This window comes from Electrona antarctica, assembly GCF_951216825.1.
Source record: "Electrona antarctica genome assembly, chromosome: 9".
NCBI lineage: Eukaryota > Metazoa > Chordata > Actinopteri > Myctophiformes > Myctophidae > Electrona > Electrona antarctica.
Genome location: NC_136790.1, coordinates 18239954 through 18345128, shown reverse-complemented (window position 1 = coordinate 18345128; position 105175 = coordinate 18239954). Strand labels below are relative to the sequence as shown.

The 105175-nt window shown below is 43.3% G+C and overlaps 9 protein-coding genes and 2 long non-coding RNA genes across 14 annotated transcripts; 6 read left to right on the top strand and 5 right to left on the bottom strand.

The window, feature by feature from the left end:
- Positions 1 to 17827: 17827 nt before the first annotated feature.
- On the bottom strand, positions 17828 to 25869 carry LOC306928977 (carboxy-terminal kinesin 2-like). 2 transcript variants are annotated; one of them, XM_079509306.1, is made up of 17 exons: positions 25752 to 25869; positions 25547 to 25579; positions 25320 to 25427; positions 24800 to 24887; positions 24535 to 24594; positions 23427 to 23649; positions 22898 to 23063; positions 22491 to 22679; positions 21906 to 22019; positions 20676 to 20759; positions 20390 to 20587; positions 19347 to 19511; positions 19051 to 19189; positions 18710 to 18849; positions 18505 to 18578; positions 18298 to 18373; positions 17828 to 17983 (listed from the first exon to the last, which is right to left on the bottom strand). In XM_079509306.1, exons 2-17 carry the CDS (start codon positions 25550 to 25552, stop codon positions 17939 to 17941), a joined length of 1875 nt encoding a protein of 624 aa, XP_079365432.1. In that variant the 5' UTR covers positions 25553 to 25579; positions 25752 to 25869; the 3' UTR covers positions 17828 to 17938. The 2 variants fall into 2 exon arrangements, with proteins under 2 accessions (XP_079365432.1, XP_079365433.1); XM_079509307.1 differs by lacking the exon at positions 22898 to 23063 and having other exon boundaries at positions 22491 to 22605.
- A 16026-nt stretch (positions 25870 to 41895) lies between these two features.
- LOC306929709 (CD209 antigen-like protein C) lies at positions 41896 to 46510 on the bottom strand. Its single transcript, XM_079510342.1, has 6 exons — positions 46407 to 46510; positions 45639 to 45713; positions 45344 to 45430; positions 44524 to 44657; positions 44218 to 44321; positions 41896 to 42703 (listed from the first exon to the last, which is right to left on the bottom strand). The coding sequence occupies exons 1-6, from the start codon at positions 46507 to 46509 to the stop codon at positions 42538 to 42540; spliced, it is 669 nt and encodes a 222-aa protein (XP_079366468.1). The 5' UTR covers position 46510; the 3' UTR covers positions 41896 to 42537.
- Positions 46511 to 49724: 3214 nt separating this feature from the next.
- Positions 49725 to 51584, top strand: LOC306929862 (tripartite motif-containing protein 16-like; the record flags this gene model as incomplete). Its single annotated transcript, XM_079510595.1, has 1 exon — positions 49725 to 51584. The coding sequence occupies one exon, from the start codon at positions 49725 to 49727 to the stop codon at positions 51582 to 51584; it is 1860 nt and encodes a 619-aa protein (XP_079366721.1).
- Positions 51585 to 52980: 1396 nt separating this feature from the next.
- Positions 52981 to 56803, bottom strand: LOC306929431 (exosome complex component RRP40-like). The gene is made up of 4 exons (XM_079509968.1): positions 56470 to 56803; positions 55526 to 55675; positions 54816 to 54967; positions 52981 to 54231 (listed from the first exon to the last, which is right to left on the bottom strand). Exons 1-4 carry the CDS (start codon positions 56710 to 56712, stop codon positions 54024 to 54026), a joined length of 753 nt encoding a protein of 250 aa, XP_079366094.1. The 5' UTR covers positions 56713 to 56803; the 3' UTR covers positions 52981 to 54023.
- A 947-nt stretch (positions 56804 to 57750) lies between these two features.
- LOC306929328 (F-actin-capping protein subunit alpha-1-like) lies at positions 57751 to 59128 on the top strand. Its single transcript, XM_079509771.1, has one exon. The coding sequence runs from the start codon at positions 57770 to 57772 to the stop codon at positions 58673 to 58675; it is 906 nt and encodes a 301-aa protein (XP_079365897.1). The 5' UTR covers positions 57751 to 57769; the 3' UTR covers positions 58676 to 59128.
- A 2675-nt stretch (positions 59129 to 61803) lies between these two features.
- On the top strand, positions 61804 to 64180 carry LOC306929595 (uncharacterized protein). 2 transcript variants are annotated; one of them, XM_079510184.1, is made up of 2 exons: positions 61804 to 62044; positions 63190 to 64180. In XM_079510184.1, the coding sequence occupies exons 1-2, from the start codon at positions 61945 to 61947 to the stop codon at positions 63984 to 63986; spliced, it is 897 nt and encodes a 298-aa protein (XP_079366310.1). In that variant the 5' UTR covers positions 61804 to 61944; the 3' UTR covers positions 63987 to 64180. The 2 variants fall into 2 exon arrangements, with proteins under 2 accessions (XP_079366310.1, XP_079366309.1); XM_079510183.1 differs by having other exon boundaries at positions 61805 to 62062.
- A 1219-nt stretch (positions 64181 to 65399) lies between these two features.
- Positions 65400 to 67977, top strand: LOC306929661 (uncharacterized protein). Its single transcript, XM_079510284.1, has 2 exons — positions 65400 to 65714; positions 66953 to 67977. The coding sequence occupies exons 1-2, from the start codon at positions 65603 to 65605 to the stop codon at positions 67696 to 67698; spliced, it is 858 nt and encodes a 285-aa protein (XP_079366410.1). The 5' UTR covers positions 65400 to 65602; the 3' UTR covers positions 67699 to 67977.
- A 1462-nt stretch (positions 67978 to 69439) lies between these two features.
- On the top strand, positions 69440 to 80405 carry zmat1 (zinc finger matrin-type 1). 2 transcript variants are annotated; one of them, XM_079509465.1, is made up of 7 exons: positions 69440 to 69677; positions 72162 to 72283; positions 73389 to 73472; positions 76285 to 76420; positions 76670 to 76957; positions 77305 to 77395; positions 77755 to 80405. In XM_079509465.1, exons 1-7 carry the CDS (start codon positions 69533 to 69535, stop codon positions 78776 to 78778), a joined length of 1890 nt encoding a protein of 629 aa, XP_079365591.1. In that variant the 5' UTR covers positions 69440 to 69532; the 3' UTR covers positions 78779 to 80405. The 2 variants fall into 2 exon arrangements, with proteins under 2 accessions (XP_079365591.1, XP_079365592.1); XM_079509466.1 differs by lacking the exon at positions 72162 to 72283 and having other exon boundaries at positions 69538 to 69677.
- A 6202-nt stretch (positions 80406 to 86607) lies between these two features.
- LOC306929453 lies at positions 86608 to 88095 on the bottom strand. Its single transcript, XR_013790789.1, has 2 exons — positions 87756 to 88095; positions 86608 to 87084 (listed from the first exon to the last, which is right to left on the bottom strand). It is a non-coding gene; the product is annotated as an uncharacterized lncRNA (long non-coding RNA).
- Positions 88096 to 90050: 1955 nt separating this feature from the next.
- On the bottom strand, positions 90051 to 93695 carry gnrh2 (gonadotropin-releasing hormone 2). The gene is made up of 5 exons (XM_079510198.1): positions 93517 to 93695; positions 91973 to 92101; positions 91054 to 91199; positions 90679 to 90762; positions 90051 to 90178 (listed from the first exon to the last, which is right to left on the bottom strand). Exons 3-5 carry the CDS (start codon positions 91189 to 91191, stop codon positions 90140 to 90142), a joined length of 261 nt encoding a protein of 86 aa, XP_079366324.1. The 5' UTR covers positions 91192 to 91199; positions 91973 to 92101; positions 93517 to 93695; the 3' UTR covers positions 90051 to 90139.
- Positions 93696 to 96237: 2542 nt separating this feature from the next.
- On the top strand, positions 96238 to 101961 carry LOC306929605. The gene is made up of 5 exons (XR_013790814.1): positions 96238 to 96459; positions 97531 to 97661; positions 98226 to 98330; positions 99810 to 99915; positions 101838 to 101961. It is a non-coding gene; the product is annotated as an uncharacterized lncRNA (long non-coding RNA).
- The last annotated feature ends 3214 nt before the right edge of the window (positions 101962 to 105175 follow it).

Here is a 105175-nt window from a genome sequence, read left to right as displayed (position 1 = left end):
GTGTACCAATTTGCGTGAGATTTGGATGAAATCTGTGCGACTAACATAAACGATGTGTTTTGCAGAAATCGGCCTCATGGTGGCGCTATAACCGGCAGATGTGGAGGGATGCAGGGAAAATGTTTTTCCATGGCCTCTAGGGAGTGCGCATACATAAGTTGTCGATGCTGTTATAGGTAAAAACAGGAATTGGCCTGTTATAGCGCCACCGTGAGGCTGATTTGGGGGAAAAATAGTGGCATGTCGTCCTCGGCCTAGTGGAAATGTGCGTGTATAATTTAATGGAAATTGGACACTGTGTTTGTGATTTGTGACATTTTGTTCGAAACGGACCAATCATGTGAGCTTTGGAAGCCAATCTTAGCCAATCAGGATGGAAGATGGGAAATTGTGCAGATCTGTGTTGATCACATGACAATGGAGATAGTGTATACCGAATTGTGTGATGTATGGATAAAATGTGTACGAGTTATCTACAGAAATGTGTTTTGCCTAAATCGGCCTCATGGTGGCGCTATAACAGGCCGTTGAGGAATATTTGGGGCAGAGGTTCGTCGTTGGCATCCAGGGAGTGTGTGTGCACAGTTTGGCATGGATCGGGCCAACGGTGCTGGAGATTAGCTGATAACGGACGGACGGAAGGACGGACGGACGGACGGACGGACGGAAGGACACACACACACGGACGGAGTGCAAAACATACTCTCTCCCCATGCCTTCGGCCTGGTGGAGACAATAACGTTATAACTTAATTCTGAAGCCACAATACAATGTAATTATTGGATAGGTCGACGATTTCCTCATAATGCATGCATGTTCACGTTTTCAAATCATTGTTAGGCCTAGCCTATATGTTTATAAATAACGTGCGGATATGCTTTCGAATCGATATTCTCCGTGCGTCATGAAGCATGCGTTTGGTTGGATACAATCATTAACCATTGCCCCGGACACCTGTTAATTTTTATGTAGGCCTATAGGTCATTTAATAAAAAATAAATACATAAATAAAACAAAATAGAAAAATGTCGACTATAATGTTTTTCTTTACAGCTTCTATTGTAATGCGTAACTAGGTTGGAAGGACGTATGTGAACATGATGGTTTCAGACAGCTAACTCAGTGGTTCCCAAACTTTTCCATGTCAAGGACCCCCAAATTGACACTATATTAGCCCCACGGACCCCCATTTGAAGATATATGCCAGGGACCCCCATGAGAGAAGATTTATTTAATTTTACGGCTCTAGCAGTGATTCTCAACCCGTTTAATTTCAAGGACCCCCAGTTGGACATGCATTATTAGTCTACGGACCCCCGTTTAATGGCATTTCTATCTCTGGGACCCCCAATTTATATTGTAAAATCAATGTTAATTTAACTCTGAGAGTGTACAAACGTAACCAAATTGACCTGTCAGGGTCCATTTGGTTCCAGACCCATAAGGGTCCATTTGGTTCCAAGCTATCATTTAGCTGGGGACCCCTTGGAGCTCCCTCAAGGACCCCCTGGGGGTCCCCAGACGACCCCACTTTGTGGAACCGCTGCGCTAACTGATATACATTGTGAACACATTGTGATGGTTTCAGCACGGGACTCTTTCACACATCCAGTAGGTGATATGGATAGAACACGGCGCATCGTTCCATCCTCTGTTAGGATCGTCAGACTGAGAGCCGTCATAATACTCAACACAGTCTTCTTCTGCATTAGGGTAGGTACTGTCTTCAGGCTCACCAGGCATCCAGTACCTGGAGAAGTATATAGGAACATAGAATTAGTACAATACTTGGATGGTTTTTCCACTCTAAATCTTTCAGGGTTTTTTTAATCATGACCTCAAATTATATTCTCGATATTAGAGTAAAAATTGACTGGATAGTGAAGTAGATAGAATAATGTCTTAGGGGCGACTCACACGTGCACAACTGATTGATGTATGCTTGTTGTATGAGATGTATAGCTGATGCAAGCTCGCAATGCATTTCCAATGGGAGTCACATGGTTTGACACAACATTTGTGTTGTATGAGGGGGAGGGGGGCAGTCGAAACACAGCCGAAAGCCATACAACAGCTTGTAGTCCAAAATGTTGTATCAAACCATGTGACTTCCATTGGAAATGCATTGGGGCGGCCATGACACCTAATTAAAATATATGAATCACTAGTGGTGGAAAAAAGTACTCAAATGTTTTACTTAAGTAGAAATAAATACTGCAATGTAGATGTACTCCGTTACAAGCAGAAATCCCGTATTCAAATTGTACTCAAGTAAAAGTACAAAAGTATCGAGAGACAGACCTAAAGCTACAGGTTGCGACGTAGGTCGTAAGTCGCAAAATGATCTCGCCCTTCCTGGAAGTATCGGCATCAAAATGTACTTAAAGCACTAAAAGTAAAAGTACTCATATTGCAGAATGTCCCATTTCACAATTTCAATGTGTACAAAATGTTTTCCAACATTTTTAAATAATTGTATAGTAAAAGTAAAAATGTTGTCTCTGAAATGTAGTGGAGTAGAAGTACATTTTTTGGAAATACTCAAGTAAAGTACAAATACCTCAAAATGGTACTTAAGCACACACACACACACAATGTATAGTCTTACGTAGGTGTGGTCAGTGGTGTTCCATCCACCCACTGGAATGACCCTTCCACCAGGCTGTCGGACAAACCCAGCCATATTCTCTTGTTGAAACTGGCAACCAAGTCCTGGACAGAAAAACTGATGGTTACTGATGTCGCACGCACGCACACACGCACTGTCGCACGCACGCACTGTCGCACGCACGCACGCACGCACGCACGCACGCACGCACGCACGCACGCACGCACGCACGCACGCACGCACGCACGCACGCACGCACGCACGCACGCACGCACGCACGCACGCACGCACGCACGCACGCACGCACGCACGCACGCACGCACGCACGCACGCACGCACGCACGCACGCACGCACGCACACACACACACACACACACACACACACACACACACACACACACACACACACACACACACACACACACACACACACACACACACACACACACACACACACACACACACACACACACACACACACACACACACTGTCGCACACACTGTCGCACTGTCGCACGCACGCACGCACGCACGCACACACACACACACCTACACACGCACGCACGCACACACGCAACTACACACACACGGGCACGCACACGCACACACACACCATACCTGTTTTTCTTTTATGACCATCAGGTCAGATTGTCTGTCTCTACACCACTGTCTGCTCTCCTCCCAGTTTTTCTTCTCAGTAGAGATGTAATAACATAGACCGGCACCATATGTAAATCCATCTCGTTCTAAAAATAAAATATATTGAAATTGTATTTAAAGGATAAGCCCCTTGAGAATAGATGCATCATCTCGTAGAGAGGGGGTCATTAGAGGGGGTCCTCGGGCACAATACATAGACAAAGCAATACATCAAACATGTCAACACACATAACAATACACGCACTACAAACAACATACACAATATTAGCCTTTGTTTTGTCTTATTTATTTATCTCTCCCCTGCACAGGTCACACTGCCTGCTTGGTTATGTTTGAAGTAGTTTCAGTTCAGTTGCTTTCTGCACTCGCACATACAGTCCATGTTCACACAGCCATACACACCTTACACTACTGATGTCACTAAATAAAATAATGTTAATGTTAAGTTTAATCCTGTGTGTCGTCTCCCTTTTTGTCATGATGTGAGCCAATTCATGACAATGACATAACACTCACTCACCACACAGCTTCCTTCTCAGACAGTCCTGCTCTTTAGTCACTAGGTTAAGACTGTCCTGGAACTGGTCCAAACCGCTCTGTAGCTGATCTGTATGGAAACAACATCAATGGGAGATCCACTAATTAAAACAATGTGTGTCTGTGACTGAGTGTTTGTACCACGGAAATTATTTGATTGGCTGAGCAGGGAATGTGAGAGTGTGATTTTTGAGGGGCGCTAGCCCCTCCTATACAGGTTTAATGTTTGTCTTGTCATGCATGATGTTATGATATCGCGATGATGTAAGATGATTCTCTGTACCGGCTTTGTGTTTGTGCAGTTCCGCCACTAGCTCTGCAATCTTGGTTTCACTCGTAGACAGTCTGGAAGCCAGATCTGAAAATAGAATCACAGAAAACAGACAGTCTTGGCAGCCAGATCTGAAAATATAACCACAGAGAACCTCAGTGGTACAGACTTTGTTTTCTCCCGTTCTCCTTCTCTAAATCGTGTTAGCCTTCTTGCTTCACTGTCAGAGGCACTATAGTCCACTGAACACTCCACTCTGCTTTTCTCTTCCCAGGAATTGAAAGCAACTCACTGGCCAGTCTCTAGATGACACAATGACACAATGAATAAAGCCTTATAGTCTTATTCAGCTGCTCTTCGTTCTTACACTCGACCATTCCAGTCCTAGTGATCCTCACTGAATGTACTTTCCCAATTAGTCTATCCACAAACTTTCCAACCTCCCGTGGATTTCTGAAGATGCCATCTTTTGGTCGTCATCCCAATAACAAACTTCTCTCTCCCATCTGCTGACCCACTCAAATCACTTCTGGTGACTGATATTATCCTTCTCATGAATTTTAGATTCATTGAAGAGTAAAACACACACCTCTGCTTCTGGGGACTGATATTGTCCATCATGAATGCTAGACTCATTTAGAACACATGTCCCTGCTTCCAAAAAAATATACAAGACAAATGAAAATGTTAATTGCAAGTCTGACCAAATTAATATCAAATATATAAATATTGAATAAAGCAACTTCAAAAGTGTCCCAAAAGAAATGCGTTGTAAAAATGAGGTAAACATCCTGACCTGCATATTGTCCTTCCAGCTGTCTCTTAAACTGTTGGAAGTCCCAGCGGATGTCGTCGGCCCCGGCCAGGCAGAACAACAGAAGAAACCAAGCTGTCTTCATCGTGAAGTCCACACTGTGAGATCAACATGCACAACTCATTGGATTTATTAAAGAGCGTGAGTGAGAGAGAAAGAGTTAAACCTGAATTATACTTAATTGCGTGTGGGTGTCACCCACTGAAAACATTGGATCTACAAGCTCACTGAAATAAAGAAAACGTCTGGGTTTCCGAGGCTACAGCTTGTAGATCGGCTATTTTGGGTGCTGAATCGGGCCTCACCATCACACGGGGGACATATTAATTAATCCCTTCTAGAATGACCCATCCAGGATCACAACAACACCACCATATAGTCACCAATCCAATGCAACAAACATAAGCAGTTTAGCGGATGGGCACGTTTGATGGGATCATCTCACTCTGCTGAACACTTTCACTAATAAATGAGAACAGCTGGGTGAGTCACACAAGCTTTCCTGTCAGTCTGAATACGGTACACGGTACGGGTAATTTGACATGAGAGACAGCCATCCTCCTCACCAGGGTTACCAAGTCTGCCTATTATTTAGAAATGGTTTCCTTAATGGATGTGAATTCCAAACAAACTCGGCATTCGGTTATGTGCATTTTGGGCAAATGTAGAATGTTTTTGTTTTGTTTTTTATGTCAAGTCTTTGTCATTGGCTGAAATTGAAGCTTTGCCTGGGGAACTTTTACAGGGATGAGATGAATGAGCATCAAGCCTCTCCTGGCTCGCTCATCCATGCATTCATGTGTCTTCATTCATCACCAGATGCAATAAATGTTTGTTCTTTTGTTTTCTTGGTAAATCTCTGTAGTCATTTCACCAGTGTTTACTCAGTACTGTACTTAAAGGACAACTTTTTTTCTTTTTTTTAAACCAAGGTTAATGTTTTAGGTTATTAGAGAAAGTAGATGAGTGTTAATTTTTTTTTAATTTGCTGCTTGTGAACCCTTTGGATTTTAGTTCTTTTCTGCAGGGGCATTCTAACAAGTGGCTAAATATGTAAAAAATAAATTACACATTTTAAAGTGATTATTTTATTTACTATAGTCCTACCCCAATAAATTACATCTGGCCACAAAAGATCACGGGATCTACTGAATGTGAAGGGGGAGGTGACAAACTGACATAGAGCCTATGACACTGTATGGCAGCAGTCCCCTTAGTAGGCTAGTCAGTTGTTCGTTCAGAGTTCAGACACATGGAAAACTACTGTGGCAATTTTCACGTATTTTCAATTGATGGGAGTGTTTCCAATTTTATGTACAAGAGGCAACTATGCTTAAATACTCAAATTATTAAAAAATAACTAGTTACTAGATTTTGATTATCACAGACACAGAGTACTTTCTACTTTTGGTAGATTGTGATACCAGTACTTTTACAAATACTTTTTTTATTGTGGACTTTTACTTGTAAAAAGCATTTCTACATTGCAGAATGGTGGAGGCTGGTGCAATTAACCAAAAGGCAGAAATGTATCAAAACCCAGATTTTAGAGCCAATACCAGACTTAACTTTGCCCATGTAGGTAATCGAATAAACAAAAAGGTTTTTGATTTCAAAATAAACATTAACATGAATCCAACGTTGATAGAAAAATAAGTCAAACCAGGCACATGCATTTACACAACCATGATTATGGTGATGTTAAATCTATGAAGCTATCTATGAAAATGTTACACTGCTGGGTCCTGACCCATTGTACAGCTGTCCAGTAGTAACCAGAGGTCCTCAATATGTCCGTACACGGACTGCAAGACTTGGCCTTATACATTATAACATTATAATGTTTTGATCTGGGTCAAAAGGCCGATGCACACCTCAGAAGGCTAGTGACAGGTGCGTAGGGCAACTGTCAAAAACTTGCCAAATGCTGCTCTTTATTGGGTTAACGTTTCGGTCATTCATTTAATGAAGGTCTACTTCATCAGGACAGACATTGTCTGTTTGGTCTAGTTTTTGACAGTGTGCGGGACCTCTTTGTTTTACAAAGATACCCCTTTGAATGTTTTGATCTGGGTCAGCATATGTCACACGGACACGGGCAAATGTGTCCGTGGCAAAGACTTGGTCACCCACTTACTGAATGTCAAGTCTCCAGGTTTTCCCCAGAATTATTTATTATGGCACATAAGGAGTCCACTATATAGGGGTAGGGAACCTTAGGCACCAGTGCCTGGCAAGTGTGTGAGAGAGTATTGTTGGTTTTAAATAAACTATTAAAAAAAATGCAGTCAAATAAATGAAGTCCCTCACATTTGTGTGTAAATTACATCCTGCATTCTACATTCATTAAAACTGAACTCTGTCATTGCCCTGACTCTAATGATCATTATAACAACGTGAAAGAAAATATTTAAAAAGGAAAAACTTTATATTTGTGGACAAGCAAAATATGTTGGAATTTTTCACGTGGTGTCATTAAAATTAATTAATGTTGATATGGCACACTGACAATCTAGAAAATAAAAACATGGCACTTCATTTAAAAAAGGTTGCAGACCCCTGCACTATAGCTCTGGTCCATAGCTACTAGTGGTTCTAAAAGGTTGCAGACCCCTGCACTATAGCTCTGGTCCATAGCTACTAGTGATTCTCAAATGTTGTATTGGCAAGGACCCCTGGCATGTAACAGAGTGTGTTCAAATGGACCCGTAAGATTCCATTTGAACACTCAGAGTTAGAGACCTGTTATTATTCAGGGCTATCAATAATATTATTGTCTCCACCAGGCCGAAGGCATGGGGAGAGAGTATGTTTTGCACTCCGTCCGTGTGTGTGTGTGTGTGTGTGTGTCCGTGTGTGTGTGTGTCCTTCCGTCCGTCTGTTACCAGCTAATCTCCGGCACCGTTAACCAGGTCGATGCCAAACTTTGCACACACACTCCCTGGATGCCAACGATGAACCTCTGCCCCACATTTTCCAGAACGGCCTGTTATAGCGCCACCAGGAGGCCGCTTTGTGCAAAACAAGTTTTTGGACAGTACACCTACAGATTTTGTCCAAACATCACACAAATTGGTACACAGTCTCTCTAGAGCCATTCAACGAAACAGGTCTTTCAGATTTCTCAGACTCCATCCTGATTGGCTAAGATTGGCTTCCAAAGTTCGCAGGAGTGCTCAGTTTCAAACAAAATGCTGCAAATCATGAACACATCGTGTGATTTCCGTGAAATTGTGCACGCACATTCCCACTAGGCCGAGGAAGAAATGCCACATGAACATTTTCAACTCAGCCTCATGGTGGCGCTATAACTGGCCGAAAAGTGTTTTTACCTCTAACTGCATGGATCTGTGGATAACTTTGTATGCCAACTCCCTAGAGGCCAAGGAAAAACCTTTGCCTGGAATTTTTCACATCTGCTCTTTATAGCGCCACCAGGAGGCCGACATATGTAAAACACATTTTCTAATATTACTCCTTCAGATTTTATCCAAATTTCACGCAAATCAGTACACATGTTCTCCATAGTCATGTGATCAAGACGGGTTTGTTTGATTTCTCATAATCCACCTTCATTGGCTACGATTGGCTTCTAAACTTTTCAGGAGTAGCCCGCTTTGTACCCGTTTGGTACAAATCGCCACAACTACTCAACGCAGCGTCCGATTGCGGTGAAACTGTGCATGCATATTCCCACTAGGCTGAGGAAGAAATACCACTTGACAGTTTTCGAATCAGCCTCATGGTGGCGCTACAACAGGCCAAGCCGCGTCTCACACACACACACACGTTTATATATTACTCCTACACATTTTGCCAAACATCACACACACTGGTGGAGACGGTTTAATTGCAAGGACCCCCAATCTGGTACAGTAGCCCTAATGCCCTTTGCTGCAACAAAGGGCATTAGGGCTATGGACCAGAGCTAAGTATGCTAATACATTATGCCACAGACCCCAAAACGTTCCCCCACCCCCATGACCATAAACATGATAAAGAACTCGTTTTAGGTTCTGTTCATTATCAGTTTGGCTAATGTCCTAAATCATACACTTTTCCATCTTTAGCCTTAATACCTCCATTGATGGGATAGTTGGTAGCTTTAAACACCTTTCTATAATACTGTGTACTAATCTTTGAAATCTAGACTGTAAGTGTAAGTACATCTTCCCACTCTTTCCAAGTGACAAGTCTTGAAAACAATTTTCTGTTTAACCTCCTTCCATGACTGATCATTGACTAATACAGCAAGGATGGTTTCCCACATTTCAGTGATATAATTCAGACCCTATCCCTAACCTCATGACTATCTATATCCCTAACCCTAAATAAGTCTACTTGCCAGCCCATAGAGCCCCTTTGTGAACCTGGACATTTTGAGTACCCTATAGTTTTGTTAGAAATATATTGTATGGGTCCCCAGCATTTAGAAACTGCCGGATGCTAACTTGCATGTTGTGTAATTTTAATGATTAGCTGGGGTATCATTGACAACCTATATATGGCAACATTTTCAAAATTCCATTGTGCTTTAAGTGGCATGTGACATGTCAAACTGAGGGTTTTCATGATTCCGATTCCATTGTAAGCATTAGCTTTGCATGAAAAACACTCATTTGGCTAAAAACGGTTATAGCCGTCATAACAAATGTGATGAGGTCGAGCAGTCATAACAAATGTGATGTTGATCAGCACAGTTGGGCAAGTGCCTATTATATATGGCCCTGTGTTTTTCCATGCAAAATTAATGCTAGCAATGGATTCAGAATAATGAAAAACCTAGTTTGAAATGTCACATACCACTTAAAAGCATAATACAAATTTGAATTGTATAGGGTGTCAATGATACCCCAGCTTATGCCAATGCTGGGGACCCATACTCAACATTTAACAAAACATTAGGGTACTGAAAATGTCCAGGTTCACATTCTGGCAAGTGGACTAAAATGTAATAGTAATGTTAGGTTAACCGCACGCAGAATCCATATATGTCCAGACTAACGGTGTAACAATCGCCCTCTTCACAGCAAGGCAAATTATTAACTAAGGAATAAATAAGCGGGACCGTAGGGTTAACTCTTAACACTTTATAGGGATACTCAAAAGTTGTATTATCACAGGTAAACAGTGCACATCACCATGACGTCTTTCCCTGTCTCTGTCCCTACTAAATAATAAACAAACAAGAAAACAAACTCAAACCAACAGTCAATTACATTCAAACCCCCCTCCCACTCCAAACCAGTCCCAAAGTCAGCGGAACGCAACTGCGCTTCGAACTAAACAATTAATAAAGACCGCATCCGTCCTCCTCTTCCAACGAGGCGCGTGCACGCGAGAGTCTGTATAATAGTGTAATGTGTCTGCCCGGCCGGACACATTAGGAGGCGACACACATGACTGGTTATGGGAGACGGACAGGAAGTGGAAGCTGTCAGTTTTACTGTGTTATTGTGGGCAGCGGTGGAGCTCCCGGTTGGCGCGCAAGCCATGAATACATCAATACACTGTGATGATAACTAAATAAATATACGTTGGAAATACAGCACGCCTGAAGACTGTCTACTTGTTGTGTGATTGAACGGCACGTTACAAATTGGTGGCAGCGGTGGGATGTTCTAATCTACGCACTACACAGGCTCTAGCTATACGCTAAGAAGCTAAGCGGCTAGCGAGCCACTCACGTCTTCGAGGCAACTTGATAACAACGTACGTACTATGCCAATGGTTACGGATGATGATGTGTCGGAGAACGCAGCCTCTTCAACGGCACCGGCGCGGGATCGACGCCCGGTTGTTATGCCAGAACCTTTTGATGGAAAAGTGGGCGAGTGGACTGCCTGGATAGAGCAGTTTGAGTTAGCTGCTGAGATTAATGGTTGGAGATCCGCCGAGTGTCTGAACTTTCTAATTCTGTCACTGAGGGGATCGGCCAGGATCTTCTGCAGTAATTTACCACAGGATCTGAAAGGGAACTTTACAGAGCTGACTGAGGCTCTGCGGAGGCACTTTGAACCACCGGTGCATGCTGACTGGAACCGTGCAGCTTTTCTGGACCGCAGACGGAAAGCAGGTGAGGACCTGAGAGATTTCGGCTATGATGTGTGTCGATTGGCTGCTAAGGCGTATCCAGATTACAGTGCATCTACTCGTGATTCCCTTGCCCGTGATCATTTTATTGCTAATATTGGGAATGCTGACATCCGTGTACACCTGCGCAGCAGTAAACCCAAATCAATGGAAGAGGCTATGGCCGTGGCAGGTGAACTGGAGCAGATAAGGCAGCTTGAGGGCCAGCAGGTCCCCCACCACAAGATTAATGTGTGTGGTGCTGCTGAAGTTACCACAGACAAAATGACTGTGCCTAAAGAACTGTTGGAGTCACTGTGTGAGAGTGTTGCACAGTTACGGACCGAGGTGAGACACCTGACCGACAGGGATGGACGACAAGTGATGGGAGGACCGACAGGACCCACTGGAGGAGGCGGACGCCGACCTGCCGGTGAGCAAACACAGGGGAGAGGAAGATATCGTTTCCCGGGGAGTGACCGGACGCAGTCTTCATCGGTGCCCAGTAGAGCATGTTGGCACTGTGGATGCACCATGCACATGAAAAGAGACTGCCCATATGTGGCCAAGGACGCCCAGGCGGCCACACAGGATCCTCGTGCCACAGTAGCCTCGGGTGTGGTAGGAGAGGGATTCTACATACAGGCCAGCATCGCAGATGTGGATTACGAGGTGATGGTGGATTCCGGGGCCCAGGTGTCGATGGTGCAGGAAAGGATATGGAGAGAGGCGACAGGAGGCAGGATGGACTTGCTGAGACCTTACTACAAACCCATCACAGCAGCCAACGGACAGCCTCTCACTGTGATGGGGAGGTGGTCTACTGTCATGAACATTGATGGACTGAACCTTGCTGGTGACTTTGTGGTTGCCAGCGACGCTGACCAACGTGCACTGGTAGGAACTGATTTCCTAGTCAAATATGGAGCAGTGATTGACATGCAGAAACGTGTTTGCACCATCCTGGGTAAGCAAGTACCTTTGATCTCACGGGGAGGGACGGGAAGTGTTTGCAGGGTGGTTGTAATGAGTGATGTTATAATTCCTGCCAGGTCTGAAATGTTTATTCCGGGTAAAGTGGAGGGTGCTCTTAACATTGAATGCACAGAGGGTATCATGGAACCATGTACTGAGGTCACAGAGAAAAACAGTGTCATGGTAGCCCGTAGCCTGGGCAGGTCTGATAAGGGGAAACTACCTGTGCGTGTGATTAATTTATCACCTGACCCCCAATGTCTCAGACAGGGTACAAAACTGGGTGGGTATTCCATTTTTGCAGAGGGCTGTGAAACGGCAATCATTGCTTGTTTAAGCGATGAAAAGCAATCCCGAACACCCACTCAGCAACCCAAGTGGGAAATAGAGTCATTACTAAAAGTCCTCAATCTTGATGGTGAGCAGTTGGACAGAACCCAGTTCAGGATGGTGATAGAAATGCTAAGGGCACATGCTGGTGTGTTTAGTACTGGGGATTTTGATTTGGGCCGCACAAAGCTGGTCCAGCACAGAATAGATACAGGGAACACCAGGCCAATTAAGCAAGCTCTGAGGCGGGTTCCTGTCCATCTGCAAGCAGAGTTTGACAGCCATTTGCAGAGCATGTTAGATAGGAGCATCATTCAGCCATCTACCAGTCCATGGGGGGCACCTGTGGTGTTAGTGAGAAAAAAAGACAATACAATTCGGTTCTGTGTCGATTACAGAAAACTTAATGAGAACACAGTGAAGGATGCATATCCGCTTCCTAGAATTGATGAGACGCTGGACTCTCTGGCTGGTGCCAAGTGGTTTTCCACTTTGGACCTGGCCAGCGGGTACTGGCAAGTGGACATGCATCCTGAGGAGCGCTGTAAAACAGCATTTTTGACCAAGAGGGGGCTTTTTGAGTTCAACGTCATGGGTTTTGGATTGTGCAATGCACCGAGTACTTTTCAACGCCTCATGGACCTGGTGTTGGCTGACATGCAGTGGACAACATGTCTGGTTTACCTTGATGACATAATTGTGGTGGGCCGGTCATTTCAGGAACATATGTCACGGTTAGAGGGGGTCCTGGGCAGGTTGCAGCAGGCAGGCCTTAAAGTGAAGCCAGCGAAATGCCACCTGTTCAGGTCCCGAGTCAACTATTTGGGGCATATTATTTCGGCAGAGGGGGTGGCTACTGACCCCTCCAAGACAGATAGTATAAGGTCTTGGCCTACACTTCAGTCAGTGACGGAGACTAGAAGCTTTCTAGGGCTTGCATCATACTATCGCCGTTACATAGACAACTTTGCGCAAATAGCTGAGCCACTATATCGGTTGACAGACAAGGGGAAAGTGTTTCAGTGGACTCTGGAATGTGAGTCTGCTTTTGAGGAGCTGAAATCGAGATTAACCGCAGCTCCTATATTGGCCTTCCCTGACCCAAAATTGGGGTTTATTTTGGATACCGATGCATGTGACACAGGTATTGGCGCTGTCCTATCACAAAAGCATGACAGTGGAGAGAGAGTTGTCGCGTATGCCAGCCGTGCCCTGTCGAAACAAGAAAAGAGGTATTCTACAACTAAGAAAGAGCTACTGGCAATGGTTGTGTTCCTGAAACATTTCAGACATTACCTGTTAGGAAGGAAGTTTTTACTGAGGACAGATCACAGCTCACTGCGTTGGCTCAGTAACTTCAAACAGCCAGAGGGCCAATTAGCCAGGTGGTTGGAGCAGCTCGACCAATATCACTATGATATAGTTCACCGTCCCGGGAAACTGCACGGTAATGCAGATGGGGTGTCCAGGCGCTATACTCAGTCAGATGGCACAGGACAAGATGATATGGATGTCACACTGTCAGTGGACTTAGATGGGCCACAAGAGGTCACTATGGCACCTGTAGCAAGTGCTGATTGTCACACAAACATGGACTTCCTCATGGAAGCACAGAATAGGGATCCTGTGATTTCTCAGTTGAAGGAGTGGAAACAGGGGAATAACACTGAGCCTCCTGCTGAATTACTTGCAGGACCTACTTTCAAGCCATTTAGGCAAGTCTGGGGTGCATTACACATGAGAAATGGTGTATTGTGCTTAGAGAGTCAAAATTATGGGACGGATGAAACTATATGGAGGGGGGTGGTTCCAGAGGAACTAGTCAATGAGATACTAACCTTTATGCACAATGACAAAACTGCTGGTCATCTAGGAATAGAAAAGCTCACAGGCAAAATCAGAGCTAGATTTTACTGGCCAGGCTGGCTGAGGGCCATAAAACAGTGGTGTAAGACATGTGAGGCCTGTGCTGCTTACAAATGTAAAGGTCCTTCCCCCAGAGCACCAATGACGAGCTCTGTAACAGGCCGTCCATTTGAAAGGATAGCCATAGATTTAATGGGTCCCTTCCCTTGCACGGTGCGAGGCAATAAGTACATCATGGTTGTAGCAGACTACTTTTCTAGATGGGCAGAATCTTATGCCATACCTAACCAAGAGGCTGTGACAGTGGCCAAGAAACTGGTGGAGGAATGGGTGTTGAGATTAGGTGTCGCGCGCACTCTACACAGCGACCAAGGTTCCAATTTTGAATCAAAAGTCTTTCAGGAAATGTGCAAATTGCTACAAATGAATAAAACAAGGACCACTCCGTATAATCCTCAATCAGACGGGTTAGTGGAAAGGCTAAATAAAACCTTAATCAGCATGCTTAAAGTTTTTGTGGAAGATAATCAGGGCAACTGGGATGAGATGCTCCCATACGTCATGATGGCATATAGAAGCAGTGTTCAGTCTTCCACAGGGTTCACACCATATAAGGTGCTGTTTGGTAACGAGATTACTCTACCTGTTGATGTAGTTATGGGAACACAAAAGCAGGAGGCCCAATATGCGAGTGAATATGTGCAAAAGATACAGGGTTATTTAAGCACAGTGAGGGAGGCTGTAAAGAAAAATCACCAAAGGGCCACAAATAAACAAAAAGAGTACTTCGATTTGAAGGTAACCCCTCAAAGATATGAGGAGAATGAGTTTGTGTGGCTTCGTGATTATCAAAAGAAGAAGGGCCTATCGCCGAAGCTCAGGAAGAAGTTCAAGGGACCCTTCAGGATAATGAGAAAACTGTCAGATGTACTGTATGAGGTGGTACAGTGTGATGGTCCTTACAAAGCTGTGGTACATTATAACAGACTGAAGCCATACATGGGAAATACACAGAACATAAGATCAAGGGAGAACCAAATGACAAGAGATGATGATGAGAATCCTGATTTTGTGTTAACTAATGATTCACAGATGGGTCAGGATGCACCAGGGAGAGGCAGGAGACAATGTGCCCGAGGGGTGCACACCAGGCTGCCACTTTGGGGGAGGCCTGTAGCAAGGGAAATAGAGTTAGCAGCAACCCAAGGAGAAGATGTGTACCCTGGGGATTTAGGGGATGAAAACGTGGTCCAACAGGGTGCGGGGAGAGGGACAATGGTAACACAGGGCCCTGATGAGTCTCCCAATTTAATTGTAAGAGAAAATATGTGTGACATGACCAGGAGTCAGGTGGCTAGGCCACAGAGAAATGTCAGAAGGCCAGTTTGGCAAGAAGATTTTGTACTGAGGTAAAGAGTACTGTGTTAATGAAAATATGTATTTTTGTTTCATGGAAATGTGTTTTGTTTTGTTTATTTTTGTATATTTCTGTCCGAACTTTGTGATGCCTAAGTGATGTTATTGCAGACTGTGTGTTCAATCTTAGAAGGGAGTAGTGTAATGTGTCTGCCCGGCCGGACACATTAGGAGGCGACACACATGACTGGTTATGGGAGACGGACAGGAAGTGGAAGCTGTCAGTTTTACTGTGTTATTGTGGGCAGCGGTGGAGCTCCCGGTTGGCGCGCAAGCCATGAATACATCAATACACTGTGATGATAACTAAATAAATATACGTTGGAAATACAGCACGCCTGAAGACTGTCTACTTGTTGTGTGATTGAACGGCACGTTACAATAGTTCAATCCAACGCAATGAACGACACGCGTGGGGTACCCCTTAGTATTTATAATCCTTCAAGAACACTTTGGAATGATCTCACCGGTCACAGCAGCTCTGTTAGCCTCCAACCGCCGGCAGATATAGATTCCAACGTCGACCCCCGACGGCAGCAACAAGCGCGATGCTTTACCCGACGGGCACGACTGTTCTCCAAATGTTACGGCTGCAGATAAATGCGTTTAAGCTTTACTAACGGTTCAAACGCTATCTGGCGCCTGGAGCTCCTCTTCTCCTCCGTGCAGGCCTACACCCTGTTTGTTTGGGAGAACTCTCCCGTGTGTCACTTCCTACCTAAGTAAACTTGGGTGGTGGCATCAATCACTGACACCTGTCAATCACCCTTGTACCAGCCCCGTTACCTTTCATATATGAATAAGAAAGAATAAGACTCTCACAACCCACATGTTACATAGCTCTCGACAATAAATAACATGTACAGAAAATAAAGCAGAACAACATTAATAATGTGCTTTTGTCACAACGGGATGTCAGAGTTTGTTTCCAAGGTATTTCCCATTAAAATGGTGGACTTCCTCACAGCATAATTGCTTGGTTTTCAAGAAAGAAAAGTCACTTTGGCAATGAGGGAGAAAAAAAGAAAAATAGCCGTCTGCCTGTATTTATATCTACATATACACCAACACACTGCTGCCGTAGTATTAGGAGTAGTTGGGGAGAAATGTCAATTTGCCATATCATTTCCAGAGTGATTTACATTAAGCAAGAACAATATGGCAATACAAACTAGAAAGGCTTACATATGCCCCTCCCACTGATATTGCCAGCCAATTACAATGTCACGTCACCCCTGCGATCATGCGTATTGCGTAAGTAATTCGGAGGGGATTTATCCCCCAAAAATCATGTTTTTGCGACAAACGGTTACATTTCTCGCATTTGCGGCGCCCCCTATGGATGAAAATGGAATTGCTTTTGGCTCTGGGTTGAGTAACCCACCCGTAACAAGTGATTCAAATTTGGGATGGATTGGACATTCCGTTCGTGATTTGTGGCGTTTTTTGTAAAGTAGGCCCCTCCTGCTAACTTCGGACGACGATTACGGCCGAACGATACGCACTATCAAAATTCCGCCGTTCGAGTTGTCATCGGAAAGGTCCGGAGATCATGTGTACAGATTTGTGAGATTTGGACAAAATCTGTAGGAGGAAAAGCAAAAAGTGTGTTTTGGATCAAATTCAAAATGGCGGAAAATCTATCATGACGCAAATGGGCGTGGCCTATATGGGGAGATGCGTCATGACCCAAGGAATCCAGGGAAAAAATAATTTTGATTTTACGACCTACGGTTCAAGAGTTATAAGCCAAAACGTAAAGTGGGCTGTTATAGCGCCACCATGAGGCCGACCGATAACATTATAAGTTAATTAATTTTAGTAATTATTATGAACCTACCCTCCAAGTTTTGTAACTATAGTGCTTACAGTCTCAGAGGAAAAAATACTTTAATGTGATTTTTTGCATTTTCCCATTCATGTCAATGGGGAGATTTAATGCACGAATAAATTCATATCAATTAAACTATACAACATTTCTCTTAGCAAAGTACAAGCACACCATTCTGATTTTTTCCGGTCGATTTGACATATGGCTCAAGTGCGTACAGTCAAAACTGTGGGAGGAGTAGCATTTCAAAATAAAGGTTACTCCAGGGTGAATAATAAAGTGTTACGATTACAATAGTCTGGTTGCCCTGTTAGGGCAACCACACTAATAACCAGTTGTCAACCTAAGGGTTTGCACACACCAAAAATATGCGTTTGACCGTCATATAGCCTTTGCACAAATATGTGTACCGATTAAACAACTTTCCAGAATACACAGAACTTTGTCCAAAAACTTTTATTGTAAATGTTAAGAAAAATCAGTCATTTTCAATTTAAAATGTTAAAAAAACCAAATGCTGCTTAGTTTCCCCATAAAGTACAATAATCCCGACGACGACTACTTCCTATTTGCTGAAGCCGTGCCAATGACGCAGCAATTAACCTGGAAGAGAACATAATGTTACATTGAAGACCAAACACTGAATGAACAAATGTCAAAACAAGCCGCAGCAACACGAGAAGCATATTGCTTAACTTTTCCAAAAAAAAAAAAGGATCTGCTTAATATATTTTAGTGTTGGTTTTCCCAAATATAGAATCATGAGCAATTTTACATACATTTTCAAATCTTATACTGCGCTTAAATGAAGTTTGGTTTCCATGGAGACACCAAATTGTGTTTGGCTAGCAGCCTGAAACCCAGTTTAAGCAGTTACAATGTGTGCTCAAGAAATACAGTAGATAAGTACTACCCACCTTGCTAGCAAACCTCAGGGAGTTCAAAGTCTCCCCAAAGTTGTCAGTCTCTGGGGAGATGTTGGCAAACATCAGCCTGATGGGGTGAGAAAAAGATCAGGTCAGGTAATGCATCCCGACAGTGTTCCAAGACAAACTAGTCAACTCTAAACTAAATTTGACATTTGTGGATTTCAGAATAATTGTGGTCTCCAGGTTCAAACTCACGTTTTGCTGTTTCCTCCCAAACATCCCTGAAGAAGATAAGTCAGTTTGGAATTCCTGTATGGAATGAAATTCTCCTGGAACACAAGGAAAATATGGTTTTAGCCTGGCCCAAAACAGAAGCTCCAGTCAAAAAGCAACAGATTGGAAATTAAAGTAGCATTCATAATTTCATATAACTGAGTGCAGGGTTCAGAGAATGACAGACCTTGTTTGCCAGGGCAGAGATGACAATGCCCAGCTTGGTGAGTGAGCCGTTAATGGCCGTCATCTCTTTGAAGCGATCACCTTGTGCCTGGCTCTTCTGAACACGCTCACTACCAGCCAAGTCCACCAGGCATAGGGTGGCTGTACAGATGAATACAAGTCAGCAATAAGAAAGTGTGATTGAGACAAACGTGCAAAACACAGACCGCCCCAAAAAGTAAAAAAAAAAAAAAAGTCAAGAAATTGTCTTTGTTTTTGGGCCTTGGGGCTTTGCCTTTGATAGGACAGTGGAGAGACTGGGAATGACAAGCAACGGTCATCTGACCTTAATAAAGTACTCACAGTTGCACTTCAGGTCCCTGCCTGTGTTCTCTCCCCTGATGTCAAGCTGGAACACTGAGTGGGAGCGAGAGGAGCGGTCATTGACAGAGGTCTGAGCGGTGGCACGATTCTGGTTCGCCAGGGCCATCAGATCGATCACCTGACAATTGGGGAATATAATTGGCATCTTTAGTCAGCTTGGGAGATAAATGAGCATTTACATGAAGTGCCACATCATGCTCAACACATTTCAATACCAGGTTGAAAGTTAAGTGGCTATGTAACAACTACAGACAATAGAAATAAGTGTGCTGTACCTGGTCCTCTGAAGTGACCTTCTTGTATGTAAGGTTTGTTACGGTTCCAGTGTTGTCGGCAGACTTCCGGATCTCGTGCTCAGGCCGGTTGCTGGCCTTGCCGGTGTAGAGCAAGTCACGCAGAGTCTCATTGTAAATCTCTACGAAACTTGCTGTGAAGGAGAACTGGGGGAAACGAGTATTAGGTGAGAACTTCCCTCCACAAATAGGATGCTCTATAGCAGGGGGTTGTAACTGATTTTGACCCAGGGACCACCATTCTGACTAAGAGCAACCTGGGGACCACCACTATTGGGCTGATCACCCGTCCCACATCTCTTGGAACAGTCCGGAAATAGCACTACTGTCCCGCAAATCAAAGATATGGGAAAATAATTGAGCATGCCATACCATAATAACAATCTTTAATCATATTCGAGGGCTTTGAGAGAAATGACTCCAGACTCTCAGAGGGCAGGTGTGTGTCTGTATTCAGCTGTGATGCTCGTTATGCATCAAAGCAATTATGTTTCTGCACTGCACTGTCAAATAGGCCGACACCTGGCTTTTGTTCAAGCTGTTAACTAGGCTACATTTGGTTGTATGAAACACTGATTTATAAATAAAGTACTTTTCAACTGAAGATTGAAAGAGCCAATGTTGATAATTTAATTAAAAAAAATCCCCGCAACCACCTGCAATACCTCCGGACTACCGGTTGAAAACCCATGCTCTACAAGTTACTTCAAAACCTAATCCCAAGGAATTTAAACTTCCATTAGACCACCCCCAGACTCGCATTGTGCAAGGATATTACAATTTAAACTCCCATCAGACGACCCCCCCCCCCCCCCCCCTCCTCTCTCTCTCATTAGCAGGCAACAGTGCAGCACCATCTGTTTCTGGCACGACAGCACCCCTACTGGTACTCATGACTCACAACACAAACATAGGTTAACACATAGTCACACACACACACACACACACACACAGGTTAACACGGACATTGCTGTTCCTTGGAGTGGTTACACCACTCAAAAAGAAAAATGCATAGGGTGACCAACCTGCCAGCCTTGCTCCTCCAGTTTCCTTGCTGCCTTAAACACCTGCTGCACTGCCCGTGGAATGACTCCCCAGCCATCTTCTGAGTCTTCTCCCTCCATGGTGTGAGTTTTGCCGCTCCCCGTCTGGCCGTATGCAAAACAACAAACGTTGTAACCATCCAGGGCCGACTGTATGAGGAGGGAGAGCTCTTCAAAGACCTGGAGGAAGGACAGCCAAAATAAATAAACAGCAAATTAAGATGTCTCACCATAACAGGACAATGAGTGAGTAAGAGTATATAAATACCTCTTGCTGCGAGGAATGGGGCCCAAAGACCTTGTCAAAGGAGAAGGAGTAGTTCTTCTGCGTATCTGTACGACCTGTATGAGACTGAAGGATTAAATAAAAGTTGATGTTATGTCCATTGTTTATGGAGGCAGTGATAAGAGAATGCAGGTATAAAAATAAAAACTAACATTGCCAATATGAATCCAGTGATGACAAAATGAGGTCTACTGTCTGCAATTACAGGTTGGCCCCCGATAACGAAAATACCCAAGTGGACCCCGAGCGAGAACCGCACAGGTCGGAATCGGACGAAATTGTCACGGATCCAGTCGGGTTTGGTTTAACTGAAAATGTTTTCGGAGCGGGTCGGAATCGGTAAAATGTCAGATACATTTCGGGACCTCTTTTTGGACCTGTGAAAGTGTGAAGAGCTCTAGTTCAGACTTCATGGGGTCAGTCATCTAGTATAAGACTCTAGATTTGGACATGGGTTCAGACTTGACTGCAACACTTCCCCTTTGAAAAATAGCAAGCTCACAAGTGGTGAAGTTCAATCATCATTAGTGGAAACACTTCAGTGAGAAATTGTCTGGGCAGTTCCCAGGTATAACTTCTGGTATGAGAAGAGTATAGTGCTCAAAGATTAGTTTGTTTTCTGCGTTGAACCTTTAAGTCATTGGTCTAACCCAGCGGTCCCCAAATATTTTTGTCCGTGCTCCCCCCCCCCCCCCCACGCTCAGTCTCGTTGTATTTGGCCGGAAATTATAGATTTTTAATATGATTATGGCAAATAATCACTGAGAGACATGCAGCTGCTGTATACTCCTGCAGCTGCTCTATACATCTCCTTACAACAGTGTTTTACCAGATTTAGCCATTTGCGCTAAACAGCATAAATGGTGCATTTATATAGCGCCTTTATCCAAGGCGCTTTACATAGACATTACATTCACACACATATGGCGGCGGAAACCATGCAAGGTACCAACCAGCACATCAGGAGCAATTAGGGGTTCAGTGTCTTGCTCAAGGACACTTCGACACCAACTCTGGGGGAGCCCGGGTTCGAACTGGCGACCTTGCGGTTACCATCCGGAAACTCTACCCCTGAGCCACCGCCGCCCGCACCAGCATAAAACCACCCTTTTCATGTCATGCACCCCGTAGAGGGCGTTTGCACACCACAAGGGGCTGCACGCACCAGTTTGGGAAGCGCTGGTCTAACCAATATAGGCATAATGGACTCACCTCCTCACTCTTGGCCAGAATCAGGGTCTTGTCATCATGGGCAGGGAGCTGGATGTGGCCACCCATCCCTCCAGCCAGAAGAGGGCGCACTCTACAGAAAACTCTGATGTTCCCCTATAGAAGGAAACCAGTTTGAATTCAAAACATGACAGGGTAAAAGACATTTCCCCATACATACTAAGACTAATAGGCACATTAAGAAATTAGATACAGTAACACATTAAATGTAAACAAACCCAATTTATTATAAATGGGGGACCTGACTCTTACAAACTAACCAGAAAGGAGTGGCTCATATTCTACCCACAATGGACAGAACAGCTACAAGTTCTGTGACTGTCTACTCTACACTTAAAGACTGTCTACTCTACACTTAAAGACTTCGAGACAGACTATGGCACCTATGGGAAAGCAAGGCTGCACACAATTTGTCCCATTTACAGTTCTAAAAATATCAGCAATACAACTGATGCTCATTACTGAATGCAATTCATAATTATAGGCACATCATGCATGCACGTCTATGGAGTGGCAAACACTTCTCTCCTTATATGCAGACAGAGCCCTACAATGCTAAAAACTTGCCTTGAGTTCCTGGATGACGTTGTGTAGGCACCGTCGCTCCATCTCGCCAAAGTGGATCTCATCCCTCTGGCGGGCTACCGTCTCCTGGCAAGAGGTCAGCTTCTCCTCAGTCTCTCTGAGTGTTGTCTGGGTACAACAGAGGTTTGTCTGGGTACAAGCCAGGCTGGACTCGGCCACAGACAGCTTCACCTTTGAGAGAAGCAGAGAGACATTTTAAGAACCATGGTTTTATACAGGCTTCCATCTGCATTTTTATTTTTTTAATCTAGGCTGTTGTCAAAAGGTCATGACTTTGAACCCTTGGCTTGACCATATGTGAAGTTGCGAACCTTGGGTGGGGAAAGCAAATGAGACAAGTGTGTTCAAGTTCAGAGGCTTTATTTATTGGAAATGGTGTAATAGCTTACCTTTAGAGAATGCAGCTCCCTTTCCAGATTTTCTGCAAGGGTCTCTGTAGCCTTGTGCTCCTGCTCCAGGTGCAACAGCCGTCTCTCCATCTCTCTATTGTTGCTGGTCATGTTTTGGAGATCAGCTTTGACCCTATACAGGACTTTTAGCTCAGCCTCACACTCACTGATGGGAAAGGGCAGGATTTTTTATTTTTCTTCAGCCAACCAACATTGGCCAAAAACTTTACAACAGACATCGTCGACATGGCAGTTATATTTAAGCACTTTGAACCTGGTGTCATAGCTTTGTAGATCAGCTTCCCAGTCCCCCCCCCCCCCCCCATATTTTTGGTCATGTCATTATAGCTTTGTAGATCAGCCTTTTTGTTAAATGAAAATAAGTTTGGCTTGTGTGTATCATATTTGCATACTGGTACATACGGTATTCATTGTAATCAACTTAAATGTCCATTTTCATATTATAATAATTAGTCTAGGACTCTGTCAGGATCAAACTATCGATTACACCCCTAGTGATAAGACATACCTGAGCCGACTCTGCTGTTCTCTGATGATGACGTCCTTCTCGGTCACTGCAGCCTTGAGCGACTCATTGCTCTGATCAGAAGACTTTACTTTATTCTGATATGCAGTGAGCTTGCCCTGCATATCAGCAACCTTGCCTTTTAAGTCCCAGCTAGGTCGCTTTGTTCCAGCTGACACACCTGCTTTTGGAACTGTGGCTGAGACAGGCCTTTTAGCAGCTACACCTGTAGGACATCAAAATGTGTGTTTCTTTTAGCTGTGCCAACCGCTCTAAATCAAGGTGCCACTCACATCACACAAGTGTTATTTAATTACTTTTATACCAACTAGTTAAGTTAACAATGTAATGAACTAAGTGCAAATAAAGCCAAAAGATGGCTTTGGTGTTGGAACCATTAACCACGGTTCAGGCATAAGAGCAGGGGCTAGGCCATTTTGTTGCAGGGCAGCACAGAGACAACATGGGTCTCTGCCTGGCAGACACCCAGAGCTACTGGGGTGTAATCAAATTACTTGAGGCCTTCCTGGGCTCTGTGCAGCACATAAACGCCTCAGACAGTGTCCAAAATGTCCATTAACAAACTGCACAAAGTCAAAGACTGGGAAGATTCATTTAGGTTACCCAATTTAGGTTGTTGTGCCTCGTGTTAACACTTTGACAATTAAAATCATCCATTCCCATTGTTGATGGGTGGCCTAGAGCTGACAAGAGTTTAACCTCTGCAGTCAGACTTAATGTAACAAATTAGCGGATAACAGCTAGCCTGGGCAGCATTCCTTTTCGGGTTTATGATCTGGTCGGGAGCCCATGATATCGTTACATCATGCTGTAGTCATTGTTTTGTAGTCAGGCCCTCAAATCGATTTTTCCCCATAAAAGCTGCAGGCTACGAGAGAACGAGTCACGCTTATTGTTATTCTTCTGGTTTGAGGGAAATGAAGTTCCAGATTGAGGATTCCGGCCTGATGACTACAACATGACATAACGATATGATCCACTCCAGAGTACAGACCAGAGCACACAGCAATTTTGTAACTCCAACTAGGCTTTCCTCCAGGGGGGAAATCCTGGTGACGCGAGGTTAGATCGCATGTTTCAGACAACTCACCTCTAGAAGGCCCAGCAGCAACAGTGGCAGCAGGATGGCCCATGGATCTGGCTGGTTTAGCTGAAAGGCACAGAGGGTGGCAGTGGTTACTTAATTTTTTAACTTATTCATAACAAAAAGCTTAAATTCTTGTCAAATGAAAGACAGTCCTGAAGATGGTTGGTTGGACCCTACACTCCAAATCTAGAGGAGTATATAGTTATATTTGTATACAGTACACAGTGACAGTCTCACACCGAGGATTTTCATTGTATGGTGAACTTACACACAGGGGGTCTGGCACTGGCCGCTGGGAGTCTCTTGGTGCCTACGATAGTGGCTGCTACCACCTCAGACTCCTTGCGCTGCCTTTTCTGCAGAAACGGCATCAATAATGGGTTAGGGGTCAGAACATGGTACAACCACAACTTTTTCCCAGCCCTTGTGGTTGTGATATTTAGCAGGAAATTAAAGTAATTTTTAAAGGTGGTTTTTAAACGGTTGCAATTCGAAACTGGCCTCCGTAAAATCTGAATCCCCCCCCCCCCCACCCCTTTTTCCCCACACTGTATACGTTTCTTTTCCCTTTTTACCTCCCTTATGATGAATTCCTGTTCTTTGACTATATAGAAGTGTCCATTTGTAAGTCTCTAAATGTTTTTATGAATTGAACAAGGTGGACCCCTCTTGTAAACAAGTGTAATGCTTAACTGGGTCGTCCACTCACAGTTAACAGTCTTTGTATTGAGTTGAAATGTACTGTGATTCTGCAAACTGTTAATACATATTTCAAAAGCAACACAAACCTGGGCAGGCTGGCTTTCATGGTTATCTGAAGCATTGGCCAGGATCGGTCTCTTTGTGGAGTTCATTGGCAAGGGGAGACGAGAGACGGCCTTGGGCAGATCTGCGTTCTGTTGTATATTATACACAAATATTTAAGTTAAATCTTAGAGCAAAGAACCACAGAGAAAAAAAAGTTACCACGATAGACCGTGTCGGGTAAATACATTTAACACCAACGGTGACCCACCTCCATTGTGTTCGTTTGCTCTTGATGTTCTTCCTAACAGAGAAGGCGATTGTTAATGTTAACTCACTGCACAGTATACGGTACATCAGTAGGCTATTTAGAAACAAACTAACATTTATCGTCAACATGAGACAGAAATCAGTACCGCGATTGCCCGTTGTGAATAATGTGTAGATTAATAATAAAATAAAAATAGTTTTCCTACCGTGTTTGCTTCAGTTTACTGCTGACTTGACTGGCTTCAGTGGCTTCTTGGCAACACCTAATAACTCTGAGACTCCAGGACAGCAGGCTCTCAGACAGGTTGAGTTGTTGCGGCTAACATACAATAACTTAATGGGCAGGAAGTCAGGCAGTGTATATCAGGCCACTGATTGAGGAGGTAGTGAGAGCAGGTGTGATTAGGGATTGAGAGAGAATGACAGCAGGTGAGGTGGGTGGATCCAATCATGTAATAGGCCAGGGGGAGGGTTGCTTGCTGTTGCTCACTAGGACAACTCTTTTCTACAGTCTGTAGATGATTACATGGAAAGGGATGTTACTGTATATAGGGTTGCATTACTCTTATTGTCTCCAGCAGGCCGAAGGCATGGGGAGAGAGTATGTTTTGCACTCCGTCCGTGTGTCCGTCCTTCCGTCCGTCCGTCCTTCCGTCCGTCCGTTATCAGCTAATCTCCGGCACCTTTGGCCCGATCCATGCCAAACTGTGCACACACACTCCCTGGATGCCAACGACGAACCTCTGCCCCAAATATTCCTCAACGGCCTGTTATAGCGCCACCATGAGGCCGATTTAGGCAAAACACATTTCTGTAGATAACTCGTACACATTTTATCCATACATCACACAATTCGGTATACACTATCTCCATAGTCATGTGATCAACACGGATCTGCACAATTTCCCATCTTCCATCCTGATTGGCTAAGATTGGCTTCCAAAGCTCACATAATTGGTCCGTTTCAAACAAAATGCCACAAATCACAAACACAGTGTCCAATTTCCATTAAATTATACACACACATTTCCACTAGGTCGAGGACGACATGCCGCTATTTCCCCCCCCAAATCAGCCTCATGGTGGCGCTATAACAGGCCAATTCCTGTTTTTACCTATAACTGCATCGATCTGTATACAACTTATGTATGCGCACTCCCTAGAGGCCATGGAAAAACATTTTCCCTGCATCCCTCCACATCTGTCGGTTATAGCGCCACCATGAGGCCGATTTCTGCAAAACACATTGTTTGATTTCATCCAAATCTCACGCGAATCGGTACACATGATCTCTGTAGTCATGTGATCAAGACGAGCCTGTTGGATTTCTCAGATTCTACACCGATTAGCTAAGATTGCCTTCCAAAGTTTTCACGAGTGGCCCGTTTTGTACAAAATGCCTGCTCATGTCCTGCTCATCCAGAATTCTATCCTCAGAGATGCTATGAGTGATCTGGCTCTGCATTTCCTCAACAAAATGAAGAAAATTGTTGCAAGAAACAAACAGTCACTGTTTGACCATCTGAAAGGCATCCAGTAGGACACCACTGCTCTGGGACAGTTTGGACACACTGCTGAGCATCTTCAGAGACAACATCCGCAATGACAGGTACACACACACACACACACACACACACACACACACACACACACACACACACACACACACACACACACACACACACACACACACACACACACACACACACACACACACACACACACACACACACACACACACACACACACACACACACACACACACACACACACACGGGTTTTTCAGGCCAAGGACCCCTTAGCTGAAGCAGGGACCCCCACTACATATTGGATATGTAACTCTTCTATTAGATGGCACTGTGGCACGCCATCCACACCCCCCCCCCCCCCCCCCACACACACACACACACACACACACACACACACACATCTAAGATCGGATCCTTATACCCCTTCCTATTGGTTGATTGTTGAAAACTCAACAGTTTTTCTCTCTCCACTCAGGTTGAAGACATCTGGCTGAGATTTGTGGTTGATTAAAGACTGAGCTTCTCTTCCCTGGTAAGTCGTGGATCTCACTGTTGGCAAACGATGTATACATACATTTTTTTTTAAAATGCAAACAAATGTGAATTTTCCTATTGGAATAAAGACCAAAACTTAAAAGGATCCCTGGCTAATAAGACAGATATGCCTTAAAACATTATACTTGCCCTCTATGAATAAAAAAATAAAATCACCATCAATTTCTTTCATAAATAGAGAATATTTCACTCAATATGGACTGCTCCCATCGCAGGTTGGTCCATGTGTGGTCCAGCCCTATAGAATGCATATTCTAATAAAAACAACTTAATACTTAAATTATAATATGAGCATCAAAGCAATATTTAGATACTTTTTTATTAGCATGTGCATTCAATACATTCCCTGGGGCTGGACCACACATGGACATATGACATATCATCAATTTGCGACAGGAGCAGTTCCTATTGAGTGAAAGATTATCTATTTATGAAAGAAATAGAAATATTTAAGGTGTTTTTATTTTTAGTTATAGAGGGCAAGTATAGTGTTTTAAGGCATATTTGTCTGGCCATGGATCCTTTTAAACAAAGAAAGATAAATCCCCTTTGGGATTAAACGAGTGAAAACGTTTACAATATGTCCATTAACATTATCCAAATTAATTCCTTTAAAAAAAACATTTTGGAAAAAAAATTGTTTAGGTGCCCACTCTTCCTGCACCCTTTTGCAATGTGAAATGCCACCGAATCTGTAATCCTTTTCCATTTTGATTCTGTCTGGGAGTCGTCATATGGGCCATGTGAAAAAGAATGCCACATCTCTTTTCAACTTATGACAGCTGATGCTTGTACTGTGAAGGCAAAAGTTTCTGAACGTCTCATCCTCCATTTTTACGCGTGCTGAAAATAGCCGATCTACTAGCTCACAACGTGTTGCGGAGGCGTGAGCTTGCAGATCAGCTATTTTTTAGCATGCGAAACGTCGTACGGTGAAGCATACGTCAGGCTTCCCTTTTGTTTTTAGCCGAGGCGACATACACAGTCAGACAGTTAGACACACATGGCTCCTCGGTGCAAAATAAACAGTGTACACTACCCGACTTTATGATAATAAGGTACAGTAGGTCGGGACACGGTATTGATAAGCTTCATGTTGTGCAGCAGCAGAAGCTCTTCCCACTCGCCGCTATGCCCGTGTCCATTCTCCAGGCTTTTTTGATTGATTGATTGAAAAATGTATTAACAGTTTGCAGAATTACAGTAGCCTACATTTCAAGCACAAACTCAATACAAAGGCTGTTAACTGTGAGTGGACGACCCAATTAAGCATTACACTTGCGCTGGAACAATGTTTATGTTTATGTTTATTCAACTTTCAGCATGATCACAGGTTTTAAAAGACAGGTGCCATTAAAAACACTTTAATGGCACAATTAACAATTATTTTGCCGATCACAAATATAAAACTTCAAATCTAAATTAACAAGCCACTCGTGCTGCCGTCTGCTAGCCTGGCGGGGCCAGCACTCATGTCTCATAGCGAGGATTCACTCACGCTTCCTCCCCGTATATGATATCATATGCGGGAGGAAGCGTCAGTGAATCCTCGCTATAAGTCTGGTCCCGCCAGGCTAGCCGTCTCCCACAAGGACCAAGTGACCGACCCTCCACTATGTCGGAACTAAAACCTGTACCCGTAAAAGTCGGTGGCCGGTGCCTAGGCTGTGAGAGATGGCATCGCACACGAGCAACCTGCTCCAGCACCCGGAAAACAAACACAAGCAACTTTTACACCGGGGACTCTAGTTTGCTCCACATCTGAAACGGAGAAGCCGAACCATTTCCAGACGACAGACATATGGTAGGCCTCAGGTCTACCATTCTGAAATTGAATTTAATAATATTTGGACTGCTGGACAGCTGACAGTAGGCTCTTTACTCTTAAAAAGAAAAATAAATATGTGTGCGGCCCAGAGGGCATCTGAGCATGTGCTACACAATACCTCTTACACCATGTGTCCTTAGGGAAACCGGGCCATTGTCTTGCCTTTTTTAAATTTGATTAATAATAATAATAATAATAAACTTTATTTATAAAGCGCTTTTCGAAAACAATGTTTACAAAGTGCTTTACAGTGTCAAAGGATAAACAACAATCAATTGAAAATGCATAAAAATAGACAGTGTAAGACAATAATAGAACATATACAGTACATACATGGACATGAAAGAAAAAAGAGCAATATGATGAATCTAAGGAAAGGCTTTAGTGTACAAATATGTTTTCAAATGTGATTTGAATGTTGACACAGAGTTAGCTAGCCTTAAAGCGAGAGGTAGGTCATTCCAGAGTCTGGGTGCCCGGGCAGCAAAAGCCCGGTTGCCCATAGTGACTAGGCGAGTCGAGGGAACTTCCAGGAGGGCCAGACCTGAGGATCTGAGGGTGCGTACTGGCCTGTAAGGTTTCAACATATCTGAAATATAGCTAGGAGCCAGGCCCCGCAGGGCTTTAAAAGTAATCAATAAAATTTTGAAATCAACTCTAAAAGACACTGGCAGCCAGTGGAGAGCAGCCAAGATTGGTGTAATGTGGTCCCGCCTCCGAGACCTTGTTAGTAGTCTAGCTGCGGAGTTTTGCACAAGTTGAAGACGGGAGATAACTTTTTTGTTGAGCCCTGAGTAAAGTGAATTGCAGTAGTCTAAACGAGATGAAATAAAAACATGAATGACTTTTTCAAGGTCTGCAATTTATAAAAATGACTTAATTTTAGAAATATTTCTAAGTTGAAAGAAACAAGATTGTACCACTTTCGTTACTAGTGCACATTAAAAGATAAATCCGAATCAAACATCACGCCCAAGTTGCGGGCCGAGGTCTTAACATTATTTGAGTGCCAAGATGTGAGTGGAAGGGGATGGTGGAGTGTGAAGGGCCAAATAGGAGGATCTCAGTTTTTGACTCATTAAGTTGGAGAGAGTTCTGGGACATCCAACATTTGATTTCAGATAAACAGGTGAGAATTTGGGTCATGTTACTGGTGTCACCGGGCTTGAGTGGAATGTATAACTGTGTGTCATCTGCATAACAATGGAAATTGATGTTGTGTCTGCGTATTATGTGGCCTAGAGCATATAGCATATAGCATATAGCATATAGATAGAGAACAGTAGCGGCCCCAAAATTGAGCCCTGGGGGACACCAGAGCACAGGGGGGCCTGTGAGGATGAGGCCTTCCCAATGACGACCGAAAAGCTCCTATCCATGAGGTAGGAGCGGAACCAGTCGAGTGCCCGATCCCTAATCCCGACCCATTTTTCTAACCGCTGAATTAAAATTGAGTGGTCCAGTGATGGCTTTTTCAGGAGAGGCTGAACCAGAGCTGCTTTAAGACTGGATGGAAAGATGCCTGATGATAGCGAGCGATTTATGATTGTTAAAATGTTAGGGCCTATTGTAGGCAAGACATCCTTGAGAACTCTGGTTGGGATAATGTCCAGAGGACAGGTGGAGGATTTCATCTTAGAGATGATTTTTTCCAGGGTTGGCAGGGGAATCTGTTCAAAATGGATCAGCAGTGTAGGGGGGGGATTGCAGTCAGCGAGGCCTCCAGGGCCCGGGGTAAACTGTTGCCTAATTTCTTCTATTTTACTAATAAAGTGTAATAGGAACTCTTCACACTTTTCAGGGGATGCTTCTAATTGCTGAGTGGGAGGTGGGCCAACTACAGAGTCTATAGCCTGGAAAAGGCTATTTGAAGTGACTAAATTAGAAAAATAAGACGTTCTTGCCTCCTTGACAGCATTCTGGTAGGCAGCCATGCTCTCTCGGAGTGTGTTGTAGGAGGTAATACGTTTGTCTTTATTCCATCTTCGCTCTGCTCTTCTGCATTGTCTTTTGCTCTCTCTTGTCTGCTCATTAGACCAATACAGGGCGTTAGATTTACGAAGTTTTGTTTTAAAAGGAGCAATTTTGTCTAGGATAGTAGTGCAATTATTGTTAAACTGATAAAGCAACTCATCAACAGAAAAGTGAGAGTGAGTGGTGGGATTTGTTGGGGCAGCTAAGAAGGCCTGATGGAACCGGCTGGCTGTGTTTGAATTAAAAACACGGGAGCAGGTGGATAGAGGGGGCTTGGGGTCAGGAGAGGGAAGCAAGGATCACAGCTCTATGGTCAGACCTAGGAAATGCTGTTGCTATAGTGCTATTCACATTAAAGCCAGATGATAGAACCAGGTCGAGTATGTGACCCTTGTCATGAGTGGGACTGATCACTGATGACAGATTGAACAAAATTAAAAGATTCATAAAGTGTAATAAAATCTGAGGCTAAGACACAAGATGATGCACAACATACGTGGGTATTCAGATCTCCAAGAATCAGAACCCTGTCGTATAGGGGCATAATGATGGTTAGTAGGTCTGAGAATTCATTTAAGAATCCAGAGCTTTTTGGCGGTCTGTAAATTAAAACACATAAGAGTGGGATATTGCCATTGATTAGAAATCCAAAACTTTCAAATGAGGAGAAAGTGCCAAGAGAAATTTGGGAACATTTAAAACTATCTCTATAGATAATGGCAAGGCCACCACCAGTTTTGTTTTTTCTGGGCTGATTAAAACAATAAAAATTAGGGGGACATGCCTCTTTAAGAGGGGCAGTGTTCTCAGGAGTTAGCCATGTCTCAGTAATCATAAATAAATCAATATTATTGTCTATAATAAAATCTCGACGTAAAAAAGACTTCTCTTTTAATGCCCTAATGTTCAGAAGACCCATTGAAATTGGGGGGGTGGCAGGTGGAGCAAAGTTGTGAAATTGACAGTTAATAGAGGGGATTATTAAATTGCTAAGGTTGACTGAATGTACTGGGCGGTCATAAATACAGGGCCTACGCACAGAACTAGCTGTTTTGGTGTTTCTGTTTGAAATACGGACCGGTATATGTTGTGGAGTGACAATAAGAGGAACAGATAAAGAAGACGTTAAGACAAGTGTAATTTGACCGACCGGCCACAAGGGGGCAGGCGCTTCACATGAAACTGAGGTGGAACCACACTGACCGGAAGTCAAGCTTCCGTTTGACCAGTTAGTGTGTGGGACCCCAAGTCAGGCGTGTGTGTCTAGAATGCGCTGCACATGAAATGATAGGGAATGATTCCCCAGTGTGCTAGGATGCAGGCCATCCTGGCTGTAAAATGCGTGGCGAGACCAGAACAGGTGAAAGTTGTGGATGTACGTTATATTGCACGAGGAGCAAACAGACTGGAGCCAGTAGTGGAAGTCCAGCAGCCTACCGAAACGGCTCTCCCCAGCGCGCAGCGGCGGAAAAGGACCAGACATAAAAATGTTTTTACCACAGCTGAGCAGTAGGTCGAAAATGATTTTAAAGTTCTTACGGGTCTCGATGGATGGTTTGTCATTTACGCCGACATGCAGGACGATCTTGGTGATGGAAGGAGGAAGCGATGCCAGAATGCGTATTTGCACCAGGATAGCAGTAAATTAAACCGTTCGTCAAACGCAAATTCCTGGTCACAGAATCGCCAATCACCAGCACCGAGGGGGGGTGCCGGAGACTGGATCGCCCGGGGAGACCGGGTCTGGGGGTCTTGTGCGTGGACAACGGGGCTTTGGACGAGGGCTGTTTACTTTTAACTCCCGCCATGCTCGCAGGGGTGGGCTGAGAAGCAGCGGCAGACCGAGCCCGCAGCAATGGGACAGTGGACGGAGGAGCGGGGGTGAAATGGACATTAATTTCACATTAATCGTGCAGCCCTACTTATATGATATCTCTTCTCATATCTCTCTAGGTTGTTCCAGTCATCCCGGTTCTCCGGAAGAAGAATATGGCCTGGATGCATAATGTGAACAAGGCACTTGTCCACTTCATGACTGAAGGCCCATGGATCGCTGCCAGCGAAAAAACGAAAGATCTCGAACTTGGGGAAATCATGTATCACAAACAATGGTTCCCATTCAATAAACGCAAGAGGTTATGCGAACCACAATCCAAACCACGGGACACGTTAGAGTATACCGCAACAAGTCTCGGCATACGTGAAGTGGCTACCAGCAAAGAATTGGGGTTAGACCTCAATGTGGGCGTAACCCCAGTAACTGCCACTGCAGGGGTAGCTTACGCAGCTGCAGCTGTAGGACATTTTGAACCTATTGAAGTGCAGAAGGCTAACAATATTGAAAAGCATATGGACTTTTTAAAAAGGGACCACAAGCGACTAAAGCTTAACAAGAGATTTGGTGAATCTCTGGTAGTAGTGACCGAGAGAGCCGTCACCACCACCGAAAAGAATTGGGTCAACACTAATTTAACGGGGACAGGGTATATTGGCCTAGTTGGTCAGGCAACACCAATGATCAAAGTCTCATGCAAGCTGACATACAAAGGGAGGGTGCAATGCACATATGGTATCGGTGCCAACATGGTCGTGGCCTACAAGGTTGCACGCATTACATTCGAGACAAACAGCAGTGTTTGTCTCCATATGCCAAATAGTCGTCAAAAAAGAAAAAAATTGTGGAATCACAGTGAAGGGAGTTCCATTGAACAAGCGAGAGAATCACTTAAGGTAGCCCAAGTCACGGCTTTAAAATTATTTGCAGATCTTGCGTTGGTTCCAGATCCAACAGGCTTTGCTAGCTGAGTTAATAACAGTGTTGGCTCCGTTCATCGCTCTGCCGCCGCGAACGATCCACCATTATCAAAGAGCCATCGCTGATGGTTTGGGCGAAGGTGTCGATGACATACTACAAAACGATTCTGATTTGGCAGTAGAGAACTTTCAATCAAACGGCTTTCTTCCCATTCTAGGAAATGGTGCCAGGGCACACGCATACGGTGTGCTGCGGAGGTTGGAGTGTCTTTTGTCTCTCTCACAGACGGTTTACCTCCAGACATATTAAGTAGCCTCCATAACTATACGCTTGTCGCAAACCGGCCTCAGTGTGTCGTGGTAGCAAAACTGATCAATGAGAAGATCCAACCGTGGATGTATGAATATGCTCTGAGCTTCTCCGGCAACGGTGTCCTTGACAAGGATAAAATTAACGTGGCCGACTTTGAATGCTATGCCGTTTGAATTGGACCGGATGCTCGACATTTGTGAATTGACTGTCATTGTCAATGATGGACTGGATGTGAAGGGTTGCTAACCAAACCAAACCAAATTGGTAGTTTGGGAAACACTGCAATGTCTGGCAGACTTAATGAGTCTGTTTGCTAGGTTGAGTTGAACTAAATCACACACCTGCGTGAAGTGAGGGGCGCTTTATCATACTACATCATCTCATTCCGGCCAATCAATGCTGTAGTGAGACTTTTGTTTGTGAAGTTGTGTATTGACATAACACAGTATGATGTTTTTGTTTTTTTGGAGGCCATCCTTTTTATTAACCTTTTAGTTTGTTTTAATATTTTGTCCAGAAATGATAACATACAGTAGTATAGTATGGCTTTTTTTCTCTCACCGTAACATATTTATGACTCTTACCTGGATGATTTAATGTGGACACATTAAATCATCATTTGCTGTTATGTTGTATATGAATCAGTTATTGAATATGTAATTAGATGTATAAGTTATCTTAGTTTTGATTGAAAATGTTGCTATGCTGAATCAACTGTTACCTGTGGGACTGACTGAATATATTCAAAGTTTTCTTTAATATTGTTGAAGGCCAGAGCCTAGCGACCCCGGCTTCAGATATATGATGTTGATTAAATCTCACCACTGTTTAAAATCTTCATTGAGCTACAGATTAAATCCTTGTTGCACTAACGTTGTGTCATTTATCCTTTTAGTTGTATTTGTCTTGTTTTACAGACTCAAAGATGGCAAACACAATTTAGTCTACAAGTTGTTACTTAATGCAATGTTTGTAATAGTCTAAAACTGGTCTATAATAATCACTGGAGTACATCTTCCTGTTGGTTAAATAGAAAATGTTTTTTGTTGGTTAGAGACCACTTGTTCTTGGTTAGAGTAGAGGTTACTTGACTTACTTACTGGTTAGACACACAGAGAGAGAGGGGGGGGGGGGGGGGGGGAGTGGGAGGGGGGGGGGGGGGGGGGGGGGGGGGGGGGGGGGGGGGGAGAGAACGCTAGATATAGGAAGATGAGATATTTTTGTATTGTATGAACTTGTGATTAGCAAACAGCCAAAGGTACAACAAAAAAAATTAAAACTAAACATAAATGTGTTTGGTGTGCTGTGCTGACACCAACACCACCAGCCAGCCAAATGCACACCATCAAATATGAATACAAGGTTTTATGAAAAGTTTACAGCCTTGCTTTCAAATAATTGCAGAATGGCCGTAAAAGTACATTTTCCAATGAGATGTAGTGGTGTAGAAGTAAAAGTAGCCTACCGGTACTCCAGTATTAAAGTAAAAGAAAATACCTAAAAGTGTACCTAAGTACAGTACTTGAATAAATATACTTATTTACTTTCTACCATTTGTGCATGCATTGATGCATGAATCTAATCATCTGATGTGTTTTAGGTTAATTGGAAAAGACAACAGCAGGTGGCAGTGTTGTGCCAATAAAGGTATTTTCAAGCATTACATATATGTGTGGGACCCCAAGTCAGGCGTGTGTGTCTAGAATGCGCTGCACATGAAATGATAGGGAATGATTCCCCAGTGTGCTAGGATGCAGGCCATCCCGGCTGTAAAATGCGTGGCGAGACCAGAACAGGTGAAAGTTGTGGATGTACGTTATATTGCACGAGGAGCAATGCAAACAGACTGGAGCCAGTAGTGGAAGTCCAGCAGCCTACCGAAACGGCTCTCCCCAGCGCGCAGCGGCGGAAAAGGACCAGACATAAAAAAAAAATTACCACAGCTGAGCAGTAGGTCGAAAATGATTTTAAAGTTCTTACGGGTCTCGACGGATGGTTTGTCATTTACGCCGACATGCAGGACGATCTTGGTGATGGAAGGAGGAAGCGATGCCAGAATGGTGGGGAGTCGGTTGACGAAAAATTGCGTATTTGCACCAGGATAGCAGTAAATTAAACCGTTCGTCAAACGCAAATTCCTGGTCACAGAATCGCCAATCACCAGCACCGAGGGGGGGTGCCGGAGACTGGATCGCCCGGGGAGACCGGGTCTGGGGGTCTTGTGCGTGGACAACGGGGCTTTGGACGAGGGCTGTTTACTTTTAACTCCCGCCATGCTCGCAGGGGTGGGCTGAGAAGCAGCGGCAGACCGAGCCCGCAGCAATGGGACAGTGGACGGAGGAGCGGGGGTGAAATGGACATTAATTTCACATTAATCGTGCAGCCCTACTTATATGATATCTCTTCTCATATCTCTCTAGGTTGTTCCAGTCATCCCGGTTCTCCGGAAGTGACTGAAGGCCCATGGATCGCTGCCAGCGAAAAAACGAAAGATCTCGAACTTGGGGAAATCATGTATCACAAACAATGGTTCCCATTCAATAAACGCAAGAGGTTATGCGAACCACAATCCAAACCACGGGACACGTTAGAGTATACCACAACAAGTCTCGGCACGATTCTGATTTGGCAGTAGAGAACTTTCAATCAAACGGCTTTCTTCCCATTCTAGGAAATGGTGCCAGGGCACACGCATACGGTGTGCTGCGGAGGTTGGAGACTGAGACTGAGGATAATGTTCTCCTGCATGCTGGAGTGTCTTTTGTCTCTCTCACAGACGGTTTACCTCCAGACATATTAAGTAGCCTCCATAACTATACGCTTGTCGCAAACCGGCCTCAGTGTGTCGTGGTAGCAAAACTGATCAATGAGAAGATCCAACCGTGGATGTATGAATATGCTCTGAGCTTCTCCGGCAACGGTGTCCTTGACAAGGATAAAATTAACGTGGCCGACTTTGAATGCTATGCCGTTTGAATTGGACCGGATGCTCGACATTTGTGGATTGACTGTCATTGTCAATGATGGACTGGATGTGAAGGGTTGCTAACCAAACCAAACCAAATTGGTAGTTTGGGAAACACTGCAATGTCTGGCAGACTTAATGAGTCTGTTTGCTAGGTTGAGTTGAACTAAATCACACACCTGCGTGAAGTGAGGGGCGCTTTATCATACTACATCATCTCATTCCGGCCAATCAATGCTGTAGTGAGACTTTTGTTTGTGAAGTTGTGTATTGACATAACACAGTATGATGTTTTTGTTTTTTTGGAGGCCATCCTTTTTATTAACCTTTTAGTTTGTTTTAATATTTTGTCCAGAAATGATAACATACAGTAGTATAGTATGGCTTTTTTTCTCTCACCGTAACATATTTATGACTCTTACCTGGATGATTTAATGTGGACACATTAAATCATCATTTGCTGTTCTGTTGTATATGAATCAGTTATTGAATATGTAATTAGATGTATAAGTTATCTTAGTTTTGATTGAAAATGTTGCTATGCTGAATCAACTGTTACCTGTGGGACTGACTGAATATATTCAAAGTTTTCTTTAATATTGTTGAAGGCCAGAGCCTAGCGACCCCGGCTTCAGATATATGATGTTGATTAAATCTCACCACTGTTTAAAATCTTCATTGAGCTACAGATTAAATCCTTGTTGCACTAACGTTGTGTCATTTATCCTTTTAGTTGTATTTGTCTTGTTTTACAGACTCAAAGATGGCAAACACAATTTAGTCTACAAGTTGTTACTTAATGCAATGTTTGTAATAGTCTAAAACTGGTCTATAATAATCACTGGAGTACATCTTCCTGTTGGTTAAATAGAAAATGTTTTTTGTTGGTTAGAGACCACTTGTTCTTGGTTAGAGTAGAGGTTACTTGACTTACTTACTGGTTAGACACACAGAGAGAGAGGGGGGGGGGGGGGGAGAGAACGCTAGATATAGGAAGATGAGATATTTTTGTATTGTATGAACTTGTGATTAGCAAACAAATGTAGTGGTGTAGAAGTAAAAGTAGCCTACCGGTACTCCAGTATTAAAGTAAAAGAAAATACCTAAAAGTGTACCTAAGTACAGTACTTGAGTAAATATACTTATTTACTTTCTACCATTTGTGCATGCATTGATGCATGAATCTAATCATCTGATGTGTTTTAGGTTAATTGGAAAAGACAACAGCAGGTGGCAGTGCCAATAAAGGTATTTCAAGCATTAGAAGTTCAACTGTATGGGATGGAGAGATCTGTCCTGGATATTCTGCCTCACATTCTCTCATCTGCTGCTGACATGTCCAAGTTACATTGTGGAGTTAGTTCACTCCAGAAGCAACATTGACAGAATTGCATTCCAGATTGGCCAGTAGTACCATATACCAATATTTGATGTTTTACAAATCGTATACTGTATGTCTATCTATATGTTCTTCATGATTATTATAATGAATAAATACATTGTAATAGTGCTGCTGCATATATTGTAGCTTACATATATTGTAACTTACTACAATGTATCACTGTGTTTATTGCGACTGTAGGTCACATTTACTACGAAAACCTGCATTTCCTGATCGTTCGTTCGTTGCATCACCCATGCCTCCATAAAATGTGGTCATGCCTTGTGACATCACATCTCGTTACATCACGCCTCCATATATGGTCACGCCTCATGACATCACGCTTCCATATATGGTCACGCCTCGTGACATCATCTGACATCATGGAGATCCTTAGATCTCCATATATGGTTATCAGTCCAACCACTGTTGCCGTGACGCGACTTGCAAATGAACACATGTATCTCCATATGTGGAGCTGACTATCATCACCTGGATCTCCATATATGAAGATCACGACACTGACCTCATCAAACCCTGGCCTGGATAGCCATACATGGTTTGTAACGTGCGTCAATCCGGACTCGAGCCATTGAGTTATAATGGTAGGCCTACTTCCGGCAGTCTTCCGGGTGCTTCAAAACGCCACTGAGCAACTTCTATTGAAATGAATAGCAGGCGGTGCTCCCAGCCGCTCACTGTCCTTTATAACTCTATGGGTTGTATAGGCGTATTTGTTATACATATAGGGGTGTTGGGAAAATGCATGCCCCCCCTGCTGATTTGTGCTTTGAGCCGGCACTGTGAATAGTATTATAGTGACGCGTTCTCAAACAATTTCATTTCAAGTATACCTGTTACTCTGAGAGTTACAGGCCTGTAAGTGTATTAAGGGTCCATTTGAACTGGCCGCCTCAGCCGTGACTATTCTTCCAGTTAGTCAAACAGTAGGCCTACAATAAAAAAAGATTACATTGCAATGAAAGGATTTGACAAATGACAATATGCATTAACACACATACCAAAGACAAGAACAACGATTATCTATGTGACATGTTGTGACACACAAAATGTCAATATAAATAGCTGATCCACAAGCTCACATGAGCACGATCTGTTGTGAGCTTGTAGATCAGCTATTTTTGCTATTGTTTGAAATAGAGCTTATATAAGTGAGCCCTTTTTTTGACTCCCCCTTCCTTCTAAAATCATGCCTCTTGGACACATGCACAGATGATTGAAACTGCAGTGCTGTCCATCTTAAACTAGAAAGATATTGACCTTTGGTCTCACTGGTGACGACTGCCAGGACGCAGGTATACGGTTAACTACTTGGTAACCATAACGGTTAGTAGTAGTACAACGCTCGTCCCCAGTGGTTCTTGTATTCATTTTACTGAGGTTGAGTTTAGGAATAAGGCTATAGGTTTAGGCACAGTTTACTGAGGTTAAGTTTAGGAATAAGGCTAGGTTTAGGCACAGTTTACTGAGGTTAAGTATAGGAATAAGGCTAGGTTGGCCAATCAGCATGGCCTGGCCAATCAGCAGCAGCTATCCCGCCTGTAGCTGCTGCTGATTGGCCAGGCCGTTTTGTGGCCGGGCATCAAGTCTGCCTGAGAGTTCCCAGATGGGAGCAGGAGGGGGGAACCCAGTGTACTCTCTGCTGCCCCATCTGGCGGAGTCAGGTTAAGGTTTAGGCACAGTTTACTGAGGTTAAGTTTAGGAATAAGGCTAGGTTTAGGCATAGTTTACTGAGGTTAAGTTTTGTAATAAGGTTAAGTTTAGGCATAGTTTTACTGAAGTTACGATAATGCCTCTCAGCCAATCACATCGCAAACTCTGACGTCACATCCACTGCAGCCAAACCAAAGCTGCTGCTGGAGCAGCATGTCTTCATTCTTGGCCATTGTAATTATTTTAGGAGAAGCATACGCCAATAGAATCACCTGAGAAAAAAGAAAGTCTTGAGCTGTTATGAATCCTACAGGACGTTTGGCCTGCCGAAGGATGTACGAAACTGATAATCAACTACCTGCCTCCGACCACGACGGAGGAGGACCTATAGGGGCGCTCTTCAGCAGCATTGGCATGCTGGACTCTGCTAGGGTCATCGTGGACAGACTCACAGGTCAAAGTCTGAAGTACGGCAATGCAGCCAGCTCCGTCCATGCAGACACTGGATGGACACAGGCTGCACTCCAAACCATCATGGTGTCATACGCGCTGCCAAGATCACGATGAAACAAACACACCAAGCTGATAGTTAACTACCTGCCTCAGAGCACCACAGGGGAAGACCTGAGGATGCTATTCTGCAGTATTGGCATCATGGTGAACTCTGCCATGGTCATCCGTGACAGAGGCACGGGTCACAGCATGCAGTACGGCTTTGTGAAATACTTTAACTCTTGCAACTCGGCCAGACCTGTCGAGACTCTGAACGGACACAAGCTGCAGTCCAAAACCATCAAGGTGTCGTATGCGCGGCCCCGGTCGGACGCAATCAAGGACACCAATCAATCAAAATCAATCAATCAATCAATCAATCAATCAATCAATCACACATTGACACAGTGATTTCAACAGAAAGTTGAAGGTTTGTCAACTTTATATTTGAGGGGCGTTAGCCCTCCTGTACAGCTTTTGTCCTCACACTTCAAGATTTGCCATTGACAATGAAAGGGGAAATCAGGTCAAATGTCCGCTAAGTCTTGTCCCCACACGTCTCAAGATTTGCCATTGATTCCACCAAATATGACATAAATTAAACATCAAAACATTAAACGCCATTGACAAAATGTATGTCATACGTAGACGAGCAAATCAGCTAACCAATCACAGGCAACTGATTGGCCGGTATGAGATGATGCATGATGAAGTACGATGATAAGAGCGCCCCTCACTTTATTTTTATCTGAATAATGTTCAGCAAATGACATGAAATGTACAGCACAACATCTACAGACTCAGGTCTTCAGGCAGCCCTGATGAGATTGAGTGGAGAAAAAAAAGCTGCAAATCAACATCACAACAAAAACTGGTTGACGTAACTTAACTTTTATTTAAAGACATCGAACAGATACAATGTGAACATGATGGTTTCAGACAGCTAACTCAGTGGTTCCCAAACTTTTCCATGTCAAGGACCCCCAAATTGACACTATATTAGCCCCACGGACCCCCATTTGAAGAGATATGCCAGGGACCCCCATGAGAGAAGATTTATTTAATTTTACGGCTCTAGCAGTGATTCTCAACCCGTTTAATTTCAAGGACCCCCAGTTGGACATGCATTATTAGTCTACGGACCCCCGTTTAATGGCATTTCTATCTCTGGGACCCCCAATTTATATTGTAAAATCAATGTTAATTTAACTCTGAGAGTGTACAAACGTAACCAAATGGACCATTTGTACCATTTGTACACACTCAGAGTTACAGACCCATAAGGGTCCATTTGGTTCCAAGCTATCATTTAGCTAGGGGCCCCTTGGAGCTCCCTGAAGGTCCCCAGACGACCCCACGTTGGGGAACCACTGCGCTAACTGATATACATTGTGAACACATGATGGTTTCAGCACAGGACTCTTTCACACATCCAGTAGGCGATATGGATAGAACACATGATGGTTTCAGCACGGGACTCTTTCACACATCCAGTAGGCGATATGGATCATAGAACACATGATGGTTTCAGCACGGGACTCTTTCACACATCCAGTAGGCGATATGGATAGAACACGGCGCATCGTTCCATCCTCTGTTAGGATCGTCAGACTGAGAGCCGTCATAATACTCAACACAGTCTTCTTCTGCATTAGGGTAGGTACTGTCTTCAGGCTCACCAGGCATCCAGTACCTGGAGAAGTATATAGGAACATAGAATTAGTACAATACTTGGATGGTTTTTCCACTCTAAATCTTTCAGGGTTTTTTTAATCAGCCCAGCTCCTAATCCAGACAACAGTCTTGTCAAAACTTGACTATTGTAACTCCCTCCTTACTGGCCTACCGGCATGTGCACTTAAGCCCCTCCAACTGATCCAAAATGCCGCAGCCCGCTTGGTCTTCAACCAGCCAAAATTCTCACACGTCACCCCCCTTCTCCGCTCCCTCCATTGGCTCCCGGTCGCTGCCCGCACAGAATACAAAACTCTGATGCTGGCATTCAAAGCAACCAAAGGCATGGCCCCCCCATATCTCACAAGTATGATCGTACCCTACAAACCCTCCCGCGCACTCAGATCAGCCAACGCAGGGAAGCTGGAGGTACCTTCACTAAAAACGCCGGGACAACGCTCCACACGTCCCAAACTCTTCTCCCTTCTGGCTCCAAAACTATGGAATGCACTTCCCATCACAGTCAGAACTGCAGCCTCACTCCCAATCTTCCGCCGTAGTCTGAAAACCCACCTCTTCAGACTCCACCATGGCCCTTGGTGGAGCATAGCACTTGCCCTAGCCTAGCCCCTTAGATAGCACATTATGTAGACTTAGATAGTATTTTAAACAGATTTATAGCTTGTTACGTAGACAGCTCTAGAATTGCACTTTATGTAGTCATAGCACTTTATAGTACACATGTATAATATATTATATAGTATAGTATGTATAGTTAACATAGATACTCCACTGTTACGTTCTTAGTTTACGCATGATTCATGATAACTACTTTTTATATATGTGATGTATGCCATGCTTTTGTTATTGCTTAATGTAAATCGCTCTGGATTAAGAGCGTCTGCTAAATGCCTAAATTGTAAATTGTAAATTATATTCTAGATTAGATTATATTCTAGAGTAAAAATTAACTGGATAGTGAAGTAGACAGAATAATGTCTTAGTGTTTAGGAAGCACATGTTTAATTAAAATATATGAATCACTAGTGGTGGAAAAAAGTACTCAAATGTTTTACTTAAGTAAATACTTCAATGTAGATCTACTTTGTTACAAGCAGGAATCCCACATTCAAATTGTACTCAAGTAAAAGTACACAAGTATCGAGAGACAGACCTAAAGCTACAGGTTGCGACATAGGTCGTAAGTCGCAAAATGATCTCGCCCTTCCTGGAAGTATCGGCATCAAAATGTACTTAAAGCACAGTACTCATATTGCAGAATGTCCCATTTCACAATTTCAAAATGTGTACAAAATGTTTTCCAACATTTTTAAATAAATGTAGTGGAGTAGAAGTAAAAATCTTGGAAATACTCAAGTAAAGTACAAATACCTCAAAATGGTACTTAAGCACACACACACACACACACACACACACACACACACACACACACACACACACACACACACACACACACACACACACACACACACACACACACACAACACACTCACACACAATGTATAGTCTTACGTAGGTGTGGTCAGTGGTGTTCCATCCACCCACTGGAATGACCCTTCCACCAGGCTGTCGGACAAACCCAGCCATATTCTCTTGTTGAAACTGGCAACCAAGTCCTGGACAGAAAAACTGATGGTTACTGATGTCGCACGCACGCACACACGCACGCACGCACGCACGCACGCACGCACGCACGCACGCACGCACACACGCACACACGCACGCACACACACACACACGCATGCACGCACGCACGCACGCACACACACACACAACTACACACACACACAGGCACGCACGCGCACACACACACCATACCTGTTTTTCTTTTTCTTTTATGACCATCAGGTCAGATTGTCTGTCTCTACACCACTGTCTGCTCTCCTCCCAGTTTTTCTTCTCAGTAGAGATGTAATAACACAGACCGGCACCATATGTAAATCCATCTCGTTCTAAAAATAAAATATATTGAAATTGTATTTAAAGGATAAGCCCCTTGAGAATAGATGCATCATCTCGTAGAGAGGGGGTCATTAGAGGGGGTCCTCGGGCACAACACATAGACAAAGCAATACATCAAACATGTCAACACACATAACAATACACGCACTACAAACAACATACACAATATTAGCCTTTTTTTGTCTTCTTTTTTCGTTTGCTCAGATTAATGACAGAATGATGATCATGTGTGGTGACCCATCCCATGGGGGTGTGTGTGGGGTTGGTTTGGTTGGATTGTTGTTCTCTGTCCCTGTGTAGGAGGAGAGTGCCAGCCTGCTGAGGTGTGTCTTGGGGATTGACACACCTGGTCCCAATTATCCCCTTGGGTATAAAAGCAGGCTGGCTGAGACCATTCTCTCTCTCCCCCCAGCACAGGTCACACTGCCTGCTTGGTTATGTTTGTTTGAAGTAGTTTCAGTTCAGTTGCTTTCTGCACTCGCACATACAGTCCATGTTCACACAGCCATACACACCTTACACTACTGATGTCACTGACCATTCACACCTCATACATTTTGCACCGTTCACGCCTTTTTTGTTATAAATAAAATAATGTTAAGTTTAATCCTGTGTGTCGTCTCCCTTTTTGTCATGATGTGAGCCAATTCATGACAATGACGTAACACTCACTCACCACAGAGCTTCCTTCTCAGGCAGTCCTGCTCTTTAGTCACTAGGTTAAGACTGTCCTGGAACTGGTCCAAACCACTCTGTAGCTGATCTGTATGGAAACATCAATGGGAGATCCACTAATTAAAACAATGTGTGTCTGTGACTGTGTTTGTACCATGGAAATTATTTGATTGGCTGAGCAGGGAATGTGAGAGTGTGATTTTTGAGGGGCACTAGCCCCTCCTATACAGGTTTAATGTTTGTCTTGTCATGCATGATGTTATGATATCGCGATGATGTAAGATGATTCTCTGTACCTGCTTTGTGTTTGTGCAGTTCCGCCACTAGCTCTGCAATCTTGGTTTCACTCGTAGACAGTCTGGAAGCCAGATCTGAAAATAGAATCACAGAAAACACAGTCTTGGCAGCCAGATCTGAAAATATATCCACAGAGAACCTCAGTGGTACAGACTTTGTTTTCTCCCGTTCTCCTTCTCTAAATCGTGTTAGCCTTCTTGCTCAGAGGCACTATAGTCCACTGAACACTCCACTCTGCTTTTCTCTTCCCAGGAATTGAAAGCAACTCACTGGCCAGTCTCTAAATGACACAATGAATAAAGCCTTATAGTCTTATTCACCTGCTCTTCGTTCTTACACTCGACCATTCCAGTCCTAGTGATCCTCACTGAATGTACTTTCCCAATTAGTCTATCCACAAACTTTCCAACCTCCCGTGGATTTCTGAAGATGCCATCTTTTGGTTCGTCATCCCAATAACAAACTTCTCTCTCCCATCTGCTGACCCACTCAAATCACTTCTGGTGACTGATATTATCCTTCTCATGAATTTTAGATTCATTGAAGAGTAAAACACACACCTCTGCTTCTGGGGACTGATATTGTCCATCATGAATGCTAGACTCATTTAGAACACATGTCCCTGCTTCCAAAAAAATATACAAGACAAATGAAAATGTTAATTGCAAGTCAGACCAAATGAATATCAAATATATAAATATTGAATAAAGCAACTTCAAAAGTGTCCCAAAAGAAATGCGTTGTAAAAATGAGGTAAACATCCTGACCTGCATATTGTCCTTCCAGCTGTCTCTTAAACTGTTGGAAGTCCCAGCGGATGTCGTCGGCCCCGGCCAGGCAGAACAACAGAAGAAACCAAGCTGTCTTCATCGTGAAGTCCACACTGTGAGATCAACATGCACAACTCATTGGATTTATTGGAGGTTCAGACCCTAAACATTGATTGGTTCGTTCAGGCAGGGGGGAGTGACCGTCTCTTTATTTGGCAGCCTAGGCCCATGGCATTATACCCACAGACTGGTTGTTACAGGGTTTCAACAACATGGAATGCCCAAAAAGGAGGCAAAAAGGCTGGTGAAGTATTGTGGTGTCTCCGCTATAACTGGCAGCCGCCACATATGGCAGAGACTCTGTTACTTACCCATAGATAGATACTGAGCGACATTCCTGTTGTACCATGAAAACACATGCCATGATTTTGTCAAAGTAAACTTATTGCACCTATATTATATTTGTATCCGAAAAAGAAGGCACTGGAGCAGCTCAGACGATTTAGGCCCTTGGTTTATTATAACAGGGTGCAAATAAAAAGTGACAACGTTTCAATGTGTAAGTTGCATCTTCGTCAGGTCATAGCCCGAGGGGGGGGCAACACAGTAAGGCTTAAGTACACACATGGTACAGGGGGCAGGCCCTTAGTTAACCAATGTCACACAGCCAGCAATCATTAGTTCATACATGTTTTTCACGTGGAACCTACAAGTGCGGAATTATCCAGATGAAAGTTAAAGTGCATTGAGACTATAAATATACAGGCTATAAATACACAGATCTAGGAAGTTCAAAAATAGAACAACATTTTTGGTTTAAGAGACTGTCAAGTTCATATTTGAAGTACATAATTTATATATATATATATATATATATATATATATATATATATATATATATATATATATATACAGCAGCAGTAGTGTAGAGCAGAAGCAGCCTGAGTAGTGGTCTGGTGGTGACACTTGAGGGATTCTGAAGGAAAATTAGAGGAAGCAAGAAGTTTTAATCTATTTTAAATTTAAATTGTAAATTGTAGGAATAGGAAGCTTTGGCTGATTGATACAATCAACAGTCATACTCTAGCTGAGGCTCATGTCATACTGTCGCGTCCTTGTATGAACTAACACTGTGCTTCATTAATCATACACAGTACATCCTATAATAGGACTTGGATCAATGACTTTACCAGGGGCCTGTTCCACGAAACTTGGATTAACTAATCCAGGATTTAGGCCAAAACCAGGCTTTTAAAATCCTGGTCTTTACAGCCTGGTTTATTCCGTTCCACTAAAGCCAAGCGAGGCTCAGAATTGGCGGATTTGGCGAGCCAGGATCATAAAGCCTGGCTTAATCCAGAGCCTGGCTTCTCCTCTCTAGACCCATTTGGTGGAACACAGATTTACAGATCCTTCTTCTTCGTGGGGTATTATGGCAGTTGGCATCCTTAATAGTTGCATTACTGCCCCCTTCTGTATATCTTGATTGATTGATTGAAAATTTTATTAACAGTTTGCAGAATTACAGTACATTTCAAGCACAAACTCAATACAAAGGCTGTTAACTGTGAGTGGACGACCCAATTAAGCATTACACTTGTTTACAACAGGGTCCACCATGTTCAATTCATCAAAACATTTAGAGACGTACAAATAGACACTTCTATATAGACAAAGAACAGTACAGGAATTCATCATAATGGAGGTAAAAAGGGAAAAGAAACATATACAGTGATTTATTCCAGACTTACTGATACAAGGACTTAAAAGCTTCTAAAATAAATACTGCTGCTGTAATTAAAGAGAGAAAATACTCTCAATAGTAAAAAATATTGTAAGCATAATGATATTGTAGCATCGTGATATTTGGCCATAACTCCCTCCTCTGAGGGAGCTACCTTTGGGGAAGGGGGTTGTTGCCCAGACAGGGGCCAGACCTGGTGAACCGTGGGTCATGGGTGGGTGAAATGTTACAATGGTAATATGTTGTAAAACAATGAGGGTAACAGGTACGGTCGCCCCTTTTCCATCTCGCCCCACCTAGCTGTAAATAACAAACATAATTCATGTTGGTGATTATATAATTACATATTAATTTATCATTGTTCACTCTGTATATCCACGGGCATAATAGCATGATGATGCCATTACAAAACATAGGCTACATGGAAGAAATGTGTTTAATAAAACAAAATTAACTGCTAGAAGGTCATAAATTAACTTAATTAAGCAGTCACCGTCTCTGTGTCATGTTATTCTTTCTTAATTTTAAGAGATCGACTACTATACAATCAAATAATTCTGTATACAAGATAATTTCAGATTTCAGAGAGGGAGAGAAATACTAAATGAACTGTTAACTACATTAAAACATTTCGCTGGGGCGAGTTGGTAAAGGGGTGAGTCGTTTGGTATTCACAATGAGTAATAGTAATATTTAGTAACGTTTTCACCTTTACAATTTAAAATTATTATTTTTTAATAATATAATAATTCTTCTTTACCACTTGCACCACAGCAAACCTATTCTGGGGGAACATTCACCAAAAGTAGCTGATTTGCAAGCTCACAAGCTGTCATGATGAGGTTGTGCAGCCTATATATTTTGGTTCTTTGATTTTGTATATAGTGCTTAAATTAGTCCTTTAATGCAGACTGATTAAAACAAGGCAACATAAACCCATAATAATTTAATAAGTGTGGAAAAAATCATTGGTTTGTGATCAGATTGACTGCTTAATGAACAGTGAAGACATCAGGATTAGGTTAAACCTGGCTGTTAGCCTGGTCCGGAGCAGGCTAAAGCCACAGCATTAGTTTCCATGGTAACTAGTGTGGCATTGCTTTCATGAAACTGAATCAAGCCTCAACATATCCAGGTTAACTGGCAGACTTAATCTGGCAAGATTAACCAGCTTTCATGAAACCGGTTAATCGCTGATCCAGGATATATTAAACCAGGATATCTGTTAAATCCCGGTTTAATCTCTAATCCAAGTTTTGTGGAACGGGCCCCTGTTCGCATATCTCCACCACTGCCTTCAGCCTGTCAGGAGATAATAATAAACAAACAAAATGTAAACTATCTAACCATCGTCCAACGACGTCAGACGGCCGCTCAGTGTGAGTGACATCATCGGTGTGAGGCGATGACCTCTTCACACACTGACAACACAATGTCGTCAGCACAACCACGTAATGGCAGAGTTTTCTTTTAAACTAAATGTTTCAGTAACTCTTTATTATTAATAACTGCTAAATAGCCAGTAACTCTACGAATTGTTTTTGCTCTATACAGATATAGTGTTGTGTAGAATGGCACAGCAAGGAGTTCAAGTGGACCAGGAAAGGTCGTGCCGTTCTGTGTGTCAGGATCCTCTGAGCGTTCCAGGGAGTGGTCCCTGTGGACACGGCTACCGCAGGAGGTGCGTTGATCAACACTGGACCCAGGAGGACCAGAGAGGGACATTTGGATGTCCTCAGTGCACAACACACACCTTCAAGAAGAACATAGAACTCCTCCCAGCTGAGGAGGCTGAGAGCCTGAAGAAGAACACAGAAGTCCCAGATCTTCCTCTTCCCGACCGTGGCTACACCGGTCCTGGAGATGTGGCCTGTGACTTGTATGCCGGTCCTGGAGATGTGGCCTGTGACTCGTGCACCGGGAGGAGTCTGAAAGCAGCGAAGACCTGTCTTCAGTGTCTGGTCTCTTACTGCGATGCTCACCTCCAGCCTCACTATCACTCTTCCGCCTTCAAGAAACACAAGCTGGTTGACGTCTGCGCCTCCCAGCTCCGGGAGAACATCTTCTGCTCTCGTCACGACGAGGTGAAGAAGGTTTTCTGCCGCACCGACCTGCAGTGCATCTGCTATCTGTGCTCCATGGACGAACACAAGGGTCACGACACCGTGTCGGCCGCGACGGAGCGTGCAGAGAGGCAGGAAGAGCTGGGCACAAGTCGGCAGAACCTCCAGCACAGAATCCAGGAGAGAGAGGAGAACGCAAAGGCGCTTCAGCGGGAGGTGGAGTCCATCAACCGCTGCGCCGACAGAGCAGTGGAGGACAGCGACGCCATCTTCGACGAGCTCGTCTCCTCCATCGAGAGGCGGCGGTCCGAGGTGAGGCGGCTGATCCGAGAGCAGCAGGAGCGCGAAGTGATTCGCGCCGAAGAGCAGCGAAGGCGCGCGGAGCGGGAGGTCACCGAGCTGCGCTCGAGACACGCCGAGCTGGAGCTGCTCTCGCTCACGGAGGATCACGTAGATTTCCTTCACGGTTTCAGCTCCCTCCCGACGATCGGTGAGGTTACACACCCAGCAGCCAGCAGCCACAGCCCTCCTCTACTGAGCCTATTCAGTGAGGCTACACACCCAGAAAACCATAGCCACAGCCCTCCTCTGAGCCTGTTCGACGTGTCAAACTTCAAGCTCGATGAGTCTACACAAGCAGCCAGCAGCCACAGCCCTCCTCTGAGTCTGTTTGACGTGTCAAACTCTAGGGTCAAACCAGAGGACATCCTTCAGGAGTTGGGGACACGCGTCTCGGAGACGGTGAACAGAGTGCACGCGTTCTTGTCGACAGCGCCTCCGCCGTATCTTCCTCCTCCTCATTCAGAGCCCAAGACCAGAGCCGAGTTCTTACAGTATTCACGTCCGATCGCCCTGGATCCGAACACGGTGGAAGCACACCTGTGTCTATCCAGAGGCAACAGGAAGGTGACGAGGATGATGAACAAGCAGTCATATCCTCATCACCCGGAGAGGTTCACCAAATGCCGTCAGGTCCTGAGCGGAGAGGCTCTGAGCGGACGCTGCTACTGGGAGGTGAGGTGGACCGGCTACAACGTTTACATAGCGGTCTCATACAAAGACATCAGCAGGACGGGCCTGTTTAACGAGAGCGGCTTCGGCTACAACGACAAGTCCTGGTCTCTGCAGTGCTACGACGAGGAGTACGTGTTCAGACACGCAAACGTCGGGACTGTGATCCCGGGTCCCGTGTGCTCCAGGGTGGGCATGTACCTGGACCACAGCGCGGGCGTTCTGTCCTTCTACGGCGTGTCTGACACCATGACTCTACTCCACAGGGTCCGCACCACGTTCACCCACGACCTCCACACCGGCTTCTACGTTTCGTCGTTCATCGGGGCGACCGCCGAACTGTGTGACCTCAGGTAAATGGTGCATTCATATAGCGCTTTTATCCAAATCGCTTTCAAATAGATTTCGAATTACATTCTCACCCATTCACACACATTCATAGATGGTGCATTATAGTCACCCATTCACATTCATACAGCTTTACATAGATGGTGCATTACATTCATCCATTCACACACATTTCATACAGCTTTACATAGATGGTCCATTACATTCACCCATTCATACACCTTTACATAGATGGTACATTGCATTCACCCATTCACACCATAGAGATTCACACACACATTCACACACCTTTACATACAGTAGATTGTGCATTAAGTAAGCCTTGCCGAGCCATGAGGCCCATAGGGCAGGAGCCTATCTCCTGTTTCTGTAGCGTGAGACAGCTTGATGTACAAGTACACCCCCTGGACATGACGCTAGTATGTAGTATGCACTGGGTCCCGTCTTTGGTATGGTCCGGCCGGGGATCGAACTCCCAGTCTCAGGGCGGACACTCTAACCACAAGGCATCATTGTTAAGTTCACTCTGTATATCCACGGGCATAATAGCATGATGACGCCATTACAAAACATGGGCTACATGGAAGAAATGTTTAATAAAACGAAATTAACTGCTAGAAGGTCCTAACTTAAGCAGTCACCGTCTCATGTTATTCTTCCTTAATTTTACAGAGTATAGAGATCGACTACTATACAATCAAATACATCTGTATACAAGATCATTTTAGATTTCAGAGAGGAAGGGAAATACTAAATTTAACTACATTAACACATTTCGCCGGGGCGAAAATGTGTTAAAGGGGTAAAGGGGGTCTGGTATTCACATACCCAGCCATTCGGAGTACTTGCACGCTCTTCCTGCACACAAGTATGGCCGACTTTTACACCCTTTATATACAACCTTGAAACGTACTTTATTTACGAGTAGATCAAGAACAGTGGTCCCTCATTGGCCAGTGGAGTACACCGATACATACCCCCTATTGACCTTATATTATACCAATTTCAATGGTCCACTGGTCCCTCATTGTCTCGTGTTGACAGACATGTATGTTGGTATACAAATACATCAGGGGCTCGCAACTCACTTTAAGATCAAACTTTTTTTTAACGACAGGCAGGCAGAAAATACGTTTCGACCTCAACAGTTAAAGTTTGGAGCATCTTAAAGTGAGTTGTGAGCCCCTTGTGAGCCCCTTCTTTTTATCGTTTAGTTTCGGCTCAGCACCAATGGAGGATGTGCGTTACTTTTCTTACCCTGTATGTCGGTATACAACACCATCGGCTGGGTATGTATTACATACCCAGCCGATGGCCGTTCTTGGTCCCTGATTGGCCGATGGAGTACACAGACATACCCAGCCGATCGCAGTACTGCACTTGCGCAAGTAATGACAACCCAAAGTTAACGAAAGCCACTTGTTTTAATTGCATTATATACAACCTGTTGAGAGAAAAGTCATTGAGATTGTCCTTTCATCAGTAAAAAAACAAAACAAAACAGACATAGGCATTATTGGATTACACAATAGTGAGCGTGTTTTGGGGGAAGAGTCATTCAGTGACTCAAAAAAAATGTCTGTGTGAACTTTCCATTCTGAGGACAGGTCTGGGTCCCACAGTACACACCAAAAAGGTGGTAGATTTACTACCAACTAATTACATTGGTCCGCGTGATGTGACTGATTAACTCCACAGCAGTGGCTCCCACACATTTCCAGCCCATGATGACCCAAAAGAGAAATTAGATGTTTGCCTGCGACCCAAACTAATACAAATAGCAGATCGATCTACAAGTTCACAATGCGACGCTTCGCGCCGCGTTGTGGGCTCTTAGATCGGCTATTTTCACTAGCCGACTTCTTAAACATTTGTTTTCTAATATATGAAATTTAATATTGAAATTATTTGGCAAAAACAATAATAGATTTTTTTTGTTTTTCATGTGTTTATGAGGTGACAGTACTTGACATCACAATATCAACCCTTCCCCTTTATCGTACAACAACAGCTGTGGGTGCGGCTTCAGTTCAGGTGGATCAACACCCACCACCACCCACCAGGCATACTTAATGAACTGGTGGGCTTGTCCACATAGAAAAACGACATTTTAATTAAAAACAAAATGTAGGGGGAAAAAAAGAAGAAAAGGACCCACAAGATTGTGTCCTAAACTCTTGAGTGGGACCCACTCTGTCTCAGCCTGGGCACACCTGAACTTCCATGCACGGCCAAAAGAGTCTGCCAGGGTCTCTTCCGGCATTTTAGACAGCTGGTGGATGGAAATGAAGCTCCACCCATATTTCCATCCACCAGCTGTCTAAAAACCCGGAAGATACCACGGCAGACAGCTTCTTTTGGCCGCGCATGGAATCTTAGGTCTGCTTACACCCTCTGTCTGTCTGTGGGGGGGGGGGGGGGGGGGGGGACCACTGTGCTGAGTGTGCTCTACAGCGCCCCCTCTGCCACCTTCCGGAACAGGGCGCGCCTCTGCTGCGCGGTCATGTTCTCACAGCTGTCCAGCAGGTTGGCGATGACAAGCGTCCTCTGGACACTGGACGTCTTGACCCACAGCCGGCCGTTCAGCCCCACGACCAGCTCAAAGGGAAACAGCTGCTCCAGGTCCTTAACGATGTCCTTCTGAGGGGACAGCAGTCTGCAAGGGGACAAACAAACAGTTCCTTAAAAAACTATGTTTCTATATCAGCGGTTCTCAAACTATTTCATGTCAAGGACCCCAAAGATTATATGTAATTCTGGCCGCCAACCCCCATCTGAAAATATGCTGTTTCTGGGACCCCCCGGAAGCAAAGATTTGAGTTGAAAACGTTCGCTCTGAAAGAATATATATTGAAAGATTTGCACCACATTTTCACGTTTAAAAGAAATAGCAGATCTACAAGCTCGTAGCGCTGCAATAGCTAAAGTATAACATAATGCTTACAACAACAAAAGGGATTCCTGTCCTGAATGGGTTCAAAAGCTATTCACAAGATATCTCAAGGTTGGCATAGATTGAAACTAGTGTTCAATGCCAAAAACACAATTAAATTGTTAATCGCAATTATTTGTGAGACAATTAATCTCCAACTTAAATTTGTAATCGTGACAGCCCTAGTTGACAGTGTGTTGGTGGTCAGTGTACCTGCGGACACCTTAAACATGTATAACAGTGTGTAATTACCTGCGGACCAGGGACACCATAAACATTTAATAACATGTATAACAGTGTGTAATTACCTGCGGACCAGTCCCAGGGACACCTTAAACATCAGGCCTCCGGCTCCAAACACGCCCATCCCGTTGGAGCGACCACTGCTGTCCATACACACCAGCTCTGGCTCCATGTCCTTGTTGGCGATGAGGAGCTGACAGTACACCAGGTCTCCTACCTGATAGAGAGAGAGAGAGAGAATGAGGAGCTGACAGTACACCAGGTCTCCTACCTGAGAGATACGAGATACCATACATGGACCACATTGGTTCATTCAGCGCGATACGATTCAATGATTTTAAAAAAAATGTTTATCAATAGTGTGGATAGTTCTGTTTTTTAAGGGGACAAAGTATTATGTAATTTACAGTGATTCTCTGGCAAATACATTGTTTTTTTTAACACAGACAAACCCGCACCTTGACATGAACACAGAATACACACTGTTATCGATAGACCAAGTGTAGCGATATGGAATGGAAAAGTAATTAAGCCCCTCTTTCTTTTGTCTTCTTAAAATTGTTTTATAAAACGCACAAGTACTTAGAATCGATACAGATAAGTAAAACAATACAATACAAAGTCAAACGATACATGTTGCCGTTTACATATCAATATAGCTGTTTACATATCGATATACTTTGATTGTTGAAATTAAACTCGATATTTCGATGCAGTTACTGTATTTGTATGTATGTTACACCCCTACAGACAGACAGACAGACAGACAGGTTACCTGCACGTTGGGGCGGTTCCTCTTGGTCGCTCCCTCAAACGACAGGTAGGACAGGGAGGCCTGCTCGGACCCGCCAACATCTACCTTGAAGACGTCTCCTGATTTGGCCGTTACGATGCCAATCACACACTCTCCTTTGGCGGGAACGTACTGACAGGAGTCGGGGAAATAAATTAAAATAAATTAAACCATTATAAAACCGAGGACCCGATTCTACAAATGTCTTCTTAATACCATCCTGTAGAGCAGTGGTTTTCAACCAGTGGTCCGGGGACCACCCGTGGTCCTTGAAAGGGTTCCAGGTGGTCCCCAGCTAAATGATGGAGTTATTATTATTATTAGATCTTTAACTCTTGAGTGTAAAATGAAACCAAATGGACCAAGAGTTAAATTATTGTTACACATCTGCATTATGTAATTGACAAGAAATCTACACAATTAGAGAATAATTGTTATTTTGATCAATGTTATCTCTCCCATGGTACCACTACCAACATCAATAGCTACAGCATGGAATTGTGGACAAAATCCAATCCGACAAAACATATGTTTTGGTTCCGAGAGGCTAAATCTCATCAAACGGTGGTCCGTGGCTCAAATACCACATAATGAATCGATGAAAAGGGTTGAAAAGAAGTCCTGACGTAACTGGTTCCAAAAATCAACTCTTTCATCATTTAACTCCGACTACCTGGAACCCCCTCAAGCCTCAAGGACCACTGGTGGTCCCCTCAAGGACCACTGGTTGAAAACCACTGATTCCTCACAAAAATAGCACAGTTATTGAACAAATACTCTATATCAATGATTACCATCACAATAGAGCTATTTAACACCGTTACTGAACAAACAGCAACGAGTATTATCACAATAATAGAGCTATTTAACACTTATTTTAACAAAGGAATATATATAACGTAATAATTGTGGTAATATAAACTCACTCGTCTCTGCTGGGACTCCACCCAGTAGACGTTGGGTGCCTTGTGTCTGAGCAGCCCGCTCTTGCACACCAACACCCGGCCGCCGTCCCGGCGCAGCCCCGGGCCACACACCACCTTCTCCCCGCCGCTCCTGGAGGAAGACTCCGTGGTCAGACTGAGGATCATGGTTTCCTCCTCCATGGAGAACATGTCTCCTGGGAGCACCACCTCTCCCACCTTACCCTGAAAGGCACAATGTACCATGCTGGCTGGGCTGGCGGCGCGCGTGCGTTCGCTAGCGGGAGGGCTATCGGTAGCATGGGGGGACGACTATTAGTGTGACACACGAAAAGGCTGTGTCACGATAATAGTCCCCCCCCCCCATGCTCTATCCTAGCGCGTTCCGCGCCCATGCCCATTCTGCGTTGCCGCACGCACCACAGTCGCACTCGCAGTCTCGCACGCACACACAGTGTGTCACACACACACGCTCGCTTGCACGCGCACACACACACACACACACGCACGCACACACACACACACACACACACACAGTGGCACACGCACACGCACACGCACACACACACACACACACACACACACACACACACACATTGTGTGGCATAAGTTAGTGTAGTAGGCCTATATGGTAAACTGATGCATATCAGTCCCTGAAAAACAACTCTATTGAGAAACAATGGTAAAAAAAAAAAATTGTATCCTGGCCTAAAAATATATTTTCTTGTTCCTTTGCATGTCCCAGAGGTCTGTCAAGTTCTACATAATTATAACAAAACAAATGGTTACATGCCTCATTTCGTCACGAAGCACTGTGATGTAAAATGTGGGGGCGAGATTCTCAGAAAATACTAGATTCATGTGAAAGATAACACATTACGAAAGAATATCATTTTTAAACTATCTGAACTGAAGTGATCAACAAGAGAAATGTGCACAAATGAACAGTTTATAAGATTACACACACACAAGCTGCAGGGGAAATACAGTTGGAAATACAGATGGTTTCAATCATTTGCAAACTGTTCTATGACATGAATGGTATGATTAGGCTAGATGTTGCATTCATAACAGATGTGTGAAGGCAATTGCAGGCAAACCGTACTGTTCCCTTTTCCCCTCAATTATTGTAGCCAACCTCTTTGTGTTTCATATTACTTCATTGTTCAACTGTATGAGTTCAGATTGAAGGCCTACTGTTTCCCCCGGCCCCCTTTATTTGGTACGGCCCATGTCAGTATATCATGGCCCTTTCTTCACCCCATTTCGATTGGTACATCCTACCTAAACAGGGCCAATTGATATGATCAGTTTCACCTGCTACCCCAGACTAGAGCAAGCACATTCAGTGCAGTTTTTGTTTGTAGCTTCCATTCAGTATCCAGTCTTTCCTCTGTGTGTGCCACTGCTATCTCCGTTCAACATGGATCGGTTCAACCTTGCCAAAATTGATGGTTATGAAGATATGGTGCTGATCACGGAGCATGGATACCTGGGCAAGGATCGCTTCTTTGATCCACACAACAAGGTGTCCTTCAAGTTTGACCGCCTGAAGAAGGAGGCCAGTGACCCTCAGCCCCATGAGGGAGAGGCAGCCCTCGGGCCATGGCGAGATGCTTGTGATGCTGCACTGAGGGCCTACGTCAAGAGGCTCTACCCTAGTGGAGTCTGCACTGTTTATGGGAAAACGATTGATGGCCAGCAGACCATTATTGCGTGTATTGAGGGTCATCAGTTTCAACCTAAAAACTTCTGGAAAGGTCGCCGTCAGTCTGAATGGAAGTTTAGCATTTCCCAGTCTTCTACAGTGCAAGTGAGTGGAGTCCTGAAGATTCAGGTACATTACTATGAGGATGGAAATGTCCAGCTTGTCAGCCACAAAGATGTTCAGGCATCACTGACCATATCCAACGAGAATCAAACGGCAAAGGAGTTTGTGAAAATTATTGAGGATGCAGAGAATGAATACCAGACGGCCATCGATGAGAACTATAAAACCATGTCCGACATCACATTCAAAACCTTACGTAGACAGCTGCCAGTCACGTGCACCAAAATTGACTGGAACAACATCCTCAGCACTGGCAGCTACAAGATCGGCAAGGAGATGCGAATGCTTGGTGACAGAGCTAGGCTGTCAGTGCCTAAGGCTTTGAACTGTTACATAGATTTTAACCAAGAGCAAGGAAGAAACAAACATACAAGATGACATTATACAGTAAAGTAATGTCTCTAATTTTTTGTTTTGGTTTTTAACAGGTTTTTAAACTGCTTCCATGATGAGCAGCAAGGCATATGAAAGGAATGTTGTGACTTTATATGCACTTTTGTTTTGGACACTGTTGCATTTTCACTCTGTGTTTATCTGATTTTTATTTTTATTTTTTTTATTTGATTTCTGTTACAGGTATCTGGTCTTGTTTCTGTGTACATTTGTGTAAAGTTTGTCTTGTCATATCAATAAACATTGTTTGTTTTTTAAAAAGGGACTTTGAATGGTGAAACTATAGCTCAATTGCAAATGTTATTTTGAACAACCAAGGCCTTTGGTGACATTGTGAAAGTTTGGGTAATTGTAGATGTATATTTTATCCAGTCTGAATTTTTGCTTTCGTAATCGTATCTTAGATACAAAAGCAAACGTACACAAATAATACGTGTTTATATTTTTTAAATTATAAATGTTCTTCATTTCCATGAAGAAAATCACAGAACACCTAATCTAAGCAGCTCTCCCATTTCAACTGAAGCAAAGTCAAATTACTATAATGAGAAATGTGTGTGCTTACTTAGTTTATGGTATGGAATGGTGAGGGGGGGGGGGATCTTGAATTGAAAGTGGAGGATGTGGGAACGCTGTGTAGCTGTACGGGGGTCGAGGGTTCGAGTGACATGGAAGACGACTGCAGGATTATTTGAAAACAGGAGGTCACTGTGAATGCTGACTGCCGATTAAAATTATATGGCACCAGCTCTGACTAGTAGTAGTGGATGGATTTTGATGTACCTTTGCAAAAGGACATTTGTACATTAATTAATTTGCACACCATAGGCCTACTTGTAATTCAAATATGAATCATGTACACAGACAGACTGTCAAATATAGGTTTGGTTACTTTTGCTATAAAACGGATTTTTACATTTATTGAAGGGATAGCCCCTTTACGAGGGGGTCCAATAAAAACATGAACACGCATAGATACGTACAAAGATACACAGATAGTTTGCTCACCTTCTCAATCACCCCACCAACCACCATCAGCTGAGCTGTCATGCTTGTGTGAAGTGAAGGGCTCCTCACTTTAAAAACAAGCATCACACTCTGTCTAAACAAAGTACATCAGTATATGCAAGTACAGTCAATTTAGAAGTCAAGATCATGTACTGTCACTGGCATAATTGTGTGGAAGCCATATCATACCAGCTTGGTACAATGAATATACAGAAGGAAATGGTGTCAATAATATAGCCTATATATAAAAACATCAGGTATGCTAGAATGAGAGATTAATTCGGTCCAAGACACTAAAGACTCAACTCTGTCTCGAATCCAGACTAGGCAACATAACCACAACCAGTAAACCCTTTCACAGCAGACTATTTTGAAAGGTTATAGGTAAACACAACTGAGAATAATACTATTAATTGTGTTTCATTTAGGTGTCACTATGTGCCATGATCTTGGGCACCCCCTATTTGTTTGTTTGTTTGTTTGTTTGTTTGTTTGTTTAATTTCACTTACAAAATATTTTAAAATGTTACAAAGTCAATAAAAACATGTGAAGGAGAAAGCCTAAAAACCCTCCAGGGGCTTAAGAAGGCATTCTCCAAGAACATCTAAGATTAATTACATCAACATTGAAAATGCAGATCTATTACAAATAAAAACATCACATCTGTGTTAAGTGAGTGGTGCAACTCTGTGTGGGTGGTTCCACACAGAATGCGCCAGGGTGGCGGTCCGGTTCCGCCGAGCTGCCCCGCGTCCGAAACGGTTGAGAAATGACAGAGTTATTGTCTGGGGATCCATCTACTGTACTGTACTGTCACTGTATATACAGTTAATGTGTGTGTGTGTGTGTGTGTGTGTGTGTGTGTGTGTGTGTGTGTGTGTGTGTGTGTGTGTGTGTGCGTGCGTGCGTGCGTGCGTGCGTGCGTGCGTGCGTGCGTGCGTGCGTGCGTGCGTGCGTGCGTGTGTTAGGCTGCACAACAGTGACACTTGGTGATGAAAACCAACCAACGGCTATTTTCGTGCTCGGACACAACCAGCGCTGGCTGGTTGTGTCCGAGCACGAAAATAGCCTTTGGTTATGGACAGACAAGAAAACAGCAGAACAAATCACACAAATCAGACCCATCTGAAGTGAGTGCATGGTACTGTACTGTACTGTACTGTACTGTACTGTACTGTACTGTACTGTACTGTACTGTACTGTACTGTACTGTACTGTACTGTACTGTACTGTACTGTACTGTACTGTACTGTACAAGCCCTCGTCCCTGGCCTGTGTGTGTCTGTGTGCTATAACGCTATTTTCGTGCTCGGACACAGCCAGGGACACAGGGACAGACCCAGGGACACAGCCACACACATAGCTGTCTATAGGAGTGGTTGCACCAAAAAAATCAAAGTCACAAGACAGTTTAAATTGGCAGGGAAGTATGTGGTGTTTAAGAGAAGAGATTATAGACCTTTCTTGAATTGATGATATGACAACTCCCTTAGATGTAGGCCTACAGGCAGAGAATTCCATATTTTAGAGTAAGACCCTCTGAAGCCTATATTAAACTGAGTTTGAGACGGATAGAGGTCTGAGGTGATTTGAGCTACGTGTTGAGTAATTATGGACCTGAGAATTATACTCAAAAGTTATATATATATATAGGTTGTTAATGGTATGGTCACATATATAACCCCCTATAATAAATTGCTCAATGATGACAGCCGGTCAGCAGGTGGATTCATGAATACCGTAGACAATATTTTAGGCCAATAAATTACAAAAAAACCTACAAAAAGGCAGCCGCATTACAAACATTAAATTCTTTCATTCCAAGTAAAGGCTGCCTGTAAAGCCTCAGTGCACTGTCATGACAATCTGATTCAATGAACCCAAATCCAATGTATTTCACAGCTGCCATTTTGACAGGTAAACACAGCTGAGGATGATAGCCTTAATTGTGGGTGTGTTTCATTTATGTGTCAAGAGTGTGCCAGCATGGACAGCTCCTGTATTGGCAAATGCTGGTACACACACTCATAGAAACACATGAAACACACCTACAATTAATGTTAATTCACTTCAGCTGTGTTTACCTGTTAAAATGGCTGCTGGGTCCATGTTTGAATTCATACTTGGCTGTACCTCTGTGACTGGTAGTTTGAAGGACTGAATCCCGGTTTCCTTTTGGCATTACCTCTTCTGAGAACAGAAACTGTATTAGGCTAAACTGCTATATTTAGTCCAGAAAACAGCCATGGAGGGGATCGCAAAAGGGGTCGTGGCAGCAGTGGAGAAAACCACGAAGGGAGTGACCGATGCAGCTGAGAAGACCAAAGATGCCATTTTCTTTGTTGGTGGGTCCCAGGCTGTTGGTGGGTACTATTGAAATCAATAAGACATTAATGATTCTACCTTTAATCACTCCCTATTCTGGGGGGTTAATCGCCAGAAAAAGGCAATCTACAAGCTTGCAACGTGTCACACTGAGCTTGTAGATCGGGAATTTGTTAAGTGTAGAAAGAGCAGACAAATTAGAGCCAATGGTAAGTTTTTGAGGGTTTAAAAGGGCATGGCATGAAACCTCAAGCTGGTTTTCCAGTTCAGGTATGGCAGATTAAAGGGACACCTCACCCTTTTTGCCAAAAAATATGTAATTTAGAAGATTTAGAACACCTTCCTGGGGGTCTTTATGTGTAATATGTGGTTTTAGCAGTGAGCCCAGTGTCTCTGATGTCATGGACTACAATTCCCATAATACTTTGGTGCACTGCTCCTTGTGAATAGGGGGAGGGGACTACATGTCTCAGTAAGGCGAGCATGGTTCTTTCAGCGGGTTGAGTACAGAGTGACGTAGAGGGTGCGCTGTGGTGACTGGCCCGTCCCTGTGATTGACAGCCTATACCTAACCCTAACCTTAACCTCAGTAAAAATGTACCTAACCTTAACCTCAGTAAAACTATGCCTAAACCTAACTTCAGTAAAACTCAGTGGCTGGGGGTGTTGCCAAGAACCCGGAAGAATGAAGGAACCCGCCGAAGATCCCCCCCCCCCCCCCCCCCCCCCCCAGTAAGACAGCCCTCCCCTATCCACAAGGAGCGGTGCACCAAAGCATTATGGGAATTGTAGTCCAGGAAGGAAGGGAGCACAGTTTCCATGACAACACTGGGCAGCTGGGCTCACTGCTAAAATCCTCAAACTACATATTACACACAAAGACCCCAAGGAAAGTGTTCTAAATTTTCTAAACTTTTAAATGGTAGGACCCAAACAAATTAATAGATTTTCACAGGTGTATCCACTGACTCCAGAGCCAAGGGACACACATTAATGCCTAGTCATCTTGAAGTAGTTAAAACAAATTGAAATGATGACTACCAGTATTAGCTTTTACCACAATTACCAATTGTGGTAATTTACCACAATACATTTCAATCGATTTAGACTTGGCTTTTTGTAGTTATTTTTTTTAAAACTGTGCTTCATGTGCATATTTTGACAGGCACCACAACTAAGGACGGAGTCACAAAGATTGCAGATGGTGTGTCCCAAGTGGGCGGAGTATATATTATTCATGCCAGAGGATTGGTCACAGAGCCGACAAAACCAGAGGAGGCTGCAGCAGTCCAAAATACTGCAGAGTCGCCAGTAAAGGATGCCGCACCTGTCCAGAATGCTGTGGCGTCGCCAGTAGAAGCCACTACACCAGTCCAGATTAATGCAGTCACTTCATCAGTGACGGCCGCTGCACCAGTCCAGAAAACGGTAGAGTCACCAGCGACTTATGCTGCAGCAGTCAAGTCATCAGTGAAGGATGCAGTCCCTTCACCAGTGAAAGACACTGCGCCAGTCCAGAAAGCAGTCGAGTCACCAGTGAAGTCTTCAGTAGAAGAGGCTGCACCAGTCCAGGATTCAGTGATGTCACCAGTGAAGGATTCTGCAGCAGACCCAACTGCAGTGAAGTCCTCTGAAGAGGCTGTGCCAGTGAAGTCCTCTGAAGAGGCTGTGCCAGTGAAGTCCTCTGAAGAGGCTGTGCCAGTGAAGTCCTCTGAAGAGGCTGTGCCAGTGAAGTCCTCTGAAGAGGCTGTGCCAGTGAAGTCCTCTGAAGAGGCTGCGCCAGTGAAGTCCTCTGAAGAGGCTGCGCCAGTGAAGTCCTCTGAAGAGGCTGTGCCAGTGAAGTCCTCTGAAGAGGCTGTGCCAGTGAAGTCCTCTGAAGAGGCTGCGCCAGTGAAGTCCTCCGAAGAGGCTGCACCAGTCGGAGATGCAGTTGCAGTAGAGACTGCTACAGCAGTAGTCTAGAGCGTGGAGGATGCTACAGCATTGCAGAATGTAGTAGTCGCCATGACAACACTGATGCTACTCTACTACTGGTCTACACAATATTTTTGTATATTGTCACTGTTTTTGTGGTGCACTATAAGTGCTATGGTATTATGTATACGTATTTTTAATACCTGGAGATGTTTAATAAAATGACTGAAGCAAAATGACAATGTGAAAGTCTCATTTGCCATTTCCTTGATCAAAGTGTTAAAGTATTCTGCTATGAATTGCCAAAATGTGTGATATTTTTATTTACTAAGTTGAAGTTCAGAGAAGTGCTATGCGCACAAACCTTGAGGTGCCAGAGACTTGCTACAAGAGCTTGAAAAATGTCTGCATTCCACAGGGTGTTTGTCCTTGGTGAAATAAATCAGTTTTATACATGTAAAAAGGGTTTAATAACACTGAGCATAAATTGGCTGTGTGCTTAACCACAATATCCACTGAGCTTTAAATATCAATTTCTCAAATGTTGAGCCTGATCTTTTGTGACTAACTTGACTGTGACAGAAACATCAAGATTTTAATCTTGCATGCTGGGGGTTCCTGGCACAATTTCCAGATGGGTCTGTGGTTGAATTTTGGACTCCTTGACATGGTTTTGAAAAGCACTGTAGATTATCCATACTCAAGACTTTGTGTTTTGCAACTATACAAATTACAAACTTGGCCAGAGTATACATTTCTGTAGGCCTTCATACTTTAACTGCATCAAATAAACTGATCTCATGCATAATGTACTATAATTGTCTAGTTTGCCCAATTATCAAAGCTTTAGAAATAAAACTAGCCCATAATGGAAGTTTGGTTAACTCATGTGTCACTTTTTTATTGGATGCATATCGAGTATGAAGAATACACTCTAACTGTTTAAAAAGTAATCAATCAATGCCATTCAAGAGACTGCTAGGGAAAATGCCACTAAATGTATGCAGAAAACAGCAGTGTAAATCATGATTGGATGAACTTGAAAGGACATGGAGATGGTCACCCAACCAAAAGAGTGTTACAGAGGGTATGGAAAAACGAGTTTCGACTGGACAGGACAGGAGAGCAGCAAGAGACCTGAGTGTTCTGCCCACCGTGCTTGAATAAAATACTGCACGTTAAGGAAAGGAATTAGAGAATGTCGATCTAGTGCAGGAGTTTTATAAGCACACAGAAAGCAAGTATAAATCTAGTAACAGACTAGACAAATTATGTGACATTTTGGAACCCAAATCCAATGTATTTCACAGCTGCCATTTTGACAGGTAAACACAGCTGAGGATGATAGCCTTAATTGTGGGTGTGTTTCATTTATGTGTCAAGAGTGTGCCAGCATGGACAGCTCCTGTATTTGCAATTGCTGGTACACACACTCATAGAAACACATGAAACACACGACACACACCTACAATTAATGTTAATTCACTTCAGCTGTGTTTACCTGTTAAAATGGCTGCTGGGTCCATGTTTGAATTCATACTTGGCTGTACCTGTGTGACTGGTAGTTTGAAGGACTGAATCCCGGTTTCCTTTTGGCATTACCTCTTCTGAGAACAGAAACTTTGTATTAGGCTAAACTGCTATATTTAGTCCAGAAAACAGCCATGAACACATTCATGGAGGGGATCGCAAAAGGGGTCGTGGCAGCAGTGGAGAAAACCACGAAGGGCGTGACCGATGCAGCTGAGAAGACCAAAGATGGCATTCTCTTTGTTGGTGGGTACTATTTTTAAATGTTTTTTGACTGGATTACCAGCCAAGGTGCCTGGACCACTTAGCCATGGCCCAGGCTGTTGGTGGGTACTATTGAAATCAATAAGACATTAATGATTCTACCTTTAATCACTCCCTATTCTGGGGCGTTAATTGCCAGAAAAAGGCCATCTACAAGCTTGCAACGTGTCAAACTGAGCTTGTAGATCGGGAATTTGTGTTAAGTGTAGAAAGAGCAGACAAATTAGAGCCAATGGTAAGTTTTTGAGGGTTTAAAAGGGCATGGCATGAAACCTCAAACTGGTTTTATGGTTTTCCAGTTCAGGTATGGCAGATTAAAGGGACACCTCACCCTTTTTGCCAAAAAATATGTAATTTAGAAGATTTAGAACACCTTCCTGGGGGTCTTTATATGTGTAATATGTGGTTTTATCCCAGTGTCTCTGATGTCATGGACTACAATTCCCATAATGCTTTGGTGCACTGCTCCTTGTGAATAGGGGGAGGGGACTACATGTCTCAGTAAGGCGAGCATGGTTCTTTCAGCGGGTTGAGTACAGAGTGATGTAGAGAGTGCGCTGTGACTGGCCAGTCACTGTGATTGACAGCCTACACCTAACCCTAACCTTAACCTCAGTAAAACTATACCTAACCCTAACCTTAACCTCAGTAAAAATGTACCTAACCTTAACCTCAGTAAAACTATGCCTAAACCCAACTTCAGTCAAACTAAACGCAGTGGCTGGGGGCGTTGCCAAGAACCCGGAAGAACGACGGAACCCGCTGAAGATCCCCTCCTCGCCTCAGTAAGACAGCCCTCCCCTATCCACAAGGAGCGGTGCACCAAAGCATTATGGGAATTGTAGTCCAGGAAGGAAGGGAGCACAGTTTCCATGACAACACTGGGCAGCTGGGCTCACTGCTAAAATCCTCAAACTACATATTACACACAAAGACCCCAAGGAAAGTGTTCTACATTTTCTAAACTTTTAAATGGTATGACCCAAACAAATTAATAGATTTTCACAGGTGTATCCACTGACTCCAGAGCCAAGGGACACACATTAATGCCTATTCATCTTGAAGTAGTTAAAACAAATTTAAATGATTACTACCAGTATTAGCTTTTACCACAATTACCAATTGTGGTAATTTACCACAATACATTTCAATCGATTTAGACTTGGCTTTTTGTAGTTTTATTTATTTTTAAACTGTGCTTCATGTGCATATTTTGACAGGCACCACAACTAAGGACGGAGTCACAACGATTGCAGATGGTGTGTCCCAAGTGGGAAATGGTGGAGTATTTATTGCTGCCAAAGGATTGGTCACAGAGCCGACAAAACCAGAGGAGGCTGCAGCAGTCCAAAATACTGCAGAGTCGCCAGTAAAGGATGCCGCACCTGTCCAGAATGCTGTGGCGTCGCCAGTAGAAGCCACTACACCAGTCCAGATTAATGCAGTCACTTCATCAGTGACGGCCGCTGCACCAGTCCAGAAAACGGTAGAGTCACCAGCGACTTATGCTGCAGCAGTCAAGTCATCAGTGAAGGATGCAGTCCCTTCACCAGTGAAAGACACTGCGCCAGTCCAGAAAGCAGTCGAGTCACCAGTGAAGTCTTCAGTAGAAGAGGCTGCACCAGTGAAGTCTTCAGTAGAAGAGGCTGCACCAGTCCAGGATTCAGTGATGTCACCAGTGAAGGATTCTGCAGCAGACCCAACTGCAGTGAAGTCCTCTGAAGAGGCTGCGCCAGTGAAGTCCTCTGAAGAGGCTGCGCCAGTGAAGTCCTCTGAAGAGGCTGCGCCAGTGAAGTCCTCTGAAGAGGCTGCGCCAGTGAAGTCCTCTGAAGAGGCTGCGCCAGTGAAGTCCTCTGAAGAGGCTGCGCCAGTGAAGTCCTCTGAAGAGGCTGCGCCAGTGAAGTCCTCTGAAGAGGCTGCGCCAGTGAAGTCCTCTGAAGAGGCTGTGCAAAGTGAAGTCCTCTGAAGAGGCTGCGCCAGTGAAGTCCTCCGAAGAGGCTGCACCAGTCGGGGATGCAGTTGCAGTAGAGACTGCTACAGCAGTAGTCTAGAGCGTGGAGGATGCTACAGCATTGCAGAATGTAGTAGTCGCCATGACAACACTGATGCTACTCTACTACTGGTCTACACAATATTTTTGTATATTGTCACTGTTTTTGTGGTGCACTATAAGTGCTATGGTATTATGTATACGTATTTTTAATACCTGGAGATGTTTAATAAAATGAATGAAGCAAAATGACAATGTGAAAGTCTCATTTGCCATTTCCTTGATCAAAGTGTTAAAGTATTCTGCTATGACTTGCCAAAATGTGTGATATTTTTATTTACTAAGTTGAAGTTCAGAGAAGTGCTATGCGCACAAACCTTGAGGTGCCAGAGACTTGCTACAAGAGCTTGAAAAATGTCTGCATTCCACAGGGTGTTTGTCCTTGGTGAAATAAATCAGTTTTATACATGTAAAAAGGGTTTAATAACACTGAGCATAAATTGGCTGTGTGCTTAACCACAATATCCACTGAGCTTTAAATATCAATTTCTCAAATGTTGAGCCTGATCTTTTGTGACTAACGACTGTCGGAAACATCAAGATTTTAATCTTGCATGCTGGGGGTTCCTGCCACAATTTCCAGATGGGTCTGTGGTTGAATTTTGGACTCCTTGACATGGTTTTGAGAAGCACTGTAGATTATCCATACTCAAGACTTTGTGTTTTGCAACTATACAAATTACAAACTTGGCCAGAGTATACATTTCTGTAGGCCTTCATACTTTAACTGCATCAAATAAACTGCTCTCATGCATAATGTACTATAATTGTACAGTCTAGTTTGCCCAATTATCAAAGCTTTAGAAATAAAACTAGCCCATAATGGAAGTTTGGTTAACTCATGTGTCACTTTTTTATTGGATGCATATAGAGTATGAAGAATACAACAGTTTAAAAAGTAATCAATCAATGCCATTCAAGAGACTGCTAGGGAAAATGCCACTAAATGTATGCAGAAAACAGCAGTGTAAATCATCATGATTGGATGAACTTGAAAGGACATGGAGATGGTAACCCAACCAAAAGAGTGTTACAGAGGGTATGGAAAAACGAGTTTCGACTGGACAGGACAGGAGAGCAGCAAGAGACCTGAGTGTTCTGCCCACCGTGCTTGAATAAAATACTGCACGTTAAGGAAAGGAATTGGAGAATGTCGATCTAGTGCAGGAGTTTTATAAGCACACGGAAAGCAAGTATAAATCTAGTAACAGACTAGACAAATTATGTGACATTTTGGAGATTCATTCTTTGTTTGGAGGGAGGTAAAGAAAGAAGTAGGAAACAGAAGAGAGGAGATCACAATTAATGACCAGATTGAGAGTAGAGAGCATAACCCAAGGACTGTGTGAGGCTGAGCACTGTCAGGAATTAGAAACAGTGGAGAGGTGATATACCGTCTTTGAAATATAATGTCACATATGGAGCATGTATGTTCTGAAGAAAGGAAGGAATGGATATGATTGAGGGAATGGAGAGAGCTGGGTTAGCAGGATTAGGAATGAAGGGAATATTTGAATGTAGATGTAGTGGAAGTGCACGGGCAGGGAAAGAAAGAACGTTTTAGAAAATCTGATCATTTTCTAAAAAAGAACTGTTGGGAAGAATAATAATGATAGATTGGTAGTGGGAAGATGTAGGAGTTAAATAACTACAGCAGATGGCAGTAATGCAACGCAATGGATGCAAGCTGCCGTTAAAACCCACAGAAGAAGCGGAATTCCAGACAGCCACTCATAATAACTAGGGAAAGATGGACGCCAGTGTTGTCTGCAGTCCGCAGGCTGCTGAGCCTTACGCTGATAATAACACTATTATTACTACTGCCCCTAACGCGGCCTCGTTACGAGACGCTTGCAAAGTAATAAACACTAACATAGATAGTGCCCAGAATGAAGGTGAGTTTACTTAGAATGCGAGAAAAAGAAGAAAAAAAACTAACGAGACGTCTACTGTCAAACCTAGCGATGCTAACGTTAGATTTCTAGCTAACTGGCTAGCAGTGCTAGCTCCTTAGCTAAACATGCTAACGTTAGCTAGCTAGCTGTCTTGTGTAATTGTGGGGGTTCGTGGAAAACTCTTATTTCTCCAACTTCAACCAAATCTACTTCTGACCTACTTAACATTTGTCATTGTGACGTGTTCAAAAAAATACATTTGTCGTTTTTCACAATTTGAAAGCCGGTTTTCTTTGGCCCAGACCAAGCTGCTAACTTTAGCCTGCAGGCTACACTGTAAAATCCTGAGTTTTAATTTACAACTTCGAGGATGCTTTCGGCCCCATGTTTGCACTCCCAGGGTGAAATGAACACTCAGGATTTTACTTTGTAGTCTCAGTCAACTCAGTCCCAATGTCAGGTTGTTTGGCAGGCAGCTGAGCTGGCCCCTTTTCTCAGAATACCTAGAATGTAGGTATAGTTGAAAACATGAAAAAATAACATCAAGGTGTGTTTAAATGTATCATCTGGCATCATCAGGATTTCATCAAATTTTGCCAATGAAGAAATTGTATTACTGAGTGCATCTTTTTTTTTAGCATCTTCCTTTTAATTCAGTATGGCATCACACCCCAAAGTCAGTGATGAAGCAGCCTTCATTTGGTGCACTTATTTTAACAGTGCCACAACATTCCAAAAGTGGTTTAATCTGTTGTGGTCAATCATATTCATGGTATTTGCTTCATCCTAAAATGTAGCTTATTATTTTCTAGAGAATGAAATCAGGGATTTGCCCGCTAGTTGAAGTACAGATATGAAGTAATGTTTTACAGAGCATAAGGCACTGGATCAGTTTGACTTATAGTTTACAACAAGTCGAGTGCTTCTGTGCTGCGCTAACATATCAAAACTAAATGTTTGCCATTCACACAAACCACAAGATAACTTCAGTTATCATGTTAGTTTCTACTGTGTGTGGTAAGTACAGTATTTACTTACAGGAAGGTTATGTGAGGATGTTTTCTCTCTCTGTGTGTGTGTGGGTGTCTGTCTAATTGTAATTGCAGATGTTGGTTAAAACAGCCTTTACCTCCAATGTACATGGTCGGGACAGTAGAAGCCTAATATTTACTGATGTATGTTTAATTTCAAGTAGTTTAACTGTCCATTCTGTTTATTTGTCCCTGTATCGTAAAACAAAACGATGGGAGTCAAAGTCCCTATTATAACTATGAAGCAAATATGATTGACAGTTCTGTTAACTTGATCACCCCATTTAGCTTTCTCCATAGTTAACAGGGAATGTGCGCTTTTAGCCCATTTCAAACGGCAGCCTGTCTGAATCTACAAACACCTAAATCCTGACATTTTGGTTGCGATCTAATGTGACACAGAGGTGTTCCCAGCTTGAAAGGTATAACAACGTATAGGCGTTCCACTCGTTCTCAAACCTTTTCCATGTCATGGACCCACACAATAATTTGGGCACAGACCTCCATCAGAAAATAATTATTATATTGTTTATTTTTCTGATTGGGGGCCCCCATTCAAGATTTGGGCGGTTGTTAAAATGCTTTGAAAATATTCCAAACTTTTCACATTTTGTTAAGATGTTTTGAAAATAGCTCATTTGATGCTAATTTATATGAACAAATTTTGCTTTGAGAACCACTGGTGTACAGTACCATTACAGTTATCAGTTTGAGGGGGAGAAAAGCCAAAAGACTTGATATTTGAAAAAAATCGTATTGATTTAGAATGAATCAATTTTTTTCTTGACAGGAATAAATGTACATGATCTAATAAATTATTCATCATAGATTAAATTACAGCATCGTGAAGCCTTTGGGGTTATGAAATAATTGTTTGCATAGCCTAATAATTCAATGAAGGACGAGAAGACGGGATTAGACTGAAAACGTTCCTTTAATTGAGGAATTTAACAGTCCTATATTTTGTGATAAAATGTAAATGGTTTTCAAGTTTTGTTCTGTTCGGTACAAAGTGTAGATAAGGGTACACAGATTCTTGGAAAACAATCATTGTGTGACCAATTTTTCAAGACTATTCAGACCTACACATTTGATAAAAATCCCCCCCCAAACACACACACAATCATATACACTGCTAATATACATGTATAGATTTAAGCTATTCATACGTTATTGATGAAAAAGTTTGAACACAAAGTGGTCAAAGGAATTCCTAATATGTTAAGTTAGTAGTTGAAATACACCTTGTGCTATGTGACCATGAACTGTTGCACAGTAGAATCCTTTATTAATTTATCCATTCTGTAACTCCAAGGAGTGTACGAATGGAGCCAAATGGATCCTTAGATTCCTTACAGGTCCATTTGCTTCCATTCTTGTACACTCCTATCGTTTAATGAACACTCAGGATTTTACCGTGTATTCACTGTGATACTGTTTTGTATGTTGACAGTTTCTAGTGCCGCCACAGGAGACGGTGAGCAGGTGCTCCTGAAGGGTCTCCTCACCGATGATTACTGCCATGTGTGCGAGGCCATTCTGCTGTTTGAATCTCAGAGGCTCGCCCACTATGAGGTGGGACACTGTGAGCTAGCCTAGGACTGGGTGATATGGCTTCAAATCAATATCACCATTATTTCAAACGAACGTCTATTTTCACTATTCTTGCATGCCACCCAGTGTTGTTTTTGGCAGCAAAATTAGATTTTAGTTTTAGTCATAGTCTTTTGAATAGTTTTCATATAGTTTTAGTCACATTTTAGTCACCTGGAATGATTTAGTGTTAGTCTAGTTTTCAGCAAGCAACCAAAATTGTAAAATGACTTGTACTGGATCTCTTGTCCACTAGTCCCTTCCTAACATTTTAGTCTAGTTTTTATTTGTTGACGAAATTGTCAGTATATTTAGTCTCAGTTTTAGTCATCATAGCTTAGTTTTTATTTAGTTTCCATTTAGTTTTTGTCAGTGAAAAAAGGTAGTCGACGGACATTTTTTGTCTTAGTTTTAGTCGACGAAAACAACACTGATGCCACCTTTGCACTGTATTATACAGGGGCTTAAGTGGCTAGTAATCAGACTTAATGGTTTTAGTCATTTCAAAGGAGCTTTATTGTCATGAGAAAACACACGTTTACATTGCTAAAGCAAGTGTCAAAAAATAACAGTTGAACATGGGGAAAGTATATACTGTATACAGTTGGAGGGTGTTGTGTACAGCATTGTGCAAACAGCTATGTCACATTGCGTCGTTATATACATGTTATACAGGGTATAGTGTTTTATTAGTCAATTATAGCCTATATCTATTTGTTGATATACAAGACATTTTTGACAGAATTATCACAAACAAATCTGCTTCTCGATGAATCAATTAAGCCTACGATTAAGGTGGCTAATTGATTCAAAAATCTCTGTTTCGATATATGCATGTATAATTGAGTACTATAGACGTAATTATCCATAATGTATAAATGATGGATAAGGTGTCAGGACAACGAGGCCTTTTCGTGGAGGGGTCAGAATACATTTTGGACTTAGACTGTTATTCGTCTATAATACTCAATTGTCCAGCCATACTATGAGCATTTGTTAGAAATCCATTGCAGATGTTTTGTCCTTGTGAGTATATAACCTGTAACGTAGGTACTGTAACAATCCTTGTCTCCTGTTGCCTGTGTAGGGTAAAAAACATGCCCAGAAAGTCAGGCTGTACCTGCATTCCAAGAGAGCTGAGAAGATGAATAAAGACTCTGTTGGCTTGCAGGTTTGTTTGATTGATCTTTGATTGATTGATTGAAAATTGTATTAACAGTTTGCAGAATTACAGTACATTTCAAGCACAAACTCAATACAAAGGCTGTTAACTGTGAGTGGACGACCCAATTAAGCATTACACTTGTTTACAACAGGGTCCACCATGTTCAATTCATCAAAACATTTAGAGACGTACAAATAGACACTTCTATATAGACAAAGAACAGTACAGGAATTCATCATAATGGAGGTAAAAAGGGAAAAGAAACGTATACAGTGAGGGGAAAAAGGGGGGGGGGGGGCGGTGGGGGGGGGGTTCAGATTTTACGGGGGCCAGTTTCGAATTGCAGCCATCCGTAGGTGCCCTTTGAGAGCGGTTTTGAAGGAGTCAAGGGATTTGCATGTCTTAATGACTGTTGGTAGGGCGTTCCACATTTTGGTGGCATAGGAGCGAAAAGAATTTAGTCCCTTGTTTGTGCCGAATCTGGGTTGAACATGATTCGTTGCACTCCCTCTGGTGTTGTGGGTGTGGACTTCGTTAACATTAAGGAAGTATCTACACAGGTACATGGGTATCTTGGTGGAGTATCGAATCTTGTGGACCAGACCCATTGCAAGATGCTGTACTCTGTCGCCGACCCTAAGCCATGCCAGTCTGTCAAAGTGGGCAGGGGTGAGGTGGGTTCGGGGGGTGAGGCCAAGTAGGAGCCCGACCAGTTTGTTTTGGGAGGTCTGGAGCCTGGTTTTAAGGGCCTTTGAGGTGCTGTGGTACCAGGAGGTGCATGCATAGTCAAAGAAGCCTTGTACAAGGGCTCCTGTTAAGGTCTTCAAGGTGTTTTTGTCGACCAGTGAGGAGATCCTGTAAAGGAATCTTGTTCTTTGGTTGACTTTTTTGATTACGTTGGTGGCCATTTTATCACCGGAAAGATTAGCCTCCAGGATGGAACCTAGGTAGGTAATTTCATCTTGTGATAACATTGTCACCCACTCTAACCAAGAAGCCATTTGCCTTGCTGAGATTACTAATAGATCCAAAGAGAATGGATTCAGTTTTTCCCAGGTGTAAAGATAGTTTATCAGCGAGCCAGGTGCAGATTCTACCGAGTTCAGAGCTGAGGGCATTTTCAACCTGCAGTTTGTCCCTGTCCGAGACCAGCAGTGCCGAGTCATCTGCGAACAGGAACAAGTTGCAGTCACAAGCTGAAGTCATGTCGTTAACATATTTTAGGAACAGTAGAGGCCCTAGTATGCTTCCTTGTGGAACGCCACAGCTCACTGGGAGGGGGGGGGACAGTGTTCCGTTCACTTCCACCATCTGTGCTCTCCCCTCCAGGTAGGATTGCATCCAGCTCACTGATGTGCTATCGAAACCAATTCACTCTTCGCTAAGTCCCACCCAAGCCCGTTGTTGGCCAATACCACGTTAGCGACGGTTACTAAGGTAGGATACTGGTCACGCTTGCATGCTGGTCAAATACCTGGCTCTCATAGACTTCCATTGTAACGGGGAAACAGCTCTCAAAGTCAGTCAGTTAGCACATAAGCGAACACAACAAAAGCTGATTCTGACAGTTTATGACATCAGGAAAACTCATGCCGTTTTATTTTCGTCTTTTGATAGATTTATAAAGTAACTATTTTGGTTGGAGATATACAGTGAAGCGGTTCTGGTGTTCCCAACTCTCGTTTGTAAACAAGTCGCCATGCTGTTTGAGATGCACCCAGCTGCAGTCCCAGACATTTCTCCTAAAGTGTCTCCCTCAAACACGTCCAAAATTGTGTATGGTGTTTGCGACAAGTGGACGAGATCAAATACATTTGTTTACATCCAACGGCCTGAGACCGAGGCTACTTCAGAAGTGTGTGTACAGATTTGGACCAATCGGATCGTTTTGTAGGCAAACCGGAACTTCTTTCCACACAAACTTGTCAGGGTTGCCAGGTCTGCTTATTTCCCGCTACTTTTGGCTTAAGGCTAATAATTAGTGTATGCAATACATTACCAAAACATTAATTATCATAGACATAGGCCTACATAGTATTTATAATGATAAATGCATACAATCTTTTTATTATGATTATATATGGTCACATTATTGTGTTTGTTTTGGCTTGTTTTTCTTGATTTGGCTTTAAGAGTTGGCTTGTTTTTGGAGGTGGGTTGGCTTATTTCTCTCACACAATGTGGCAACACTGAAGTCAAAACAAAAACAAAGACAACGTTGACATTTTTTATTAAAAATAAAACCGCATGAGTTTTCCTGATGTCATAAACGGTCAGAATCAGCCTAGTGTTCTAAAAGAGTGACTTTGAGAGCTGTTCCCCCGTTACAATGGAAGTCAATGAGAGCCTATTTTTATTTCTAATATGTACTATTAAACTGCACAACGGAGCGAAATAATCCATGGAACGGACTAGTTTGCTCATAACAAGGTAAGAAAACAAACCCTCTTTCTGAGGTCCACACATGCTGTACAGCAAATATATTTATTGACACTGCTTAAACATTTTGACCAGCATTGCAAGCGTGACCAGTATCCTACCTTAGTAACCGTCGCTAACGTGGTATTGGCCAACAACGGGCTTGGGTGGGACTTAGCGAAGAGCTAATTGCTTTTAGCTTGTTAACCAGTATGGAGTGGTTCACTGTGTCAAAAGCCTTTTGGAGGTCCAGCATGACCATGCCGCAGTATTTGCCAGCGTCCACCTCTTGTTTGATGTGGTCGCTCAAATATCATATATGGTCGCTCAGATCAACCATATATGTTGTCTTTCCCTCGTTAAACCAATTCTAATCTGTGCCTTTAATTGTTTTCAACAGAGGACACTGGCTACAGACAAGGATCGTTTCTGTGAGCTGTGCAACATGGTGTTCAGTTCCCACGTGGTGGCTCGCTCACACTACGATGGCAAGGTCCATGCCAAAAATATGCGCAAACAAGGTCTCCAACCCAAAGGCAAGTGCAGGTTGAATTCATTTCTACTTTAATTGACATCATATCATACTAGGCCTATTGGGAACGATATAGGACAACCACACATATTCCACGCATTTATTCTAATTTGACTTAATACCGTACCAGCACATCACCTAACCCCATGTATTGTGTAGTTCACACACACAGTGGGGATGATGGGTGCTGTCACCATGTATTGGACGTGGCAGGGCACACCTTAACGTCCCCCTTCCCCCATTGCATTTATAGACGGCTCATTTCTAAAGAACCTGCAGGAGATGGCAGCTCCGTCGTCTCTGACCCAGGTTGTGGACCAGAGGTTTGCCAGAGATGCAGCAGAGTCCCCGGACCCTGCGGCCACCACCACTACGTCCACCTCAGAAGTGGATCTCAAGGACCCCAACAAGTACTGTGCCATGTGTGCTGCCTCGTTCAACAACCCCCAGATGGCCATGCAGCATTACAACGGACGCAAACACCAAAGGAATAAAGCCAGGCAGGATCTACTCAAAGAGCTGGGAGAAGACGCCGAGCAAGGTGTCCAAACGTATATGATTTAGTTTTAAGTCGGTGGTTCTCAAATCGGGGTTCTGGGACCCCCAGCGGTCCTTGAGCGTGTTCCAGGGGGTCACCAGTGGGTTCTGGGACCCCCAGGGGTCCTTGAGTGTTCCAGGGGGTCACCAGCCAAATTGGTTAATATAGCATCAAAAACATTTTTACAAATTTAACCCTATATAATTTGTAAAAAAAGAAAAAAGAGCACCACTGGTTTCAAAGTAAAAGTAATGCACTGTATATAGGTGAATGAAAAGTAAACCATGTGAAAGTGCTTGAGGATTTTGTTTTATGTTTTCTTAAGCCCTCTGTTTCTGTCCTGTGTCTAGGCAACTCCCTGATGTGTCAGATATGCAGCGTTCAATTCTGCTCGGTGGAAATGTTCCAGGCCCACATGCAGGGAAACAAGCACCAGACCAAGTAAGCTCAAGGAAATTAACCTTCAGAACCACTCATTGATAAGGTGCAATTAGCGGAGCAATTCTCAGTAATGCCAGTCCCATGTTACTTACTAGTGTAGTAAGTGTACTAGTGTACTCAGTCAGTAGAGACAGCAGAATAAGGTGTTAAGCATTGCAGAGAAGATATTTCGTGGCCACAACCCACATACTGTACTGTGCTGCTCATCCATAAGGATGTTCCTTATGAATGGGGCACCATTTTAAAAGGGAAATAAACAGGCTTTCCAATGGTATAAAAGGTATTGCCAAGAAGCGTTGTTACAGCAGTGGCGCTAGATTGAAAGTGCTTAACTCCTGTTGATGCTTTATGTCCACCAGGGAGAAGAAGGTCAGCGAGCTGCACAAGTCCCAACCCAAAGTCTACCACTCGTATGAGGACGAGCTGGCCAATTACATCCGGGTCCAAAAGGCCCGCGGACTCATACCCAAGACCAGCCTCCCTCTAGGCGACAACAGGCAAAACGAGGGAGAGAAGGGAGACGAGGACGAAGGTGATTGTCTGCAACCCACCAATCTGAGGCCAATTCTCCCTCCTTCGTGCATCCTCCCTCTTCCTCTCCACCCAGCCGTGCCGTACTACCCGGGGGCAGTCTGGTGCCCTCAGTATCCAGGCCCAGAGACAAAATATAGTTATCGCGGGGAGTCCTTCCCCACCGATGCCCAGGTCACGGGTCACTGGTCACCCAGGTCAGAGGTCACAGGTCACTGGTCACCCAGCCTCGCCAGGCCCAGGCGGCGGAGGCGCAGGGAACGCTCAAGCTCTTCGTCTTCCTACACTAGCTCCTCTTCCTCGTCGTCTTCCTCCTCCTACAGCAGCAGCAGCACGAGCAACAGCGAGGACAGACGTCACCGGAAGAGGAAGAGGAAGATGATGATGCTGAGGAAGAGGAGGGGAGCGAGAGGAGAGGAAGGTTCGGCCGAGGAGGAGAGGAGGAGGAGACGACGAGCGAAGAGGGCGAGAGGCGACTCGGAGGAGAGGAGAGGCCGGGGGGGGGAGGAGGCGCAGTCCGAAGGTGAAGAGAGGAGGAGGCGGAAGAGAGAAAGACAGAAAAATCCCAGCAAGAGCAGGAGGCCAGAGGAGGAGCGGTTGCGGGGGGAGGAGGGCGAGGAAGAACGAGTGGATATTAAGGCTGAATCGGTGGAGATGGCGGACGAGCTGGTGGAGGACAGAGACGGGAGCGACAGGCTTTTGGCATCGACCGCTGAGAGCGCCGTACATCACAGCGAGAGAGAGCAGGCCAAGACCATCAAGCCCAAACACAGGAAAGAGAAGAAGAAGGGGAAAGTGGACACCAGGACAGAGGAGGAGAAGCTATGGGACGAATCCATCCTTGGCCTGTGAACTCCAGTTGCATACCTGCTTTAAAGGGATATATTTCACTTTCAAGCATGTTCAGGGTCATGTTAACATCTACTCGGGCTTATGTGAACACCCCAGACAGTCTTGATTCAGTGTTTAGATATTTGATACTAATTTTTATCAGACATGCCCCCATACTATATAAACCCATAGCAACTTCAAATTCCATTTGAACCACGATAGATTCTTCAAAAGCACCCGGTGATCCGAGGCCATTGTCTGCATCCAGGTGACTGATATTGGCCTTCTGCATGAGCGGAGGTAGTGTTTTATTTTTGTATTGTTTATAATATGTTTGGGAAACAATTTAATATTAATGAATGAAATATCCTCTCACATTAGAAGGATAATTATCAGTCACCAGAACCAAAGACGGGTGTTTTTGAAGAATCTATCATGGTTAAAATGGAGTTTGAAGTTACATTGGGTTTGTACAGGAAGGAATAAAATATCTAAATACTGAATCAAGCAACTTAAAACTGTGGGGTGCTCACAAAATCCGGAGTAGATGTTAAAATGACCCCAAACATGTTTAAAAGTGAAATTTCCCCTAAGGGTTGTTTAGGCGTAAACACAAAGTTAACGCAACGCATGACATTTCAGAAGGAAGAAAACAGTAACATTTAAAGCTATATTAAGTTAATAAGAACTATATGCACCGATAACATAGGAAAGACATCATATTCAGCAGGCATGCTAGCTGGCTAGCCATGTTTTGTTCTTTTTTGTTATGAGTGAACTCATAGCTCAACTCAGCTCATGTTGAGGGTGAAGTGTCTTACAATGTACTGCATCTTCCCACATGAGTATACACTGTAAATGGCTGGTATAATTATCCAACACACAATATTAGATTTTCTCATGACTGAGGCAGTCACTTCTTGTCTCCCAAGTAATATAAAGACATTTTCAGTCATGCCACTGTGTTCCTGTGATTTCATGGCTTGTGATCCCTATAACACCCTGTGGGTGGTGCTGTTGTATTTAAAACTCCCAACTTCAAAAACCAAGAACAACCCTGAGGATTTGTCTGTAATTGAGAGTTTTGTGCACTTACACAGCTCAGATTCACATGATTTATAGATGAGGCTCTTGGGAACTATCGGGGTGTACTAGTGCAATGTTAATATTTCATGCAAGTGTTGAAAAGCCTGTTTTATACAGGTAATACTTTACCTTAATCATGCATACTTTTATATGACAACACCAGAGTGAGATGCTATACACAGTTTTATTCACATGCAAGTGTGAATGTGTTTGCAAATGTGTTTGCAAATGTGTTTGCGGTTAGCCAGGTGCAAGTGTTAAAAATGAGGACACGCATCACACTTAAAATTTCATTTTCAGATGCATGTAATGCATAGCAATAAAGTGAATAGCGATAGCTGGAAGTGGAACCGTAAATGTTTTTTTATTTTCTATTTATAAGAATTTGGGTCATTTCTTGTTTTTTTAGAAATGAACCTTCTAAACTATGGAATGTATGATTCATATGTGGTGTCGTCTTCCACTGAGATCCTTCATATCAGACTTGTTCATAATCAGTGTCCATGCTATGGCCTGTTGAGACAGGAGTACCATGTTGTAATAAATGTCTGTAAAAAGAGAAGCTGGTGTACTATTTGCAAGGTTGGTAAGAAAATATATTAAGTCTTTTAACCCATTTTGACCTGAGATCAGATTCTAAAAATGTCTTCTACATCCTGACAGTTTTCTGAAAAATCTATGTTTCTATGTCAGTCGTTCTTTGCTTTTTCAAAAATAGCAGACCTACAAGCTCGTAGCGCGCCACTCGGTGGCACGCTATGAGCTTGTAGATCTGCTACTTTTCAATAACATAATGCTTACACCAAAAGGGGTTCCCGCCCAGAATGGGTGGTCCCACTGACTGGAGTTAAATTTGGAGTCGGGTTTGTGTGAATACAAAACAATACACAGACATTTAAAACTATAACAGATGGAATACACAGACATGTAAAACTATATAACAGATGGAATACACAGACATTTAAAACTATAACAGATGGAATACACAGACATGTAAAACTATAACAGATGGAATACACAGACATTTAAAACTATAACAGATGGAATACACAGACATTTAAAACTATAACAGATGGAATACACAGACATGTAAAACTATAACAGATGGAATACACAGACATTTAAAACTATAACAGATGGAATACACAGACATGTAAAACTATATAACAGATGGAATACACAGTCCTCAACATTGTAAAGCTCATGATGAAACAACGCGGCAGATTGCATACATTCATAAGAAAGGCTGGCTTACTCATTTTGCCTCGTAGTGGTGAAAAGCAACTAATTACATTTACTACTGTACATAAGTACACGTTTTAGGTATTTTATATTTTACTTTATGCAGTACTTTACATCTCAGAGGCCAAATTGTACCTTTTACTCCTCCACAAGTATATTTGAGATGTAGCTTTAATTAACTAGTTGCTTTACAGATTTATAATATTAATACAGGTCATTCATTAACTGCATCAAAGCAATTGAAACCAACCCAACCTTGAGCTGCAACATGAAAGTGTTAAACACATGAATGCAGCATTACTAATCTGTATGAGCAGTTGTACGTTTGGTACCGTAGGTATATTTTGATGCAAGTAGGTCTAGTTTTATTTTTAGTAACATTTTGAAAACTTTTAACTAGTTGTTTCTACCTTGTGGTAAAAAGATACATTTGTTATTGCAGGTTAAAAAAACTAAACATCTTCCTCCTGTAGCCAACAGTATTGAGTGACCTCTGACCTGAAAGAAAGACAGACCCTTGGATAACAGTGGGTGAGTTAAAGGACCGGTATATTATACTTTATTCTACTCAGTGGTGGAAAGTAAATAAGTACTTTAACTTAAGTACTGTACTTAAGTACAATTTTGAGGTATTTGTACTTTACTTGAGTATTTCCAATTTCCAGTACTTGTACTTCTACTCCACTACATCCCAGAGCCACAATTTGTACTTTTACTGCTCATTGTGAGCTTGTAGATCTGCTATTTTCAATAGATTTTGTAAACTGAACTTGTGAAATGGGACTGAGGCCTCACTCACACAGTCGCAACGCATGATTTCTTTCTACGTCCGTGATTAGACATGGTAACGCCCCACCTGCCTCTGATTGGCCTACAGACACTGCCCGTCTTGCCCGTCCTCCGAGATGCAAGGGTACTCCGTGGTGGGAAATAATACAAGTACAAGAGAATGGCAACACGCGACAGTAACTTGTAACTTAAATTTTTGTAGAAGAGGCAAACCAATATTGTTTGTACCGTTTGCTTTGATCTAATAATTGATTGAAGAACTATGATTTGATTTGGCTGTCTAATAGTAGGCCTACTAATACTAAAAAGATAAAGATCAAGGGAAGAGACCTTTTTACAGTACAATAATGTTTCAAGTAGATGTATGCAAATAAACAGGCCAGCGGCATAAACAATATTAGTTTGCCTCTTCTACAAAAAAAGTTACTGTCGCGTGTGCCAAGCTGTCATTCTCTTGTATTATTTATTTATTTCCTCGCCTCGCCTCACCCAGGCTTTCCACCACCTCAGAGGCAGGCGGAGCGTTACCATGTCTAATCACGGACGTAGAAAGAAATCATGCTTGTTGTATACAAAGGGTGTGATACATCTTGCCCCAATGCATTTTCAATGGGAGTCACATGGTTTGACACAACATTTGTGTTGTATGAGGGGGAGGGGGGCAGTCGAAACACAGCCGAAAGCCATACAACAGCTTGTAGTCCAAAATGTGGACTACAAACCATGTGACTTCCATTGGAAATGCATTGGGGCGGCCATGACACTCACAACATTCATACAACAAGCATGCATCAATGTTTTAAAGGTCTGAGTGAGGCCTCACTCAGACCTTTAAAACATTGGACCCTAACAGGTCCATTTGGGTCCATTTGTACACTCTCAGACCCCCAGTTTGACATGCATTTAGGCTACGGACCCCCCAAGTAGGCTATAACACTGTGCATGCTTATATGTAGGCTGCTATACACACAAAGACACAATTAAAAAACCTCATGTGTAAGTGGCTTAATTAAATAACGAGTGATCGGCTGTTATGCATCCAAGGTTCCATGCGCCGTCAGTGCACATTTGCTTGATACTTCCTTCTGTTATGGTACAAGTAGGCCTATCAACTGAGCAAATCTCCACCATTCTAGGTCTAAAAGTAGGCCTATGTAATATGGAGTGGAAAAGCAGTCCACTACTAGCAGAGTAAGTGTCTGACAACACTGTCTCTAGCCCGCACTACGCCCTTCCCCCAAATTCTAGGGGTTTTAGTGTCTCAGCCTGCAGGTTTAACACCTTCAGCCTGCCCTACAGTATAACCGGTTTGGCGAATTAAGCCCCCAGACCCCCATCTCGATCCCCCCATCCTGCTGAAGATGGCCAGCTAGGTCTCCTGACCAGATTCTGCTGTGGAAAAGGTCCTGGTGGGCTCCTAGACCACAAGACCAGGGCTGACCCGGTTGGGGTTGTAGTGTGACAAAAAATAGTGACTAAAACTAAAATAATATATGACTTAAATTAAATTGTATTCAAAAGACTACTATGACTAAAAAACAAAATCAAAATTTGTTGTCAAAATCAATCATTTACAGCTGTAGTGCCGAAATGATTTCGGCTCTTCAGAAATTTTCAGTAGCACCGAAGAGCCGACTTTAGGACGGTACCCCCCCGAACCTCAAATGACGTCACATTGTAGGCTCTACAGAGCCGAACCGACTTTTATTCGGCTCTAAAATAGGAGTATGAATCGCGCCTTAGTGTCTTGGCTGAAGATCCCCAGCAGAAGATCCCCAGCTCGTAGCAGCGAGACATTGGATAAGTGAGAGCCTTAACGTCGAGGGTTAGCATGACGTCAGGCTAGGACCTGAGTCTGAGCATCATCATCCTCAACATCCTCTTGAATGCTCTGCCAATAAGACCCCTTCTTGTCCCGTTTTTTCTGTTCTTTGGATAGGTTGTCATGGCTGCCAGTTCCCACCTGATGCTGTGTGGGAGTTCAGACTGCTCCAGATCATATTGAATAACTGCCAGTTTGCATAGCGTCTTCAGACTAGGATTAAAGTCTAAAATGTGCAGGCCAGACCCAAAAAGGACAACACGGTCGCCCACCATGCAACAGCTCATACAAGACATCCGTGCATCCGTGGGGTTTTGCCCCCGGGGCTTAACCTCCTTCCAGGAGGAAGTCTCTGGACTGAATTTCCACAGATCATTGTGGTGATTCTGTGGTGAACTTGTGCCGACTCTGTGCTGATTTAGAGTTGGTTGGTCGCAACCACCAATAATGTACAGCTCTCCATTGTAGGCAAAGGCTGAATGCAGCCAACGTTTTCTTGGGAGACGTTGTGCAGAAGGTGTGCTGCTCAGCCAGAGGTTGGTCTCTGTGTCAAACACACTCAGGTTGTTGCAGTAATTCCCTGTACCATCGTACGTTGGGGCCAAACTGCCCCCAAATACAAACATATTTGTCCCGATGATGGTAGCAGAGTGACACTGTGTAGCAGGTGGTGGAGTTCCACTGGCGTTAATTAAAGTCCAGACCATTCTGGCGGTGTCCAACCTGTAGATGTTGGTCCATCCAAAAGGCCGTACAGGACCTCCTCCGTAGATAAACATGTCCTTCCCCAGCACACAGGCCGAGTGGTTCTTCCTGCTCTCTGGAACGGTCCCAGACACGCTGTGGGGTCCGAACCATGTGTGGTCGTCCACATCAAAGCTGTAGAGCTGGTGGTAAGGCCACCCCCCCCACACGTAGATTATGTGTTCTATAAGCACGGCCGTGTAGCCATAGGGCGGGTAAGGATACGTAACATCTACGGTTCCACTTACGGATCCTCTAAAAGGCACCGTGGCCCAGCGCAGAGACAATGTGTTGAAGACGTGCACGTCGAACACGCGAAACGTCGATGCCCAGATTGAGTCTGGGGGTGGGCACATTAAACTTCCAAAGCAGTACATCTTGTGTCCGATTGCGACGACAGCGCGAATGGACGTGATCAAAGATCCCGTCCAATGCAGCGTCCAGCGAAACATAGCACCGCACAACATGCAGAATCAACTAGTTTGAGGTCAGTCGATAAAACCTACAAGTCAATATGATTACTAAATTATGATTTGTGATCCGACTATCATTTTAAAAGACAATTACTGGTTGTGGTGATGACGATCGTGTGATGTCATTGCATTATGATGTCATTTGTCTGTACCATTACATCATTCATATCCATATTTCGAGAGGCACACGCACGTGCACACACGCACACGCACACACACACACACACACACACACATCGACTGTCATATCTTTGTGGCTTTCAGGCTTTCACACTAAACGATTGATCACCGACTATAGGGATAACACACTTCTAGCTCTGGTCCATACTCCTAATGCTTAATCCTGCCTTGCATTACGGCTATGGGACTGATGGCTTCTATAGATCTCTCATGAAACGCAGACCAGCCTCTCCTCTGTAGTGAAAATCTAAAGAGCGTTTTACCTACTCACTAATATAAAGCTGGGTTTTGTCATTACAAAGCCTACTTTCCTTAGTGGACGCACTCTGAGCCCCCCACCACACGCAAATGCACTCATTTTTTTTGCACCAGAAAGGGATTTATTTTTTCACCAGAAAAAAAACAACTTTAGTTACTCCAATTGTTTTGTTTTCTACTATTGCCTCTGGGTTCTTTGGGTCAATTCTTCCACATTGCCACGCAGCACATTTATCCTGACTCTCCCATTGTTGTGGTGCCTCCGTGCAGTGCTCAGTGAGATGTGGAGAGGGAGTAATGGAGAGGACAGTGCAGTGTGTCACGGCCGACGCCACTCAGGGCGGCAGCAACAGTCTGTGCGCTGCGGAGGTCAGGCCAGAGGCCACGAAAGCCTGCAGTAACCCCAGCTGTGAGCACACACATCATGGACGGCTGCTCCCAAACACAGACCTGTCCAGAACTGTAGCCGCGGTATCCTGCCCCCCAGTACAATAACCTGAGCTAAATACCGTAGTTCTTCTCGTTTCCCATGATTTGAAGCCCAGGTAGTATTCGTGATTTGAGACATTACGACAAGGTGATTACAGTAAACATAGCGTACAATTTAAACACAAATACATTACAAGACAAAAGCGACCTCCGCCTGGGTGACGGCAGACTGCTGGGCGAGCGCTGCCACTTTGGCCTGGGGGGGGGGTCAGATCAATATATGGAATGAATTCCGTACTGCCCATATATGGACCGTGTCTCGAGTGTACAGGGTTGGATGAGGTCAAAATGGCAGCTGTGAAATAGATTGGATTTGGGTTCATTGAATCAGATTGTCATGACTTTACACCTTTACATGGAATGAAAGCCTAGTAGTCCAGCAGCCGGGGATGTAGAGTGGGAAATTTGGTATAAAGTTTCATTTATTGGCCTAAAATATTGTCTACGGTATGTACATACATTCATGAATCCACCTGCTGACCGGCTGTCATCATTGAGCAATTTATTTTATAGGGGAGTTATGTGACCATACCATTAACATCATAAGGCAAAATCTTCAAAATTTCCCTTCAAGTAGCATGTGACGGGTCAAACTAGGGGGTTTTCATGATGGCCAATTTAAAAAAAGAAAACTATATACCAAATTTCCCACTTTGAACAAAAAAAGCCTGTTGGCTGCTGGACAAAAACAGTGGCCATATACACACACACACACACACACACATGAGAGTAGACATGTACTTTTAAATAAATAGTACTGTACACCATTCATTTTATAGACAAATGCTATTTATTTGGCTATTGTGGAACATAGTATTTATTACATCAATGCCACAATGCTGACAGAACTCATACATTCCCCCACAGCACTGGGAGGGAGTCAGAATTAAGTGCTGGACAAGAGGTGGCAGATTACAAAATTAAGACACACAGGCATACAATTATCATACAATATTGGTAAAACATATAGGCAAGAGTCCTCAAATGTAGCATCATGATTGTCATCATGGTGACTCACTAATTCTGGACTGCTGTAGCATCTGCTGGTTGCTCTATTGCATTCTGGACTGGTGCACCATCTACTGGCGACTCTACTATACTGCATTATCTTCTACTGGCGATTCTACTCCATTCAGGACTGCCGTTGTATCCTCATCTTGTTTTGTTGTTTCTTTCTTGGCCAATCCCGGTCTTCTGGGCCACAGCATTCGCAACTGCTGTGACTTGAACCTTTGTTTTGGTACCTGTCGACAGATGCAAGTGAAAAACAATTAAACACAGCCCACGAAAATGTAAAAAAAAAAAATCACACCCGTGTGAACTGAGTGGTGTAAGGTCTTATATAGCCTGATCAGCTGTGGTCTGACGTAATGTCTGACGTAATGAAATCAGCATCAACCAATCAGCATCAACCATGCTATTTTTTTTGGCACGACAGACAGACACGTAAACTAACAAAGCCAGTCGTAGGAGTGGTTTACACCACTCAAAAATCACACACCTGTGAAGTACACCCAAAATCACCATATATACAGTTAATATGTGCGTGTTAGGTTGCACACAGGTGGTGAAAAACAACCATGCTGTTTTCGTGCTCAGACGCACCCAGCCAGCCAGCCAGCCAGCCAGCCACCCACACAGTGTCACTTACCACTTAAAAACCCACTAAAAACCAAAGTAACACCCGAGTGTCAGAAATTCAGAATGCATATTGATTGTGGCAATAACAGCTCGATAAATTCAACCCACATTATCATTTCATCAATATATTTAAAGGAGTAGAATGCAATAAAAAGAAAATGCATTAATTCAAGCCTTCATGGAATGTGTAATTGATGATTGAAAATAAGTAATTAACTACTGCTTTAAAGACTGGTAAAATCATTCACAGATTGATTGATTTTCTAATACCCACCAACATAGATAGCCCCATCTTTGGTCTTCTCAGCTGCACCAGTCACTCCAGTCACTCCCTTCTTTCCTGCTGCAACAACCACATCCGTTACTTTAGACATCTCCTTCCTAGGCTTCCTTATTGCGTCCACCATGACCGTTTTCTGGACTCCCAAATTATACACAACAATCAACTTTTACTGCAACCAGAGGACTAGGGGTCATGCCAAAATATAAGGGGATTCAGCCCTTCAAACTACATACATACAGCCCAGACTGAGTTTTAGTATGAACCCCTTTCAGCAGCCATTTTGACAGGTAAGCACAGCTGAAGGTAATAATGTTAATTGTAGGTGTGTTTGTTTCTGTGTGCAAGCATGTAGTTGCCAGTACAGGGGGTGCCCAAGATCATGGCACAAAGTGACACCTAAAATGAAACATACCCACAATTAATATTATTACTATTTTTAAAAATATTTTTATCCCATGATTTTGCAACCCATTTTTTCACCCAGTGTCAATTATCTAATGTAATCCTGGGCACTACACCTCCTCTGCCAACCTGTTTGGACAGCTGACTGACCTCATGTTTCCTTCTATGCATGAGGAGTCCAAGCTGCTTCTTTTCACCTGCCGGGGAGTTTCCCCGGCCGGACGTAGCGCGTGGAAGGAACACGTTATTACGACCAGTTCCTTTCCCCTCCATCAGGCGCCCCGGCTGGCCAGGGAGAGGTAGTTTAGAGACCAGGATTACTGCATGTTTTTGTGAGGGTACCTATACCCTAGGAGACACGGGGAGAACATGCAAACTCCACACAGAAAGGCACTTTCGCCAACCTCACCTCGGGTATGGACACTGATGACACGGAGGAGAGAGCACACCCCCAGCGCCCACAGCGTCCCCAGCGGGAATCGAACCCAGGACCTTCTAGCTGTGAGTTGACAGCACTACAGACTGTGTTTACCTACCTTTCAAAATATTCTGCTGTGAAAAGGTTTACTGGTTGTGGTTATGTTGCCTAGTCTGGAATCAAGACAGAGTTGAGTCTTTACTGTCTTGTCTTGGACCGAAAGAATCTCTCATTCTATACCTGATGTTTTTCTATAGGCTATATTATTGTCACTGACGCCATCTCCTTCTGTATATTCATTGTACCCAGCTGGTATGATAGGGCTTTCACACAATTATGCCACAGTGACAGTACATGATTGACTTCTAAATTGACTGTACTTTCATATACTGATGTACTTTGTTTAGAGTTTGTTTTTAAAGTGAGGAGCCCTTCACTTCACACAAGCATGACAGCTCAGCTGATGGTGGTTGGTGGGGTGATTGAGAAGGTGAGCAAACTATCTGTATATGAATGTATCTGTAATATACTTTGTACGTATCTATGCCTGTTCATGTTTTTATTGGACCCCCTCGAAAAGGGGCTATCCCTTCAATAAATGTAAAATCTGTTTTAGAGCAAAGTAACCAAACCTATATTTGACAGTCATGGTCTGTCTGTGTACATGATTCATATTTGAATTACAAGTATGGTCATGGTGTGCAAATTACTACTACTACTAGTCAGAGAGCTGGTGCCATATCATTTTAATCGGCACAGTCAGCATTCACAGTCCCGAAACACTTCCAACACTTGGCTGCTGACTTAATTGCTCTGGCCGCTTGAAACTTGATTTATCTCAGATTATTTGAGACCTAAACTTGACTCGCACACCACACATTTTGACCAAGTTCACACATTTCTGACAATGTTCAGTACAGTAGCCTACCATACCATACCCATGGCAGCGGTGGCCGAACGGATAGCGGCGCGGTCTAGATACCGGAAGGTTCCCAGTTCGAATCAGCCGTCCGACACGTTAAAAAATTACCACCGCTGAAATGCCCTTGAACAAGGCATCAACCACTACGATGAAATGTGTTCTATGAGCAGGGCCTGGCTGGAAACAAGTTCTTGAGCTTAGCCCAGATACCCTGGGTAAATATAGATTTCATTTCATTTCATTTCATTTCATGTTACCCCAACTTAAATCACCATAAAGGCCTTATACTCCAACTGGCTCATGAAAGAGGCCTCTTATGGAACGTACGTGTTTCGAATTATATTTAGACAAGCATTTATGAATTGTCTTCACTTGCTTTACTCCCAGCCAAATCAACAAAGATGAAACATAGATAACAAAATAAATACTTTATTACAGGATAATATTTTTTTGTTTTACGACAGCGAATAGCACAGAATGCTGGAGAATAGAACACATTTATTTCACACCATTGAATCATAATAGATTAGAGCAAAGACCAAAATGTGTTTGATATGCAAGGGGAAAATAAAACAGTTGTGGAGAGCTGATCAACTCATTTGGATCAGGTAGAAAAGCAAGGTTGAGAAGTTATCACTTTTTCTTCTGGTACTCCCGGGCCAGGGCGTCCAACTGTGAAGAGAATTATATTAGAGCCTATATCACATATAACAATTACATGTAGTTCTGTTGACCTATTATGCTATTATTTCACTTATGCAGGGTAGGGCTGGGCGAAATTAACACAATTTGATATGCTATCTTTGACCAAATATCTCAATATTGTCAATCATTGTGATGATAAGATATTATATTGTTACCATTCTTTTAAAATTGTCATCCTTTTTAAAAAATAGCAAAAATAACAGATCTACAAGTTCACCCGACATCATGAGCTTGTAGATCAGCTATTTTTGACAATTTGTTTTTACAAGTTGTCTTAAGTATAAAATGGCTCAAGTCAGTAAAAACAGGAAGAGAAAACACTTGCCATGTCATGTTAAGATATACCTGTATTACGATATCCCAAATCCCGGACGATATCTATTGATATGTATAACATTGACATATATTGGCCCAACTCGAAAACAGAGTGGGATTAACCAGTGCTCTCATCATGTGTGTTCACTTACAAACATGTTTCTCAGAATGTTCCTCCGCTGGGGTCTGAGGTAGCTGCATTCACCTGCCTCGCACAACTTCATCTCCTCTGAAATCTGAGAAAACCAGACAAAAAGAGCATACAAGAGAAGGACAGGTTAGGTGAAGAGAAGGCTTGTGCCAGATTGCAGAGAACCTAGGTGGGTCATACAGTGGATCTGCATTAAAGATTTTGTCTCTGGCAACCTGCCCCAAGAAGAGCTTTATCGTTATTTATTTTAAATCAGGTTTTCTTTTGACAATATATGAAAATATTTCAACAATGAAATGATGATGGTTTTGCTAAATATTTGCGATCATCTCGAATAATTGTGATCAGACGACTACAGGTATGTGATGATACCTACCTCTGAAGGGGCTAATGAGTCCAGGTCCCTCTTGCCTCCCGGGTACCAACCATGGGACCAGTGCTGGCTATGGGACAGCTGGGCGCCCAGACACAGCAGCACACCCAGCAGCAACACAAGCCCAGATACACATGTCATATTCTCACCTATAGAGGGAAAGAGCAGACCTCTGTTAGTTAATTCCGCGGGGAAAATTCAGTTCCAACTGATGGTACGTTGCTCAGCTGCTCATGGTGATGAGCGCTATAAGGATGGGGGGGTGATAGTAGTAGAAAGTCTAGTGCAGAAGTAGAAGTGTAGTCCTTGTATTGGAAACAGTGGTTGACCGGTTTCTTTCTCTCTATGGTCAACTGACAGCAATGGAGTCCATGACTAGATCCCAGCTGTGTAGCCAATCATTGGAATCATGGGAATCATTGATTTGATGGTTCAAATCAATGATTCCCAACCTGTGGGCCAGGAGGATATTGCAAGTAGGCTCTCAATTCATTGGTAAAACATGTGTGTGTGTGTGTGTGTGTGTGTGTGTGTGTGTGTGTGTGTGTGTGTGTGTGTGTGTGTGTGTGTGTGTGTGTGTGTGTGTGTGTGTGTGTGTGTGTGTGTGTGTGTGTGTGTGTGTGTGTGTGTGTGTTGAACAGCATATATTCAATGGAAGAGGATACATTGCTTTATATCATTACTGTGAGGCAGAAACCTTCTATCCCCATGATTCACATTTTTTAGCTTTTTGTTTTTTCATAGATTTATGCCTTATACTTATCCATCTCCATCTTTAGATGGTATGTTAATGTTGCTGGGGACCTCCTGGAACCCCCTCAAGAATTCCTGGGCATGTCATCACAATAGGCAAACATTTGGCAAAACTAACTAACTAATAGAATGCATTGCAAACAATACAAATGAGAGTGTAGCACCTTACCTTAGTTCCAGCTATTGCTCGTGGTTTTGTCACTGCAAACGTCTGCTGATTTCACTTCACTTCACTTCTTGTTTGTCTACAGGCGTCCCTTCTTGATGTTCCTCGATGAGATCGCTTTCACTTGTCCTTCTGCAGCCAACAAGTATCTCACACCTCCTCTTATAGTGCAGCTATAATCTAGTGATCCTCACAAACTCTCTCAATATATGTTCCCATCTGAACCAAAGTGCTTCCCTCACAACCTGCGTCACGAATACGTCCACCCTGGCCACCCGCCCACCGCTGACCTCTTGGCTCCCTTTCATTCCCAGTGGTCAGGTGAGTGGTCTTTGGGGGACAAACGGATGCGTAAAGATCCACTAAATTCCAATTATCATCTGCAAACAGAGTCGACCCCATTGGGAAACCTCTCGTGCCCTCACACATGTAGTCCGTCTCGGAACCCTCCTCCTCCTCCACCCTCAAACATCACCTGTCCTGTGTAGCAGAGTGGCTGCAGCCTCAGCCTGATGGCCTCAAAAGTCTAATATCTCCCCCGAGTCATAGGGATATCCCTTTGGCTTAGTGGTTAGGATGTTGGCTTTCCACGTGGGAGACCCGGGTTCGATTCCCGGGTGTTACACTCCTGCACACTCACCCACCACCGGACTCTGGCCAACTAATAAACACACTGAAAACTCACGGTGCAGCGAACACCACACACACACACACACACACCATCTCAGCAGAACAAGGCCCTGAACTGACACACATGTGTTGTACTGTGCATAACATGGGCTATCATGTCCTGAAGACAGCCACATACACATGTATGCTTCGGAAAATGTTCGGGAAAAATTTATACATGATTTGATCATGCAGGGTACCTCATTATCAGGCCTAAAATCTATCCTTGAACGTTTTTTTTATGCCCAAGACGATCAATAATTTGTAGCAATTGTAGAAATATTAGCCCTGGGAGAAAAGGAGATCCCGCACGCACACTGTCTTCACATAGCAGTAGTTTATTAAGCTACTGAGCTACTACTAAGTTACGTTTTGGTCTAACGACCTTCATCAGGTATCACAACCTTCATCTAGAGATACCTGATTAAGGTTGTGAGACCGAAACGTAGCTCAGTAGCTTAATAAACTACTGCTATAAGTAAAGACAGTGTGCGGGATCTCTCATTATTCACACTGGTTGCCTGCTCTGACACACCTGTCCCTGTAGCTGTGCAAAAGGCTCTTTTTCTACGAAATATTAGGCCTAAATTCACATAACGAAAAATGTTTATACTATAAATGTAAATAAAAACTAAAATACCAATTAAATATGAAACAAATGGTGCCCAGAGTTCCAGTTACCAGCGAGTGATCAAACCATATCCTGTTCTGACCATCGCACCACGGACCCATCTCGGTTTAACCTCTTGGGTCAGGGCGACCGCAGGAGCAAACACACAGCTTCCTGCGCTGGCCACACATACCTCTAACACCTCTCAAGGAGGCATTTCCTGGTGACTGAATCGATTATAATATTGACAAGCTCCTTTTTTCCTTACCTTGTCCAGGGAGAGTTCGACAGGGTGACCCTGGCTGCTGTTGACTTAGTCGAACTGCAGTGACACTTGGACGTCAGGTGATGAGAGAGGGGATTGGTTCAGGCAAGACGCCACCATGACGCAGTTAGACATGCGTCACTGACGAGACATCCGGTGATTCCTGATCCCTGAGACACGTGTGTGGACGTGATGGTGACAGTGGCACCAGGGAACTTCCATCCAAATGTGCTGCAATTTCACGTTGATGTTCCACCTGCACAGTTAAGTGAGTGTCCATTAATTTGTTCTGAGTTAAATGAACCCTCATCATTTTGCTGTGCAAATTGTATCCCCCATAAACTGTCTTCATGGAGGCCCAAATCAAGATATTTAACAACTAGATACTACTGATAGCGACTGTATAGCCCAAAACTTGCTTGATACACGTTGTGTGTTTATGTATAGCGGCCTTAATTGGGACAGAACAGAATGATGTGACTAAAACAAAACAAAAAATACCCCTAAGGGACCACTTCACCCATTTTCAACCTGTTGATAGAATTGGTCTTCACTAATGCTCATTATAATGGCACCATGTCTGTAGTGTACTCAGTCACACTGTGTCTTAGAGGAGGTCTATCAGCGCAGGCACACCTGAGCTTCCATATGCGGCCAAAAGCTGCTGTCTGCCGGTGTCTCTTCCTGGTTTTTAGACAGCTGGTGGATGGAAATGAAGCTCCACCCACGCGGCAGAATGCTGCTGGGGCAAGCTTTTCCGGGAATCTGGCCGACGCGGCAATCTGGCCGACGCGGCAATCTGGCCGACGCGGCAATCTGCCGCGCGGGTGGAGCTTCATTTCCATCCACCAGCTGTCTAAAAACCCGGAAGAGACGCCGGCAGAAAGCGGCTTTTGGTCGCACATGGAATCCTAGGTGTGCTTACACCCTATATGGGACAGTTCATAACCCTGCCTATACCAGTGACATCATCAAGGTTTGGTCACTGCATGTCCACAGCCCTCCAATGAGACACAGAGCGAGTAGACGGAAGGAATTGTGTCATCTTGTAATGAGCATTAGTGACGACCAATTATATGAAGATAGATGGGTTGCAAATGGTTGTCTTGCTGGCCATCTTTCCATTCACACAAACATTGTGACATGATGAACATACGTGTACAAAATGAATGCCTCTTCCAGCATGAATATTTGATAGAGGGTAAAGGTTAATCACTATTGGAGACTTTTGCAGATGGACACTTGACAAGAGTGCCTGATCTATATTACACACGAGACATAGACAATTCTGCACAATTAGTCTTAATTAGGGAGAAATGCCTTAGGGCAGGGCAGTGATTCCTTGAGCGGGGGTTCCAAATGGACCCTTTACAGATTTGAAATTAAAAAAGGTTTGCGAACAATGGCTTTATAGGGTACATGCAAGAAACATGCAGGGTGTTTTGTGCAGTCTGTCTACAACGTCTGTCTCATACGCACAGGCACAGCGCCCATGTTGCCTGGTGCCCCAATCACACCACACAGAAGTTGTTTTTAGAGCAATATCTTTTGCTCATGCTCGCTTTCTTAACTATTCAGTTTTTAAAGTTGCCTACCAAAAGCAAAATCAGTCTGCTACAGCTCCCCGGACCAAAGTTGAAATAGATTGTGATTTATGTAACAATGGCTGGACTAGTTGTCCAGCCGTTGTCCAGCGAGTAGCCTATTGGTATTTGGTACAGGATATGATTTATATCTCAACCAGGCCAGTAACACAGACAAGGCATGTCAACACAGTGTGGACTGAGGCCTAAGTTTATTTATTTTTGAGGTGCACTAGCCCCTCCAACTGACTCCCCTCCAATTCTGAAAGCCGTCTGGCTTTCGGAATTACGTCATGTGGCAGCCAAGTCTATGGATTTTAATGCTTGTTTAGAGTATTTTTAAAGTGACATGTCTGTTTGTTTGGGCACCCTTTGCCTGGTAATGTTTGATTAGAGCACTTTAAACAAAACATTGCCAGGAACCTTTCATTCATTCATTCATTCATTCATTCACAACCTTCCATGTTTATGTGCCTTCGACCATATACGCCTGGCCAGAGAGCACGAGATAACATTGTAACCGTTCAAGTGTCATATCAGGAAAGAGCACATTAACAACTCTCCAGATTCATGTGTTGCCGAGGAATCGAGGCATGTGGCTCTGTTTGCCCAAAAGTGAAATTACTGGCAGGTCGTAAATGTCACAGTATGCAGGATATTACTTGAGAGTTAAGAATTTATGAGTGACCTCGCATTGAGCAGATGATGTTTGTTTTTTTTGCATGTCCCCTCTACAATCACGCACGCACGCACGCACGCACGCACGCACGCACGCACGCACGCACGCACGCACGCACGCACGCACGCACACACACGCACGCACGCACGCACACACACACACACACACAGATTAGACATTAGATGAATGGAAATCAGTTGTTTGACCGTGGATTTGGAAAACCAGGGAGTTTTAAGGCTCACCTAAGGCTGTTTCCAAATCCAAATTTACTGTGCCATATAACTTACTTACCGTACAATACAATATGCACCATTCTGTCTACTACTTAAGTAGATATCTACCCACGAAAGCCACTGAACGTCCAGATACCGCTGAAATACAGTGACACACGGTACAGTGTGATAGTAGTGTGTCCGAGAAAACCCCCGTCAGAGAAGGGCATGCAGCCACAGAGTGGACAGCTTACTACAGTCATAAACACATACACAAGCTGGACTCCAGTGGAATATCTGTGTCTCCATAGTGGCGCAGGAGAGGACTTGAAGGAGCGGATGTCCAGCGAGGCCAGTAAAAGCCAGTATAAAGGCAGTCCGGGGGCCCCTTGTTACTCACACCACCAGCAGTGCACGGCTCTTCCTTGAACGCACTTCCCTAAGCAACTGACCAATTGGCTTGACACAGCACGTGAGTATATTTTTCTTTCTTTCTTTCTGTTTTTCTGTCTTTCTTTTTCACCCTATGTACTACTACGTTTGCCCTGTAATGACATTCTTTATTCTGTTCGTACCTTTGTGTACCGTTGCAACATTTTATAATCATGTAGCCTATTTTTATTGAGCAAGCAATTCCTTATCACTCTTTTTCTTTCTAGGACAGTATGTATTGCCTCTCTCTCTCTCTCTCTCTCTCTCTCTCTCTCTCTCTGTGTGTGTGTGTGTGTGTGTGTGTGTGTGTGTGTGTGTGTGTGTGTGTGTGTGTGTGTGTGTGTGTGTGTGTGTGTGTGTGTGTGTGTGTGTGTGTGTGTGTGTGTGTGTGTGTGTGTGTGTGTGTGTGTGTGTGTGTGTGTGTGTGAGTGTGTGTGTGTGTCTTTCTCTCCCTCTCTCTCTCCCTATCTTCAATCACTGCCTTTCTATCTCTCTCTCCCTCCTTCAGTCCAGAGCTTGCATTGCATAATGATATGGAATGTCAGGCTCAGTAGTGTGTGAGTCACACTGTATCTTGTGTCAAATGCTGTAATGTACGTATGCTGGCTGACCTATTTTGAGTGTTATCTCCTGCCCTCTTCCCTTCATAACAGCAACAAACATCCATTACTTTCTGGACGTGGATTAGCCTCTATTCTAGTCTACAGTATGTAATGCCCCTCACCCCTACTTATGGGGAAATCTATTCACAATAGCACCTTCAACCATGGTGTCCCTATTTTTGCATCATTATAGACGCAAAATGTCAAGTTATTTTCAAAATATTTACATTTATTTTTCCTTTTTTTTAATATATATTTCTTACTGTTCAACAAACATGTCCAAAAATACCATTGTACATCATATATATAGGGCATATTTTGGGTTCAAATGTGCAGAAAAAAAATGAATGTGTGTGTGTGTGTGTGTGTGTGTGTGTGTGTGTGTGTGTGTGTGTGTGTGTGTGTGTGTGTGTGTGTGTGTGTGTGTGTGTGTGTGTGTGTGTGTGTGTGTGTGTGTGTGTGCGCGTGCGCGTGCGTGTGCGTGCGTGTGTGTCTGTGTTCATCCTCAGGACCCAGCAGAATGAAGATGCATAGTGTAGTAGCGGTGTGTGTAGGTGTGGTGTGCCTCGTGGCCATGTTGGCTGACAGCACAGAGGGACACATCACCTTCTTCAGCCCCAACGAGATGCTAAAGATGAAGGTAAGAAGAACACATGCGAGAACACTGCATTGGTCATGAATCCTGACCAATTCTCAATTTTGACCTGAGATCAGATTCTAAAAATGTCTTCTACATCCTGACAGTTTTCTGAAAAAGCTATGTTTCTATGTCGTTCTTCGACCCCCCACCCCCATTGGAAAATGTTTTGTACCAAGGACCCCACCAGAACACTTTCAAGACTTTTCAAAAATGTTTCAAAACTAGCAGATGTATACAAGCTCTGCTATTTTTGAGTTTTCAGAAAAAAATATACCGGTATGTTGCTTTATATACATAACTCTGAGTGTAGACACATTAACATTCTCTGAGTTAAATGGATGCTCTTAGTAGTGTACAGAAAAAATAAGCCGAACCAAATAATTATTTATCCCTATATGCTGGATTGGTGCGGACCTAAGCCATGGTTGATGGTGTGTGTGTGTGTGTGTGTGTGTGTGTGTGTGTGTGTGTGTGTGTGTGTGTGTGTGTGTGTGTGTGTGTGTGTGTGTGTGTGTGTGTGTGTGTGTGTGTGTGTGTGTGTGTGTGTGTGTGTGTGTGTGTCAGGAGCGTGACGGTAAAAAGTTAATGGAGCCGCGGTCAGAAGACGGTCAGTTTGAAGACGTCACCATCCAACAACTTCCTGAGGCAGACATTGGTGGGAATCATCCTGTAAGAGACACACACACACACGCACGCACGCATGCACGCGCACGCACGCACGCACACACGCACGCACGCAGGCGGGAGGTGACTCATGTCTGTGGTGTGACATTACACAAAACATGCACACGCATACATTATGTCAGTGGTTCTCTAACAAAACGCCTGCATTCTATGATGCGAAGCCTGCAGAGCTAGTTCAGGCAGGCAACTGGTGAGCGCGCCTACCTGATCAGGTGACTAGTCTCATGCACTCTTTACCTGATCAGAGCGGCTATTTAAACCTATCTGCCTACCTGCTCATTCCTGGCTTCTCTCCTGCTGTGTGGTGGTCGTGCGCCGCTGCTGCTGCTGCTGTCTCCCTGCCTCGCTCGCTGCTAACCTGCTGCTCATGAAGTTTTTGCAAATCGCACCGCCTCCCCAGCATCCACCTGTATAGGCTCTGTTTCTAGATCCCCCTGCATGGGGTCTTATTCATTCCCTGTAATTCTACTTGGCTTATAATCTAACTAAAATGTTAATGTTACAGGGAATGAATAGGGACAGAGCCCTGACGCCAATCTATGCTTCATATATCTATGCTCAATTATGCTCAATAAATATATATTCTAAATTCACTTCAGTTGTCTGACTGAACTGAGGCTAGTGGTTCTCTAGCTCTGCTCCATAGCTCTGTCGTCTTTAGCGTAAATAAAAAGAACGTTTTTGCTACTCACCAATACAAAGGCGGGTTGTGTCATTAGAAAGCCTACTTTCCTTAGTGGAAGCACTCTGAGCCCCCCACCACACGTATAAATGGTACTTTTTGGCCAAAAAGGGATTTGTTTTCCACCAAACAAAAACAAAACACTTTTTTGTTACTCCACTGCGCCAAGAGAAAACCCTCATAGAGAATATTTTTCCTCCAGTGAAAACAAATCCCTTTCTGGCCAAAAAGTAGGAAAAGGAAAGTAGGCTTTCTAATGACACAACCCACCTTTGTATTGGTGAGTAGCTAAAACGATCTTTTTATTTACGCTAAAGACGAGAGGCTGGTCTGCATTTATGCGAACCTCGGAAGTCATCGGTAACATAGCTCTAAATGCAACGGCATTGACTTTCTCATGTCAAGGACCCCCAAAATGATATGTAATCCATCCATCCATCTGAAAATATTTGTTCCAGGGACCCCCAGAAGTAAAGATTTGAGTAAAACAAAATGTTTGCTTTAAAATAACAATAATACTGTGTGTGTGTGTGTGTGTGTGTGTGTGTGTGTGTGTGTGTGTGTGTGTGTGTGTGTGTGTGTGTGTGTGTGAGTGTGTGAGAGAGTGTGTGTGTGTGTGTGTGTGTGTGTGTGTGTGTGTGTGTGTGTGTGTGTGTGTGTGTGTGTGTGTGTGTGTGTGTGTGTGTGTGTGTGTGTGTGTGTGTGTGTGTGTGTGTGTGTGTGTGTGTGTGTGTGTGTGTGTGTGTGTGTGTGTGTGTGTGTGTGCGCGCGCGCGTGTTTAGGATAAAACGGTCGAGGTTTCTGTTCGCCTGTCAGCACAACAGTTGCAAAACGTGGCCCCCGTACTGGAAGAGATCATCCATGGAATAGTGGAATAGAGCCAAAAAGGTAGGCCTACAAGTGTGTGAATACACAGTAAAATCCTTTGTGTTCATGTATAGGCTCTTGAGATAGACTGTTAATTGACTCACGTCAACTAGAGGGCGCTGTGTTTCCTTTGTTTTGCCAATGGGTTTCCAGATTGGTTAATGTAAAGCAGTGCATGGTTCCCAGACTTTTCAGGGCGAGACCCAAAAGATTCATTGGACGTTTGCCCGGGACCCAAACTAGCAGTTCTTTTTTTTTTTATAATGTTTATTTTATTTGGAAAAAGCAGTACAATAACAGCATTTCTATGTATACATAGGACACAAGTGCAGTTCCCAGGATTTTTTTTTTCACGCCTCTTCCCTCCCTCCCCCCTCCAAGTGACTCCATATCCAGTGTCTCTGTAACATCCTTGCTTTCTTCAGGACTACATATGGCATCAAGTCAACACTTAACAGGGGCAAAGGGCAATATCGCTTCAGAGTGTACATTTCAGAAGGAGAAAAAGAAGAAAGAGTGGGCAGACAAAAAAAAAAGACAAAGACAAAAAAAACAACAACAACCAAGAAACGAAAGTATTTACAATATTGCTGAGGGGAACAAAAACAAAACAGCTTTGGACTTCGACCATGAGAAGAGGAAGGGTGTCTTAAACATTTTCTACAAAGATCATAAAGCAGGCTATTAGGACCAGTGAGATCACACAAAGTCAGCTCTCAGAGGGGCAATGTGTACAATCCAGTTGTTCCAAATTTGGTAGAAATTGTCTAGTCTCCAAACTAGCAGTTCTACAAGCACACAACGCGTGCTTGTATATTTTGTTAAATGACGGATAAGAGAAAATTAAAAAAAATAATAAGAGAAATGGGATTTTTACTCGAGCCGTGAAGTGACACATACAAATTGGTCTTCTGTAGCCAGTGCTGGGAATCCCCATTGGTGATGTCATTGGTAGGCAGGTTTCCCAACTGTCCATATTCCACCAATGAGACACAGAGTGAGTAGACAGACAATGTGCCATATCTCCTATATATAATGAGCATTATGAGGACCTATTACATAATATGAAGATAAGGTCAAACATCAATGAAGAGCTCCTTGAGAGTGTAGCCTGGTCTTTACTTGAGTATTTCCAATTTCCAATATTTTTACTTCTACTCCACTGTATTTAAAGACAGTGAAAGTGTTACAGCGCAACTCCTGAGTTGAACTTGACACTCATGATCATGCATTGCCATTGTTATCTTTATCAAAGGGTGTCATGTCACGTACCAAGTGACCACTATACGATAGCACTTTGATATCCTGGAACTCTGTCATGTCACGTACCAAGTGACCACTATACGATAGCACTTTGATATCCTGGAACTCTGTCACGTACCAAGTGACCACTATACGATAGCACTTTGATATCCTGGAACTATCTTTATAGCTCTCTCTTTCCGTCTCTGACTCTCCCAGAGCATGTGCTCCAATAGAGCAATACTTTTGTTTAAAAAAATAAAATCTAGAAATAACACGGTTGTTTGTTAGATTTTTTTATTTGTTCACGCTGTGAATCAGCTTTAGAGGTTATATATTTTTTATATATATATTCTTTTAGAGTTACGGTATGTCTGTTCTTTGTTTGTTATGTTTGTCTGTGCAAGACCAAATAAGGACCAAAACGGAAATAAGTCTTTGTGGTTTTACCCTTGATGTGTTATTTCAGTGAAATGGTGGTCTATGGTCTGTGGTCTATGTTTTTGTGTGGCTTTGTTGTTGTGTTTTAGATTTACAGTGTCTTTATAGCTATTAACTTTCTGTACAGCACTTTGTAAACCTTGAGCTGAGAAATGTGCTTTATAAATGAAGTGGATTGGATTGGAAATGTGTTTTATGCACTTTTAACTTTTAACATGATATCCAAATAAAACTCCCCCTCCTCCTCTCTCCCCCCTCAGCCAAATAGTGAAGCAGAATCCAACTGGAGACGAAAGCCGCCTGAATTCTCCTATCAGCACTGAATAAATGCACAAAGATTTTATTATATTTTCATGAATGAATCAATAAAGGGAAGAGACCTGTAACTCTTTGACTTCTTGTCTAGTATACTCTCATAATACATTTAAGCCTAGATGCACATGCACTTAATAGTACCATTAACTCACCACAAGGTGTCAGCATCCTTTAGAGAGAGAACATTGATGTCCTGGATACACACATATTTAATGAATATTTTAATTAGCAAGTTTGTGAAACAGTACAGCAGTACAGTTACAGTACAAACGTTATGCCAAAAGAATGAAACTAAAAGCTCAGAGTTGCTTGTATCTGTCTATTACAACTTAATATATAACCTGTAGCAGCTATACTATACTGATAGATAAATTCTGACATGTTGTTTACACGTCATGTCAAGTTGGCCATTCCATCATATTCTGTTGGTCAACTCAGATAGAACTTGGGCCCAGACCGTGTTCCATATAGGTCATATTTGGTCATCTTGCCCTTTTTATCATTTTACTCTTAGCCTACTGCCTGTTTACTCCGGGTTGTTCTCCTTATCCTATTTATGTCATGTCACCATCCACGTGCCTAATCATCTCAGCCCTATATTATCCTTTATATTATTTTATCATATTTATATTAGGGATTTCCTGACGCCACATTAAGATTTAATATCTTGTTGACTCCTTATTCGGTCTCCATACTGTCTGTCCCCAGTCAAGTTAAGTCGCATACTGAGAGGTCTATTTTGATTTGACACTACATGTATTTGACCTTGATGCCTAGTGAGAAAGTAGATAGCAGGCCATTTCTCTGTTGAAGAGTTCACAGACGGCAGGGAAAGAATGTTATCAACAGGTTGCCTGGCAACGCCAGCGTCCACGCTTTCCCGGTCTATGGCCATCAATGACGGGACCAAGGAAGATGTCACGATACCAGACTCATCATCCATGTGCTGGTCCAATGAGTGCTCGACAACCAGCACCACCGTGGGATATTGCGGAAATGAACTATTTACCAGCCAATGAACATTTTATCAACAACTGACGTCAGATGCAGTATAAGCAAGGAAGATGCTGTGAAGAGGGGCAGTTCGGATCCATATTGGAACAATTGAATACTCTAAATTATAGTGATGTATTGTACTATTATTATTATTATCTGAACCATGTAGCACATTCTCTATGTAAATTGACTTTATTACCTACTAAAAATTACAGTTAAAACCTTAAACTTCCTCTCAGAACTTTATTTCGTCTGTCTCCAATTCGTTTTTAAGGTATCCTTCTATTTTTTATGGTAGAGTGACTGTCATTCAAGATTTAAAGGGCTACTCACTCATTTTTAAGGTAAATACAGCACGGTATTTGGTCTCCCTGCTGGGTTATTGAAGATATATATATTTACAGTCCTTTCTAATTAGCATTACAGAATAGATATAATTTATTTTTATCCATTAATACGATCCTTGGGGTCGCCGGAATTTTATTTCCATCATATACCCCTCATGTTAGACAACAAAAAAGCACGGTGGCACAGATTAAACTTCATGAAACTACTCTTGAAATCAATTTGATAAAATGGATGTGCTCAAACATAACATGAATTGAATATGAAGGACCCCAATGGAAACAATGAAGGGTTTCTTGGGGTTTCTTGGGTTTTAAATCCTCTTAGCAGACCTTGTATTGAACTGTAGCCTACATTCCTGTGCTTTTTATCTGCAAACTGTTAATAATAAAGTATTCAATCAATCAATCAATCAATCAATCAAAACTCCAGGCGCATGCCACACATGTCCACTTCTCTCTCCCTCTTTCATGTCCGTCTTCACTGTAACTATCAATAAAGGCACAAAAGCCAAAAACAAATCTTTAAATTTTTTTTTGTGCTATAAACTTTGCTGGGGACCCCCTAGAGCCCCTTCAAGGGCCCTTGGGGGTCCCCAGACCCCAATTTGAGACGTACCGTCCTAAGACACCACACGCAATGAATGTTGGAACAAAGATGGAATATCTTGGAAAAACAAAGCCGTAAAAATAATATTATTGTAGCGGGTTTTATACCCAGACAATGTGGCTGTGAGATGCTTAAAAGAATTCTCAAACTGGATTCCAAAGCCACTGAAATTGAGGGAGCTCATTGAAAGGTTTAAAAAAAAACAATAGCGACAAACCCCATGTGGTAGTGAAACTATTGAGAATTGAAAGGACAGAGAACTCATCCTCTCCAAGGCACGTATTCCAAATGGACCCGGTCCATTTAAAAAGAAAAAAAAAGAAAGAAAGCCTGAAAAACCACTGGTAATGTTAGAAGTAGCCTATAGGCAGACATTAAACACGCAGGTCGGCGGTAAAGTGGCCTAGTTGTCTGTATAGAAAGCATGGATCAGATTATAGTTTTCACAAAGTTAAGGGGAGTGCTCATGTCATGTGAGACAAGCTGAGTGTAGTCAAAACAACAACTACCAGACCATGACTCTATGATAATCACATCATCAGAACATAATCACAAGGCCATGTGGGTAAGTAACATTATACATTAAGTAGTGATGGGAGATTAATCGGCAAAAACATCGGTATCGGCCGATTTTAGTTGTTTTTAGATTAAACGGCATCAGTTCGATTAATCAATCAGACTGATTAATTAATCTGTCCGATTAATCGGTCTGTCTTTACAGATAAACAAGCCCAAAGTAACAGCTTGAACAGATCTACAAGCTCACAATATTAAATATAAAGGTATTTAAGTTAAATCTGACTTGCCTAAGCCTGCAGTGCAGACACCCTGTACCTTACATGTATTTTTCAGAATGGACAAAATTATTATAATTTTTCAATACAGAATGAGATCATATCGGTTATAACGTTATCGGCCATAACAGCAATTAATTATAACGGATATCGATATCGGCCAAAATGTCTCATCGGCACATCCCTAACATTAAGACCTTGTCCTTACACAACGTAGCACACATGATGAAGTCAGGCCATAACAGGGAACAGAAAATGGAAACTATTCCACAAAAGCCTGGTTTTAAATAGTGCCATGTAGTATGACAGCTAGTGGACGTGTCCTCCGTAAACATATTCGCATCACTAGTTTCATTTTGACAAAAGCCCATTCTCTCATCTGGAATGAATCATTTTATCCATAAACATTTCCCATCATCAATGCAGTTTCGTTTTGAGACACCTTTCATTTTCTAACTGTTCTTAATGGGCATCAGGGGCTCAGGAGGAGGCATTTTATGTATTAGAGTAGCTATAAGCAATAATATGTCAAAACAAAT

Excerpts from the sequence above, each read along its gene's own strand:
- LOC306929431 (XM_079509968.1), bottom strand. The coding sequence starts at position 56,712 with ATGGTACATTGTGCCTTTCAGGGTAAGGTGGGAGAGGTGGTGCTCCCA. Across the intron at positions 55,676-56,469 it reads TGGAGTCCCAGCAGAGACGA|TACGTTCCCGCCAAAGGAGA; the intron begins GTGAGTTTATAT and ends GACTCCTGTCAG. Across the intron at positions 54,968-55,525 it reads GGAACCGCCCCAACGTGCAG|GTAGGAGACCTGGTGTACTG; the intron begins GTAACCTGTCTG and ends TCTCTCTATCAG.
- zmat1 (XM_079509465.1), top strand. The coding sequence starts at position 69,533 with ATGGACGCCAGTGTTGTCTGCAGTCCGCAGGCTGCTGAGCCTTACGCT. Across the intron at positions 69,678-72,161 it reads AGATAGTGCCCAGAATGAAG|TTTCTAGTGCCGCCACAGGA; the intron begins GTGAGTTTACTT and ends GTATGTTGACAG. Across the intron at positions 73,473-76,284 it reads AAGACTCTGTTGGCTTGCAG|AGGACACTGGCTACAGACAA; the intron begins GTTTGTTTGATT and ends TGTTTTCAACAG.
- LOC306929328 (XM_079509771.1), top strand. The coding sequence starts at position 57,770 with ATGATCAGTTTCACCTGCTACCCCAGACTAGAGCAAGCACATTCAGTG.
- LOC306928977 (XM_079509306.1), bottom strand. Across the intron at positions 19,512-20,389 it reads TGGAGGAGCAAGGCTGGCAG|TTCTCCTTCACAGCAAGTTT; the intron begins GTTGGTCACCCT and ends CGTTTCCCCCAG. Across the intron at positions 19,190-19,346 it reads AGGTCACTTCAGAGGACCAG|GTGATCGATCTGATGGCCCT; the intron begins GTACAGCACACT and ends CCCAATTGTCAG.
- gnrh2 (XM_079510198.1), bottom strand. The coding sequence starts at position 91,191 with ATGACATGTGTATCTGGGCTTGTGTTGCTGCTGGGTGTGCTGCTGTGT. Across the intron at positions 90,763-91,053 it reads ACTCATTAGCCCCTTCAGAG|ATTTCAGAGGAGATGAAGTT; the intron begins GTAGGTATCATC and ends TGGTTTTCTCAG. Across the intron at positions 90,179-90,678 it reads ACATTCTGAGAAACATGTTT|TTGGACGCCCTGGCCCGGGA; the intron begins GTAAGTGAACAC and ends TTCTCTTCACAG.
- LOC306929661 (XM_079510284.1), top strand. The coding sequence starts at position 65,603 with ATGAACACATTCATGGAGGGGATCGCAAAAGGGGTCGTGGCAGCAGTG. Across the intron at positions 65,715-66,952 it reads AGATGGCATTCTCTTTGTTG|GCACCACAACTAAGGACGGA; the intron begins GTGGGTACTATT and ends ATATTTTGACAG.
- LOC306929709 (XM_079510342.1), bottom strand. The coding sequence starts at position 46,509 with ATGAAGACAGCTTGGTTTCTTCTGTTGTTCTGCCTGGCCGGGGCCGAC. Across the intron at positions 44,322-44,523 it reads TAAAAGAAAAAGAAAAACAG|GACTTGGTTGCCAGTTTCAA; the intron begins GTATGGTGTGTG and ends TTTTCTGTCCAG. Across the intron at positions 42,704-44,217 it reads ACACCACTGACCACACCTAC|GTACTGGATGCCTGGTGAGC; the intron begins GTAAGACTATAC and ends ATACTTCTCCAG.
- LOC306929595 (XM_079510183.1), top strand. The coding sequence starts at position 61,945 with ATGGAGGGGATCGCAAAAGGGGTCGTGGCAGCAGTGGAGAAAACCACG. Across the intron at positions 62,063-63,189 it reads TGGTGGGTCCCAGGCTGTTG|GCACCACAACTAAGGACGGA; the intron begins GTGGGTACTATT and ends ATATTTTGACAG.